At 34.7% G+C, this 144,179-nt stretch overlaps 3 pseudogenes; 1 reads left to right on the top strand and 2 right to left on the bottom strand.

Annotated features, from left to right (window-relative positions):
• Positions 1-4,615: 4,615 nt before the first annotated feature.
• Positions 4,616-64,677, top strand: LOC143405700 (glycogen debranching enzyme-like; annotated as a pseudogene).
• A 1,155-nt stretch (positions 64,678-65,832) lies between these two features.
• LOC143405701 (COMM domain-containing protein 2 pseudogene) lies at positions 65,833-66,440 on the bottom strand (annotated as a pseudogene).
• A 12,292-nt stretch (positions 66,441-78,732) lies between these two features.
• Positions 78,733-82,425, bottom strand: LOC143405702 (endoplasmic reticulum chaperone BiP pseudogene; annotated as a pseudogene).
• Between the last annotated feature and the right edge of the window lie 61,754 nt (positions 82,426-144,179).

Genomic DNA, 144,179 nt, shown 5'->3' on the forward strand with positions numbered 1-144,179 from the left:
GTGATTCTCTGGATGTTTAGTTACTTAATAACACTGTTTGGATAATTTGTTTTTGATTTACTAACACCATTTACTATGAATAAATTTATATCCATATTTTATTTCAATTCAGGAATGTAGTTAACAGTTCTTATCACTAACTTTTTTCAGAAATGGTGAGAACATCTATTTACTCACATTATTCATACTACAGTATGAAAGCAGACTATATTTCTCTTGGCAGTCATAGAATTTGATTGGATTAGAGTAAATTTGAAGAGTCTGGTATTCTATTGTGTTTTACTGAAATCTTTACAGAAAATATCTTTCCCATTATTTAGTATTGTAGAAAAATTTACCACCTGTTGAACATCAATGTGGGCAATTTACTGCTACAAAAGAATAATTTTAGACTTGAGAGGAACATACCAACATGTTCTTAGTGTCAGGATTTGCCTTGAACCATACTAATTTTCCTTCTTTCCTTCCTTCCTTCCTTCCTTCCTTCCTTCCTTCCTTCCTTCCTTCCTTCCTTCCTTCCTTTCTTCCTTCCTTTCTTCAGGGCTGGGAATGGAACCCAGGGCTTCCAGCATGGTAAATAAGCCCTCTGCAACTGAGCTACATCACCAACCCTATTATTACTATTAACTTTGTGTGTGTGTGTGTGTGTGTGTGTGTGTGTGTGTGTGTGGTGCTAGGGATTGAACCCAGGGCTTTGTACATGCAAGGCAAGCACTTTACAAACTGAGCTATATCCCCAACCCATCAATTTTAAAAATTTAAGACAGGTTTTTACTAGATTGCTTAGGGCCCTACTAGGTTGCTGAACCTAGCCTCAAACTTGCAATCCTCCTATCTTAGCCTCCCAAGTTGCTAATCCTCCCATCACACTTGGCCCAAGCTGACTGTAAACAGCAATTTATACTGTTACCTCTGAATCATATCCAATATAATATTCACTATAACATCCCCCCTTGTTTATTTGTAAAAACCCTCTCTGACAGTGAAAAACCTGATTCTCATAATCTTTGTTTTTGAAAGGTATTTTTTACCAGGTATAGAATTCTAAGCTAACAATAGAGGCATACCTCAGAGATATTGCAGGCTCCATTCCAGACCAAGACAATAAAGCAAGTCACATGGTATTTTTGTTTCCCAGTGTGTATAAATGTTATGTGTACCTTATACTGTAGTCTACTGAGTGTAAAATAGCATTCTGTCTTAAAAAAACAATGTACATACCTTCATTAAGAAATAATTTATTAAAGCTACAGGTATATCTCAGTGATACAGTCCTTGCCTCACTTGTGTAAGACCCTGGATTTGATCGCTAGCATTGGGAAAAGAAAGGAAGGGAGGGAAAGGAAAGAAATATTTTATTACTAAAATATGCTTATGATCATCTGAGTCTTAATGACAATTCTCAATGTTGATTCTTACTGACTGATCAGCACAGTGGTTGCTGGAGGTTGGAGTGGCTATAGCTATTTCTTAAAATAAGGTCACATTGAATTTTGCCATCTCAATCGACTTTCACAAAAATTTTCTATAGCATAGGACACTCTTAGCATTTTACTTACAATAGACCTTCTATCAAAACTGAAGTGAGTCTTCTCAAACCCTGCCATTGCTTTATCAACCAAATTTGTGAATTTTCTAAATCCTTTGTGTCATTTCAACAGTGTACATAGCATCTACCAGTAGTTTCCATTTCAAGAAACTACTGTCTTTGCTCATCATACAAAACAACTATTCATCCATTAAAGTTTTAAATAAATTACAGCAATTCTGCCATATCTTCAGGCTCCACTTATAATTCGAGTTATCTTGCTGTTTTCATCACATCTGCAATCACTTACATCACTGAAGTCTTAAGCCCTCAGAGTCATCCATGAGGATTGAACTACACTTTTTTCAAATGCCTTTTAAACTTGATATTTTTGACCTCTTTCCATGTATCGTGAATGTTCTTAGAAGCACCTAGAATGGCAAATCCTTTTGAGAAGTTTTCAGTTTACCCAGATCCATCACTATTGATGGCAACTTTAGTCTTACAAAATTTATTTCTTAAATAATAAAGACTTACCAGGGCACGATGGTACATACACATCTTTAATTCCAGAAACTCAGCTGGCTGAAGCAAGAGGTAGATCACAAGTTCGAGGCCAGTTTGAGCAACTTAGTGAGATCCTGCCTCAAAACAAAACAGAAATTTAAAAGCAAGGGCTGGGGATATCACTAAGAGAACTTCCCTGGGTTCAATCCCTAGTACCACTCAATACATACATATATTTGTACTTAACAGTCAGAATTATTCCTTGATCCATGGGCTACAGAATGAACGCTTTTTTAAACAGGCATGCAAATATTAATCTCATTGTACTTCTGCATCAGAACTCTGATATGACCAGGTGCATTGTCAATGAGCAGTAATATTTTGAAAAGAAACTTTTTTTTTTTCCTGAGCAGTAGGTCTCAAGAGTGGGTTTAAAAATATTCGGTAAACCATGTTGTAAACAGATGTGCTATCATCCAGGCTTTGCTGTTCTACTTATAGAATACAGTCAAAGTAGATATAGTGTAATTCCTAGGGTTCCTAGGATTCTCAGAATGGTGAGTACTGACTTCGACATAAATTCACCAGTTGCATAAGCCCTAACAAGTGTCAGCTTGCCTCTGAAGCCATGCATTGACTTCTCTGTAGCTATAAAAAACTCCTAGATGGCACTGTAAGACTGTTTCATCTACATGTAAAATCTGTTTAATGTAGCCACCTTCATCTTCATCAATAATCTTAGATCTTCATACTGCAGCTGCCACCTTGGAATCTGCTTTGATTTTTATATTAGGATATCTTCTTTCCTTAAACCTCATGAGCCCACCTGTGCTAACTTCAACCTTTTCTTACTTCCCTTAGCTTTCATAGAATTGAAAAGAGGTAGGGTCTTGCTCTGGACTAGGCTTTTGCTGAAGGGAATATTGTGGCTCATTTAATCTTCTATTCAGACCATTAAATCTTTTTCCATATTCAGCATTAAGGCTATTTTCCTCCTTTATTTACATATTCATGGGAACAACACTAATAATTTCCTTCAAGAACTTTTTCTTTGTGTTCTCATTCTGATAAGAGAAGCCAAAATACTTACAGTGGCCTAGAAGGTCTGTATGATCTAATTACCTGTTTCCTTTCTTTTTCCTTTCCCTCACCTTATCCCAACCCAACTATACTAAGATGCTTGTTATTTCTGAAACCAGCACATACTTAAATACTAGTTGTATTGTCCTGTTTTCTTCGAATAGTCAGTGCTTTCCCTAGATGGCCATAATAGAGATGTGACCAATTACCTTACTTCTCTCAAACCCTTTAGCTTCTCAATTACCATTCTATTTAAAAATTCTGCCACCACATTAACATCTTTCCTCTCCTCCATTGTCCTTAAAATGCTTATTTCCCTTTTTTTCTCAATATATGTCCCCTCCTTTACTTATTTATTCGTGAAGTTCATTGTTTAATATGCTCTTTCCTCTCTAGAACTCCAGCACTGCAAGGGTGGAATAATTTTCTATTTTGTTCCCTATAGGTGCTCAGTCTTTAATGCTTTATTATTTTATTGGCTATTTAATAAATCAGTCATTATAACTATTAGTATTTCCTATCTTCTCAAAAATATTCCTTAAGTATTAAAAAATATACTTAACTAAATTTCCTGCTGCCTTCAGTTTTTTGCCTATCATTAATTGGGATATATCATATTTAGAAGCTTTATATTCATAACAGACTACAGTGTAGTCAAAACTTTCACATTCTAACAATTGTAACAAAAGTTCAAAGTCTTCCTTAAACTGACCAAAACTCTTCAACAGTAAAGTTTTAACTATAATGGGGTTTTGTTGTTGTTGCCTTTAATGAGAAGTACTTGTAATAAAAGTCTCAGGTATAGTTTAATAGAAATAGTATGACTTGGGAAAGAATGGGAATATCTTGGGTGTCAGGATTCCAACAAAGATTTTAATAACTAAATCATGATGAGTAGGGATAGCAGTTCATGTGAAGGTTCATGTACTCACTCAGAAGAACCAATGTGTACTTCCATTCTGATTCCACATTCAATGATGTGGCTTCAATAGCTTTAGATTACCCATGGTGGAATTGTTCTTATCAAGAAGTCAACAAGTACTACAAGTTAGTGTTTCCCACCACCCCAGCTAGTTGGTAAATCTTTGTTAGCATACCACTGTATTTCAGCAGATATCAATATGGGGCTCACATGCCTTCAGAACTGTGTAAAGTTCAAACTCTGCCTCTTTTGAATTTGACTTCTTTCACTGAAGACTTGTTTTCTTTGTAGAGTAGGATAGTTGTCCCAGTATACCTCCCAAGCTTTATATACAATCTCATACTCTTGACACCATAGAGAAACTCACTTTCTCTGCTGCAGTTTGAAAAATACTGGACAACATCTTCACTCAGATGCCCACCTCTGCACAAGTCAATTTAGGGGTGAGGGTAGGGTGCTGTGAGGGATTGAGGAGATCAATATAAATAAGGATGTCAGAATTTTCACATCTTAAAGTAACTATGTGAATAGGAATCAGTTTACAGGGAAAGAAACAGGACATTGTGAATGGTTCCACAATGTTTACTATACTTGGTAAAACAAAATGCAGCTAAATCAGAATCTTAGTTTTTATAATTCTTTAAATAAAACAGTATTTTTAACATAATTTTTAAAAATATGGTTTTTATTTAGGGTTTGAACTACAGTTCCGATTAGGCCCAACTTTGCAGGGTAAAGCAGTTACTGTGTATACAAACTACCCATTTCCTGGAGAAACATTTAATAGAGAAAAATTCCGTTCCTTGGATTGGGAAAATCTGACAGAAAGAGAAGATGATTCTGATAAATATTGTAAACTTAATCTGCAACAATCGGGATCATTTCAGTATTACTTCCTTCAAGGGTAAGTGAAGTTAGGTGTTCTGTAAATGGGGAAAAAAAGTTAATTCATTGTAAAACTTGAAGTTATGTAATTTATAAAAAGTTATCAACCATGGCAGTATAATTTTTACGTTGCTTTTTGAGATACAAATAGAATATGGCTCTTCAATTTCTATGAGATTATCCAGTCTTTTCCTACAACCTGATTATAGGATGACATTTATTTAAGTGTGCTGGCTATTTCTGATAAATTCTAGTACATTTGTTTTTCATTAAAACAACATTATTAGATATTATGTATATTGTATGTGGTATAATTATATAGTAATTGTGCAATGTAGTATTAACTGTGTAATAATGCAGAATGGGTAAAAAATTGCTTTCCATTAAGTTTTGTTGCAACTTTGTAAATTATTGTATGTGTTAGAAATAATATAATTTTAAATAGGATAGCTCCTTCCAGTTATTCAGATACTAGAAAAATCTCACTTTTTCCTTCTCATTAAATGCAAAGTTTTAATTTTGCTTTTTTTTCCTTAGAAATGAGAAAAATGGTGGAGGTTACATAGTTGTGGACCCTGTTTTACGTGTTGGCAGTGATGATCACGTGTTACCCTTGGACTGTGTTACTCTCCAGACATTCTTAGCCAAGTGTTTAGGACCTTTGGATGAATGGGAAGACAGACTGAGGTTTGCAAAAGAGTCAGGTGATGTCAGCTTGGTTTCTTTTCCTTTTCTTTTTTAAAATAAATGTAATTATCCTCTGAAATACAGATTTCAGAGGTTTTGCTCCTACTTCTAATTTCACCTCTTAATATATTTAGTAATTATATGAACCATATGAAAATAGAACCATATGAAAATTTTTAAAGTTGACCCTTTTTAATCCATAAAAATGTCAAGTTATGTGGTTCAACTTAAGGACATCTATGATAAAATGTGATCATTGTTATTTCTGAGATTTTTTGCTTTGACATATAAAACCAGTAGCAAACTATTAAAATGTAGAGGAAATGTATTATTATATAATTTTAATTAATAAATATTGACTTTTCACATGGAAGGCATGAGCTGCCAACAATACTTACAATAAGATAAAACTTATTTTACTCTTACATAAAATAGGAGTAACATTAATTTTCTATTTTCAAGTTAAATGTAGGATGAAGAAAGGAATGAAAAGTTCACTGGCATAACTATGTACTATAATTACTGTGAAACATTAAAATTAGGAGATGAGTATATACTGATATTTTTTGTGTATAAATATATCTATTCAACAAATAGAAATTGAATCCCTAATAATAACTAATCATTGTTTTGTGATTTTTTTAGTACACTATTTTATTACCCTGGTCCTGTAGATGAGGACACTGATATTCTGAAAGATATAAGTGGACTTGCTTAAAGTCTCTTTTGGTACAGCTAGAATTTGAACCTAAGTCGTTGACTCCTTTTCCAATAGCATGGTAGCCTTTTTATTTTACCTAAGAAAGTTTACATTGATATTTTTCTTAATTTTAGGTTGGTTTTGTTTGTTTTTTCTTACAGTGGTCTTTGTTGTCTTGCTTTTCAGGTTACAACATGATTCATTTCACCCCACTGCAGACACTCGGACTATCTACGTCGTGCTACTCCCTGGCTGATCAGTTAGAATTAAATCCTGATTTCTCAAGACCTAATAAAAAGTATACATGGCATGATGTTGGACAGGTCGTGGAAAAACTGAAAAAAGAATGGAATATTCTTTGTATTACAGATGTTGTCTACAATCATACTGGTATGAACTTCATTAATTTTGATGAGAATATTAAATTCTGATTATTTCATTCCTCGATATTTTAAATAACAGTTTGTTTCAGTGATGGGAACTGAACTCAGGGCTTCAAAACTGTTAGGCAAGCATTTCAGCATCAAGCCACATCCTCATTCCTTATGTAATGTAAATTTTATAGACATACATGATGATAATGTCATTCAACTTCAAATATCACTGTATATAGTATCACTTTTTTTGTTCTAAGAAAACAGTGCTAGTTGAGGATATAGTCAATATATAATTTGTATGTGATGTTTATAAAAAGAGTCATGATAGAAAGGACCTAATAATCATATCTCAACATAGAGTATTAATACTTTCCAGATTAACAAACATATTCTGTATAGCAAAATATCTGGTACTATAGCATGTATGAAAAGAACTACATGATTTCTACTTAATTATCAGTAAACTCTCAGAAGTTATATCCTTCACGTATTAAAAGAGCTTTAGATCATCTCCAGCACCAAAAAAGATGATTTTTGTTCCCAAGATACCTTAGCTATGTAGAGTTCTATAAAATGTACCAAATTTTCTCAACTGATGATCTTCAAGGAGATAGTTATTCCTCTTACCTGTCATAGCAACTGAGTCTGGACTGATGATGCCTCTGGGCATGTATTCAGTTTAACCCATTATACCTTACAAAATATTCTGTGGGCCACAATGTTGAAGAGTGTGGAGACCACTAATTTGCATATATATAGAACAGGAATTCTGGGTGGTTCAAAAATTCAAGAAATTTCATGAGGTATTTTCCAAGTAAACATAGGAATTATGAAGATACTTAAAAAATTTATTGATCTATTTCATCAATATAGATGATAATCTCCAACAATAGCAGCAAAATTAGGTTGAAAAAATAGATATATTCTAACATTGGGTGTTTCTTTGTGTTCCTGGAAACCAGGTTTCAAAATCTACAGTGAAGCCATTGTAATCTAAACAACTAAGTATTCATTACTTATAAAATTGACAGTATTGGTAATTACTTAGGCATCTATAATATTATTTATGTCAAATTCATCAAATCATGTGATGGCATTGTATTAGTTACAAATGGTAAAAGTTAGAATATGGCTTAGGTAGCTGTAACACAGAGACAGAAAAAGTGACTTAACATTGAGATTGTATGTAGATTTTACAAAAGATTAGGTAGGCATTTCAGGACTAGAGTACTAGCTCAATGTGCAGGGAAAGGAGGCTGTTTCTCTTGTAGCTCTGCTGTCTCCATTGCTTTGCTTACAGCTCTTAATCAAACATGGCTGCTCCAATTTCTGTGTCATATCCCACCCAGAGAAGATGGTAAAGGGAAGCTATGCCTTCTAAGTGCATGGTCTAGTATATGTGTTACTATTGATCATATTGCGAGACAATTACTGTTCTTACATTAGATAAATGCTCTCCATATGCTAAATGTTCACAGGATAATTTTCAGAGACTTTAGATGATTGTATTTTATAATTCTCACTAATTGTTTTGCTGGGGATAGTACTTGCTGAGTTCTATACTACTGCACTCCAGAAGTCTATAGAGTGGATTTCTCTTTCATGTAAAATAAGAAAAATACTTACACTACCTAATGTTTAGAATTCTTTCACTTACCACTTGATTTTGTATCAAAATATTGAGAAAATAAATAGAGTTTTAAGATTTTACCCTTCAAAACAATTGGGTAGAATCAGACATGAAGAGGGCCAGCCTCTTAGGAATCTGAGGCAGAAAGATTGTTTGAGCCTACTAATTCAAGACCAGTTAGGGCAACATATCAAAAGAAAAAAAAATCAGAATATCCTTGTCATTTGTCCTTAACATACATATCTGTGTGTGTGTGTGTGTGTGTGTGTGTGTGTGTGTGTTTGTGTGTGTGTGCGCGCCTCAGAATCAAACCCAGGGCCTTGCTCATGAGACTCTACCACTAGGTTACATCACCAGTAAATGAAAATCCTAATGGGATACAGATATGACTACATTTTGTCTTTTTAACTTGAATTTTAGTGAATGTGATGATAAATCTAGGGGCCAGTATTTTGGTACCAATTTGGAGAACTATCAGTTTAACTATTTATTTATTATTATTATTATTTTTGGCAGTACTTGGGCCTTGTGCATTTTTTTAAAATTAATTTTTATTGTTGGTTGTTCAAAACATTACCTAGTTCTTGATATATCATATTTCACACTTTCATTCAAGTGGGATATGAACTCCCATTTTTACCCCGTATACAGATTGCAGAATCACATCAGTTACACATCCATTGATTTACATATTGCCATACTAGTATCTGTTGTATTCTGCTGCCTTTCCTATCTTCTACCATTCCCCCTACCCCCCTCCCCTCCCCTCTACACTCTCTACCCCTTCTACTGTAATTCATTTCTCCCCCTTATATTTTTTCCCTTTCCCATCACTTCCTCTTGTATTTAATTTTGTATACCCCTGAGGGTCTCCTTCCATTTCCATGCAATTTCCCTTCTCTCCCCCTTTCCCTCCCACCTCTCATCCCTGTTTAATGTTAATCTTCTTCTCATGCTCTTCGTCCCTACTCTGTTCTTAGTTACTCTCCTTATATCAAAGAAGACATTTGGCATTTGTTTTTAAGGGATTGGCTAGCTTCACTTAGCATAATCTGCTCTAATGCCATCCATTTCCCTGCAAATTCTATGATTTTGTCATTTTTTAATGCAGAGTAATACTCCATTGTGTATAAATGCCACATTTTCTTTATCCATTCGTCTATTGAAGGGCATCTAGGTTGGTTCCACAGTCTTGCTATTGTGAATTGTGCTGCTATGAACATGGATGTAGCAGTGTCCCTGTAGTATGCTCTTTTTAGGTCTTTAGGGAATAGACCGAGAAGGGGAATAGCTGGGTCAAATGGTGGTTCCATTCCCAGCTTTCCAAGAAATCTCCATACTGCTTTCCAAATTGGCCGCACCAATTTGCAGTCCCACCAGCAATGTACAAGTGAACACTTTTCCCCACATCCTCGCCAGCACTTGTTGTTGTTTGACTTCTTAATGGCTGCCAATCTTACTGGAGTGAGATGGTATCTTAGGGTTGTTTTGATTTGCATTTCTCTGACTGCTAGAGATGGTGAGCATTTTTTCATGTACTTGTTGATTGATTGTATGTCCTCCTCTGAGAAATATCTGTTCAGGATCTTGGCCCATTTGTTTCTTTTACTGAGAAAAAACTTTTTAGTTTGAGTAAGTCCCATTTGTTGATTCTAGTTATTAACTCTTGTGCTATGGGTGTACTATTAAGGAATTTAGAGCCCGACCCCACAGTATGTAGATTGTAGCCAACTTTTTCTTCTATCAGACGCCGTGTCTCTGGTTTGATATCAAGTTCCTTGATCCACTTTGAGTTAACTTTTGTGCATGGGGAGAGAAAGGGATTCAGTTTCATTTTGTTGCATATGGTTTTCCAGTTTTCCCAGCACCATTTGTTGAAGATGCTATCCTTCCTCCATTGCATGCTTTTAGCCCCTTTATCAAATATAAGATAGTTGTAGTTTTGTGGATTGTTTTCTGTGTCCACTATTCTGTAACATTGGTCCACCCACCTGTTTTGGTACCAGTACCATGCTGTTTTTGTTACTATTGCTCTGTAGTATAGTTTGAAGTCTGGTATAGCTATACCGCCTGATTCACACTTCCTGCTTAGCATTGTTTTTGCTATTCTGGGTCTTTTATTTTTCCATATGAATTTCATGATTGCTTTCTCTATTTATACAAGAAATGCCGTTGGGATTTTGATTGGCATTGCATTAAACCTATAGAGAACTTTTGGTAATATCGCCATTTTGATGATGTTAGTTCTACCTATCCATGAACAGGGTATATTTTTCCATCTTCTAAGATCTTCTTCTATTTCTCTCTTTAGGGTTCTGTAGTTTTCATTGTATAAGTCTTTCACCTCTTTTGTTAGGTTGATTCCCAAGTATTTCATTTTTTTTGAGGATATTGTGAATGGAGTGGTTGATCTCATTTCCATTTCAGAGGATTTGTCGCTGATATACAGGAATGCCTTTGATTTATGCATGTTGATTTTATATCCTGCTACTTTGCTGAATTCATTTATTAGCTCTAATAGTTTCTTTGTAGACCCTTTTGGGTCTGCTAGGTATAGAATCATGTTATCTGCAAATAGTGATAATTTGAGTTCTTCTTTTCCTATTTTTATGCCTTTAATTTCTTTCATCTGTCTAATTGTTCTGGCCAGTGACTCGAGAACTCTGTTGAACAGAAGTGGTGAGAGAGGGCATCCCTGTGTTGTTCCAGATTTTAGAGGGAATGCCTTCAGTTTTTCTCCATTCAGAATGATGCTAGCCTGAGGCTTGGCATAGATTGCTTTTACAATATTGAGGTATGTTCCTGTTATCCCTAGTTTTTCTAGAGTTTTGAACATAAAGGGATGCTGTACTTTGTCAAATGCTTTTTCTGCATCTATTGAGATGATCATATGATTCTTAATTTTAAGCCTATTGATGTGGTGAATAACATTTATTGATTTCCGTATATTGAACCAGCCTTGCATCCCAGGGATAAATCCTACCTGATCATGGTGCACAATTTTTTTGATATGTTTTTGTATCCGATTCGCCAGAATTTTATTGAGGATTCTTGCATTTAGGTTCATTAGAGATATTGGTCTGTAGTTTTCTTTCTTTGAAGTGTCTTTGTCTGGTTTAGGAATCAGGGTGACGTTGGCCTCGTAGAATGAATTTGGAAGTTCTCCCTCTTTTTCTATTTCCTGAAATAGCTTCAAAAGTATTGGTATTAGTTCCTCTTTAAAGGTTTTGTAAAACTCTGCTGTATACCCATCGGTCTTGGGCTTTTCTTAGTTGGTAGTCTTTTGATAGTTTCTTCTATTTCCTCAATTGATATTGGTCTGTTTAGGTTGTCAATATCCTCCTGACTCAATCTGGGCAGATCATATGACTTAAGAAATTTATCGATGCCTTCACTATCTTCTATTTTATTGGAGTATAAGGATTCAAAATAATTTCTGATTATCTTCTGTATTTCTGAAGTGTCTGTTGTGATGTTGCCTTTTTTATCCCGTATGCTAATAATTTGAGTTCTCACTCTTCTTCTCTTCGTTAGCATGGCTAAGGGTCTGTCGATTTTATTTATTTTTTCAAAGAACCAACTTTTAGTTTTGTCAATTTTTTCAATTGTTTCTTTTGTTTCAATTTCATTAATTTCAGCTCTGATTTTAATTATTTCTTGCCTTCTACTTCTTTTGCTGTTGTTTTGCTCTTCTTTTTCTAGGATTTTGAGATGAAGTATTAGATCATTTATTTGTTGGTTTTTTCTTTTTTTAAGGAATGAAGTCCAAGCAATGAATTTTCCTCTTAGAACTGCTTTCAATTTGTCCCATAGATTCCGATATGTTGTGTCTGTGTTTTTATTTATCTCTAAGAATTTTTTAATTTCCTCCTTGATGTCTTCTATAACCCATTGATCATTCAGTAACCTATTGTTCATTCTCCAAGTGATGCATGATTTTTCCTTACTTCTTTTATCGTTGATTTTCAGTTTCATTTCATTATGATCAGATAAGATGCATGGTATAATCTCTACTCCTTTATATTGTCTAAGAGTTGCCCTGTGACATAATATATGATCTATTTTTGAGAAGGATCCATGTGCTGCTGAGAAAAAAGTGTAACTGCTTGATGTTGGGTAGTATATTCTATATATGTCAATTAAGTCTAGGTTATTAATTATGTTATTGAGTTCTATAGTTTCCTTATTCAACTTTTGTTTGGAAGATCTGTCCAGTGGTGAGAGAGGTGTGTTGAAGTCTCCCATGATTATTGTATGGTGGTCTATTAGACTCTTGAACTTGAGAAAAGTTTGTTTGATGAACATAGCTGCACCATTGTTTGGGGCATATATATTTATGATTGTTATGTCTTGTTGGTGTATGGTTCCCTTGAGCAGTATGTAGTGTCCCTCTTTATCCCTTTTGACAAACTTTGGCTTGAAATCTATTTTATTTGATATGATTATGGACACTCCTGCTTGTTTCCGAAGTCCATATGAGTGATATGATTTTTCCCAACCTTTCACCTTCAGTCTATGTATGTCTTTTCCTATCAAATGCGTCTCCTGAAGGCAGCATATTGTTGGGTCTTGTTTTGTGATCCATTCTACTAGCTTGTGTCTCTTAATTGGTGAGTTTAAGCCATTAATATTTAGGGTTATTATTGAGATATGGGTTGTTCTTCCAGCTATATTTGATTATTTATGTTACTAAACTTGGTTTGTTTTCCTCTTTGATTATCCCCCCCCCGCTTTACTGTACTACCTCCCACTGTTGGTTTTCATTGATATTTTCCATTTCCTCTTCCTGTAATATTTTGCTGAGGATGTTTTGAAGAGATGGTTTTCTAGCTGCAAATTCTTTTAACTTTTGTTTATCGTGAAAGGTTTTAATTTCATCTTCCATCCTGAAGCTTAATTTTGCTGAATACACAATTCTTGGTTGGAACCCATTTTCTTTCAGTGTTTGAAATATGTTATTCCAGGATCTTCTAGCTTTCAGAGTCTGTGTTGAAAGATCAGCTGTTATCCTGATTGGGTTACCCCTAAATGTAATCTGCTTTCTTTCTCTTGTAGCTTTTAAAATTCTCTCCTTGTTCTGTATGTTGGGCATCTTCATTATAATGTGTCTAGGTGTGGATCTCTTATGATTTTGCACATTCGGCGTCCCGTAGGCTTCTAGGATTTGGGATTCTGTCTCATTCTTCAAGTCTGGGAAGTTTTCTCGTATTATTTCATTGAATAGATTGCTCATTCCTTTGGTTTGGACCTCTATACCTTCCTGTATCCCAATGACTCTTAAGTTTGGTCTCTTTATGTTATCCCATATTTCTTGGATTTTCTGCTCATGGTTTCTTAACAGTCTTGCTGAGCTGTCTATGTTCTTTTCAAGTTGAAATACTTTGTCTTCATTGTCTGATGTTCTATCTTCTAAGTGTTCTACTCTGCTGGTAGTATTCTCAATTGAGTTCTTAAGTTGGTTTACTGCTTCCTGCATTTCTAGGATTTCTGTTTGTTTGTTTTTTATAACCTCTATCTCCCTGTATAATTGATCCTTTGCTTCTTGGATTTGTTTATGTAATTCATTGTCGAAGTGGTCGAAGTGGTCTTTCATTGTCTGATTTTGCTGTCTAATGTCTTCCTTGAGACTCCAGATCATCTGAAGCATGTACATCCTGAATTCTTTATCTGACATTCCATCTGCTGTAGCTATTACTTCTTCTAAAGTTGAGTTGACCTGCATTGCTTGTGGTCCTTTCTTTCCTTGTCTTTTCATACTGTTCGCATTTTTTTCTGCTTGGTGAAACTGTTGTGTTATTGATTTTTCCCCCTATATATTTATATTGCTCTTGTATAGTTGCAAAGTCTCCCTCGCAGGCGCTGGTAGTGGCTCCGCCCCTCCTCCAATTGGGGCAATGTGCCTACCATGCCGGCAGGCCGCTGGGCCTGTTCTTTTGGTGGTCGCAGGTCCGCCTACCTTGCAGGCGCGGGCCGCGGCTCTGACCCTCTGCAGGCCGCTGGACCTGTTCTGCCAGTGGGTCGCAGGTCCGCCTACCTTGAAGGCCCGGGCAGCGGCTCTGTCCCTCCACGGGCCGCTAGGCCTGTTCTGTCTATCGGTTGCAGGTCTGTCTACCTAGCAGGCGCTGGTGGCGGCTCTGCCCCTCCCCCAACCGAGGCGATGGCGGGCCACTGGGTCTGTTCTGCCTGTGGGTCGCAGGTCCGCCTACCTTGCAGGTGCGGGGAGCGGCTCTGCCCCTCCGCGGGTTGTTGGGCCTGTTCTGCCGGTGGGTCGCAGGTCAGCGTACCTTGCAGGCGCGGGCGGTGGCTCTGACCCTCTGCAGGCCGCTGGGTCTGTTCTGTCTATCGGTTGCAGGCCTGTCTACCTTGTAGGTGCTAGTGGCGGCTCTGCCTCTCCCCCAACCGGGGCGATGGCAGGCCGCTGGGCCTGTTCTTTCGGTGGTTGCAGGTCTGCCTACCTTGCAGGCGTGGGCGGCGGCTCTGACTCTCTGCAGGCCGCTGGGCCTGTTCTGCCGGTGGGTCGCAGGTCCGCCTACCTTGCAGGTGCGGGGGGGGGCGGGGGGGCGGCTCAACCCCTCCGCGGGCCGCTGGGTCTGTTCTGTCTGTTGGTTGCAGGTGTGTCTCGGCCTTGTGCATTCTAAGTAAGTTATTCTACCACTGAGCTATATCCCCAGCCCTTTTTATTTTATTTTGAGACAGGGTCTTACTAAGTTGCCCATGCTGGCTTATAACCTCTTGATCCTCCTGTTTCAGCCTCTTACATAGCTAAGATTACAGATGTGCACACCAAGCTGGGCTTTAATTTCACTTTTATTATATGATCTCTGCTCCTTATATATCCTGAATTCACCTAAGTGTTTATTTATTGTGGGTATAAATAAATAATCACTAAATTGCTTACTAACTAAATGACAGAAACTAAAAATGATACTGATTCTAAAATTCTGTAAGAGTGCTCACTGAGTAAATAAGACACAAACATGGTCATCTCATCAGCACAGCAAAGTGGTCACAATTGCAGATTCTGAAGAGAGACTTACATTAATTCCTCTGGCCAAATTACTCAACCCTTGAGCCTTAGTTCCTCCTCTATGAGAGGAACATAACAGTATGTTCTGTATTGTGTGAGAGGAAATGAAGAATAACAAAGTATATTTAACTGCATAGAACAATTCTCAATGTGCAGTAGGTATTATTTTGCATTTTTCTAACCACTTGTATTTCTCAGTATGAATTCAGGGGGCATTAGTCCATTGTAAACATAAAACAAATTGGGTCTAACTTTTGTCTATTTAAAAAATTAAATTAGCAATTTCTCAATCTCATAAAAACAACATATTTTACCCTTTAGGATTAGCTGTGCAAAGATGTTACTTGTGAAAGAACTAATTTTTCTTCCTTCGTATTTTCCTAAGCGATATTTAAGTTAAAAAACAAGTGTATAAGAAGATACCAAAACCAAAGTTTTTTTTTTTCATAAAACAGAATCAGTATAAAATATCGATATCTAAATATAGAAGGAAGTGGGTGGTAGATGTTGATATTTCATCTTTAAACTTAACATAGATACCATTTTCTATTTAATTATAAGATATGAGTTTTCTTTTGTTCAAATTTATTTGTTTTTTTTTTTTTAAGCTGCTAATAGTAAATGGATCCAGGAACATCCAGAATCTGCATATAATCTTGTGAATTCTCCACACTTAAAAACCTGCCTGGGTCTTAGACAGAGCACTCTGGCATTTTTCCTGTGATGTTGCAGAAGGGAAATACAAAGAAAAAGGAATACCTGCTTTGATTGAAAATGATCAACACATGAATGTAAGTATTTATACAGTAATACCACACTAAATCAAAATAACAAAATTTCTTAAGTACAAATTAAATATATAGCTGAAAATTATTTATAATCAGTATTTTAATATGTTAAACAATATTTGGTAAAATATTTAAAAATATGTTTTAACTGTTAAAATTTCTCAGTGTATTCGAAAAATAATTTGGGAGGATATTTTTCCAAAGATTCAACTCTGGGAATTTTTCCAAGTAGATGTTCACAAAGCAGTTGAACAATTTAGAAGACTTCTAACACAAGGTAAATAGATGCAGTAGATTGTTTCTATCAATTTTAAGAAATTTAATATTACTTTTAAAAGGATAACTCCTTTTTTTCTTAGTTAATATTCATTAAATCTGTTGTTTTGATACAATATTTTTGTTATTTTTGGTATTTGAAAACTGATTCTGGAAGCTGAAACATCTAAAGGGCATGCTCTAATAATAAAACCAATTTTTTATTTTATTGTTGGCAGAATGCTCAGAATATAGTCAAACTCAGCATATATTTGTTAAAAGCATAAATGGGAATTAGGTAGAGCAGGTTACTTCAGCTGAGAAAGGCTTGAACAAGGCTTTGAAATTGAGAAATGTGAATCTTCTGCTGTCTAAGGTAAGAATCTTAACTATGCAAGAGGGACTTCCAACCCATGGTGTTCACCACAAACACCCTCCTTACACTTAGTGAGACTGAAGCTAGATATTAGCTAATAATAAAAGGTAAAGAAGTAAATATTCAGTTAAGGATGTAACTAATCTAGTTAATCAGTGTCCCCTTAACAAAATAAGAGGAAAAAACATACTCAAAGAGAACTTGAGGTTTTTAGGAGACAAATTAGAAAGGATTATGAAGAAAGTATCTGCAAGTAGTATGGGACAGCCCAGCAGGGAGGATGTTTGGGGACCCGGGAGGGGTTCTTTTAAAATAGGAAATTTTCTTCCTTGTCCAGAGACCAAAACTAGAATAGGACCCAAATATACTGCCTTTGAAGTAGAAATGAGTTTGCCTTTACATTTAAGAACTCAGTTAGATTCAGGCATCAACTTTTACAAGTATGTATCACCATAATACAGGAACTTTTAGTCCTGATTTTGCTTCATATTTCATTCACCAAAATTTCTCTCTCCTTTAATATTTATAAGTAGTATCATTTATATGTAATATGTGTGCTCATTATAAAGAGAAAAAGCCCCAAATAGTTCAAAATATAATAAAATACAATGTGCAACTACCCCTCCTACAAAACATACTTTGAGGGAACTACCAAGTAATAGTTTCTGTGTTTCCTTTCAGATTATTTTTGAAATAAATTCAGATTTTACATGTGGTTTTACATAATTCTCTCTGTAAACTATATATATATATATATATATATATATATATATATATATATATATATATATATACTCGTTTTATATTTGTATATATGTTATATACATTAAACTAAAGCATGGACTATTTAATTTGTTCATTAGTTGACAATATGAATTTGTTATAGTTATTTCTCTTAACTCCCAAGTAGCAATACACTGTTTTAACATACTTTAACTGGTTGGGATTGTGACTCAGTGGTAGAGTACTTGCCTAGCATGTGTGAGGAACTGGGTTCCATTCTCAGCACCACATAAAAAATAGATAGATAAATAAACAAACAAACAAACAGACAAACAAATGTTTAAAAATATAAAGAGTACTTTAACTAGCTTTTTCTCCCCAATTTTTTTGTAATTCTTTCATTCAATGCATTTTTATTGATCCACCTACTGTGTGCTGGACACTCAGGCATGAGAATTCAGTGGCAAACATAGCAAGAACCTTGCCCTAGTGGAATTTATATTCTTATAAGCAGTACTATCTAAAACATACCCTGTATATGTATGTTTATTTGCTATATAAGTAGATCTACAAGATAAATTGTTATACGTAAAACAAGTAGGTCAAAGGATATGCAAATTTCAAATACAATAGATATCATCAAATTGCTTTTTTAAAATTATACCTACTCACATGTTTTGAAAAACTCTCACCAACGTGTGATACCAATAATCTTTAAAATCTTTTTTCAAGCAGGCAAATCATCTTGGTATGTATGGTTAAATATCTTGTCTTAGTTGATATTTCTTTTTATGTTAATGAAGTATCTTTTCACATGTTAATTAGCCACTTACATTTCTTGCATTAATTGTGTGATAGTATTTTTTTCCATTTTTTATTGGACTGTTTGTCCTTTTCAAATTGATTCATTATTATTGATGGTTCTTTATTATATAGGTGTTAAATATATTCTCTTAGTATGCTGTTGATCTTTTAACTATTGCTTATGGTGCTGTTTATTTTCAATGTAGTCAGTCTTTTATGGCTTTTCACATCATGTTTAGAAAAGGCTTTTCATAAACATACTGTTTTTTTCTAATAATATTATTCATATTTTCCAATAAAATATTTTATGAAGCTACAATTTATGTGTATCATATGAAAAAGGTATTTAGCTTTATTTTTAAAATGTTGTTAAATTGATAATCCATAATTTTACACTGATTTGAAATACAACCATAATACTTCTTAGTGTATAGCCATATCCTAAATATACTTTAGGCTTTTATCTGTGTTTTCCATTTATCTGCCTTCAATTCTATCAATACTAAAAACTATTTATTGATACTACTGGTATAGATTTGTTTTTTTCTTTCTCAAGCATTTTTTAGCAGTTTTACTCTTCCAGATGAACCTTAGAAACTGGGTTTTAAGAATCTGTTTTATTTTATTGCTTGTGTTTTTGTAAACCATTTCAAGGTCTCTTTAGAATAAAACAAGGACAAATTAATTAATTAATGGAAAATTAAGCCTAGTATATAACAAAGGAAAAAGCCCACAAATGCTTTATTTATAAAGAAACAGGCCAAAGGAATTTATTGTAAGGAAGGGTTCTTCAAAGGAAAACAAGAAGCAGGAGGCTGTGGGGGAAGTTAGCCTAATTGGTGACTTACCATTTGCCCAGTAATTCTTCCTCCTGGAGGCAGCTGGCACCTCAAGACTAGTTGGGACACTGGTATCTCTCTCCATCTCCCGGGAGTTGTGTTTGAACCTGGGGTTGTTTCACCCAATAAATTCCTCAGTATAACAGAATTCTCTCTGAATCAGACATCTGCAAAAGCAATGGAGTAGTCTCAGATCAGTGAAATTGCACCAAGTGTTCTCCAAAGGGCCTACCTCCATTTAGAGTTGGCTCAGATATGCCCACTGTTCATTCCCGCCTTCCATCACAAGTACTTCTTTCAGAGAAAGCAAAGAAAGTCAAGTTTTAATAAGATTTACTTTAGAATTGGAAGCAATCTTTGAGGAAACACAACTCCTGAGGTTAGACTATTTGGTAGCACTTGAGAAGAAAATGCTACTACCAAAGTCCAGATGTCATAAAGTTTAATAAGTAGGGCTGAAGGAGTTGAGTATTTCCTGGCACTCATAAAGCCTTGAATTTGATTCCCAGCAGTGTTAAAAAAGAAGAAGCAATAGTAGTAGTGGACATTGACTGAGAGCAAAAAAGTGGGGCTTGAATTGAACTGATAACAATCCCTATGTTTGTTTGTTTTTTGTTTCATAATGATATTTTTGTCTCTGTATGTTACCCCCACCCACTGTGTGTATGTGTATGATATGTGGTATGGAGATGATAAGCTGGAGGATGGAAGGGTAGGAAGATGGTTATGAAATTAATATTTGTTTTATTTTCTATGAAATAATTGTATATTTAAAATTTGAAATCAGGGGCTGGGGTTGTGGCTCAGCGGTAGAGCATTCACTTAGCACATGTGAGGCCCTGGGTTTGATCCTCAGCACCACATAAAAATAGATAAAATACAGGTATTGTGTACAACTACATCTAAAAAATAAATATTTTTTTAAAAATTTAAAATCAGTGACAGTTATAATCTCCCTGTGAATATTTGCATTTAAGCACTCATCTTTTCTTCTTTCAGGAAATAGGAGAGTAACCAAGTCTGATCCGAAGCAGCATCTGAAGATTATTCAGGATCCTGAATACAGAAGGCTTGGCTGCACTGTGGATATGAACATTGCACTAGCGACCTTTATACCACATGAGTATGTTATTTGTTTTCTTTGTGAAATAAATACTGCTACTACTTATAAACCATTATGGCTAGTATAATTTTCAAAGAGCTTATTGAAATCCTTCATATGAAATGAAATAGGCACCATAATTCTACTTCAGCATATGGCATATTCATGTTTTTTATTTGTGCCAGGTCATATTCCTGTGCATGTATGTAACAGTCTTTACTGTTGGAAAGTTTTTCAGTCATAATAAGATTCTGATGATTAAGATTTCTATGCCTCTTGTTAGAAAAATTTTATATGTAAGTTTTGTAAAAAACATTAAATAGGTTTGTATTGCTTTATCTGCTCTAGTGATGGGCAGCTGCGATTGAAGAATGCTGTAATTGGTTCCGTAACAGAATTGATGAATTGAATTCAGAGAAGCATCAACTCATGAATTATCATCAAGAACAGGTTTTACCTATATTTATTGCTTTTCTTTGAGTCTTTAAACTATTTTTTTTTATCGTTGATGGTGATGCAATATAATTTAATGTTTTCCAGGCAGTTAATTGCCTTTAGGGAAATGTGTTTTATGAATGACTGGCTGGCCATGGTCCTAAACTAGGACCTGTCACTAAAAGATATCCTTTAGTTACCAGGTATTCCATTTTCTTTTCTTTTCATGAAAGATTAAAAACTAAAATTTGTTTTTAACTGTGAATTAACCTAAATGTTTCCTTTAAAGCACAACTGCAGTACATTTATTAAACTAAGAGAGTTTTGATTTGGAATTAGGCTTAAGTGTGTTAGGCAAATCTTTAGTTAGAAAAATGATCATCCATATGAACAAATTTATAGTTGTTATTTACATTAATGTTTCTGGAGGTCTGCATACTTAGTGTCTTAGTCTGTTTTCTGTTGTGGTAACAAAATACTTGACGTTGGGTAATTCATAAGAAACAAGGTTTAGGGGCTGGGGATGTGGCTCAGTAGTAGAGTCTAGCACATGTGAGGCCCTGGATTCAATCCTTAACACCACATAAAAATAAATAAATAAAATAGTTGTGTCCAACTACAACTAAAAAATAAATATTAAAAAAAGAAGCAAGATTTAGTTTTGTTCAAGGTTTTGGAGACTTGAGAAGTCTAAGAGTGTTACACTAGCATTTACTCAGCTTCTGGTAAGGGCCTCCAGCTGCCTCAACTCATGATAGGAAGGGGAAGGGCAAGTGAACACATACAAAAGAGACAAAGCAGGAGGGGCAGTCTTACTTTCTAACAACCCACTCTCTTGATAACTAATCCAGTCCCTTGTGTGAGTTCCTCCCACAAGAAAGGCATTAATTCATTCATGAGGGCTCCACTCATATGACCCAAGTACTAAAAATAATGCCCATCTTCTAACACTCTCACATTAAGAAATTAAGATTCCAGCACATGAACTTTTGGGAGACACACTCAAACCATAGCAGTTAGTGATAAATACAGTGTTAATCAAATTGAGCAAGCATTTATATCCTTATTTTCTCCTCCTACTCTTTTTTTTTTTTTAACTTTGGACAATGCTGGGCATTGGGCCCAGGGGCTCCACAAGCCATCTACCATTGAGCTATACCCCAACCCCATAGTTCTTTACTTTATAGGCAAAATGTAACATAAATTGGGCAACTAGAAGATAGTAAAAGCCTTTGAGAAGTAGCATCAATATCTCAATTGTTTTCTTGTGATTTTAAGAGGTTTTAAAAATTCCTTAAAACGTTAGCATTATATATGCTACAATGTTAACTCCATTCGTCAGATCCTATTAGATTTACTGCCATTTGGGGAGGTAAATAATGTTTATTGATTTTTCACCTATATTGAAGTTTTTTCCCTGTAAATGGTGTCACACTAATTTTATTTATTATACTCATAAGGAAAGTTTAATTTTTAATGTTGCTAATTCAGATTCTCTCCAAGCCGTTTCTCTGTGTGGATTTAATATTTAATTTTATCTCTATAGGTATTTTACTTTCCCATTTGAAGAAATGGCCTTATCTGCAGAAGAATCTATGATTCACCTTCCAAATAAAGCTTGTTTTTTCATGGCACATAATGGATGGGTGATGGGAGATGATCCTCTTCGAAACTTTGCTGAACCAGGTACATCACTTTTGACTTCTCAATGGACAGGGAAAAAATTTCATAGAAAGTTCAATATGATCTGTTTTTTTGATTTGTTTCCCCACTAGGCTAGAGGTTTTTAAACTGTTTCACCAGTTTGAGAGAGAAGAAAAGGAGGTAGAACTTTGAAACTAATGCTGTTATAATTACATCTACATAAGAGAGATTTTCAACCACTGGCCAGAGAGGTATTAAGGTATTTGAAAGGCAGTTATACCAGAAACTAATTTTTTTTTTTTAGGTTCCCCTCACTTACTCTAGCATCTTGTTTTCAACAATCATGTTATTGTCAGGAAGTGTTTTATAGGAAACACCTTGATATGTATTTTTTTCAACAGTTTAGAATTAGTAGTTTATTATTGTGACCTTAGAATTGATTCAGAAATCTTATATGCTATTATTTAAGAATATGACCTTGGGCTTAAGTATTTCTGCCCTTTCTTTTCTAACCATTCTAAATGAAAAAAAGAAATTCTTCTATATGCCATGAATTTAGTATAACCTTTTGCCAAAATTGAGTAGCAAGTTGGAGACGGAGCCTTAAAATGTTTTGGTAGAACTATAGTTATAAGAGTCTATGATAATACTATCACTATTTTTCCTCAGGAAATAACTTGGAATTTTGAAATTGAGCTCAAATTTTTAGAAGAGACTATAAGGTGTAATTTTTGCCACATATATCTAAGGTAGAAAACTTTGTCCTATATCATTTTAGGTATGATTTTAGCCAATAAATCATTTATGGTAGAAATAATGCAGTTTTAAAATGGTATAGTTCCTTGAAGTAAATGTTTTTATTCTATTTCTTAAGCCATTGAAAACAAACTTCTTTTTTAACAAGTTCAGATGTTTATTTAAGAAGAGAACTGTTTTGTTGGGGAGACAGTTTTAAATTACGCTATGGAAATAAACCAGAGGACTGCCCTTATCTCTGGGCACATATGAAAAAATATACCGAAATAACTGCAACTTATTTCCAGGGAGTGCATCTTGATAACTGCCACTCAACACCTCTTCATGTAGCTGAGGTATAGAAAAACAATTCGTCCACATTAAGCAAAGATATTCAAGATTTCTTCCCAGCTTTCCTCAAGTAGATTATACAGATAGCTAGTTGAACACAAGCATTGATTTGGCATTGAATTATATTTTTGTATAATTTGAATAATTCTAACAATCTTTAAATGCAATTGTTAAGGAATACTGGGTTATAAAATGTTTAGCAAGTTAACTTTTAAATTTTAATTCAGGAAGAATTCAGGAAGAGCGATCATATTTGTCAATAATTCCATTTTTATCAATTATTTATGAAAACAAAAGTGTAAATATAACTATTGTCTATTCCTCTTTTGGGCTTTTTAAAGCAACTTTTGAATAATAACAATATTCATAATATTATCTTCTACCTAATACAACTTTGTAAATAAATACTTATAATGTTAATCTTGCTAATAAGATCCTTGATAGCTTCCTAGCAACAATTTTTTGGAAATACGTGCTTATCTGAAAAATACCTATTTCAATAATTTTCTATAATATATATGTCTCAAGTCCTGTGATGAAAAATTGATTTGATTTTTGAGGGATTTAGTAAACATTAATTAAGTAAACATGAAATAAGAACATTGGCTGATAGAACATTATTTACCTCCCCAAATGGCAGCTCTTTGTCTTCATATTGTGCTTTAACAATAGCAAAACAATATATACATGTATGTACACACACACAAATATATACTTATAACATTATGGCACAACTAAATGTTAAAGCTAACTTAATTCACTTAATTTTAAGTTATAAAATCCTCTAGGATTGTGCTTGTTAGGATTCCAGGTATTTTGTTATCTTTTATGTAAGGATATGTTAAAACATTTTTGGAACCAATCTAATTTTTTTATTATAAGCTACTATTTTCTGATTCTGTGTAGCATCAATGTAGATCATAAGTCTCAGAGGTAGAAATTGTTATGAGTTTAATCTATTTTGTCCTATAATCCCATATATGGAATGCATATAAAAACTTAAATAGAATATACAACATAGAATACATATTATATAATATGATTAATTATATAATAATATAAATTTGATTAATATATGTAAGCTCTAGATTATGATTTTTTTTACCTGTTTTAATGTACCTATGTCAATTTCATTGGAATATTTACAGAATTGAAAATGGGACTCAGTGGCTTAAGAGTTTGTTATCTGCAGGCTTCAGTTTGGTCAGTCAGATCTAAATTTTGTAATAGCTAAATAATTCACCAGGAAGGAATTTATCATTAATTACTTAGGAAACCACCTGGAAATTAACAGTCTTACTAGATATTAAAAACAAAGAAACAAGGGCTGGGGTTGTGACTCAGCCTTAGAGCACTCACCTAGCACTCACCTAGCATCACCACATAAAAGTAAATAAAACAAAGGTATTGTGTCCAACTACAAATTATATATATATACATACAAGAAGCAGGGAGAAATACTGGCAGAATTGCAGTGATACAGGTTACATTTTTAAAAAGCACTAACATTTTTCTTCTTCTTTTCTCCCTTGTGTCCCTATCTCTGCAAAATCTAAACTTCTTTTTAACTGCTTTACTCTACATATTCTCATATTCCTTATGTTTGTTGGTTCTGTTTGTTGTTTTGTCACATTTGTACATTAAACTTCATTTGGAATTCTTTCTGAATTTTCATTTTGTCTTACCATATGTATCTTCTTGTGTTAAACCCATGCCTAGTCTTGTCTCCTCCCTTCCTACCTGTCTCACTTTTCTCTCTTTTACATGTGTGACTGTGCTTTTTTCAGTACATGTTGGATGCTGCTAGGAAATTACAACCCAATTTATATGTAGTAGCTGAACTGTGCACGGGAAATGAAGAACTGGACAATATCTTTGTTACTAGACTGGGCATTAGTTCCTTAATAAGAGGTAGGCTTGTTGAAGTGTCTTTCCCATTTAAAACTTCAGCTTTTGTTTAAGTGTACTAAAAGACATTTAGTAGTTTTTTAATGTAATTCTTAATAATTTTCAATACAATTAATATTCTTTTGGATAGTCTATGTGAGAGTTTCCAATCTAACTCAATCTATTTTTATCAGTAAATATTTCTACTTTGGGGTACAAGATCTCATTTCAAATCACAAGGTTGGCAGGATGATCTAATGGCTCACAATCAAAACCATTTTTTGTTGTTAAAAATATACAAATCTGTTCTTCATTTTCTACCTGAGTATATGATATAATCTTTAGATTTTTTTCCTATAGATTTTTGTATAGCTATTATCTCAATAAACACCTGAGGTTTACTTTTTTCTATCTGAGCCATCTCTCCCCCTAAGTTATAAAAGACTGCTTTGGTCACTTAAACTAGTAGACATTTAGTAATTATCATTAATTACTTAGGAAATTGCTTAAAGAAGTTTTACTTTTGATTATACTGATGTGTTCTTTATTTTAAAAAATCAATTATGAAATTTAACCTTTTCTTGGACATAAGTAATAGAGATTGTTAAAATGTTCTGTAATGCTCTGCAGAGGCAATGAGTGCATATAATATTCATGAAGAGGGCAGGTTAGTTTACCGATATGGAGGAGAACCTGTCAGATCTTTTGTTCAGCCCTGCTTGAGACCTTTAATGCCGGCTATTGCACATGCTCTGTTTATGGATATTACCCATGATAACGAGTGTCCTATTGTGGTAAGCATCATTCCATTTCTTGTATCTACTTATTTGGCTAGATATTTTGATATTTACTTATCTGCTATTTTGTGGCATGAATATCCACATACTTCAAAATAGTATCTTAGATTTAAAAGCAATTATAGCTTATGGTTTTAAAGATGTTCTTTTGTTATAGAACAAATTAATGTATCTTATAGAATGTATTTGTGTAATTATTTTTTATTTCATTGTGATACAGAATTTTACTTATTTATTTTATTATGATACAGTGCTTTTCCTTTGAAAGAAAGTATATTTTGCTGTTTAATTGTTTCCTAGCATAGATCAGCCTATGATGCCCTCCCAAGTACCACAATTGTTTCTATAGCATGCTGTGCTAGTGGAAGTACATGAGGCTATGATGAACTAGTACCTCATAAGGTTTGTTTCTGTGTTGTTTTTTAAAATTCATATGATTAGCATTTTTATCAAAAAACTCTCATTGTAATTAAAATGTATACATGGCCAAGTTTTACCGTTCTCCAGATATCAGTGGTTTCTGAAGAATGGTTTTATACTAAGTGGAATCCTGGAACATCCCCATCAAATACCGGTGATGTCAATTTCCAAAGTGGAATTATTGCAGCCAGGCGTGCTATCAATAAACTTCATCGAGAGCTTGGAGCCAAGGGCTTTATTCAGGCAAGAGACCAAGTTTCCTAAATGTCTTTCTGAAAGTTTCCAGGGAAAGACTTCTCAGTTTGAGCACTCATTTCTAATTTGAGTGCTAATTAAGTGCTTTTTTTTCACTTCTCAGGTGTATGTGGATCAGGTTGATGAAGATATAGTGGCTGTAACCAGACATTCACCCAGTATCCATCAGTCTGTTGTGGCTGTATCTAGAACTGCTTTCAGGAATCCCAAAACTTCATTTTACAGCAAGGAAGTGCCTCAAATATGTATCCCTGGTAATGTAATCTAAAAATTGTTATTGTAATTATATCATTATATTAAATTATACTATAATTCCATATACATTATCATTATATGTTCTATGTAATAAATGCAAGTGTGAATGTAGTTAAAAAGAGGAATTACAAATTTGGGATAACTTACATTTTTATTGCATGGAACAAAATCTGGACAGAAATACACTCAAATATTAACCTTTTTTTGAATTTTAAAATGTTTTGTTTACATCTTAATACTTTCTGTTTTTCCTTAATATGTATATAATGAACATGTATTTGTCTTATACTCTGACATAGATAAATATTTCTTTTTATATGTGTGACATACATTTATATATGTGTGTATAAGTATGTATTGCATTTGCACACATACACATATATAAACAAAAATGGAAAATAGTCTAACATGATACTTAAGATTCCTTGCAATCCATCCTCATCTACTATCCTAGCCCTGCTTTACTCTACTGTTTCAGCCAAATAGATGTTTTCACTGTTTCCCAAGAAGTCTTATTTCTATCTGTATATGATTTATATCCTTCAAGGACTAAAGTTCCACCTCTTTGAAAAACCTGTACATACTCAGTGATTTTTCTTTCTAAACATATAACAATCATATTCTATGTCTCTCTTTTGATACTTAATTATAAACTATATCCCTGAGATATGTTATTATTTCTAGACTTTTTCCTAGATAATTATATTTTATTTTCTTGTTATTACAGATAGTATATGATAGCATAGCATGATTGTGTATAAGCAGCAACAGTACGACTTTGGAGACTCTCATAAAAATAATCACATTCTATAGGTGTTCATTGCTGGTTGCTAAATATGTATAATTCCAATCTTTAAATATTATCAACCTGAATAGTTTTAGTGTTAAATATTCCTTACTTTCCTTAACTGTTAAATTTATATTCAGTAATCTCATTGAATCTTTACTAATATTCATAGATTTTTGTGTTTATTTTCTATTTTTTTAGTTGTCAATGGATACAATGATTTTATTTTATTTATTTATTTTTATGTGGTGCTGAGGATTGAACCCAGTGCCTCACATGTGCTAGGTGAGCACTCTACCTTTGAGCCACAACCTCAGCCCTATTTTCTATTTTTGATGCTGGGGATTGAACCCAGGCCTCCTGCATGCTTAGCACATGCTCTACTACTGACCCGTGCTCCCAGCCCCATCCCTTCATAGTTACTTTTACAGAACTCCATCACTGTACAGTATTATCTCAGGTTTTGTTTTGATCAGTGATGATTCTTAAAACATTTCCATCTGTTAAGTCTACAAATTGTGATTTTAAGTGTATTTCGTATTTTGTCATTCAGTTTTTAATAAAATTTACTATGGTTGGTAATATTCTTATTTAAATTTTGAATGTACACTAGGAACAATTTTTTGTTAACTTTTTAATATATTTGTAGGCAAAATTGAAGAAGTGGTTCTTGAAGCTAGAACTATTGAGAGAAATACAAAACCTTATAAGAAGGATGAGAATTCAATCAATGGGTTACCAAATATCACAGTAGAAATTAGAGAACATATTCACGCATTTGGGATTCACCTCTTTCTATTATGTTGAATATTTTAAGGTCATGAGAATTATTTGTTGAATGGATTTTCATAATTGTTTTCAAGTTAATGAAAGTAAAATTGTTAAACAAGCTGGAGTTGCCACAAAAGGGCCCAATGAATATATTCAAGAAATAGAATCTGAAAACTTGTCTCCAGGAAGTGTTATAATATTCAGGTATGTTAATTAGAGTTCAAATTATTGACTTTACTTATATTTAAAACAAGTTTAACTGTAAACTTTGAATAAATCACTCCTAAAAATCAACCATTTTTTATTAACATCATTCAGAGTTAGTCTTGATCCACATGCACAAGTTGCTGTTGGAATTCTTTGAAATCATCTGACACAGTTCAGTCCTCACTTTAAATCTGGGAACCTTGTTGTTGACAACACAGATCCTATATTAAAAATCCCCTTTGCTTCGTAAGTATGTCTTATTTTATAGAGATTTAACATTTTAATAACTGGTGAGTTGTTGCTGTCTTGATTTAAACATGTTAAGGGTCCTCTCTGTCCATACTACTTAAAGTGTGGTGCAGGGACCAGCAGTGTCAGCATCAGCTGTTGTTATCCTATTATATTATCATTCATGTGGGTATTCACAGGGGTGCTTTCTCATTCTTGTGCAGTCTTTCTTCAGATATAGATACATACATGTCTACATAAACAGAGACACACACACAATTTTATTGAACTGAGATTAGGTTCTATACATCACATTCCTTACTTCATCATTTTTTAAAATTTCATCATATTATTCTATTATATGGATATACCATGATTTATTCAATCATTTTCCATTTTGGACATCTAGAATGCTTCTAATTATTCCCTATTATTTATGTCTTTGTACATTCTTCTTGGAATAAATCTTTAATTATTCACTTTCTATGTGTTCCACTAATACTGAATAATATGGGTTTTGAAGCTTAGATGTAGGTTCAATTATAGTTTCATCACCATCAATGATTTTAGACAAGTTATTAATAACTTTCTTCAGCTCAATCCTCATCTGGGAAAAAAGGGCTTATAATAAATAGTATCTATCTCTTAGGTTTTGTAAGGATTAAATAGGGCAAATACAAACCACTTATAATAGAATGACTAGCACATAGAGGGCTTGATGTGTTTGCTCTCATTCTTACTAGGATAAATTTCCAGAAATTAAATTTTGGGGTTAGATTGTATTATAAGATTGTGTCTTTCAGTGTATACTGCCACGTCTTCTCCAGGAAGATTGTACTAATGAGAATATTCAGGTCAGTGTTAGAGTGTCCATCCTTACCAATACTGAATATATATTATTGTAATGCAGTATGTTAAAGCTGAGTATAGACCCAGACTAGGTAAGAATTATTATTTTTTGATTCTTATTAGCTAAAAGAAATAATACTGAGTGCCTGTTAATGGAGAGTTGTGAGAATTATTCATATAAAACACATCGTGTTTTACACACAGTAAATGATCATAAATGTTAGTTATTACTAATTAACTTGGTAGATATGAAGTATAAAATACTTTAAAATAACATCTCAACATATTAATTAAGTTTTTTGTCCATTTGTATTTATCTGGTGAAATGTCATTTTATATATTAGCCCATTTCTCTTTGGTGTTAAATTTTTTGTTGTTTTATGAGCATATTTATTATTGAAGAAATTAAGAAAGAATTAAGAAATTAAGAATTAAAGAATTAAGAAATTCAAACCATTATTAGCAAAGTTGCTGCTAAAAAAACAATTTGCAATAGATGTATGTTTCTGTAGAATGTTTATAAAAGCACATTCCCCCTGAACCTACTCTGATTATTTCAAGGCAAGGGCAAGAAATCTGCCTTCTAAACAGCTTTCAAGATTATTCTCGTGGAAGGAGTCTACTGGCTACATGTTGGAAAATAATGCCCTAAAGTGAAGTTGGTATTAAGTTTGCAAATGGTCAGTCTTGATTCATGAAATATAGCTGTGAGGTGAGAGGCTGAGATAGAGACAAAGCACAGCTCTAAGCTAAGACAGAACAAAAAGACAAAGAAGGATGTATGTTCAAGAGGACATATGTTCACATAAAATTGCAATTATGTAAAATGAAGTCACCTGAGCAACCAGAAATACAGGAAAATATAACTCAGTTATATTCATCTGCAGTCAGTTTTACAGTCTCAGTGCTAATTGAATGAAGGGAAATTAAGGCCATGACACTTAGACTTTCCTCTGACCATTATCAAGAAGCATCTTTTTTTTTTCTGAGAAGATGCTGGTTTCTTGAATGATGGAACTGAGGGGCAGTGCCACCTGATACGAAACATGGTTCCAGGAGAGAAATACAAAGGCAGAGACTGTTGTTTCTTGGGTGGTTAACGTTGACTTTTGATTATCCCTTTATTGATCCTTTGATAGGTATTCCAAGTTTTTAAGATAAACAGCATAAAAAGTTCTTTATGTCACACTTATCAGGGAAAAAACTAAGTCTAACTGAAAGGATTAAAAAATAGACTTATAATATAAAGTATATAAAAAACCAAAAGATCTTTGTATTCTCCCCACCCCACCCCCAGTACTAGAGATTGAATCCAGGGATGCTTTACCACTGAATCACATCCCCAGGCCTGTTTATTTTTTTATTTTGAGACAGGGTCTCACTAAGTTGCTTAGGGCCTTGCTAAATTTCTGAGTCTGGCCTTGAATTTGAGATCCTCTTGTATTGGCTTCCTCAGCCACTGGGATTGCAGGTGTGCGCCACCACAGCTGGCTCCATCATGCCTTTTTTTAAAAAAAATATTTATTTTACAGAAGAATATACATTTTGATGTATAGTACACAAATGGAGCACAGCGTCTCATTCCTCTGGCTGTACATAGTTCAGTCACTCCAGTAGTGTAATCATACATATATATAGGATAATAATGTCTGTCTCTTTTTACTGTCCTTACCTTCCCCACAACCACAACTTTCCCCTGACTTCTTTGACTTCCCTGCACACAAACCAGTGTCCCTTCATTTTTCCCTATCCCCCACCACACTATGGGTCAGCATTTACTTATCAGAAAAAACATTCAGCTTTTGGTTTTTTGGGATTGGCTTATTTCACTTAGCATCATATTCTCTAGTTCCACCCATTTACCTGCCTATGTCATAATTTCAGTTTTCTTTAAGGCTGAGTAATATTCCATTGTGTGTATGTATCACATTTTCTTCATTTTTCCTCTGTTGAAGGGCATCTAGGTTTGTTTCATAGTTTAGCTATTGTGAATTGAGCTGCTATAAACATTGATATGGTTGCGTCACTGTAGCATGCTGATTTTAAGTCCTCCATCATGCTTTAATCAATAAAATTTGGTACTTTAATCATGTACTTGGTTTTGGAGTAATATTAGTTGTAATTTAATTTCTAGCATTTTGTGCTTCTTGGTTACTATTAATAACATATATATGATGTTTATTTTAATACTGAGTTCCTAAAATGTACATTACCAAGATACTTTATAATGCAGGTTTTATTCTTTTGCTTTTATTAAAAGCAAGTAAAAGTCAGTATATTTAACCTTTTATCTTTGTTTTTAAATTCTTAGTATTGCCTCTAAATTAACTTTGACTGAGCTAAAATAGATACTTTACCAATGTGAATCAGAAGAACAGGAAGATGGTGGAGGTTGCTATGACATACCAAACTGGTCTTCCCTTAAATAGTCAGGTCTTCAAGGTAAGCAAGTATAAGAACAGACAAACTTTTTATTTTTCTTTTACAGACATACAATGTCTTCCTTAAAGAAATAGAAGTATGGGCTGAGAGTGCAACTGCCTGGGTTCAAGCTGTGACTCTGCTCCATACTCATTGACCTTTGGCAAGTAACAATCTCTCTGTACCCCAGTTGCTGTCTCAGTAAGATGTGAATAATATTGACTAATTCAGAAGGCTTCATGAGGAGTAAATAAAATCATTCAAGTAAAACACTATAACCAGGGTGTAGCACAAAGTATTCACTCAGTAAATGCTACCTAGAATTACTGGTTCTGTGTCATTCGTTCAAATCATTTAGAATTCTTAAATATACTTTAACCTTAATTAATATTTTTTACTTGGTTTATTATGTTCAAAAAGCAGAATATGTTTGTTTAGGCTCCAAAAGAAACTGAGTTATAAATATAACACATTCTTCTTTCTTCTTCATATAATTGGACTAATTGGATTTTTGTTCTTGTTGCATATTTGTTTCCTCCTATAAAAGGAACTTACAGAGCTAGGGACATGGCTAGTGGTGGAGTTCTTGCCTAGCATGCTGAAGGCCCTGGGTTTGATTCCCAGCCTCTAAGGAGAGGAGGTGGGGAACAAACTTATATTAGTATATTATGTAGTTAGAGTATTTATAAGATAGATTATAGAAACAAAATATTTAACTATGAGTTTATTATTAATCTATCTGGTTGGTAATATTTTCCCAGATTTTTGTTTAAGAAATTTGGTTTATCAAGTCCATATTTCTGGTTCATATAGTTTCACATTTGTCATGTCTCTTTTTTTGACCTTTATTTCTTTGTCACTTAACCCTTCTTTAAGGACCGGTTTCATTTTTACACCTTCCATAAAGCCTTTCCTTTTTTATTTTTTTTTAATTTTTTTTTAATGTTTTATTTTCATTGCAGTACCAGGAAATAAACCCAAGGGTGCTCTTCCACTGAGCTGCATCCCCTGCCATTTTTTATTGTTTAATCTTGAGACAGAGTTGCATAAGTTGCCCAGGCTGACCTTGAACTTGCAAAGCTCCAAAGGCAGCCTTCCAAGTTGCTGGGATTACAGGTGTGTACCATCATGCCCAGTTGAACCTTTACATACTATGGCTTTCTGCAGTAATTTCTTTGTTCTACAGATAGATACCCATTCCCTTTATTTACTTTCTGGAATATATTACCAGATATATTTTGCTTTTATTAAAAGCAAGTAAAAATCAGTATATTTAACCTTTTATCATTGTTTTTCAATTTTTAGTATTGCCTCTAAATTAACTTTGACTGAGCTAAATCAGATACTTAACCAATGTGAATCAGAAGAACAGGAAGATGGTGGAGGTTGCTATGACATACCAAACTGGTCTTCCCTTAAATATTCAGGTCTTCAAGGTAAGCAAGTATAAGAATAGACAAACTTTCTGAAATTTATTACCTTATTTTGGTAATTATAATTTTTTTGAATGTTTATCATTGTATTTAAGAAGTAGGCTCTAAAACTAGACCTAGCTCCACAGAGTAGCTGCATAACCTTGGAGTAGTTAAACTCTCTTTGGTTCAGTTTTTTCATTGCAAATTGTTGCTAATAATAGTATCTACCACAAGGGATTGTTGATAGAATGAAGGGAGTTAATGCATTTAATACACTTAGACAATAGTGAGTTCATACCAAGCACTTAGGAAGTGTTTACTCTAAAATTCTACTAAGATTATAACTTAAGAAAGAAGAATGTAGCTTTTAATCTTTTTTTGTGGTTCTTGTCTTCAGCTTTTATACCTCCTACTAAAGCAAGCACATAAGTTCTAGTAAATTTTTCTGAGACCTGTTGTATTTATTGGCAAAACAAAGTATTTTGTTCTATTAGTAGTATGTAAATATACCTGTTAGTTGTTTTAAGCAGTTACCCTACTCCATTTTCACTCTAGCTGTTGTTCCTTTCTCCACACTTAATTCCATCCCTTTGGTCACTGTCAGATCTGTTTTCTGAAACACTGTTCCCATCGTATTTCATTGTTCAAGAGTGGTACCAATATTTACTGAGCAACATTCACCTTTCACAAAAGTTTTAGGACATATGTAGAATATTATTTTATACTGTCTTGCTTTCCATATTTTTTTTTGTATTTAAGGTTTATTTCCCAAATTTTCCTTCCCTTGAAGGAAAAACTTTATCTTAAATTTATTTATTTCTCAGAATATACCATATACACAGTTCATGGATTCATTAAATTCTAACTAGATTTAGTTGATATCACTGAAACCAAAATAACATTTTTAATAAGGTGGGAATGATTAATTTTTAATTTTTATTTTTATTGGTTCTTTTTAGTTATACATGACAACAGAGTGTACTTTGATGTAACTATATAAGCAGGGAAATTATGTAAGACTAATTCCACTACCTTTTCTTTTTCTATTCCCCCTCCCTTCCCTCCATTCCCCTTTGTCTAATCTGAACTTCTGTTTTCTCACCACCCCACCTTATTGTGGGTTAACTTCCACATATCAGTGAAAACTCTTGTTTCTGAGGATTGGCTTATTTCCCTTAGCATGATAGTCTCCAGGTCCATCATTTACCGGCAAATGTCATAAAGGCTGAGTAAATACTCCATTGCGTATATATACTACATTTTTTTTTATCCATTCATCTTTTGATGTGCACTGAGATTTCATTTCACTCCAGTGAGAATGGCAATTATCAAGAATCCAAGTAACAATAATAAATGTTGGGAAGGATATTGGGAAAAAGGTACACTTATACATTGTTGGTGGGACTACAAATTGGTGCAATCACACTGGAATACAGTATGAAGGGAGATTCCTTAGAAAACTAGGAATGGAACCACCATTTGACCCAGCTGTCCCACTGCTTAGCATATGTCCAAACAATTTAAGATCACATACTACAGTCATGCAGGCACATTATAGCAGCATAATTCACAGTAGCTAAGCTATGATTATCTTGTTGAATGATAAAAGAAATGCAATTGTTCTTTCATTGAATTACAGACTCTGCTATGTACACAGACATTCTAATGCATCAATTTGAGAATTTTGCCTAGTAATTAATAATTTTGCCTAATAATTAATAATTTTGCCTAATTGAGAATTTGCCTAATATCTCACTTTGATAATTTCTTACTTTGAAGTGCCTCCTCAGAGTCCCTCTAAAGCAAGCTTTATTCTTCTTATCACCATAGGTATTCTTGCTTTCTCTGAGACCAGTTCTGTGATTTTTTTTAAATCTTGCCTGAATAATAACAAATCTACCACTTTTTAACATGGAAAGATACAGGATTATTAATTTTTTCTCCTTTATGCCTTAAGGCAAAAATAAAAATGCCAGTTGACTTTGAATATTATAACATTAAAAAAAGTAGGCCAGTGCCACAAGTTATAATTTTTGGGAAGCTTTGTATGAATTGTGGCAGTAGTCTCCCTCAACACGCCTTTGCATCCTGTTTCCAGACCATACCACCACACTTTCCTCCTACTATGCTGAGTACCATTGTGGACTAAGTGGCCATTTTGTCTCCTTCTCTGTTCAAGTTAAATCATCAGGGACTAGCCATAACTCATTTATGGGACATTTTGACTCTATCAGTAATGCAGCATGGTATATCTGAATTTTCAGGGCTAATGTCCGTATTGGCAGAAATAAGACCAAAGAATGACCTGGGGCATCCTTTTTGTGAAAATTTGAGATCTGGAGATTGGATGATTGATTATGTCAGTGACCGGCTTATTTCACGATCAGGAAATATTGCTGAAGTAAGTATTAAATAAGTAAGCTGTGTTCTAGTCCAAAATAAATAAAGACACAGTAAGAATTATATATATTTTATATATTATATATATTTACCTGTTTTCCTCCCTTCTTTGTGTTTCTAGTTTTAATAAATGGAAATTTGATTCATGAATTATTAGATAGCACAGTTTCATGTTATGATTTATCTCTTAAAATATGCGTAGCCTGTGAACACACCAAATTAACTTTTAAAATTGTTTTTATAACAGGTTGCAGGCTATGTTCTTCTACTTGAAGCAGATCCCACAATACCTTATCCCATGTTACTTTGATGCTATATTAATTGGTGCATACACCACTCTTCTGGATGCAGCATGGAAGCAGATGTCAAGGTATAGACAACAAAGCTTACGTAAATAGGTGTGTTTGCATAGAAACTATACACAGAGTCACTTTACACATGCTCTTAAAAGACCAAAGCATGAATTTTGGAGACTCAGAGCTGGAAAAGTTTTTAAGTGGAGAGTAAATTTATTAACATCCTTTAGTCTGAAACATACAAAAACAAACCCATGTAAAATTTGTTCTATATAAAATATGTTTGGGGAAAATTAACTTGTTTTATGTTATTTGTTTCTATTTATTTATTCATTGATTTGTTAAATTTAATTGATACAATGTCTGGAATATGTACATAGAGTTCTTTCTCTAATTTTCATCGATTAAAAGAAAAAAATATTCTGGTATTATTATGAAAGAAATCTGCCTTTTACAATAAAATTTTCTAAAATGAAACTTCAAATGGAAATGAACTATGAGAGCCAGCAAGTTGATTTGGGCATGTTTTCAGATTTTTCAGAAAGAAAAAGCACTTCAATTCTGCCATTTGTGTTACAACAAGGCCTGGACTAAAACTGGCTAAAATAATGGATGCCATGAAAGCAGTTCTGAAATCTAATCATATTGAACATTTTTTCCTACTATATTACTATCTTTATACATTTGTGTGGAGAAATCATTTGAAGGGGAAAAATAGAATAAAACTGCTAAAAAGTTTTGTATTTTTACAGATCATATTTTAAACCCTATCACTTTCATTACAGCTTTGTTCAGAATGGTTCAATCTTTGTGAAACATCTTTCATTGGGTTCAGTCCAAATGTGTGGAGTAGGAAAATTCCCTTCTCTGCCACTTCTTTCACCTTCCCTTCTGGATGTACCATATAGGTTGAATGAGATCACAAAGGAAAAGCAGCAGTGTTGTGCTTCTTTTGCTGTAGGTAAGGAATTTTGTAGAAGGTTAAAATGTATAAATCAATAGCATTCAGAAGGAAAACTTACAAGAAAAAGACTTTTTAAAAAAATTAATGAAGTTATCCAAGACTGTATGTTATTGCTTAGTATGTGTTACTCTGGGTGTGTTGGCACATGCCTATAATCCTATTGACTCAGGAGTTGGAGGCAGGAGGATCAGGAGTTTAAAGCTAGCCTCAGGAATTAAGGCATGCTGACCCTAAGGAATGTAGTGAGACCCTGTCTCAAAATTAATAAAAAAGCCTGGAAATTTGGCTCAGTGGTTATATATATATATAAATTTCATTCCATAAAAGTTGACATACCAGGCATACATTTTGCAGATAATTTTAGTGTTTGCAGACACATTGTAACTTACTCTTCTACCCCATGTTTAGAGTAACAATTATTGTGTGATAATACAGTTTATTATATTTATATTTACATATATTTATCTTTTCTGCTAGGCTTACCTCATTTTTCTTCTGGTCTTTTCCGCTGCTGGGGAAGGGATACTTTTATTGCACTTAAAGGTTTACTGCTGGTTACTGGATGATATTTAGAAGCCAGGTAAGAGATCATCTAAAAAGTTGCAATGTAAGTTTATGTCTTAGTGTTTTCTATATGTTCTTCAAACCTTTATTCTAATCCATCTAATCTCAACATTTGAGAGGTATGTTTTCCATAAATGTTTCAATGGTATTTTTATAAATCTTCATTGAAAAATATAGGAAAAATTTAAAGGAGGGAAAACTCTTTGAATTTACCAACTTCTACTCATTCATACTATAGGTTAGGTTATTTTCAGAATTTGTAAGTTTATTTTTATAAGATAAAATTTTTGATCATTTTATGTCTTTTATAATGAAGTTACTGCTGGCTTGTTGAGTCTCACAGAAAAAAAAAAGATAGCAGGTTTCCTTCTGTTTGTTGCAAGCTTGTAAGCTCCAGTTTCCAGATTCAAAATGATCTTTTCTTATGTCACACAATAATATAAATAAATTTACTGGAGGCTGAAAAGAAAGTTCTGCAGCAGTGTGATTCAGATTGTTCCACAAACCAGTACTAACACCATCATCTGAGAACTTGTTAGAAATGCCTATTCTTTGTGCCTATGGCAGACCCCCTGAATCTTAACCTGGGGATGAAGAGGGCAAGGTTGGTAGGAGAAACTGTATTCACATCATCTAGGTAGCAGTCACCAACTGGAAGTCTGGATGGGAAATGCAAAATGAAACAACTATTTTGACTAGCTATACCCCAGGGGTGCTTTTCCTTCCTCCCTTTGTAGAGGTATTCATGGATCAGAAATCTTTTTATTCAGTTTTCATGTGTATGATATTTTTCTGGATGGTCAAGATTGCTAGTACTCTCACCTTTTATTAATTGGGGAATGTCATGTGCATACAGACCCTTTTGTATTTTAGAAATCAAAACTTTCCTATTGTACTATTGCTGGACAAACATTAAACTGAAACATAGAATTAATAAAATTTCTGAATGTTTTAGTTAAAAAGTATTAGAGTCTAGATGTTTTTAAATAAATTTTTCCAAGATCATACAGGTGGCAAAGCTAGGATTCAGACCTCAGCCATCTTATTTCTTAATTTTATGATCTTTCCAGAACACAACTCCATCTTACAAATGAGATACACCAAATCTTACATCTCATTTGGTATATGATAGTAGAATACTACTTTTAAATTTTAAATACCAATTTTTAAAATTGAGTGGTTTTTTAAATGTCAGCTTTTAGCCATCGGTTTCTTACATATTTGCTTTGCTTTTGGTATGTTATAAAATAAAAGTTTATGCCTAGTAATTACTTGGATTTTGAAATACTATGGATTTCAAAAGTAGAATCTAGGGTTGTAAGGAGCTTTAAAAATCACCCACCCCAATCCCCGACTGCACAGATGAAAAAACTGTTCCAAAGAGGGAAAGTCACAAATTGTCAGAGAAAAAGCCAGGGCTGCAACCAAAATCTCTTACTTTCAATTCATTGCTTGTTTATCATATTATGACCGCTTTCTAAAAATATATACAAAAAGAAATAAGGACAAGTGAGAAAATATTTCATGACACAGTAACCAAAAGTGAACATGTGTGTCTTCAGTTTTTAACAGTATGTTTTCATTTCAAATGATGCATTCAATTCTGTTGTTTAGGAATATTATTTTAGCATTTGCTGGTACCCTGAGGCATGGTCTCATTCCTAATCTCCTCGGTGAAGGAACTTATGCCAGATACAATTGCCGGGATGCTGTGTGGTGGTGGCTCCAGTGTATTCAAGATTACTGTAAAATGGTTCCAAATGGTATAGACATTCTCAAGTGCCCAGTTTCCAGAATGTATCCAACAGATGATTCTGCTCCTGTGCCTGCTGGCACACTGGTAAAGAGAATTTATTAAAACATTTTTTCTTGAAATATGACTTATTTCCTAATATACAGTAAACATAAAACTGCTTCTTGCCTAAAGAGCTTGTAACATGGTAGAAGAGATGATGTGTCCACATAAACATGGTCATTGCAAAGATGGACAAGGAGTACTATGCAGTGTCATACAAGAGAGAGAGGAGTAGTAGGTGGGACTCAAGGAGGAGGACTTATAAAGTAGCTAAAATTTCACCTAAATGGACTCTTAAAATGTGAGTAGGATTTTAGGAGAGTTTGTGGGGGGGTATGGGAAGACTTGAAAGATGAAAGGAACAGTGAAGCATATTGAGTTGAAGCACAGTTTAGGACATACTGCTCAGCCTAGTTTCAATTTCTATGTAGAACACCTGAGGGTAGTGAGAGAATATGGAAAGGGTGAACCAGGTGTAGAGGGCTTTTTCAACCAATCCAGGTAGTTCAGAGTCTATCTTATGAACAATGTTGAACTGATAAACATTTTTGAGTGTTTTTCCCCAATAGGGAATGTGCAATAATACTACGTTTTTGTCACTTCTGATCTGCTTTTGTTATCATGTGTTCAGTATAAGACTTCAGGGGTGGTGTAAACTGCTTCAGGGCTAGCATGTTTGTGTCCCCATGATGTTTATATTTACCATGAAGTACTCAAAAAACATTTGTCAAAAAATAATCTTTATCTATGTTCCATTGGGTTAATGTTATCAAGTAGGTATTTATTTTAGATCTATTTATTTTCTCACAATTTGGTAAAAGTTGCACGGTATTTTTATGTGCTTCATACATTTTATAACTATATCAAGAATTTTTATATGATAGATTCAGATTTATTTACAGGTTTTTTTTAAAAAAAATAAAGTATAAAGTATAATCAAATATGCAAGGACTCTAAATTTCATTTTTAGTTATATGCTTCACCTTATTTTTTAAAAATACAATTATATATCTCCCTATATGTCATCCTAAGTATTACTTTATTATTAATATGGACAAAGAAAATTATCTGTGGACTCTTTACATTCACTGGGATATTTTCTGAAGTCATCATAGATTCCCATGTTTGAGAGTACCACTTTTGCACATAATTTAATTACTATTACGTATATGTGCAGAGGAGTAAGAATATTTAGGTGCTAATTGACAAGCTAAACTCATTATTGTTTATTGTTCTGATAAAAACTATTCAAGCTCATCATTTCACCTATCTGCAAAATTACAAATTATTTTGTCACAGGCCTGAATAGTTAAAACTACTGATGTTAAATATTCATATGACAGATTGTATTATTTTGTGTTGTGGGAGCTGCTGCTTTTCCCTGGGCCTCCTCCAATCCTTATTTCTCCCTCCAAAGAAAAGTTTGTATTTTCACATTACTTAAGTTGTGGGATTTAGGAGAAGATCAGTATGTAGTTTCTAATAGAGGTCACATTCATTCTGTCTCAAACAGGATCAACCATTGTTTGAAGTAATACAGGAAGTCATGCAAAGATACATGCAGGGCATACAGTTCCAAGAAAGGAATGCTGGACCACAGATATATCGAAACATGAAGGACGAAGGTATGGAAATTTAACTCCATAGTGAATATTCACTGATGCAGAGAAATTAAACCTTGTAATCATTCTCTCACTTTGCAGTAATGGGTGCAAAATCTTAGGATGTAACAATGAGAAAGATAACACTGTTTCTGATCTCACCTAGTTTTTAGTTTCTAGAGAAAATATGAAATTTCATATCATTCTAATCGCCAATATTAATGATAATATTGATGGTTACAATTTATAATGATAACATCAATATTTTTTTAAAGAGAGAGAATTTTTTAATATTTATTTTTTAGCTTTTGGTGGACATAACATCTTTATTTTTATTTTTATATGGTGCTGAGGATCAAACCCAGCACCCTGTGCATGCCAGATGAGCGCGCCTCTGCTTGAGCCACATCCCCAGCCCCAATAATATCAATATTAATTGCAATGAATTGAGTCATTATCTGGTAGGCATTGTGCTAACTACTTAACCTATGTTGTTCCAATTTAATTCTCCCAAGAACATTTGGAACAAGTTATTTTGTTTTCATTTTTACTAAATGAGAAAACTGAAGAGTAGCCTACCCAAAACCACAGAGCTACTAAGTGGTAAACTATGATATTTTCCCTGGTCTCTCTCTGTGGCTTAGGCTCCTATAAAACAGTTTTTACAAAAGGGGTATGTTTATCAAGTTAAAATTGATAAACTTTTAACTTCTTCCTTATTTTATGGCACACAATCATTACTAGCCAATGCAAGGCTGATTGTTTCATTTTTCCCCTATTTCTCTTAGAGAATCATTTCAATGCATTTATTGTATATTTATTTTTATAAAACATGTATTATTTTATTTATATGTCATTTTAATATTTTGTTAGTGCATTATAGTTATATATAATTTGGGGTTCATTTTGAGATAATCACACAAGCATTTGCTCCACTTCAGTCCCTAGTACTTCTTCTTTTCTTCCCCTGTTCCCTCCACCCATGTTCACCCAGCCATATTCCCTTTCCTCTACTCTACTGGTTATTTATTTATTTATATAGTTTTAATTGGTGATGCACATAAAGGTGAAAATCATAATTTGGTCAATTGCATTCTACTGTTCCTCTCTTTTCCCATCCTGTCTCCCTCCCCCTCTGCTCCACTGATCTCCCTTCAATTTTCATGGGATCTGTACCCCTTTCTTTTTTCCTTGGTATTCTGGCTTCTGCATATGAAAGAAAACAGTATACCCTTGACTTTCTGGATCTGTCTTATTTCACTTAGATGCTATTCTCCAGTTCTATCCATCTAATAGCAAATGTCATGCATATCAATTTTTTAACTTTATAGTTTAGAGAGAATTTGAGATTCATAAAAGTTTGCAAAAAAGTGATGCATGGAGAACCATGAACCATTCACCCAGTTTCCCTCAGCTTCTCCCAATGGGGATGTCTTATATAACTGAAGTATCTTTAGGAAATTGACATTAGTGTGATACTAACTAGGCTATTAACTGTTAACTAAACCTGATTTGGTTTCTAGTTTTTACATTTTCCCATCTGTGTGTCTGTGTTTGTGCATATATGCTCACACTTGCATATATGTGTGCATGTAGCTCTGTGAAATGTGACTCCATGTATAACTTCATGTAACCAATACCACAATCAAGATACAGAACTAATCCATCACCACAAACGTCTTTGTGTCTGCCTTTATAGTTAACACCTACACACTCTACTGCCATACTTGAACTCTAACAACTGCTAATCAGTTCTCTCTATATATGATTTTATTATGTTGAGAATGTTATGTAAATTGAATATACTTCATATAACCTTTTGAGTGGTTTTATTCATTAATCATAATGCCCTCGAGATCCATCCAAGTGGTTGCATGCATTGGTAGTTTATTTCTTTTTGTTGCTGAATTGTATTCCCTCTTAGTGATGTCAGAATTTATTTAACCTTTCATCCACTGAAGGACATTTAGGTACTTCCATTTTTTTTACTAATACAACTAATATGAATATTTCATATGTAGATTTTTACATGACACATATGTTTCATTTCTCAGGGAATGCCCAAGGATATGAATCAGTCATATAATGAGTGTATGTTTTATTTTATAATAAATTGCCAAACAATGTTCCAGAATGGTTGTACCATTCTGGTTGATTTTCCTCTACACTGAATCACCATTTGTTCTTATGGAGTTTTGTTTTGTTTTGTTTTCAAAGAAGTGCTAATGGTTGTGTAGACTGCTATACAATATTTGCATTTCTCTAATGTTAAACATCTTTTCATGTACTTATTTGCCATTCATCGTCCCTAATTGTGTCATTTTCTAATTGGATTGCTGGTTTTTTGACTGTTAAGCACTTTTAAAATATTGTTTTAAAATTTTTATTAGGGCTGCGGATGTGGCTCAAGCGGTAGCGTGCTCACCTGGCATGCATGCGACCCAGGTTCGATCCTCAGCACCACATACAAAAACAAAAGATGTTGTGTCCGCCAAAAACTAAAAAATAAATATTAAAATTCTCTCTCTCTCTAAAAAAATAAAATAAAATAAAATTTTTATTATAAAATGTCCCAGTTTAGCCATTTGTAAGTGTGCAGTTCAGTGGCTTTAACTGCATTCACATTGTTGTGTAGCCATCATTACTATCCATCTCCAGAACTTTTTTGTCATCCCAAACAGAAACTACCCAGTAAACAATAAGTACTCATTCCCCAGCTCCTAAAAATTGCTATTCTACTTTCTGTGCCTATGTATTTAATTAGTTGAATGTATTTGTCTAGTGTCTGTTGCTATAACAAAATACTTGAGGCAGGCCACTTTATAAAGAAAAAGATTTGTTTAGCTCAAAGGTTTGGAGGCTGAAAGTATAAGCTGAAGCATTTCTGTTGAGTTTGGCCTCTGGTGAGGACCCTCTTGGTTATATCATATCATGCCAGATAACCTCATAGTGGGAGAGATTATGTGTGGATGACAAGAAAGAAAGGCAGAGATTTAGGGGTCAGGATCATTCTTATTCTTTGGAACTTAACCCACTCTGAAAGGCATCATTGATCTTTTCCAATGGTAATGTCTCCAGTGACTCAATCACCTTCATTAGGCCACACCTCTTAAAGCTTCCAGCACATCTAAATCAGAGCATCTGTGTATCTCATATAATTGAAATAATAATATATTTGCCCTTTGTTTCTGGCTTATTTCATTGAGCATAATTTTTTTACGGTTCAACCATGTTGTATGTGTATCAGAATTCCATTCCTCCTTTTTGTTGTTGTTTTTTGAGGGTTTTTTTTGTGTGTGATAGAAATTTCTAAAATTAAATTTTCCATCTAACATTTTTAAAAACTAGAAATTACAATCAAAATAAGCTGGAAGAAAAAAAATCCTCTTAAAACTTACAGAGATTCTCTTCCAGACTGTTTCCATGATTTTCATTAGAGAATCTCAATGGGATAGAGGGTCTTTATATGCCAAACAGAAATAAAGGACTTCCCCTGGCTGTTCCTCTGTTGGTAAGTATTCTCCCCACATCCCTGGCTTCTTAATGAAGCAGGCCAACATTCTCAAACCTGAAAGGATGCCAGTCTTTCTGTAAGCATTTGTCTTCTGGCACCACACCACTATGTGCAAAGTCTATAGCTGGATTCCAAGAAGGCCATACATTTTTAAATTGCAAATCTGTGCTAAGTATATAAGACAAAGACTGACAGAAAAAAAAATGTTTTTTGATTACAAACTCAATCCATGTGGTTTATTTATCAGTGGGAGAAGTTAGAAATTAATTCCCCTCTCCCCTCCCCCCAAAAAAACCCCAACAAATAACAAACAAATTTCCTTGGAAATCACAGTCACATGTAGAGTCCACCCTAGAAAAGAGAAGGGGCAAAACAGTTGCCACCCACTTTCATCAAATATTGGATCTATTCAAGGGTGGAGAGAAAAGGCAACTTTCCAAAAGACTGTGAGGGAAAATCTGTTCCAAGTCTCTCTCTTTATTTAGTAAGGGATCTTCATGTACACATGGCATTCTTCCTATAATTCACATCAACTTCCCTTTGGGTATGTCTGTGCCCAAATCTCCTCTTTTAAAAATACCAGTCAGATTGGATTAGGGTCCACCCTAATGACCATTGTAACTTGATTACCTTTGTGAAGTTCAGTTTCTAAATAAAGTCACATTCAGATACACTGGAGGCCAGGATTACAATTTTTAAATTTGTGGGGAGGGATCCATTGAAACAAAATCAAAAATGTTTAGTTTTGAGAAGTGTTTATATACTAATGATGGCATTCCTTTTTTATTTTATTTTTTATTTTTTTATTTATATGTGACAGTGGAATGCATTACAATTCTTATTATACATATAGAGCACAATTTTTCATTTCTCTGGTTGTATACTAAGTATATTCACACCAATTTGTGATGGCATTCCTTTTTAAAAATAATTTACAGTCAGGCATGGTGTTGCATGTCTGTAATCCCATGGCTTGAGAGACTAAAGAAGGAGGATTGCCAGTTGAAAGCCAGCCTCAGCAAATTAGTGAGGCCCTGAGCAACTTAGCAAGACCCTTTCTCAAAAAAAAAAAAAAAAAAGAAAGAAAGAAAAAAATAAAATTTACAAATGTATTTATTGTGATATAAAATATTCCTCCCATATTCCCGCTCCCTGTCCCACTCTAGATAGGGCAGAGCGGTTCGAAGGGAAGGGAGGGGGCATAGGTTAGTAATGATGGTGGAATGTGATGATCATTATTATACAAAGTACATGTATGAAGATATGAATTGGTGTGAATATACTGTGTATACAACCAGAGATATGAAAAATTGTGCTGTATATATGTAATAAGAATTGTAATGCATTCCACTGTCATATATAAATAAAAAAGAGATATAAAATATTTATGTTTTTATTAATTTAATCTGCTCCTAGGTATCTAGCCTATGAAATAATCCAAAACACACAAAAAAGTCATATGATGATATTGATCATACCATCATTTATAATTATATAAAAGGAAGAAACAGCCTTTACAATTAACAGAAAATATTTACATTGACCAGAATGAAAAAATTACAAAATTATACTTATGACACACAAATGTGAAATCTAGTAAATAAAAAATATTTGGATATAAGTCATTTATAAAAATATTACTGTATAAAATATTAGAATGAAATATATGTCTTTTGATTTTAAAATATGATTATGGTTTTATAATTTATGATTTTAAAATATAATATTGCATTTAAAATATATTAATATATTAATATTAATAAAATGGCACCATTTTTAACATAACGTAATGAACCTTTGAGTTTCTAGGTAACTCACTACACTCATTGGCAAATATTGTATGTTCAAAGTTATATTTTATATATTAATTTAAAATCATTAATTTATTATTTCTAGCAGTGACATCCAAATACTAACTCTGCTAACCCAAGTTAGCGGCTAACAATCACTTATAGTTCTTTTATCCTTCAGTAAATCAATAGAAATAGATTTTATATTTAAAGAACATATTTTGTGATATCTTTGAATTAATTTTGTTTTTCATTTCAACTTACAGATAGTGGTATAAATTCTACCTCAAACTTAGTACTCAAATTAAGCAGATATTAACATTTGGTTATATTTTCTTCAGATCTTTCTGTTTTTGTTTGAAAAGAAATAAACCATATCAGGTATATCCAAAGCTTCATCTCTCCTTTTCTTCCTTTCCTCTCTAGAATTAATGACTATCTTATAATCAGGGTTCACTATTTCCATGTATATTTTTAATGCTTTAGACTTTTGTGTGTATTCGAGTATATACAAATTACATGTGATCTATGTTGTGTTGTATATATTCAGTGTACTATAACATATACACCGTATAAATATTTGATGTATTTTAAAATTATACACAAACACGTGTATAATTTCATGAGTTTCATATAGACCAGATAGACATGCATAGCTGTATACATTATTATTATCTATGTTTTAAGCTTTTACAGAAAAAAGTTTTTATTATACATCTCCTTTTATAACTTGTTTACTCAATCATTTTGTCTTGGGTATTTTTGTTCACGTAAATCTACTTTTTTAATTTTATATGATATAGGTGTTTTCCCATATATGAACAACATTTAATTATTCCTCTACTGAGTGGTTTATTTTTTTACTGATAAAAGCAGAGTAATGATGAATATTCTTATAAGCATCTCCATGTACACAGAAGTAAGAATTTCCCTAGAGTATATTTAGAAAGAAATGTAAGTACTGTTCAATTTTATGTCTCTAATTTTTAAGATATTACCAAGTTGATCTTCAGAATAGTTGTCCTGGTTTATTATATTCCTATAAATTGTATAAATATTTTAAATAGAATATTAATTTTCATTTGCTATATATAATATGTACCGGTTATAGAACATTTGTTTTATACATGTTTTGAGTTTTTTAGGTTTTAATATAACTGCAGGGGTTGATGACAAAACAGGATTTATTTATGGAGGAAATCGCTTAAATTGTGGCACATGGATGGATAAAATGGGAGAAAGTGACAGAGCTAGAAACAGAGGAATACCAGCCACTCCAAGGTAGTGTTTATTTTGAAGTGCTTTTGTAATTATGCCCTTTTTTAAAAAAAATTTTATATATATATATATATATATATATATATATATATATATATATATATATATTAGTTGTAGGTGGACACAATACCTTTTTTTAATTTTTATGTCATGCAGAGGATTGAACCCAGTGCCTCAGGCATGCTAGGTGAGCACTCTACCACTTGAGTCACAACCCCAGCCCCTAATTATGCCCTTTTAATTTACCATTTTAGTTTTTAAAAACACATACTTGTAGAATCTTTTACTCTATTAATGATGTATTCTACATAGTAAATCAATAAAAATCTGCCTGTCTTCCTCTCTTCTATTTTCTGACTCATCCTTTCTTTCTCCTTGTCATGCAGATATGTTCCTTTTGATATATGTTATATAGCAAAGCTGTCTGTTCTTTTTTTTAGAAATTATCATGGTTTCAACCTCTGCAAGTACTTCAAAATCAAGTCTTATGATCTATTATCCCAATGGTTAATATTTCATTGTGCATATCTTTTGTAAATATGAGCAACCATCAGTTGTTCTGTCTTTTATGAAGCCTTTTCACTTCATAAAAGGAAATCTTTTTTCTTCATAATTCTTTAAACTTTTGTCCCAGAATTTTTCATTTTTCTTTTTCTTTTTTCAGAAGCTATCAACAAATAGCTTCTTGTACTATATTAAACTGAGAAGCTCTTTTCTTCAAATTTTATCTTCAGTCAGAATTTTCTAAAAAATAATTTTTAAATAGTTGCTACTAGACTGAGGGGTGTAGCTCCCTGGTAGAACACTTCTCTAACTTGGGTGAGGCCTGGTTTCAGTTCCCAGCAAAATTATATATTCCTAATAAAGTTAGGATTTCTTAGTAGATAGTTGCTTTTATAATGAAATGGTTATATTATTTATCAGAATTGTTTATTGAATACCTTCTTAAAATAGAGCCTAAATGAATCCTTCTTAGAGAATGAAATTTATTTTTAATTTTAGAGATGAGTCTGCTGTGGAAATTGTGGGCTTGTGTAAATCTGCCGTTCGTTGGTTGCTGGAATTATCCAAAAAAAAATATTTTTCCTTATCATGAAGTTAGAGTAAAAAGACATGGTAAGCTGTTCCTTTTATTTACAAAGAAACTTCTAATACTGTCTGTATTTTCAACTATGTACTCATCATTTGATGCAGTTAGCTAATATTAGAAAACCATAAATTTCAAGAAGAAAGAAAAATCATTAATCTACTCTATGGAAATTGTAGCAAATCTAGTTACTAACCATATTTTTGATAGCAGTTTAAACTGAGGTAAAAAAAAACAAACAACATATTACTGCCTTATTGTGCTTTTCTTTGATCTTAGTGTGACTGTGAACAGGTTCTATTTTCATGAACAATTTTGAAATCTTTACATCTTTTTTGAGAAAATTCTGTCCAATTGAAATATTATTTGAGCCACATAAATAATTTAAAATTTTCTAATTCATTTGTTAAAAGTAAAAAGAAATGGATGAAGTTAATTATGTTTCATTTAAGATAATGTGTGTGAAATATGATTCAATATGTAGTCAATATAAAATTATTCCTGAACTATTTTATATTTTGGGAAGTACTGAGTTTTTGAAATACAGTAAATGTTTTATATCACATCTCAATTTTGGCTAGCTACATTTTCAAAAAGTGGCCAATTTATTTTACCCTAGTAGATAAAAAGTAATAAGTGTACTAAATATGACTTTTTGGCTCTTATTAGAGGTTTGAATTGCTTTAAATGTCTGAAACTGCCATGTCTTTTCATCATTTTCCAGGGAAAGTTGTAACAATCTCATATGAAGAATGGAACAGAAAAATACAAGACAACTTTGAAAAACTGTTTCATGTTTCAGAAGATCCTTCTGATTCTAATGAGAAGCATCCAAATCTAGTTCACAAACATGGCATATACAAAGACAGTTATGGAGCTTCAAGTCCTTGGTGTGACTACAAGCTCAGGCCTAATTTTACCATAGCAATGGTCGTGGTAAGTGAAGTGTTTGTAACTGTCCAAATTGTAATAGAATTTACTTAATTTTTTTATTTTTTACTGTTTTCATTGAACTGCAGAAAAGGATATTGCTTACTAGCTAGTTTTATATAGTCTTTTATAATTAAAAAGTTCTGCTTATCACCTTTAACATTTACCAGTCAGTATCAAAAAATAGAAAACAATGGAAGATGATCAATGAAGTGTTTTCCTGATGTATTTTTCACATCCTGAATACACTTAGAAAATGATATTTGTGCAAGACACTGTGCTTGAATTTTGCTGTTTATGCCAAATCCAGCTGCTTTCATGAGCCCCTGACCCACCCAATTGTCCTGAAAGCTAAAGATGTCTGTATTTCCAATCATCTGTGCCACAACCAGTGCCTCAGCATGCTAGATGGGAAGTTCTGGAGTAGTGAATTACCAGGAATAGATTAAATTCACACGCTCTTTTATTGATAATTAATAAATTATGTATAGCCAAGGATTCTAGAGTCTCTCCTTTTTAAATTCTGCCATAACTATGAGGGCAATAAAATAGAGGTTTGTGTTTGTCCATGCCTGCCTAGCTGTTTCCATTTTGTCAAAAACATAACTAAACATGGTATTATAAATTACAGTAGAATGAAAAACACACAGGCACACAGGACAGCTTTGGTTCAATGTGCATTTGATTTTATTAATCATTAACTGTAGGCCAACCACCAAAATTAATGCAGATCCCCTTCTCCTTCTTCTCTGTATTACAAGTAACCTTACACTGTTCTACATTTTATTATGATCCTAGAAGCAGAAAGTGGGTTCAGATATACCTTAAAGGAAACTCTTGTAAATATTATAAAGAATAAATTACATGAGTTGAAGTGAGTTCTATATTCCTAATAACTATGACAACTTCCTGTTTTTGAAGAATATCCACACATTTTCCTAACTTCTAAGGCCTAGAACAGTGCTTCCAAGTTAGCCTCATGGAATTAAATCTGGTTAGGCATCTACTCTTAAATTCTGCCCACACTGTATTTTTAAATATATTCATTCTTTTTCAAGATGATGATTTGTATATGTAGGTGGAAAGTAATTCTTCTGTGATGTGAAAAAGTTGTATATTTGTTTTTGACATTCATTAGGCCCCTGAGCTGTTTACTACAGAAAAAGCATGGAGAGCATTGGAGATCGCAGAAAAAAAATTACTTGGTCCCCTTGGCATGAAAACTTTAGATCCAGAGTAAGTTGGAATCTAAATATTAAGAATGTTGTTAGGATTATATTTAATCCAAATATATTAACACCAGCTATTAATTTTTCTTATCGATAACATTTCCAAAATTTCATTCAGATTGAGTTTTTAAAAGTGTCATCTGTACTTTCATTAAGCATCAGTACTCAGAATGCCTCTGTCTTATTCTGTATTCAATAATCAATTAGAGTTTTAGTTTATAAAACTAATGTCATGAATATTTTCGGATGTGCATTTTTCTGATCATAAAGGTGGTAAATGATTATTATAAACATTAGAAGTTACAGATATATATATATATATATATATATATATATATATATATATATATATATATATGAAAAACACAAAATTAATTTAAACCCCTTTATCTAGAAGGAAGCATCATTATCATCTGATCTATCTGTGCCTTTTTGTAGAATTTGGACCATATGGGCATATACCTAAGAGAATTTATGGAAAACATTACATGGGGTCAATCCCCAGCACCACAAAAAGAAAAAAAAAAATCATTCCCTTGCTTCCTTTCTTCACCTCAATTCTACTCCTCAAAGGTGGTCATTATTTTCTATATTGTTTCTACTAATAGCTGTTTCTACATTTCTAAAAGAAAGTATATGCTGCTGTTTTATGATATTTTAAGTATTAGGTATTATTCACATATAGTGATGACAGGTGAGGATTTAATTCTGTTCTCAATATTAGTCTTATCCATCCTTTCTTTGTAATTATACTACTCTTTTTACTTATATCCATAAATTATTTCATTTTTATTTTACACTTGTGGGTTTATGCCATCATGTATTTCCTGTCCTTTCCAACTTTGTTTTTTTCTTGAGTTTCAAATAACCCTTCTGTTTTTCCTTTATGATTTTCCTTTAAAACTTGATACTTGTTATCAACTTGCTTTCTGTATGAATTGATGACAGAATCTTACCTTTGTAGAATTTTCCTACTTTACTATGTATTCATTTCCATCATGAGATGCAAAATTTTGTATGTTTTAACTACATTCTGAGATACTCATATTTTCAGAGTCGTTAAGAAGCATTGATCAAAACTGAAACACAAAGTTTATTTTTGTGGCCACATCTATCTTACTTAAAAAAACTTTGTATTTAAATTAAATCAAGTATACATTGCCCTTGTATTATCTGTTACAATAATTTTTGTAATATTGTTTGCTGCATAAATATGTTATAAATTCTACATACTATCAGAATGTATGTTGAATTGCTATTTGTAGTCTGATGATATGCCACATATAATTTTAAAATAACTTCATGGAGAAGTTTCAAAAACAACCTTTATAATCTATAACCTGTAAAACCTTATCTATAATATTTAATAATTCAATTTATTATATGACCATTTCAATTATTATTCATATATTAGAGACCTTTTGAAATACTTGACTTTAAACCAATGGTTAGTGTCAAGCTAACTCCTGGAAGGCAAGATACCTGAATATTTAATAATTTTTATATTAGTCAGTATTTGTTAATTATTCCTGAACACATTGCCAAAGTCCTCTGGACTCATTATATTCTTATTTAAGGTTAAATTATGTTTTAATGCTGAGCTTATTCTATGAATTGGAAGATAACATGATTATTTCTCTTAACATTTCTATTGAAATGTTTTTAATGCTTTCTATGATATCTGAGCTTCTTTTATTTAACTTAAATTCCAATCATTTTGCAGTGATATGGTTTACTGTGGAATGTATGACAATTCGTTAGACAATGACAACTACAATCTTGCTAGAGGTTTCAATTATCACCAAGGACCTGTAAGAATTTCATTTTTCTCTGAGTTTTCAGTTATTTTTCAAATAGTTTTAGATATTCACAGTTCTTTTTCTTTACTTTAAATTATCTTTTTTTCAGGAATGGCTATGGCCTGTTGGATATTTTCTTCATGCAAAGTTATATTTTTCCAAATTGATGGGTCTGGAGTATAGTGCAAAGACAATGTTTTTGGTTAAAAACGTTCTTTCTTGACATTATGTTCATCTTGAGAGGTAAGTTGTCATGGGCATGTTGTGTCTATAACTGGTGTGTCCTCAGTTCATTAGATATTAGGTAAGTTGGGTTTCCTTAGGATTCATTTCTCTGTGCTCTTGGTAGCCCAATGAAGCTTGAAACCTTTCTTCTTTAACATGGAAATTTTACCTTCCCTTCATTGATTTAGGTAGTAAGTTACTTAAAGCTAAGGATTTGATATTGTATGATTTGAACATATGGAATAGTCTTTGATTTTCAGAATTTAGCTCGTATTTTTAGAATGTGGTTAGCAAAGAATAAATACAAAAACCAAAAATATTTGGATCAGGCCTTTTGAACTAGTTGAGATATATATATATATACATATATATATATATCCAAATATATATCCAAATATATATATATATATATATATATAAATTTTCAAAAATGTTCCATTATAGTTAAAATATTTGAATTGGCCTTTTGACTGTTATTTCAAAAACAGTTTCTCACCTCCTCTCTCCTAATTATTAGCAGATTATCAGGGTCAGAATTACATATTTTTCTAAAATGGTACAAATTTCATCAAGTCTATCTTAATTTCTCAAATTCTAGATTATGCCTTCATCTTACTGCTCAGACTAATTATGCATAATTGGCATAAATTGTATCACCTCTCTTTCAAGAACATAAGGGACTTCAAACTATCATGGCAAATATTGCATGAAAATTGGTTTTCATTAGCTTAAATATACTCACAGAACACCCAACTCTGTCGTTGCCCTGTACTGTTTCGGGGGGTTTTGCATTTATTTTCTCTTTGTTACCTTTTATCTGTTAAAAGTAAGACTATCTGGCATGCCTGGGGTCATTCTACTTTTACCTGTCATCTCATCACTTCAGACCTGTTATGAGACCTTGTTCCAGTAATTAATTATCTTCTCTTGGTATTCCACTTTATCTTTCCTACTTAAGCTACAGAGATATCTGTCAGCCCATTCTAAAACAAAATCCCTTCATATAGTTATTAACTCAAACCTGGTCCTGTCTCTCTTACCAGCCCATGTCCCCTTTAGGAGTAACCTCTTTTTTCTCTCTCCATTTTGACCCACTTAGTCATTACCACCTTCATCTGACTTTCGCCCTCACCACTCTGGCAAAGCCACTCAACAAGATCTCTCCTAGTTTCCAGACCCCATGACTTCCCTTAAGTTCTCTACTTTGAGCTGGCTATTGCTTTCCTTTTTTCATGAAAAACCTTCTGGTACCATTAGTATTAGGTTTCCCTTGTTTACATGGTAGAACTAATGGTAATAACAACAAATGATATTCATTGATCAATTAAGCCTGTTCTAGGCATTATTCTAAATGTATGTATGTAAAATGACTCATTTAATCCAAACAACTATATAAAATTGCTCGTATTACCATCATCATCATCTCCACCACCACCACATATTATTGTTGTTATCCACTTGTCCACTTACTCACTTTGTGACCATGAGGAAGTTACTTCTCTAAAGCTTGGTTTTCTCATCTGCATAGAGTGAGTTGGGATCTTTGAAGGTTGGATTGTTTCAAGGAGTGTTATATTTTTTTCCCTTTTTTTTATTGGTTGTTCAAAACATTACATAGCTCTTGACATATCATATTTCATCCTTTAGATTCAAGTGGGTTATGAACTCCCATTTTTACCCCGTATACAGATTGCAGAATCACATCGGTTACACATCCACTTTTTTACATAATGCCATATTAGTAACTGTTGTATTCTGCTACCTTTCCTATCCTCTACTATCCCCCTCCCCTCCCCTCCCATCTTCTCTCTCTATTCCATCTGCTGTAATTTAATTCTCTCCCTTGTTTTTTTTTTCCCTTTTCCCTCACAACCTCTTATATGTAATTTTGTATAACAGTGAGGGTCTATTTCCATTTCCATGCAATTTCCCTTTTCTCTCCTTTTCCCTCCCACCTCATGTCTCTGTTCAATGTTAATTTTTTCCTCCTGCTCTTCCTCCCTGCTCTGTTCTTAGTTGCTCTCATTATATCAAAGAAGACATTTGGCATTTGTTCTTTAGGGATTGGCTAGCTTCACTTAGCATAATCTGCTCTAATGCCATCCATTTCCCTGCAAATTCCATGATTTTGTCATTTTTGAGTGCTAGGTAATCTCCATTGTGTATAAATGCCACATTTTTTTTATCCATTCATCTATTGAAGGGCATCTGGGTTGGTTCCACAGTCTAGCTATTGTGAATTGTGCTGCTATAAACATGGATGTGGCAGTATCCCTGTAGTACGCTCTTTTAAGGTCTTCAGGGAATAGTCCAAGAAGGGCAATAGCTGGGTCAAATGGTGGTTCCATTCCCAGCTTTTCCAGAAATCTTCATACTGCTTTCCAAATTGGCCTCACCAATTTGCAGTCCCTCCAGCAATGTACAAGAGTACCCTTTTCCCCACATCCTCGCCAGCACTTGTTGTTGTTTGACTTCTTAATGGCTGCTAATCTTACTGGAGTGAGATGGTATCTTAGGGTGACTTTGATTTGCATTTCTCTGACTGCTAGAGATGGTGAGCATTTTTTCATGTACTTGTTGATTGATTGTATGTCCTCCTCTGAGAAGTGTCTGTTCAGGTCTTTGGTCCATTTGTTGATTGGGTTATTTGTTATCTTATTGTTTAGTTTTTTGAGTTCTTTGTATACTCTGGATATTAGGGCTCTATCTGAAGTGTGAGGAGTAAAAATTTGTTCCTAGGATGTAGGCTCCCTATTTACCTCTCTTATTGTTTCTCTTGCTGAGAAAAAACTTTTTAGTTTGAGTAAGTCCCATTTGTTGATTCTAGTTATTAACTCTTGTGCTATGGGCAAAGGACTGATATATTAACATATGTTACATAGACAAGATAATAAGACAGATATGAGCTATCATTAATTATCTTTATTTTATAAACAAAGTTAAGAAGGTGAAGTAACTTAGATAAAGTCAAACAGCAAGTAATCTACTTTAGCTTTTACTAAGATCCAGGCAGTCAGGTCCTCCAGGCTGTGCTCTTAACTGCACTATTAACTCTGTTTACTCTTTCTCTGGCTTTTATTTCCAGCACCTAAATATGCTCATTCTCTAAAAATCCAAGGGATTTTGTTTGTTTGCTTATTTCTTATTAATGTTTTTGCTTTGCAATACTGATTTCTGAACTCAGAGCCACACACATGTCTAGCAAACACTCTACCAGTGAACTACATCCCCTGCCCAGGCAGGCTTTGAACTTGTGATTTTCCTACCATAGCATCCTAAGTAGCTTGGGAAACAGATGTGTACCCTGGTTGCCTCTTGACCTTTCTAATACAGGTGTTTAGTGCTATACATTTCCCCGTACGTATCAGTTTATCATATTCCACAAATTCTGATAAGTTGTATACTTATTTAGTTGAAGTACTTCCTTTTCTTAAATTTTTTTTTTACTGGTGTTTTTAGTTTTACTTAGCAGTAGAATGTATTTTGACATATTATACGTACATGGATTATAACTTCCCATTCTTGTAGTTGTGGATGATGTGGAGTTACACTGGTTGTGTATTCATATATGAACATAGAAAAGGAATGTCTTCTGTCTTTCCTATTTCCACCCTCCTTGCCTTGCCTTGATTCCCCTTTGTCTAATCCAATGACTTTCTATTCCCCCACCCCTTATTGTGTGTTAGCTTATCAGAGAGAACATTTGGCCTTTGATTTTGGGGGATTCATTTATTTCACTTAGCATGATAAGTCTCTAGCTCAATTTATTTACCTGGCAAATGCCATAATTTTATTCTTCTTTATGGTGAGTAATATTCCATGTGTATATATACCACATTTTCTTTATATGTTCATCTGTTGAAGGGCATCTGGGTTAGTTCCATAGCTTCACTATTGTGAATTGAGCTGCTGTAAACATTGGGGTGGCTATATAACTGTAGTATGCTGTTTTTCAGATCCTTTGGGTATATACAGAGGAGTGGAATAACTGGGTCCAATGGTGGTTCTATTCCAAGTTTGGTTGAAGTACTTTGTTTTCTCCTTTGATTTTATCTTTCACTCATAGGTTATTCAGAAATTCATTATTTAGTTTTCAAATGTTCATGAATTTTCCAGAGCTATTTCTATTATTGTTTTTAAAATTGTGATCATTGTAGTCAAGGAATATACTCTGTGTGACTCAAATCCTTATAAACTTATTAGTAGTTATGATTCAGAATTTTCTGTCTAGGTAATTCATCTGTTTTCAGTTGCAAAGAATATATATTCTGGGGCTGGGGATGTGGCTCAAGTGGTAGCATGCTTGCCTGGCATTCGTGCGGCCCGGGTTCGATCCTCAGCACCACATACAAACAAAGATGTTATGTCCGCTGAAAACTAAAAAATAAATATTAAAAAAATTCCCTCTCTTTCTCTCTCTTAAAAAAAAAGAATATATATTATGCGATCCTTAGGTGGCATGTTCTATAAATGTCAGTTGGTTCAAGTTGGTTGATGTTCAAATTCCTTAAGGGATTTCCATCTCCTTGTTACTGATTTACTGACAAAGAAATATTGCAATCTCCTGCTGTTCTTGTTTCTGTGTGCTGTTGTATATGTTTTTGCTCCAGGTGTTTTGAAACACTATTATTAAGTATATAAACATTTATGAAATCCCTTCCTTATCACGGATACTTCTCTGCTCCAAGGTCTACTTTCTTTAATATTAATATAGCACTCCAGATTTCTTTTATTTGTTACCAACATATATTTTTCCATATTTATATTTTCAAACCATCTGTGCCTTCTCTGGCTCTGACATCCCCTGAACAGATGTTCTGAGACATAAATGCCCTTCCCATATAGTCTTACACTCCATACTAGGCAACCTCTACATGCAAGTGCCTTCCTTACATCACTTGAATTCAGATTACTCTCAACCACCCCCACACCTGTTGTGACCTCCACCTCCTTCCTTATACCTCTTGAGTGCTGACATCTTGCTTTGAAGTACTTGTAATCTGTCTTAGTCAGCTTTCTCACTGCTGTGACCAAAAAGACCTGACAAGAACAGCAGAGAGGAGGAAAAGTTTATTTGCGGGCTCACTGTTTCAGAGGTCTTAGTCCATAGACAGCTGGCTCTATTCCTTGGGGCTCAGCTCCATTCCTTAGGGCTTGAGGTGAGGCTGAATATCAGGGCAATAGGGTGTGGTGGAGAAAAACAGTTCAAGACATCACAGCAGGAAGCAGAGAAAGAGATCTTCTCCTCAAGGACAAAATATATATCCCAAAGTCATATTCCCAGTGAACCACCTCCCCCAGGTGCACCCTCCCTGCCTACAGTTAACAGTTAGCCCTGTCAGGAGATTAATTCACTGATTGGGTTAAGACTGTCATAACCCAACCATTTCACCTGTAAATCTTACATTTTCTCACATGAGCTTTTGGAGAACACCTAATCTAAACCATAACACTATCCTTTCCTTCTTTTCTCCTCCTCTCTCTTATTGTACATACCCCCTTTTTTCTGCCTGCCTAATGAATTTAGGGATGAATTTTTCAGGAAAGGAGACTTCTTTATACTAGTGTGTGTATGTTTCATGTACTAGTGTCCACATTTAATTGTGAGCAGCATAGATTTATAATCTTATAATTTTAGTAATTTTATAACCTCATTTTGTTCCATAATATCAGTAGGACTTTGTTATGGCCAGTGCTGCCATAACAAAGCACCACAAACTGAGTGACTTCACAGAAGCTGTTAAACAACAGGATATTATCTCAATTTCTCCAGTCAATAATCTGAAATCAAGGCATGGGCACGCCATTCTCTCTCTGAAGGTATTAGGGCTGTGACAGCAAACCTTCAGTCATCACTGAACATTCCTTTTGTGTGCATGTTGGTGTCCAAATTTCTCCTGTATAAGGATGCCAGTAATATTGGATTAGGGTCCACCTTACCCGAGTATAACCTCATCTTAATTAATCATATCTGCTAATAACTAATCATGAACGTGGATAATATAGTTCAACACTTACAGATTACCCAAGTATCCAACTTCAGAGATTTGGCATTTTGCTCTGAAATAACTTTAATATTTGGAGACATTTAAATAATTTTTTCTATATTTTATATTTCTATTTGATAGATTTTTTTAAGGAATATAATACCAGGCTAGGGTCATAGCTCAGTGGTAGAGTGCTTGTCTAGCACTTGTGAGGCACTGGGTTCATTCCTAACCTCTACATAAAAATAAAAATAAATAAAGGTATATGTTCATGTACATATACCTTTATTAAAAAATAAATATAATACCTAGCTTCTTTGATAATACCTATCAAAAATATCTCATATTCATCTAATGAAATTATTTTCCTATTTGGAATATTTCATATGTACAGAAGAATATGTGTAACACAGCTGAGTTCCAATGAAAAATAATGGCCACCAAATATGGCCAGTGAATGTCTTAGGAGAGGCAGTGATTCATTCTTTTTAGTTGCAGGGAAGTGATTTTTCTCTCCTCTGCACCGCCACCCATTTGTTGGATTTGTCCATTCAGGAAATAATTAATCAACATTCATGTGTGTTTTGTGGAGCTTGCATTTGGACTGCACTTTTTAGTTTCCAGGATGATCTTTTTTTTTTTTCAGGGAAATTATTATAATTATTTATTTTATTTTATTTTATTTTATTATTATTAATCTCCTTTTTAGCTTCTCATTTTTTAAAATTTATTTTTATTGACTTTTTAAAAAATAAATGACAGTGGAATGCATTACAATTCTTATTATACATATACAGCATAATTTTTCATATCTCTGGTTGTATATAAAGCATGTTGACACCAATTCATGTCTTCATACATGTACTTTGGGTAATGATGTCCATCACATTCCCCATCCTTGTTAATCCCTTGCCCCTTCCCTTTCCCTCCCACCCCTCTGCCCTATCTAGAATTCATCTCTTTTTTTTTTTTTTTAATTAATTTTTATTGTAGGTTGTTCAAAACATTACATAGTTCTTGATATATCATATTTCACACTTTGATTCAAGTGGGATATGAACTCCCATTTTTACCCCATATACAGATTGCAGAATCACTTCAGTTGCACAACCATTGATTTACATATTGCCATTCTGGAGTCTGTTGTAAAAACTGATCTCACTGCATTTTTCCAACAGATCCTAAGGTAGGTAGGGCAGGAATTGTGAGTTTTTCTGTCATTTCCATTCTAGGAGGTGTCAGAACCAGCTTGGTATTCCTTAACCCTATCAGGAGCTGCAGGTATCTAAGGAGAGGCCTGGGCACTCTGCTTCCCTAGGAAGGCCTCACACTTCTCCGTTTCTCATTGTGGTCCACCCCTCTGTACTATAAACCCTCACCAAAGACCCTCAGATCACCTCTTGTTTTGCATTCTCCATGCCAGCCCCAGGACAACCAGAACTTTGGAAGGTCCCATTCCAGCTCATGGGCAGATCTCTTCCTGAGAAGTTGTCTCCATCAACCTCTCTCACTCTGATATGTGTCCTCTCTGCCTCAAAGAAACAGAATATAACAGCAAATGATGCACACACTCACCCCTGACAGGCAGAGTTGGGGCTAGAGGCTGGGTCGATTGAGAGTCCTTGGGGGCGTTTCCAGGAAGGTCTCCTGGAGCAAGGTCCCTGAGCTGTGCCAATGGCAGATGTCACTTTACCATGCAAGACATGACTTGCAGTCTTCTTGCTTAGGTAGCTGGGTTATTCTTCCATTTTTATTTTTAGAGCCAGAGTAGAGATGATCAATGTAATTTCAATGCTCTGATCATAAACCTCCATGTTAATATTTCCCCTTTAAATTGAGTATTTATGAGTCCTTTAAGAACCACCTGGATATTCTACCTTGAGGTCCCAAAGTCATTTAGCTATAAATTATTGAACATTCTCTTAGACATTTTTCCTTGGTCTGGACTTGATTATTTCTAATGATCATAAATGCCGCTCTAACATTCCAGACATGCACTGTTAAAGTCACGCCATCAGCCAGAATTGAAGCAGGGTACCCTGTCACCCATGTGTCCCCAGCCCAGTGCTGAGAGGTGTAATGACCTTCACACCTTTTATTGTACAGGAGAGAGGGTGAGGAGGATGCTGTGTGAGGGGTCGGACCTCATTGGGTATCTCAGTCTTACCTTCTGGAAACATGTGCTGGCCTCTCACGGAACTCCGTGAGCAGTGCCTGGTGATAACTCTGAAGCCAGTTCCTTATAAACATATTTAAAAGTGGTATGTAGCATGGTCCCAAAAGCAATGTGGGCTCCTCCTTACCTTCAGAGGTCAGGACAGTTGAGTTTTGCCAGGCTGCCATGCAGCCATCTCTACAACCTGGTGCGGCTCAGACTCACTCCTGTGCTGGAGCCAGGCCCAGGCTCTCATCCCTACTACTCCTGACACCTCCTGACAGGCCTGTCTTCACACAGCTCTTCTGGCAGACTGAGCAGCTGCAGATACTGTCGCTGAGTCCATCAGAAGGTGCAGGCTGCCAAAGCACAGTTACAGGGAGGCGAGAGGCAGGACAACCTCTGACTGGGCTCTGACCTTTTCTGTTCTGAGCTCTATTCCAGAGCCAGTGACCTGACAGAGCAGTGGCCCAGGCAACCATCTTCTCCTCATGTGATCTCACAAACCAGAGATGCTTTTACTCCCTTAAAAACTCCTGATGTATTTCTGAGCTTAATTTGCAAACATTTGTGTCTGGGGCTACGGGGGCCCCCTGACCCAGCACTTGCAGCTCTTCACCTGGGTACCTGTCCAGTGCTGTCTAGTCAAGCTGCAGCTATTGAAGGTTGTTTCCCACCCCCTGGATTATGCCTCCTCCATCCTAAGAAACTCAAATAAATCATCAGCCAGGAGGAGATGGGAAGTCCATAACAAGAAAGCAGAAAAGAGTGAAAGGAAGTCTTTAACCTCACCCTGCCTCCAGAAAAGGAGGAGGAATTGGAAGATTTGAACTGCAAGTTAGATTTAGAAACTTTTGCCCTTCTGTTTCTTTCCAAATAAAGTGTGATAATCTCCAAAAGAACTTTTATTGAAGTCATAATAACTAGGTTTTCTATAACTATGTCATGAATTAATGAAAGATTAAATTTTCAATTTGCTTTTAAATCATCATTAGGTTTATTAATATTAACATTACTCTGCTCATGAATACCTTTTAGATGGTTTGCTGTGACACTGTGAACTAAGGGGAAAAATGTTATTTGCTAATTACTTTAGGTGAAATTCAATAGATCCTCACTTTTTGTTTAAAAACAGATAAAATAAAACCAAGAAGATGTTCTTGGGACTATACCAGCATTTTGGAAACCTGAAGACAGAGGTGAGTACAACTGGCCCCATGGAACAACTCATGAGAAGTCTGTGGGTTTCATAGTAACCATCAATCCTGCTCCTAGAAAAGCTGTGCCACCAACAGACATGGCACAAGGAACCAGAGAATGAGAAGCAAAGTTTCCTGAACAGTCCTCTGGGAGGAAAGGCACAGATCACCCATTGCTTTTATTGTAAAAAAAAAAAAAAAAAAAATTGGAGTAAGGGTACCAGGGATTGAAATCAGGGTCACTCAACCACTGAGCCACATTCCTGTCCTTTTTTGTATTTTATTTAGAGACAGGGTCTCACTGAGTTGCTTAGCATCTCACTTTTGCTGAGGTTGGCTTTGAACTCAGGATCCTTCTGCCTCAACCTCCTGAGCTGATGGGATTACAGGAATATGTCACCATGCCCAAAATCACTCATTGATTTTAACCTTCTCTCAAGCCATCCAATGATTAACAAAGATTTTTCTGCAGCAAAGGGTTCCCAGGCTCTGTAAAGCTGGCACATCAAAGGACCAGAGGTTCCAGTCTGCTCACCATCACTACTTATCACAACCTACCTAATCACCAGCTTGAAATCCTGGGTCCCACCACACACCCCTGAGCATCTTCCCCTCTTGGTCTCCACACATCACAGTCAGCATATTTGCTTCCAAATGCCTCACCTTTCTCCAAAGCCACCAAGAAGGGCATCAAACTGCCTTGCGACTGCCAGTCTGTCCTCTTGCTCATCTGTCCTCTACCCTCTGCCCTGTACTCTTTGTACAAAGCAGATCTGGTTGTGCTCTTCACCTGCTTGAAACTAACTTTAAATCAGAGCTCAGACACCTGCAGCCTGAGAGCATCCTGTCCCGCAGGGAGTCCCAGACCTGCACTGAGAACCCCTTGGTGAGCCTTCAGATATGTCCTTCCCTAAACTCATTCTAAGGCCAATAAATGTGGATGTCTGGGGGTGAGATCCAGGCACTAAGAACTTCCCAGGTGACTCCAGGGACAGCCAAGATTCCACAGTTCTGTTTGCTGGTCAGATGACTGAAAAATGAGCACAGGTGTGGGAAAGTGCCTCTCCTCAGCATGTGGCCTTTGTTTTCCTCTTCCACCCCCATCCACTGCCACCAGAAATCCATGCACATCATTGAAACATTGATTACTAATTTTCTCATGTTTCAAAAGATCTCAGATGGCAAAGATTCAATTGCCCATAACTCACATTGATAACACACTTACATTGTCCATACTGGCCTGCTTTTATTAAGTTTTTAGTTATTTCTCATAAACCTACCTTGAAAATTCAAGTGTAACAACTTTCATGAAAGTATACGCTTTCCCCTGCCTCCTTCCACCTTTAGGAGTCCTTATTCTCTCACATTCTTTGAAGTTTTATGGAAGCTGCTAGTATTCCTAACATTATATGTGTATGTGTATGTGTTTGTTTGTGTGTACAAATGCATATAAATGTATAGCATATAAGTGATCCTTTAATTTAACAAAAATATTCTGTTGAATGTATCTACATTCTGTGTAGTCTGAGAAGAGATAAGGAGAGAGAGAATGGGAGAGAGATTAGTTTTGATGTGTTGTTTCATATTATGGGAGCAGACAATCAGAAATCCATGGCACTTGTCAGCAGGCCGGAAATTTAGGAAAAAGTAGATGTTGCAATCTCGAGTCAATTCCATAAGTTAGCAGGTTGAAAACTCAGATGAGTCTTCTATTTTGCTACCTTGAGAGGAATCCTTTCTGCTTCAGGAACCTCAGTTCTTGCACTTAAGGCCATCAACTGATTAGATGAGGCCCACCTACACTATAAAGGGTGGCCTATGTTACTCAAAGTCAATGTCAATCACAGCTAAGAAGTATTTTTCCACATCTAGACTGATGCTTAACCAAACAACTGGGGACCATAACCTTGCCAGCTGGACACATAAAAATAGGCATCAAAGAGTGGTGGTCCTTAAACTCACCCACTGTGCTCACTGGTTTTGACTGGAGTCAGCCTGTGGATGTACCTGGTTACATTGACCACTCTCCTGCTTATGCACTTTTGAGAGATCTCCAGGTTTTTGCTGCTCTGAACCTCATTGCTACGAGCTTTAGTCACAGTCCTCCCTTGTGTGGGACTGTACCTGGTATATGTGCAGGGAATGTGACTGCTGGTCACAGGGCATATGAGAGGTGAGCCCAGGGATCACACCCAGCTCTCTTCCTAAAAGCAGCATCAGTTGCCACAAGTGTCGGTCACATGTGAGATGCCCTTGGTCTAGTCTCCTTGGAGGTGTCCAGGCACTTTCTCATGGTCTCTTAGCTGTTGGCAATAAAACCTTCAGAAGCTATTTCATTATGAGGTCTATATTTATTGTCATTGATAATGTTATATTCCTTTTCTGTGTTTGATAGTCATTTGTATTCCTTTGTAAAATTTCTGTTCATATATTTTGGTCATTTTTAACTAGATTAATTATATTTTTCTTACCAATTTGTAGGTTATCTTTACATATTTTCAATTTTCAAGTGTGTTAGTTATATTGAAACCTCTATCAGTTATATTGAAAATATATTCTTAAATTTCAAAACATTTTTAGTTTAAGACATCTTTCTACCCCAGATAATCAAGCATTGATTACATTATTCTTGTATCCATTATTTATAAATGTAAATGACAGTGTGTCTCTTAGTTGCTTTTGGTATATAGGAAAAATTAATCCTTGTGAAAATATTATTAACAATCACACAAAATTGAGTACTACTTAAGTCAATGAATCATAAGTCAAACTTCAGCGATATGGTAAAAAACTACTGACCTTTACATTCAAAGAAAAATTCATGAACTTCCTATAACAATATGGGCATATAATTTAAAAAAACTCATACTCACTTTACATTATTCTGTAGCTAGTAACATCATGAGATGCTTTTAAAAGTCAGAAATATTGTACTATTTAGAAATACTCTGAATAGGAAAGAAATTAGCTGTAAATTTTATTCTCAAAATTGATCAATAAAGAGGAAAATACTAGTTAAGCAGACAAAAATGTACCAAAAACAGGGTATTGCTCATATATACAGAAGATATGAACAGTATAGATTTATTTCTAGTTGATTCAATCCTATTTACACATTTAAAATACAAAATTACATTTCAATCTGTCAAGAAGCTGACCACATTTAGCATCAGAAAAGGAACTTGACTTTAGCTTCTGATCATGACCTCAATATCCTGGAATAGGAAAAGGAATTTCATGGAATCTAGATGCATTTATCAACACCAATTAATAAAAGTTAATTCTGAAAAGTAATTCCTGAATGTCATCCATTCACAAATGAGTAAAAGGCATTAGGACCTTAACACTTGGTACCACTTGAAGTTGCGAACTACTCTCCTACAGTGGTTGGTTTTCATCTCGTCCAAGGATTGTTACAGTTGCTGAACTAGATAAAGTAGGGTGGCTGAGGCTGTCTGCAGAACTTTTTTGTTGTGGTCTCCATTCTGATTTAGGTGTGGATTTATAGTCACTGCTGGCTTTATCTGTTGCCTGAGACTTCTGCTTCCAGGCTGTACATCTAGTCGCCACTCAAGGCTGTGATAACTGGGAAGGCTGGGTGCCAATTCACCCAGAATAGTCCTGATCTCTTTTCTGTTGTCCAGGTAAAGCTGAAGCAATAATTTGTTCAGTTCTTCAGAGAATCCCAGAACAAAAACAGAGTCTTGGAAACCCACTTCAGAAATCATGAGCTTGGAGCTCTCAGTGAGCAGGTAGGTCAACCCCTCCACACCATGCTGGACAGTGTTACTGCTCATGTTGAGCTTCCTGGCGGCACCCTCATAGACCTTGGGGATGGTCCCTTGCCTCAGGAACTCCACCCTGATTCACCCAAACTCCACCACCACTTTGGCAGGAAGGCCAGGTGCTCCTTATGCTCTTCCGACAAGTCCAGCAGCATCTTCGCTGGGCACCCTTTTCCACCCAGCAGCACCCTGGTCTTCCTGTTTAAGACATCTTTGGACATACAGATGTCTTTAATTTTTTAAAAAAATATTTTTAGTTATAGTTGGACACAATACTTTTATTTTATTTATTTATTTTTATATGGTACTGAGAATCAAACCCAGCACCTTGCACATGGTAGGCAAACACTCCACTGCTGAGCTCCAGCCCCAGCCCCAGATGTTTTTAATTTTATGTGCTCAAATTATTAATCTTTTTTCAAGTGATCATATGTTTTTATGTGTGCATTCTTAGGAAATATTTTATAAGATCAAGTTTTAAAAGCTACCCACAATATTTTCCACTAATCATTTTAAAATTTCCTTTTAAAATATTAACATGGTTAATATATCTAGAGTTGACAATACATATGGAATGATGTAGGAATGCAAGTGTGTATTTTATTTGTGGAATGTCAGTTCTCCAGTCCCTTTTGTTAAGTAATTCTCTTTTTTCCTACTTCTCTATGATGCCATCTCCATCATGAATCCAAGTTGTCCATGTGGACAGTTCTGTTTCTGGGATTCTTAAGAATGTGTTGATAAACTTGTGTTTTTATTGTATTGATACATGATTCTTGCTACATCGGTTGAGAATGTTTCCTTCCACTACAGAGTAAAAAGAAAAAATATAATCATAAGACATCCACTTGTATAGAAGGGTAATAATAGTAATCTGTGTGATATAGCTTTCCTTGGGAAGAATATATTTTGGACATATTTTTTTTTAATGTAAGAGTATCAGAACACTGCTTATAGAACCCACTCAACACTAAGTAGCCACGAAGCAGAGACCTGTCCCCTACCAATGGACAGCTCTCTTTCTTTCATGACATCTATTCTTACCATATGAAAAGTCTTCCATATAAAATAATTGCCACTTACTCAGTATTGTAGAGAGAGTTGTGAGAGACTCTGTGTCTAATAGAAGAAAAAATAGGCCTTAATCTTATTATGTGGGATTAGGCCCCAATTTCCTTAATAAGACTCCTACTGTACAAGAATTAAAACCAAGAATCAATAAAAGGGATGGAATCAAACTAAAATGTTTCTTTTCAGTAAAAGAAACAATCTGTGAGGTGAACAGAGAGCCTACATCCTGGGAGCAAATCTTTACACCTCACATATCAGATAGTGCACAAATCTCTAGGGTACATAAAGAACTCAAAAAGCTAAACACCAAAAAAACAAATAACCCAATCAACAAATGGGCTAAGGACCTGAACAGACACTTCTCAGAAGAGGATATACAATCAATCAATAAATATAAGAAAAATGCTCATCATCTCTAGCAATCAGAGAAATGCAAATCAAAACCACTCTAAGTTATCATCTCACTCCAGTCAGAATGGCAGCTATTATGAAGACAAACAACAATAAGTGTTTGTGAGGATGTGGGGGAGAAGGTACACTCATCCCTTGCTGGTGGGACTGGAAATTGGTGCAGCCAATATAGAAAACAGTATGGAGGTATGGAACCACCATTTGACCCAGCTATTCCTCTCCTCGGACTATATCCAAAGGACTTAAAAACAGCATACTACAGGGACACAACTACATCAATGTTTATAGCAGCACAATTCACAATAGCTAAAGGAGGGAAATGCAGGGATGTGGGGATAAGAAATATAGTAGAATGAAATAGATGTGAGCCAACCTAGATGTCCTTCAGTGGATGAATGGATAAAAAAAAGTGGCATATATACACAATGGAGTTTTACTCAGTATTAAAAAAGAACAAACCATGGCATTTGCATGTAAATGGATGGCACTGGAGAAGATAATACTAAGTGAAGTTAGTCAATCCCCCAGAAACAAATACTGAATGTTTCCTCTGATAAAATAAGGTTGACTCATGGTGGGGTTGGGAGGGAGAGCATGGGGGAAACAGGGTAAAGAGGTGAGAGAGAAAGGGAGGGGGCAGGGGATTAGCAAGGATGGTGAAATGTGATGTATGAAGACTTGAATTGGGTGTCAACATACTTTATATACAAAAAGAAATACAAAAATTGTGGTATATATGTGTATTAAGAATTGTAATTCTACAAAAAAAATATAGCATTACCTTAGGTAGAGGGAAGTGAAAGGAGGGGAAGGCAGGGGATATGGGGATAAGAAAGACAGTAGAATGAAACAGACATTATTACTTTATATATATGTGACTGTATGACCAATGTGAATCTACAATATGTACACTCAGAAAAAGTGAAATTGTATCCCATCTACGTATGATATATCAAAGTATAAAAGTGCATTCTACTGTCATGTATAACTAATTAAAACAAATTAAAAATTAAAAAAGAGAGAATTGTGGCTTTGACCAATAGCGTTGCCCCTGCATCTCCCAAAAGAGCAAGAGTGCATGGCTCTCAGAAAACTCCCTCTGCTGAGAAGCCTTGCTTCCCTTCAGTCTGGTCCTCACAACTAACCTCTTACACTGTTACCAAGAAAGCCTAATGTGTGCATGGGAGTGGGTATATCATGAGGAATAGAACATTCAAACATTTAGATTGTATATTGCTTCCACTCTGCATTCTTCTTGCTCACTACCCTAGTGTGTAATTTTGCAATGAATTTCCTTTCATTTTACTGAACATTTTTAAATTCTTCAAAGACTCTGTGATTCTAGAATGCTGTGTTGTTTTGTGAGCCTCTGTGTTTTCATGCAAAATGGAATGTCTAATTGATAGGAGGTTGCTGTTACATCAAAGTAAAGTTTTGCACTTAATGTAATTTCTACATCTGCACCAGCATTTTACTATTTTAATCAGAACAACTTTATAATGACAATAGCTTAATTTATAATAATAATAGCTTAATAGTTAATTGATAGGCCAGAACCACTCCAGGTTCCTCTTTAGATTTCATGGTGTTTTAGCCTTCAAAATACTTTTTTTTTGGCAGGGAGGATGTACTGGGGATTGAATTTAGGGGCACTCTACCATGGAGCCACACATCCCCAGCCCTATTTTGTATTTTATTTCAGAGACACGGTCTCACTGAATTGCTTAGTGCCTGTTTTTGCTGAGGCTAGCTTTGAACTCATGATCCTCCTGTCTCTGCCTCCTGAGCTGCTGTCATTACATGTGTGTGCCACTGCACCTGGATACCTTAAAAATACTTTTAAAAATGACCTAGACAAAGTCTTATGTTGACAAATGTAGTATATGCCTTTATGTATTTATGTTCTTTTGCACATCCCCTAATAAAATTTTATAATTTGTCTACAGAAGTCTTAAGTCTATTATTTGATTATTTAGGCAATTTCAGTCTCTGATACTATTGTAAATAGTATATCCTGTTCAATCACGATTTCTAATCATTTGCCACTGGAATATAAAACTTTAATTTTACTTTTATATCTCAAGCTTTTATTCAGGAACCTTGACGATTTCTATTTAAAAAATAAACAATATATTAAAAAAATCGTCATCATTTGAAAATAATGCAAGTTTAAGCTTTCTATATTTTAGTATTTCATTCTTCTACTTTCTTTTATTCTCATTATATTTTACTCATGAGGATCTCCAATACAAATTTGATTAAACATGGTGATACCGGGTATGATTATTCTGATTTTAAATAAACATTTCTAGGGAGGAGAGATGCTAGCAAGAAGTCTGACTAGAAGTCCTACCATCCTTCCTCCCATAAAGACAACTCCCAAAATAAGCAATGCATTTTGGTGAGGGTAAGTGAAGAGAGCCCCAGAGCACATCTAAGGATCACCAGAAGCCAGATAGAGCATGGGATCCTGGGATGTTCACACAGAGTATAGGACACACTTAGATTCTGACACGCCATCAACAGCCAGGAGCAGCTCAGAACAAGGGAGCTTCCTCCCTGTGTGGACTAATCAAGCAAGAGGACCCCAGCAGCTCCCACCCAAACCTTGGACACCTTCCATACTCACTACTAGGACTCTTGTATTCTCATGCCACTCAGCTCTCCTGAGGGGACTGCCTGGAGTCCACACATCTGAGCTCCCAGAAGAGAAGGAGGTGACGGTGTACCCCACTCCTGTGGCCAGCACAGCTATTAGACCATGACACCTGGGGACTGGAAATACTGCTGGATTGTGTCTTGCTCAGGTGACAAACAGCCATGGCACCCCACCTTCCCTGAGACTTAGCACTGCTAAACCACCCACACTTGGTGGCCTGCCACTCCTGAGCTCAGCCCCTGTCATAGCCTACCCCATGGGGCCAGCCTGCAGTGAAGCCACACATCAGTGCTCCCAGACTCTGGTGCATCCTGCCCCTCAGGGCCTGGACTGGGACTGTAGGCTGCCTCCTGGAAGAGGCATCTGAGTGCCCACAGCAGTCATAACCTACGTCTGACTGAAGTTTCACATCACTTCTTGGGACCTAGCAGAGCAGCCAGACTTGCAAGGACTGAGATGAATGTAGTGTCGTGGGTTCAGAAAACAGCATTGGCTGAGCTGCATCCTCACCTACAGGTCAGAAAACCCTACAACCCTGGGTAAGACTGAGGACCCTGCAATGCTGGAACTGTGTGATCTTCCTCGACCTTCCACTCCTAGAACTGTTAGGCCTCTGTGGGGGGCTGTTGCATTTTCCTTCCCTGATTGGTTGCAGCTCTGTCAGTCACTTGCAGTGATCTGGCCACATTCAAAGTGGCCCTACATGGCTGCCCTTATCCTGGAAGTAGCAGAATGTGTCTTCATGCTTAGGCATGCCTTCCTATAACCCAGGGGTCAAATTACCTTACTTGTCCTTGTAACCCTGCCCCTCTTGACCTTATTTGGATGAAATTTTCTAAAGAATGAGGGTCTCCCTGGTAAAAGTCCACTCTTGGACATGCTCACTCTCACCAGCCCCTCGTGAGATTCCTTGCTCTCCCATTTGGAGAGCTTGAGGCCGAGGAGCTGTCCTGGGTGTTTTATTTGGTATCCTAGGAAATTCACTGGAGTAACCTTTAGTTTGGATGCCTGTGCTGCTGGGGGCGGCAGGCCTCCCAAGATTCTGCAGTCCTGGAACTGGATAAAAATCCTAGACCCTACAATGGAGTGATCTCCCAGAACCCTGCAGTTCTGGAACTGGGTGAGTTTTCTGGACCCCACCCCCATTCCTGGAACTGGGTGACCCCCAAGCTGCTGAGCTGCTGAGCCACTCTGCTCCCTAGAGAGGAGTCATTATATATTTTTGTTTCCCTTCCCTTCAAAGTGCAGCACTGTGGGAGTCCATCCTTGAACTGACTGAGTTTACACCCTGGCTAGGTGTGAGGTGCTCAGACACTTTTAATGTGGCAGAGCTCTCCCCACCCTTCTTGGGTTTGAGAGCTTTTCCGTGTGATGTGGAGGCATGTCTCACCACTGCCTCAAAGACCCAATCATCGCACCTGACCTTGCCACATTGCCCCCCCCCCCGCTTGACCTTCATTGGATGAAATTTTCCACAGAGTTTTTTGTTCCCCAATAAAAGCCCTATCCCTAGTGTTCTCTCTCTCTCTCTCTCTCTCTCTCTCTCTCTCTCTCTCTCACTTTCACTCTCTCGCTCGCTCTGTCTCTCGCTCTGTCTCTCCTCTTCAGTTAAACCTCACTTCCTCCCTGGGGGCCTTGAGGCTGAGGGTTCAAGGAGCCATCCCAGAGCTGGTTTAAAGGTAAAATGGTGTCTGTGTCTTTAATTTAAACTCCCTGAGGAGTTTCCCATGTGACCAAACTGTTCACACCATCTGCACTGGCCCTGGACTAAATAGCACCACAAACTCTTCTTGCAATCATAGAATGAGAAAGGGCCGACTCTTATGTAGATCAACTACGAGTTCCTTTGAGTTTGTTGAGCTGAAAAGTGCTTAGAACAGTAACTCACCTAATAAATTCTCAGTACACTTCACCATCACCTGGTCAAGATCAACATTTCTTATTGTGTACTATATATCCTTAGATAGTGGAACTGTGTGCCTTGTCAGTGGTCTGATAGCTTTCCAAAGGCCCTGTTCATAGCCCATGGTCCTCATCCCTGCCACCTGCTCCTTCTCCCACATCCTTGGCCAGTGGTTTGCAGACAGGTGCACACCAGGATCATTTGCAGGTCATCATCTCATCTGACCTCCTTCTTCACCTGAGGCTGCTGGCCTCTCTTTCCTGGTTCCCAGGCAGTGCTCATGTGATTTGCTGTCCTGGGCCCTTCTCCACATTGATAGAAGGGAGCTGAGCCATTGTGGTTGGATGGTAAACACCAGAACATATTTACAGTCCTGCAGAACTTCTAGCACCATGAAGAGTGCAGGCTCTGCAGCCAGGTGCCTGGGTGCTGGCTCAGCTCCTGCTCCAGTTCTTCCCTGGACAAGTCCATTGCACTAGCCCTACCTGCCTTCCTCTGTGAAGACTGACTCCTATGTGGAGATATGTTGGCATGTGGTCTTAATGATCTACTAAGGAAGAGGCTTAGAATTACTTGGTATGTAATAAGCAGTCAAAATTAAAAATTTTAACTTATCTTTTCTTAATATTCCTCATTAGGAGCTCTAGATCTTGGGATAGTAAAATTAATGGAAGCTAGCTGGGTTCAAATTCTGACTGAAGGACTCATTGGGAGCACAATTTGGAGCACATTATTAAACTAAGATCAGCCTGTTAGGCTATAGGATTAATACTACCTACTTCTTAACACACAGTTATTTTAGAAGTAAATAAAATAAATGGAATTAAGCACTTTGTATAATGCCTAGCATGTAATAAATAGGAATTACTAAACTTCAGTGCAGTGGTTTTTAGACTTTATGATTACTGATACCAGATTTAAGATCAAAGATATCATATAGGACTCTATTTTCATATGTCAATTGGAATTTAGCTCTACTAGTATCTAGAATTGCAGTAGCAAGAAGTAGTTTTTTAAATCAGTGTGTATGAACTCTTACAACAAAAATATACTAGAAAAAAATTGAGAGAAATATAGTTTTAAAAAAGTATATTCACATATGTATATTCACTAAAGGCAGACCACAGTCAAAAAAGAGTTAGAAAATTCCTTATGAATTTCAAAAGTCTAGTTTGACCCCTGTTGAGCAGTTAGTCAAGAAAGAACTTTCACTATGTTAACACACCCCTCAGTGGCTTTGTTTCATGGAAGAATTTCCAGTCTGTTATTTTAGTGCTGTGCTATTATGCATTAGATGAACTAGTTTTCCTGGTTGGTTTTCTATTTGTAACATTCAATTGATAATCAACCCAGATTTGTATACAAGATTTGGGACTTTTAAACTCATTACGATGCTTTTTTGTATATACACAGCAAAGAGGCTATTTTCCAAATGATGTTATTTTGCCAACATCATGAATGAGATGCTGAAAATTTGGTTTGTTAAGAAGGTTTTTTTTTTTTTTTTTTTTAGTTTCAGGATTTCCTCTTGTAGGTCACAATTTGCTAAGTGTTTTTTTTTTTTTTTAACATGTATGGTGTTTAATTTTATTGAATATTCTTTAACACATCCACAATACCAGTATCTTGATGTGATGCTTCCTCTTTATCAGTGTTGTCCAAAGACCTTTCTTCCATGACAGAAATGTACAGTATCTGCACTGCACTGTCAGGTATAATAGCCAACAGCCCATGAGCCCATGTGGTTACTGAGTTCTTGAAATAAGTGGTGGGACTGAGATAGTGAAATTTGATTTTGTAGAATTTTAATTAATTTAAATAGTCATACAAGGGCTTTGGTTCCTGTATTGAATGACTAATATGTAGGTTAGCAGAAGACCTTTTAATTGGTGTTCATTAAATTTTCTTTTCCTGATCTTTTTCCTTGCCTGCCTTCCTTTCTTTGTTCCTTCCTTCCTTCCTTCCATTCCTTTTTCCTCCCTCTCTCCCTCACTTTTCCCTTTTTCTCCTTTCTCTCCTTCCCCCATTTCTTCCTTCCTTTTTTCCTTCCTTCCTTCCTTCCTTCCTTCCTTCCTTCCTTCTTTCCTTCCTTCTCTCTAGCACTGGAGCTCAATCCCAGGGCCTCAGCATGCAAGGAAAGTGCTTTACCACTGAAACACATCCCAGCCTTCAGGAGAGTTTTCAATTAAAGTCTCCTGAAAGAAAACTGGGTGTACAAATATAATAATTACAATTTTAGAAATGGGAGGTCCATCCATGCATTTAATTCCAGTGGCTTGGGAGTGTGAGGCAGGAGGATCATTAGCTCAAAGCCAGTCTCAATAAATTAGTGAGATCCTGTCTCAAAAAGTAAGATCTCTGAATGTGACTCAGCGGTTAAGCTCCTCAGGGTTCACTCTGCAGTTCCAAGGGGAAGATAAGAATTTTACAAATGGGAAATAATGTTTTTGAAATAGTACAAGTTACATATTTTAGCTTCAATTTAAAAGTTTAGTCCTATTCTCAGACTTTATTTACAGGACATTCTGCTATTTTTTTTCTTGAAAACATGGTGCTTAAACAAATCTGACTTTTTCAAATGTGAAAATAGAATCCACTGAGAGTTAGCTGCCAATTCCTGATAGTATTTAGTTGTAAGTTCCACAAATACAGAAAGGTTTTTTGTTTGTTTTTAGTACTGGAAATTGAACGCAGAGCCTTGCACATGTTAGGCAAGCACTTAACTGAGCTTTATTCCAGCCCAGAAAGTGTTTTTAAAGATTGTCTTGTCTCTGTTATCTAGCATGGTGATGGTGTATAGTAAATTGTCATTAAATGTTTGTTTAATTATTTTAATTAAATATCGACCCAACCTAAACCTTTAAACTACACAACAGTCCTTAAATCCTACAATCCAATAGTGACACCAGTTCATGTTAGTAGCAAGATGGAGATGGGAACCAGGGCCACAGTGCAGTGATCCCTGGCTGGTAGCTGAAACCTCAGGATGCAAGCTGCATCAGCACAGGGCACTGCCATGTATGGACACATATTTGGAAACAGCCCACTAGAATCAAGGTCTATTTACCCTACAGTCTTAGGTTCAGAGTTAGAAAGGACTTTCCACATGATTTAAACCAACATTCTTTCCCCAGAAGGATTTGTCTTTACAGTGTATTAAACATGGTTGCTATGGTCTGAATATGTTCTTCCCAAATGTATATGTTGTGACAATCACTATTGTGACAGCAGCAAAAGGGAAAATGAGACTGACTATGCTCTCAAAATCAACTTAAATAAATTATTTCTCAATTCTAATGACATATACGTTTTCACTGGTTGATAGTACAGGTAGAAAAAGTATGTAATGTGATTTATAAGTCAAAACGTGTGATTAGGTCATGGAGCTCTATATTTTTTAACAGAATGAATGCCCTTATATAAGAGGCTTCACACATCATTCACATCCCTTTCCCCCCTTCTGCTTTCTGTCAACTGATGACGCAGCAATACACGCCACCTTGGACAATGTGAATATACTTAGTGTTACTTAACTGTACACTTCAAAATGGTCTAAATGGCAAATTGTAAGTGTATTTTACAATAAAAACATCGAAAGATGCATTTTCTATTGTTCAGTGTTTCCTGCTATTATTTAGTAATCACATTCATTAAGAGTACTAAGCAGCCAGGCACAGTGGCTCATGCCTGTAATCCCACTGGGAGGCTGAGGCAGGAGAATTGCAAGTTCAAAGCCAGTCTCAGCAAAAGCAAAAGCAAGGTGCTAAGAAATTCAGTGAGACCCTACTCTAAATAAAAAACAAAATAGGGTTGTGGATGTGGCTCTCTGGTACCCAAAAAAAAGAAGCACTAATCAAAATTTCACAACCCTGTATTTGAGATTCAATTCTGCTTGCTGCATCTCTGAAAACTAAAAGCATGTCAGTTAGCTAAGCCTCAGTTTCCTCATCTGTAACACAGGAATTATAAAATGCTTACTTACCCATTAGAAGTTGCTGTGAAATTTCAACTTGGTAAAGTCTAAATACACAAAGCTCAATAAATGTTAACTCTGATTTTATTTTTAAGTTTTCAAACCAATATGATTCTTGTACTTTGTATAAAGAAGGCTAAAAACTGGCTTTAGCATTAAAAAGTCCATTTGTTCATTTCTCCTTAGTCCTTAATGTTATGGAGAACTATAAGATTACATGCCCTAAAACACATTTCATATTATAGTCAAGTGGTGAGCCCATGTGTTGACCACTGAGTCAATAGTTAATAATCTTAAAGTATCATACTCCAAGAGGCAAAAATTTCAGAGAAGCCACAATAACTTATTGTACTTGAAATAATTTACATATAATAATGTGTGTATAAACCTATACATATAATTTTTATCAAGTATAATATGATCATACAAAAACATTGACTCACAATATAGTTCACACATACCAAGAATGCTATTTTATTTTTGTCCCTTTTACATCATATTTTAGGCAACATGATGAAACCAAGAAAATAACAGCAATGGACTAGTTTATAAAAACTGGGTATTTTATAAGTGAAACACATTCAGTCATCTACATCTCTGAAATTGCAAACAATGTGACTTACTATACTCTCAAAATGAACTTAAATAAATTATTGCTCAATTCTAATGACATATACGTTTTCACTAGTTGATAGTCCAGGTAGAAAAAGTATGTAAAGTGATTCATAAGTCAAAACATTTCATACAAAAGGATTTTGGGGGGGGTACTGGAAATTGAACTAAGGGACACTCAATCATTGAGCCGCATCCCCACTCTTTTTATGAACTTTATTTAAAGATAGGATTGCTAAGAGTTTTGCCATTGTTAAGGCTGACTTTCTACTTGAGATCCCACCTGTCTCAGCCTCCCAAGCTACTGGGATTGCAGGCATACATCCAAAGGAATGGTTTTAACCAAACCCTCATAATGTCAGGAGAAAATGCATTGAAATTAAAAATATCTGAAGCACGCATTTTTTAAGACCATTATAAAAAATACAAAAAAGGTTAAAAATGTCATAAAATAAAAATTTATACAGATAAAGTTAAGGGGTTAAAAACTATCAAATGTATTAAAATCATCTAAAGTCAAAAAAGACATAATTTATCTATATAATTTAAATTATAATATGATATAAATATATTGCATGTTATATAATACATATATAATATAAATTAAATACAATATATTTATATAACCTTCTAATTTATATTATATATAATACATTTATTTTATCATATATACATATAATAAAAATATATAAAATATATATATATATATAAATTTTATGTATATTAATATATAAATATATTATATATTCATAATATATTATATATAATTTATTTAATATACATACTTATATATTTATATATAAATTATATATATTAATATATAAATATATAAGTATGTATATTATATAAATTATATATTACATATCAAAATGTTTATGATTCATATGTATTTAATATGAATTATACATAATATATGAAATATGTGTATATTATATACACATATAATAAAATAATATACAAATTAAATATATAAATATTATTTTATTATCTATAACATATTTATTATATATCATATAATATATTTAGATTTATATTAATTTATATTATATTGCATATCATTGTAATGTAATTATATAATAATATAATTTCTATTATTAATAAGATAATAATACAATTATTATATTAGTATAATTAATATTAATATAATATATAAAACATGGATTATATTATAATTATATATAAACAACTTATATCGTATAGATATATGTAAATCTATTATATGTAGTATATAATAAATAATACATAATATATAATATATGAATATATTATAATTTAAATTATATAGTTTAGTTATTTGGCTTTAGATGGTTTTAATGCTTCTGATAGTGATTTATCCCTTAGCTTTATCTGTACAAATTTTTATTTTATGACAGTTCCAAACTTTTAGTATTTTTTTTTTAAATAACAAACATTTATTGGTGTCACTTATGGTAGAAAAAAGTTCCTACACCAGATGTGCATGACCCAATCGTTAAATAGAACATTTCTGAGGTGAACACACATCCTGACCCACATTTTTATATCCAGTTTTTTAAGATAGCCAATTCCTCCTCTCTCTCTTCCCCAAAACATGTGAGCAACTGCTAATGGAAAGCAGTAAACAGCCACTTGGGCTATAGCATTTTCAACGCCAATTCCTCCTCTCTCTCTTCCCCAAAACATGTGAGCAACTGCTAATGGAAAGCAGTAAACAGCCACTTGGGCTATAGCATTTTCAACTCCACTCTGAGGTGAAGATTCCAATTACATTTGAGACTTAAGTTCTCTTGGTTTTCTCCTAAGGAAAGTTCTGAGTCCAGTATTTACAATATTACAGCACTAGCAGATCAGTGTCTTCAACTCGTCTCTTTCTGCTGTATCCTCTTCACCAGTTGGGGGAGGGCCTACACTTCCATAGAATTTGCTGATAATTGGCTGAACAATTTCTTCTAGTTCCTTTTTAGTTTTGAAGTCTTCAAAGTCAGCTTCTTGCTGGCTTTCCAGCCATTCAATCTTTTCCTCTACAGCTTTTTCCATGGTCTCCTTATTTTCAGAGGAAAGTTTGCCTCCCAACTTTTCTTTATCTCCAATCTGATACTTTAGAGAGTAGGCATAGCTTTCCAAGTCATTCCTAGTATCAAGGCACTCCTTGCATCTTTTGTCTTCCTCAGCAAACTTCTCAACATCATTAACCATCTTTTTAATTTCTTCAGGTGTCAGGCAATTTTGGTCATTGGTAATTGTAATCTTATTTTTGTTCTCTTTACCTTTGTCTTCAGCTGTCGCCCCCCAAAATAACATTCACATCTATCTCAAAAGTGACTTCAATCTGGGGGACCCCACAGGAGGAATTCCAGTGAGATCAAATGTACCCAGAAGGTGGTTGTCTTTTTTCAGGGGTCCTTTACCTTCATAGACCTTGATTGCAACAGTAGGTTGATTATCAGAAGCTGTAGAAAAGATCTGAGACTTCTTGGTGGGTACCACAGTGTTCCTTGGTATCAGTTTGCTCATGACACCTCCCACAGTTTCAATACCAAGTGTCAGGGGACATACTTCAAGCAGTACTAGGTCACCTGTATCTTGATCATCAGAGAGTACACCAGCCTGGACAGTGTCACCATATGCAACAGCCTCATCTGGGTTTATGCCACAGGATGGATCTTTGCCATTGATGAACTCTTTAACAAGTTGTTGAATCTTTGCAATTTGAGTAGAGCCACCAACAAGAACAATCTCATCAATATCAGACTTCTTCAAGTCAGAATCCTCCAGTACTTTCTGAACAGGCTTCATGGTAGACCAGAACAGGTCCATGTTTTCTCTTCAAATTTTTCCTGAGTCGGGGTTTCAGAAAAGTCTTCTTCATAGAAGGACTTGATTTTAATTCTTGCTTAATGTTGAGCAGACAGGGCCCAGTTGGCCTTTTCTACTTCCTGCTGGAGTTTCTGCACAGCTCTGTTTTCTTTCCTAACATCTTTGCCAGTCTTCTTTTTGTACAGCCTGACTAAATGTTCCATAACATGCTGGTCAAAGTCTTCTCCACCTGGATGAGTATCTCTATTGGTGGCCATGACTTCGAAGACATCAAAATGTCAATGGGGAGAAGAGACACATAGAAGGTTCCACCACCCAGATCAAACACCAAAATGATGTTCTCTCCCTCCCTCTTATCCAGACCATAAGCAATAGCAGCTGCTCTAGGCTCATTGATGATCCTCATAACATTCATGCCATCAATAGTTCCAGCATCTTTGGTTGCTTGCCAGTGGCATCATTAAAAAAGGCTGATAGAGTAACAACTGCATAGGTAACCTTCTTTCCCAAATAAGCCTCAGCAGTCTCTTTCATTTTAGTGAGAATCATAGCAGAGATTTCTTCTGGAGCAAATGTCTTAGTTTGCCCACCTCCAATGTCAACCTGAATGTATGGTTTATGTTTATGTTTCTCTTCAAACACCTTGAAAGGCAAGAACTTGATGTCTTGCTACACAGAAGGGTCATTCCCTGTGCTGCCAATGAGCCACTGGGTTTCGAAGACCTTGTTCTCAGGATTGGAGGTGAGCTGATTCTTGACTGTATCGAGGATCAGATGTTCTTCTTCAGGGGTGAAGGCCACATAATACAGCCTGATGCACTTTCCCTGATCGTTGGAGACGATCTCCACTGGCCATTCTTGAACGCCCTGAAGCAGGAGTAAGTGGTCCCCAGGTCGATGATGACCATGGTACCCATGTCCTTTTCTTGTCATCCTGCTCAGCCATGCTGCGCAGAGCAGCAGCAGAACCACGGCCACCAGAGAGAGCTTTATCTTGCCCTAGCTGTTGGCCACTTGCTCTCGTCAGCAGACAGCCAGAAGTCGCAGGCAATCCAGCAATAGGCTGCAGCTGACAGCAGTGAGGTTACAGGTCTCTTAAACTCAAGATGCCTCAACTCTGTTCGTCTGTGTTGTCTCTGCCAATGTCTCAAACTTTTTAGTATTGAAGTGCATTTTCTTTCTACAATTGTATTAATTACCATATGTAAAAATTGACAAGTAGAATTCTAGTAAACACAGGTTCGCAAGCTTTTAGGCCAGTATGTAAATATTTAAAAAGTGAATTGCCAATGATTCCCTATATGCTATAACAACACAAGTGGTCAAAGATGCACTAGAACATTATGTGGGAAAAAAATATATTCATACCCAATCAAGATTTTTCAGGCACTTGCATTCAGAAGCATTTTATGAGTCAGCACCAGGTTTGCTCCAAAATAAAGCTCATTTTTCCCTACTGCCCCTCTTTGTTGAGAACAATATTATACATTAAAGATGCATTTACATGAATCATTTTATAGAGAAAATTATTTTAAATTTTAAATTATAATACTTATTTTATGCATAACTTCAAAAACACAGAATTTAAAGACAATACCAGTGAGGCACTATCATTCTATATGACTAAAACACTATCATTCTATATGACTAGCAAACACAATACAAGGCCAAAAGGCAAAATATACACTTTGAAAATCCTATACAAAAGTGGTTCTGTTACAACATTCTTTCATAAAATAAACACAATACATAAAAACGAAACAAGAAAAAGAAAAACTGAATTTTGACAACCTACACAAACTGTGGCATTTCAAATTCAAGGTCTTGTACCTTTTCCATTTGTTTTAGCCTGAGTCCCTGGCACATTGGATTCATGTCAGGCAGGCCAACCTCCTCACAGTTCTCTTTAGGCTCAGCAACTGGTTTCAAAGCATAAGCTGATGTGCTGTCTGCCTCTGGAACAGATTTCTCCACATGACTCAGGGGAGTAAGAGCTGTGCTAGGAGGCACTGTTGCTGAAGGTGAAGCTGGTCTCTCCTCAGTCCCCCTGACTTGGCTGGTCAGGATAGGTGGTTTGTAAAATGTTGTCCCGAGATGGGGCTGCAGTATTCTGGGTGCTCTTGCAGGAGCAAGACGGTGAGAATGAGAAGACAGTCTCACTGGTGCCTCTCTTGCTGATCTGGCTGGTGTGTTGGGCTGTGTGGCACCGTTGGAATGGTCACCACTATCATTGATGCTCATTGTCACTTTTTCCTGGAGTACACTTGGCACAATCACTGCACTCATGCCAGTTAAGTTCTTTAGTTCACATTGTTGTTCCTGAGTTTTTTCTGAAATCTGCTGATCAAAACCATTAATTTGGGAGCCAACAGTAGTAGAGGTATCTTTTATATTAAGTCCTTCAAAGGTAAGATTCTGGCAAAACTTGTCTGAATTGACATTTCCCACATTTCTGCTGTTTTTCTCATTAGGAGAGCTTGCAAGATGGAACCTATCTACAGGCAAACAGCAACATCTGATCTTGGTGCTTGGCATAGGCCTCTGTATATCATTTGTTGTCACATCAGATTTCAGACTAAGTGGTTTCGTGGTTTTACACATATTGTCCATCTTTTGTGATGATGATTCAAGTTCTTTGTGATCTGAAAAAGAAGAGATTTTTTTAACTTCATGAAGCTTGGTTAATAAGGAAGTGTGGTTATTATGAATAGGCATTCTCTCAAACAACAGAGACTTACATATTTTTTCAACAGTATTTTCTCAGTCATCTATGCAGAGGAATTAAAAATCCATACAATATTAAAGGCACATTTTTAATTAAAGCATTACTTTTTAAAATTTATCTTAATAGTATAAATAGTCACAAAGCACATAAAATTAAAAAAAAAACCCTTCCTGTAGTAACTTGTTTTAATATACTACCCATGAATGAATATTTTCTGTGTTAAGACTTTCCTGATTTCAACAGGCAGACAATGGTGACTCTAGAACAGTAACACTATTCTGTACACCAACAAACTCCATGTCCTGAATCCCAAGGACTTTGCCTGTCACTTAATCTGCTTTCCAGCTACATTTTGTCCATACTGAGGGCAACACACCAGAGAGGACTTGGATGCTCTCCCAGCTGATCCACTAATACATGGCAACATCCTCTGCACAAAGGAAGGTTGAAGAGCTGTCAGAATTGCCATTGTGCTACTGGTTCTGGAGACTCCAGACTTACCTCCTTCTCTTTCTCCTCTAGTCTGGTCCCAAGGTCCCTGTTTTCTCACCTACAACCCTAGCATCTCCCACTCTGTCTTTGCTGCATGTACCTTAGAAGCTCCTGTTACTAGAAAGGTGCAGCCCTCTGGCCATGATCCTCTTCTCCCTGCTGAGAAACATCAGACAATTGTGTGCCTTGCCACCGGTCTGATGGCTTTCCAACAGCCCTGTTCATAGCCCACAGTCCTCATCCCTGCCACCTGGTCCTTCTCCCACATCCTTGGGCAGTGGTTTGAAGACAGGTGCACAGCAGCATCACTTGATGATGATCGCAGGTCATCATCTCATCTGACCTCCTTCCTCACCTGAGGCTGCTGGCCTCTCTTCCCTGGTTCTCAGGCAGTGCTCATATGATTTGCTGTCCTGGGCCCTTCTTTACATTGATAGAAGGGAGCTGAGCCATTGTGGTTGGATGGCAACCACCAAAACAAATTTACAGTCCTGCAGAACTTCTAGCACCACTTCTAGCTGCCTGGGTGCTGTCTCAGCTCCTGCTCCAGTTCTGCCCTGGGCAAGCCTAGTGCACTAGCCCTACCTGCCTTCTTCTGTCAAGACAAACTCCTATGTGGAGATATGTTGGCATGTGTTATTAATGATCTTCTAAATAAAAGGTTCAGAATTACCTGGTTATGTAATTAAAATTTCAAATATTTTAAAATTATTTATTGTTATTACTATACCTACCTGGGAATCCAATTTCATTGAACAGCAAAACAAGGTTACATTTAGGAATGAGACAGGATGAGGTTCAAATCCTGAATCAATAATAATTTAAGGACATGACCCTTGGCCTTATTTACCTTCCTGAGACTGTTAACTATGGCTTAAATGAGGCCAAGGTTCATAGCACAGAAGTGCTGATAAGATCAAATCAGATAAATGGAATCAGTGAGTCCAGTGTTTTTCTTTGCAGAGTGGAAATGGACTCTTTGTTTTCAGACTTTCTCAGGCTACACTTATTGATATCTCATTAATTTTATATATCAAATTTAACGTTTATGACTATATATTGAAAAATTCAGATTAAGCTCTACTAGAGCAGTAAGGAATGGAAGGTTTTCAACCCCCTTACCAGAAACAATACACTGAAATAAAATGATTAAAAACAGTGAACAAAAAGACTATAGCCAAGAAAATGGAAGACATGTGTGCTTAATGTGTTTTAATGTGTTTAAAGACAGAAGAGTAAATCTCCAGCTGTTTCCTCTTCCAGCTGAATCCCTCAACCCTTTGCTGTGTCTATCCAAGAAGGATGAAGTCCATCCCACTGAGAGCAATGATCCTAAGGAAAATAAATAAGCTGGTGTGAATGGAGAGGGGGAAAGAAGGAGGCCCTCTAACAGAGGGAGAAACTCAGAAATATTATAGAACAAAGCCAGTAAAACTTATGACCAGATTTCTGCATGCAATAAAAAAAAAAGAAGTTCCACATGAAATAAAGGCTCAAAGAAGAGATTCAAAGGCCCAAGTCAGAATGATTGAAGGGATAAAATGTATACTGGCTAAGCTCAAGAAATAGATGGAAAAGAAATACACCTGTACTATTTCAGAAATGAGGGTAACAACAGAAGCACTAAAAAAGAAAATTAGATAATGCAGAAATACAGTCAGGGAGATGGAAGATGATGTTGAGAAAGCATAGTAAAATCAATTTGAGAAGAATAAAATGTTTAAAAGAAAGAGGAAGAAAATGGCAAAGCATATTTAAAAAGCTACTGAAAGACAAAAGACAAAATCTGAAATCTAGCTGGGCACACACCCATAATCCCAGCTCTTTGGGAGCCTGAGGCAGGAGGATCACAAGTTTAAGGACAGTCTGGGTGACTTAGTGAAGACTGATGTCAAAAATAAAAGTAGAAAGTTCTAGGAATGTGGTTTAGTAGTAGAGCATCCCTGGGATCAGTCCTCAGATTCAACTTTGAAATCTGTGGATTCCTCCCATGGAAACAAAGATAGATTAATGAAGAACTACCTACAGCAAAATATATTTTTTATTTTTCTTTTTAAATAAGTTTTTTGTTAATTATCATCTTAATTGTATCAACTTATGGGTATAGCATGATAATTCAATACATGTATATAGTATATCATGATCAAATTCATCTCCTTAACAGCTCCATCTCCTTAAATATTTAAAAAAAATTTTGATTGACAACTTATAATTGTACATATTTATGAGGTGTAGCTTGATATTTCAATTTATGTATATAAAATGTACTGAGCAATTCAGGGTGATTAATATTTCCATCTTCTTATAAAGTGAGAGGCATTCAATAAAAAAGTGGTGGTTTAAAAATGTATCCAGAGACCTTCTACTAGTCATTCCCCAATATATGATAAGCTCCCCAAAACTTAGAGGCTTAAAAAACAAACATTATTGAACAATTTCTGTGGGTGGGATTTTCAAGTGCAGCTAAGCTGGGTCCTCTGGCTCAAGGGCAGCAATCCTAAAGTCCCTAGGTGCTGCAGACATACCAAGCCTACCCCAGGGAGGATCACTTCCATACTCATTTATGTGGCTGTTAGATTCAATTCCTCCAGAGTTGATTGACTGAGAGCTTTGGTTCTTCTCTAGCTGTTGGTTGGATTCTATTTTGATAATGCCAGTATGCTCTACCAATAATATCATTGTTTTCCACATGATAATTTTATAAATTAAGTTGTAAATTAAAGTAATTTAAACCAAAACAATATTTATAAGTTTTAAAGTACCTCGCATTTAATGACAAGAAGCACATCCATTAAAAATACTACCAGTCAGTGATTAGGACTCATGCCCACAGAAACATAATAGTTTAAGAGTTGATTTCATAAGGAAAATTTACACATTACTTTTCAGAAAATGAATCTTCATTTCCAATCTTTCTATCATCCTAGAAAGGGATGCAGAGGTGCTATAATATGTAATGAAGACTTGTCATTTTGCTTGCTTGTTTCATTTTATTAGGATAGATGGAGATAAAGACCATTGGTTTGGAGAACCGCAAAGTACGTGGGGACCATGCTGTGGTTAAGATGCTCGGTGTTTACAGAAGGTGTCTTGCGAAGCTGGCTGACTAGCACATGGAGATTATGAGGACTGTGAATTCTCATCTGAGCAGGGCAAGAAATTCAGATCCCCTGGTACCAGAGCCAACAAATTTTGAATCTGTGATGCAAGATGGTGGGAGCTGAGCATCACAAAACAGCTTATTTTATCAACTCAGGTGAACAACAAGAGTCTTTTTTTGGACAATCTTGTTGGCTCCCTTCCATCATGTTGTCTGTAAATAAGTGCTTTTACCTTCTACTTGCTCACCTCTACTTTTTTGGCTTATATCTTATTTAGTGATAGATCTTATTAGTTTACTAGGGATGCCTCTTTCCTGTCATTGTTGTGTGACTTCTGATTTAGGAACATACTCTCTGATAGCTTTGTGAATTATTATAGATATATTTTTCTGTCTCAATCTTTCTGTCCTGCTTCCTTAAATTTGGTACATTTAAGTTTGCTAATTTTTGGTAGAACTAATTACCATAATTTTTATTTTCCAAATAACATATTTTTTAAATGTTCAGGCTAGTTAAGAGTGTAATTCTTTCTTTCTTTCATTATTTCAAATACTGAGGAGACAAAATTGAGTAAAATATTAAATAAATACCTGCCTTTAGTTTCTTACATTTTAAGGGAATGAACAGACAAAAAATAAAAAGTAAATACATAAAATGCTATGCAATAAATTTTGAGAAAAACTCAAACTATTTAAAGAAAATGGAGAATTCTTAGCATTTATTTGGTTAATTTTCTATACAGCAATCAAATATTTCTCTGGAAAGATAAAATATGGACAATAAACAAAGGGATAAAGTGAAGCTTGTTGACATCTGGGAGAAAACAATACAGAGAAAGCAAGCAAAATGCAAAGGCTTAGGCACAGGAGTGTCTGGCTTGAAGCCCAAGTGGCTGGATTGGTATAAGGGACAAGGGCAGGGACTGACTAGGGAAGCTCTAGAAGTGGTGGTTAAACAAGAGAGAGCTAAAATAACTTTACACTACGTATACATTGTTTTATTCTAAATACATATTTTTTCTCTTATTGACATTATTATAGACTGTTATTATAGCCATTATTGTTTTCTTATTTTGCATTTTCTCCTCAATTTAATTTGTAGAACTTTGTTCTTTTTAAAATAAGTGTATGAAAAACATAACTGGAATTAATTTATTGGTTTTACTTTTATATTTTCAAATTTGTCATGACTTTCATATTCATTATTTTATCAATTTTTGTTTCCTTATGTTAGGTTTTCATTTTTCTTATTTTGGGGAGTTGAAAGACAAGTTAACTATTTTTTGTTTATTTGTTTTTTTCCTTTCTTAGTAATAAAATATTTGTTGTTTTTTATTTTCTATTATTTATGGAAGATTTCATTTTCATTATTTTACAAATATAGTTACTGTTTTAATTTTATTTTGTTTTATAATTTGTGTTCCTCTTTTTTTAGCAGAACTACCAATTTGTAGATATTTAAAACTATTACTTCACATGTAATTCATTCTTATCCTATTCTGATCTTTGAATAAAGATGATCTTTCTTCATAGACTTAGTACCCATATTATTTTATTTTCTATTTTTAATAAGAAATAGTAATTATCCTCTATTACTTGTGATCTCTGTCTTTTGGAGAAAACGAATTCCCTAAAATCTTTATATTTTTAATTCTATACCTCATCATTTTTCCCCATAAAGGTTTCAAGTTGATTTTATTTTTCCTATTTACTCATTTCTTTGAAGAGATATCTACTTTGTTGATAAATAACAAAACATGAGTATTATTATGTTTTCCAACACAGAACTATGACAACTGGTTTACAATGGGAAAATGATTGGATTTCTTGAACTATCAGGGTATTGAGGATAATCCTAATTCTGTGTTCAATATATAAAACAAATCCACTGCACTTTTGGTTTCACTCATAAGTCAACAGTATTCAAGAGCTCTGACACTAGCTGGTTTTAAAATTGGGGTCAGTTTATGTCTCTTTTGTCTTCTTCCTTGGCTGTAATCCCAGGAATAGAAGTAGCAGAGATAATTTAAATCTTTATTTAAAATCATCATGATTTCATGATGTTTAATATTTTTTTAGTGACTATGATTTGTCCAAATATACTGATTGTTTTCCTTCTTTATTATTTCATTTATTTCTCACAAGTATTTTTAAAGAAAGGTGATATTTCCAATGTACTGATATAGAAACTAAGGTTTCAGTGTCAAATTAATTTGCCTATGAACACACAATCAGTGTCAGACAGTAACTCAACCACATTCTTACTAACATCAAATTCTGTTCTATAACCAACATAGAAAAAAAAATTATCAAACTAAAATGACTATATGTTTGTGGAATTTTTTTTTTGGTAATTAACTTTCTTCTTCTATAAATAAAGTTAAATTAGATATTCTCTGAGATCTTTCTCTGGTTGTTTTTATAGACTTAAACAAGTAAATACTCAACAGTAAATAGATTCTGTTTTATTTGGAAATAAATTTTATAAAATAAAACCAAATAGAATGTTTTAGAATCATTTTTAAAACAAAGGAACATATAATAAGGTATTAGTTGTGCTGTTACATGGAGAAACCAAAACAAAAGTGGGCTGCAGTTGTGGCTCAGTGGTAATACATTTGCCTAGCACACATGAGGCACTGGGTTCAATTCTCAGCACCACACACAAATAAATAAAATAAAGGTCCATCAACAACTAAAAAATAAATAAATAAGAAGAATACAGAATTTTATTTATCTTTCAGATTATCATCCAAACTAAATATGGTGGATGTACAGTGTTATGGTTGTTGTTTCTTCTTTATTATATCATTTTCTGCCATTTAGGAACTCTGTTCTAGCCCAGGAAATGTAATTGGAGGTATTTGGACACAAATGTTTTCTTTAGAGTCACAGCATTTAGATCATATGCATCATATATAGTTCATAGTTGTACTTTAGACATATGGTTGGTCCAGAAAAAAAAAAGCTGGAAAAATTAATCCTTATCTGGACTCTTAGGTACTTGGAAAAAATATTTTACAACAAGAAAAGGGAAAGGAATATTGGGTGTCAAGCAAAGGAAGAATCTTTTTTATTTGGATAGTTACTAAAGATTTGAATCTGCCGCCCAAATCTTTCCTGTGTTCTTCTATTTGATTAGGTGGATGAGGCTTCCCTACAGAAAATCTGAAAGAAAAAAGGAAGAGAGGGGTGAAATATGTTTAGTAATTATTCAAAATCTTTGTTAGGAAACAAAAATTTTAACAACTATTCCTTGGAATAGACTTAGTACCCATATTATTTTATTTTATATTTCTAATAAGAAATAGTAATTATCCTCTATTACTTGTGATCACTCTCTTTTGGAGAACATATATTCCCTAAAATCTTTATTCTTTTATTTCTATACCTCATAATTTTTCCCCATAAAGGAAATGGGGGTCAGATAGGGTCTTGGGACGTTAAATTTCCATTCTGAGATTGTCTATTGATTAATATTAGAATTCATTGCTTGGTTCTAAATTATGTTTCAGGTGACAAATGGGTAGGTATTTTGTCTACTTAATAGTTTTCTTTGCATGTAAATGAAAATTCTTTACCTACTAAACCATAGAGGATGCTTTCAAACCATTTTAATATGTCAGCTAAATAGTAAAAGTGTATGTATGCCTGATGTGTGATGCCCATCTCTAATCCCAGCAACTCTAGAGGCTCAGGTGGACTGACTGTTTAAGTTTGAGGCCAGCCTCAGCAACTTACAGAGGCCCTAAGCAACTTAGCTAGACCCTATCTTAAATAAAAATGGCTGGGGATTTGGTTCAGTGGTTAAGTACACCAGGATTCAATTCACAGTACCAAAAGAAACAAATGAACAAAAAGTATATGTGTCATTTGAACAACAAAATGCTTCAGGCATTTTTTTCCCTTTTCTATTGGTGTTCTTGTGCTGTCACATATAAACAATCATGAGTTCAAGGTTGGTGAGTGTGCTTGGAAAAATAGTTTAGGATTGTCATTTTGTTAAAGTAATCTTTGACAAGAAACACTGCTTACTTAACAATGTTGTGTCATACTTAGATTCCATATTTGCATTTTGACTTCAAAAATATCTATAGAATAGTTTCCTTCTTAAGTATGTATGAATGCACAGACACATACTCACACACACACAAACACAAACATATTAGTATTAGTATTGGCATTAGTAATAGAGAGCTCCATCTAGTGTTTACAGATATTGGATATCACAAATTTGTTTTGATCCTATTTAATAATAAAATAATTTCAAAAACAAACTTGCTTCATTGACTTCCTCAACGAGCTCCATCAAAACAGAAAAAAAAGAGATTTTAAAAGTCATCTTAAATAAGGATAAAATATAGATATTTCTTTTGTTTATAAATGCTCGTGTAACTATCACTAGTCATTCTTAGTAATAACAAATAATTGGTTAATATATATAGCTAATACATAATTAAATTTACAAAGTAATTGTTTCATTTTTCAAAAAAAAAAAAGAAAATAAATTATTGGCCCATTATTTGGTTTTCAAAAATCTTCAGATTTTTGCTATATCTCTGACCTTCACTTTGAGAAAAAAAAAATTTAAGTTTCTACTAGAGTTAAGATTAAAATAACATTCAAAATGTTAAACACAAGATGCCTATTGTGCTATGAAGTATGGAATGTGTTGTTAAAAGTAGGTCATACACACAGTGAAAATTCAGTTTTCTGGTTTGAGAGATTTTATTGTGCACCAATAGTTTCAGAGATAAAAATGAGTCCCAGTGAAATGTATCATAATAATAAAATTGTCTCAGTCAAAACAATGGAAATTCTAAGCTGTAGAACTACAGCCTGTTCTTTCATTAATATTCATTTAATATCTGGAAGATATTTCTTTTATATGCCAATTCTCAATGCATTTCCATTCACTCATTCAATAGTGCTCATTGACCTTCTAGCATATGCCAAATCTTCTGCTTAGGAACAATGGGAAAAACAGCCAATCATTCAATTGCATATATTATTCTGTTCTCCCTTCTAGAAGTAATATTCAGACCTCCGCACAGAGGTAATTTTTTTTGGGGGGGGTTAGATTTTGTTAGTTATATTTGTGTTGCCATGTCAAAAGTACCTGAGGAAAACAACTTAAAGGAAGAAAGGTTTATTTTTGCTTTTGCTCATGATTTCAGAGGTTTTAGTCCATTGTTGCCTAACTTCATTGCTTTGGGCCTGTGTGTGGTACAACATCATGGCAGAAAGGCAAAGTGTGAGAAAATTGCTCAGCTCATGACATAGTTCATATGACAAGTCTTCAAGGACCTACTACTGCTTACAACTAGATTCCACCTCTTACAGTTTTCACCACTTCCCAACAGTCATTTCATTTATGAATCTCTCAAAAGATTAATCCACTGATGAGGTCAGAGCCCTCATAATCCAAATACTTTCCCAACTCTCCACCTGTGAACATTGACAAAATGGGGACAAAGACTTAAGACTCTGTGTGATATCCAGATCCAATCTTCAGCAATAACCAGTGATTTAGAGACACATCCTACCTTGATTTGTAATTAACTAGTACCCTGAGATTGGATTTAAACCAATGAATGTAAACATAAGTGTTCCGTGCATATTGAATACAACTTTTGGGATATCTCTTGTTGAACGTAATAAAGACAGGAGCCACCTTCAACAATGTGGATGAGAATCACCCTCCAGAAATGGCAGAAAAATGGAATGAAAAAATCCCTTGGCCCTTTAATGACTTCACAGCCTACAGCCCTCTAGCTAGCTGGACTATGACATAGAAGATCAATAAACCATTGTGCTATTCGTACAGTGCCTTTGTCTCTCATATTTTTCTGTTAGGATGGGTTTGCTTCTGCACTATAATATAGATAGGTACGCAAGATAAATAAAACACAATCCAGGACCTAAAAGAGTACTCTCATCTAAAGATTAGCCAGAAAAAAATGGCAACTGTAGTTGACACAGAATCACCCTGACAATAAGATGTCTGTAGGAAAGATGTGGTCACACAGAAAGTTCTGCCTTGAGGGATTAGAGAAGGCTTCAGATGGATTGTGGCATGTAAATTTGATCTTGAAAAGTAAAAGAACATTACATACAGAAACAGGGAAAAGATGAGCAGAAAGGATGATAGATCAAAAGAAAACCATTAACAGAGGCATGAGGAAAACAGTCCAAAGTAAATGAGGCACTTGGAGGACAGAAAGGAACAAATGGGTCAAAAATGGGAATAAGTGGTAGATAAGGACCTGAAAAAACATCTATGTTAGAGTTGCTCTGGTTTATGAAAAGAGTTTTAATGTCTTAAAAGGAATTAGTATTTATTCTATCAACAATACATTTTTAATAAAGAAATTATGTGAATATGCAGTCTATGAAACAATCCAGGGTTAATGTTTTCTACATGGTTTAAGCAGTGGTCAAAGTTACTTTTATTTTCTTATTATATGTGATTCCCCTTTATCATGGAAAATATTCTCTAATGTGGAAGGTGCTTCTTTCAATTAAAATGTAAGCAGCTACTCAGCTATGGAGGGACAATGCAAAAAGATTAAAAGCATCCTCCTTCTCACTTAAAATAGATGTAATTAATCTATCATTTACATTCCAAATAATAAGAAATATGGATAGCAATTGGAGAAGTCCTGAGCTCATATTTATCCCAGTTTGGTTCACACAGTCAATGAAGCTGAAATGCTAGAAAAAATCAAATGCAGTATTTCCTTTCACAATTTCAGGGTCACCAGGAATTGACACTTTGCATATATTTGCATATGCTTTGCTTCATCTGTATAAACAAGAAAAAAAAACCCATAAGATAGAAGCAAACTTATTAAAATTATATGAAAAACTATTAATTACTACCTAATTTCAGAAAAAGAAATACTGTGATATGATGCTGAAAGTTTTCTGTACCCTTTCTTTCACTGAACCATAAATGTTCAAAGAGGAATATTTCTATCATTTTCTCTAGCCTTCACATATTTCACATCATAATTATGCACTCCTATCTAATATCAACCAGGAGAATCCTGAGTCCTAGCTTTTCTGGGGTTAGTTAGGCTCCTCCAAATTGGAAAACTGAGTCTGCAGCCAGAGGGAATTTAATAATACACAGAATTAATGATTGTCAATTAGCAAGAAACTGTGAAATAAGTCAGAGAATAAGCTCAATGATATAATGTAAGTTCATCAAATCAATGAGTTCTCACAGTTGGAAATTTAATTGACTATTAGGCCAACTTTTTCAAAACTGTCACACTATCAAAGATAATATCAGGCATAGCAAAGCTGTACATGAAGGCCAGACTGCAATCTCAGACAGAGTAATTGGCAAATAGTGCAGGCCAGCTGTCTATGCATTCTTTATATGTGCCTGCTTCTTTGTGGCATAACTTTCCAATCTCAAAAGGACTTTTAGTCCTACAGGTCATAGAGATTTTTAAAAGTATATCTCTATCTCCTCAGACAGAGCTTCTGAAAATATTGAGAGACATCTGGGAAAGGATATGAATATTTTAGTTAAGACTTAACATTCTAAAGGCACTTAGATATTTTGTTCTCATTTAGAGACTGTTTAAAGTTAACAGCTACAAGATTAATTTAAGCAGAGAAAATACAAATGGTCCAACATTTGCTCCTCGTTCTCTAGAGGGTTATTTCTAGTGCATGCTTTGGAAATAGATGTATTATTCATATTTGATATATAAGTTCAGCACACACAAATTCAAAAATTCTTTTGGATTAAGTGGAATTAGTCTCGTGTTGTCAGAAATAACAGATATGAATAAAAGCACTGTTGAACAAGAATAAAGTCAACTGGCTGTCCTGAATGGGATCCTCACTGAGAATAATTTTGTTTCATTTCAAGAAGCAGGATCAACATTTTTGGCTCAATATGAACACGATTTTATCCATATGTTTACCACTTTCCAGTTTTCCAATTTTATGCTAAAACAGATTGAGTCAACATTTACAATAATAAAACTTTTATGCTGTTTTGTGAGACAAAGTATAATATAATATTTATGAAATAGTGTCAGAATAATAACATTGCCGAGGTTACCAAATGGTGTACTTTTCACATGAAGGCAAGAAACCAATATTCAAATTATACTCAAGTGTAATTCTTCCCAGAACAGTCAATCAACATGCCTTTCTCTTTGTTTATTTGTTCACTACCCTCAGGGACACTTGAAGAACTGTGATGTCCACTCAAAGAGAAAAATGCCACACAATTGGCTGTGAGAATGATAGATCTCCACTTGGAGATGCACTGAGAACTGGCCACATTTTATTGTGCAAGTATAGGGTGTTCTTGTGGGTTAACTGATCTATTCATAATTGTATTAGCTTAATCTGTCTAAGATGCAGATTACCAGGATGATGTGATTAACTAAATGAATAGAAATACAAATGGAGTAAGGCACTGTTTAATTGTTTTTTTTTTTTTTTTTTTTTTTAAGGAAGGATAAAAGAGTGTTGAAATTTTTAACATACACTTGTTAGGCATTTAAAGAAATAGAAACCCCAACTAGAACAACTGAGAGACTTGGGAATCTTATAACACTGAATAAAGGACCCCAGAATGGGAAGAGAAAAGAATATAGGACTGTGCAGAATGAAAATTAGTCACATATTTATTGTGGACAAATGCTCTAATGATGGTTTATAAATTCTGATAATAACCTTGCTTTGGATTTCAGTCTCTCAGAAGCATCTGCCCTCACTTTATCCCAGTTATCACAAAAACCCTGTGAACATTATTATTTTTTTTAAAAAAAACATTTATTTTTTAGTTGTAGATAAACACACAGTATCTTTATTTTTATGTGGTGCTGAGGATCGAACCCAGTGCTCACATATGCAAGGCAAGAGCTTTATCACCAAGCCACAGCCACAGCCCCATGTGAACATGATGATTAACCCCATTTTGTAGATGAGGAAATTTACTCCCAGCACTTCTAACTTCCTTCAATAAAGTTGCTCAGTGTATTAGTTTTCTAGTATTGTATAACAAATTACCACAAATTTAGACAACATTCACGTGTTAACTGAAAGACTGTTTGGGGTCTTATCTGAAAGTTCTAGTAGGGATTCTACTTCCCAGCTCATTCATATTGGGTGAAGAATTCAGTTCTCATAGCTGCAGAACCAAGGTCCTTGTTTCCTTGCTAGCTCTCAGCTCAGGTAGTTCCTTACTTATAGTGCAACTAAATTCAAAGGCATGTGGATTTTTCTCTGCTTTCAAAGTCAGCAATAGCATTGTTGAAACCTTCTCATATTTCAAAAATCTGACTTATCATTTTGCCACTAGCCAGAGAAAACTCTAAGGCTCTCACAAGCTTTGGTAAACATTACAATGATCATATCTTAAGGTCAACTAAATTGAAAACTTTATTTACATTGGCAAATCCCTTCAGAGTAGTGCTAGAGTGGTATGTGATTGGATAACCAAGGAATGGATATTAGCATGTGCCATCTTTAGATATTTGTCAACTACATTTGACTTTTGAGGCATAGATCTACAATGAGAATTCAGGTCTACTGATTAAAAATCTAAAGCTTTTCGACCCCTTTAATTCATTTGTTAATTAACAATAAACTAATTAATCTATAGGTATCTTATGTAGACATTATTCTCAGTCTGAAGATGAACTTTATTGAAAGAAGAAACTATAGCCAGAAGGCCCACAGAAAAAAATGCTAGGTAACTGCTAAGTGACAAAAGAGAAAAAGAGACAAAATCTTTGGCCCCAAATAGGGAGGCTCTTGTAAATTCTCTGTCTTCCTTTCAATTCCTATCTCCACTTAATCTCTTATAATTCATGGCACTTCAGTTATTAAGAGGCACAGTTTAGAATTGAAGCTCCTTAAAGACAGGAACTTTCATGCTTGGAAACTTAATGTCTGGAAACTTAATGCCTGGCATAATTTTTAGCACCTACCAAATGCTATCAGACAACTTTTACATAGTAGATGCATAGAAAAGCTGTGCTCAATTATAATATGATATTAATTAAAAATGAAAAAAAGATGCCATTACAAAATAAATACCTTGAATATAATTTCTAAAATATAGAAAAATCAAGCCACATATGGCAGCATACACCTATAATCCCAGTAGTTCAGGAGCCTAAAGCAAGAGAATCACAAGTTCAAAAGTAGCCTCAGGTACTTAATGAGGTCCTAAGCAACGTTGCAAGACCCTGTCTCAAAATAAAAAATAAAAAGGGCTGGAGAAATGGCTTATTGGTTAAGTGCCCCCAGTATTAAACCCTGGTACCAAATACAAAATAAAATATAGAAAAAATCAGAACGGTGCTAACTTCCGTGTTTGGCAAATAGTAAAAATAAATTGTTGCTTTTGTGTGTGTGTGTGTGTGTGGTGGTAAGAAAAAAAAACCAGGGTCTCACACATGCTAGATAAGCATTTTATCCTGGTCACAACCCTAGTCCTACACTTGGTAGGACTGAAAGGATATGAATAAGTATTTAATTCAAATAAGTAGATATGATTAATATTTAATTTATTCAGTGTGTGTGTGTGTGTGTGTGTGTGTGTGTGTGTGTTTGTGTACAGAGAGAGAGAGAGAGAGAGAGAGAGAGAGAGAGATTCCATTATCTTTATGAATATGGGAACTTGGAATTCCCTAATTGACAGAAATGCTCCTGGTTAATTTTTTTTTCTCCTTGAGCTTATCTGGGTCAGGAATACAATGAGAAGAATGAGAGAGAGAAAGAGAAAGAGAGAGAGAGAGAGAGAGAGAGAGAGAGAGAGAGAGAGAGAGAGAGAGATTGATTCCACAAAATTCAAACATGCAGAAAACAAAAACAGTAACTTCTAGGAGAATAATTATTTATAATATTTATTGGGCATTTCTGATAAGAACCATCCCATTTATGATTTTTCTCCTGTCCATATTGTTTTCTCAGGCTGGGGCCTTTGGCTGATGCAAGCTTATTCCAGGACAGTATTTTTAGTACTTCTCTGGTCCTCAAGGATGGGTAGTATGCATGTGTGGGTTCCATACTGCCAGACCTTTTCTGGTTGATGCTGTTCAGCCTCCTCTGCTATGATGTGACCTTATCCTAAGAATGCTGACCCTAAGTGTCATATGACCCCTCTCTCTGTCATCTAACTTCTGCATGTAACTCAGTAAGCCTGCTTCAAGTCATTCTACCTTGATGTATGTGTGTCTAATATTTTCTTTCCAAAATTTGTCCTTGTACCCATATTTAAAGAGTTTATCCATAGTGGGAAGTCTTGGCAGCAGGTTAAAAAAATGTCATCTAAGTTAATTCTCCTCTACACAAATTACTCTGCATTTAACTTAGGCCCAAGATTTTTTTTTTTTTAAATTAAGAGCCAAGTATTGATCATTGTTCGGTTCTCTGATATTCTCATTCTAATCCTTTACCCCCATCTTGAAGTAGAGACAATTTCTTTATACTTTCCCTAAACTCTGTTTAAGATGATAGGCAGCTTCAAGACTAAACTATATAAATTATTAGGAATAATTAAGATTGATATACTAAACACTGGTTCTCTAGAATGATGTGATGTCATCTTTGATCTTAAATTTATTGGGTCAATTCCTGTTTTCATGTAAATTGACTTGTGTTAACCCCAATAGTTGTTATCTCTGCTGTAGAAGTATTTAGTCTAATGGAGCTAATTTTAAAATAGGCACAGGGAAATATAATCATATATATATATATGTATATATATACATATATATATAATATTTATATGTATATAAATATATATTTTTTTAATCAAATTGGTATTAAGTTAAATTTCTTTTCCCATACTTTTTCTGTCCTGATATAGCTTAACTGGGAGCCCAAAGTCTCAAAATGTGCTTATGGCTATGCAATACCTTTGGTTAAGTATGGCTTTGTTTCCTCCCAGACAGAATCACAGCATAGTTTATAAGAGTTCATTCTTTATTAACCCAATAAAAAATGTGTTAAATTTGAATCATAAATTCTTCTTTTGTCCTAATTATATGGGTCCTGGAATCATATCCCCCTTTTTATTTAAAATATTGTTCAGTTGTCCACCCATATTTTATAAAAAGAGAATTGAAATTGTAAATCTCGGGCTGGGGATGTGGCTCAAGCGGTAGCGCACTCGCCTGGCATGCATGCGGCCCGGGTTCGATCCTCAGCACCACGTACAAACAAAGATGTTGTATCCGACGATAACTAAAAACTAAATATTAAAAATTCTCTCTCTCTCTCTCTCTCTCTCTCTCTCTCTCTCTCTCCTCTCTCACTCTCTCTTTAAAAAAAAAGAAAGAAATTGTAAATCTCACTTTCACTGAGTCTAGTTCTATGTATTTGGCTTATGATATTCTAGAAAGAACATGGCTTTGTTTATCAACTTCTTAGATTAATAAATTCTTTGAAGGAAATAACTGCAGTGTTAAATCTTTGTGCCTCTTTGGATGAATTGATATGGAGAAACCTTTCTCAAAGAAGCTCATAATCATACACATATATACATTACTCCCCAAGAATCTCAGTTAATTATGGCAATCTGGATACCTTTCCTAGATTGTAATCATCCTAGTGAACCTACATGTTCTAATTTCTTTGGGTTTATCTCAAGTCTATTTTCTTTTTAAACTTTTCTCTAGTACTGAGACATGCTGGACGTTTGTGAAAATAATTTTTTCTCCTTTGTAATAGTACAGTTTCTGAGTTATACATTTGAAGGAAATTATAACATTTTCTTTTATACCCAGAGTATTAATGTTCTTTTAAGAAAGAAACTGTTTATCTAATTCAAATTTTTATCCATTATTTTAGTACCTATCAGAAAAAAATTTACATGATAGATGCTTAGGAAGATTGACTTGATCTTATTTTTAAATTATAATTTCTAAAATTTGTATTATTTAAAATGTTTTCTATTGGTCTTTCTATCTTCCTACCCTGATGCAAAAAGAAAGGCCTAGTTGACTGGAAACATTCTAGGGAATTAAGTATCTGAGAAAATAATTTTGTAGCTGTAGTAAGTCCAAAACATTAGTTCTAGTTCTCAAGAAAAACCACTAAAAGTTAGATATCTATAATTTTGCAGTATAGGCTTGTTGAGTAGTGGAGATCAAGGCATCAAGAGGAACCCAGGGATCACTTACACTGAATTCAATTCCTGTGATTTAAAGTCATATCGCATTAACATGAGTTGAGTCAAATCAAATTGAATGGCCACAGAAATGTGCTCCTAAATTCTGTTTTACTCAATCTTAGGCCAAGACATTTGTTGGCTCTGCCAGTGACTAAAAGCACTTAGGCAGAAACAAAAATAGAGAAATAAGAGTAGACAAATGCCCTATTCTTAATCTGACCCTGCTTATCTGTTTGCTAAAATACATCTGATCTATTTACTTCTGTGAATAATAATCAGACATAATATTTATTCTCTGCAGGTAATATTTGATCAAGTACTCGAAGCTTTGCCTGTGCATCTCTAACAATAGCCTTGACTTGTAACCGACCTCTCATTTTGGTCATCCATCACACTGAAACTAAAGCTGCCAATCAATTTTGGCATTGGGGGTGTCTAAAATTAGAAGATTTTTATCTGTCTAAATGTGGATAAGGTTGGAGCTGCCAAAACAATACTCACTTGTGACCTAAATATCCAAGAAAGAAAAAGCCAATGCCATTAAAAATTGTGTCATCTCCTCTCTATGATTCAGTAATGAAAGCCTGCCAACCAGCAGTCTGTCAGCTGCATTCTGTTTAATCATTGGAAATTGTGTGCACTATGTCTATGTAGCCTAAATGGAAAAAGTTGCCACTGCAATTGCATCTTCCTCTTACCAATAAATCATTGTAGACAAAGAAGAGAGGAAGAAGGCCACCTGACAGCTCTCCATCAGAACGCCAATCATAAATTAACACAGAGAACATAGCACACAAGACTGTCTTTTCAGGACCTCAGAGTTAAATAATGAAGAGAGATACTTTAGTTTAAAAGGTTGTAATTCCAAAAAACTTGAAGATGCATTTTTTGAAGGAAAAGGAGAAAGTCCACCCTATTTGGAAAGGTGGAGGCACCTACCTGGTCTTGATTTTTGACACTTGAGATGGTTGAGAAGCTGATTGCTTTATAACTGCAACAAGGCTTATCCTGATCTCCATGACCAATGACATTACTTAAGACTCTCAGCATGTAAGGCAAGTTCATTGTTTTCTCACTTTTTTTCCTGAGAAAAAGCACCACTATACAAAATATGATTTTCTACATGATGGCAGCATGCCCCTGTGATTTAGATGATATTGAATTCTTGCATAAGTTCACAGCATAGACCCAGAAAAAGAATGCTGCTTTTGACAGTAGAATAAGGCAAGTTTCTTCTTAAATCATTAGGGTAGAAATACATTTGTTCAAAACATATTTTACTTTCTATTTCTTGGATTTGGCACTTGAAGTTTACAAAGTTAAAAAAAAAAAGACCAAGGAAGTCCATTGTTTACATAAAAGGAAAACTACATATAATTGAAATTCAAATTTTATAAAATCACTGTTAACGTGATAAATATATAAAAACTATTTATGAAATTACTGACTTTTGATAGAGTGGAAAAAACACCAGGTCTATTCTCTCTCTTTCTCTTAATACCCACAAAGTTCTGAGTGTCTTCTACCTCTTGCTATTTACTTCAAATAAAGTGTGACTTAGTAAGCTTAATTTTTGAAAGAGTAAAAATGATGCTGAAAAAGATGAGGTATTCCGATATCCTTGAATTTGCAAAAGTGTTTCCTGGAATTGGCTTTTATTCTCAAAAGGATCAGTTTATATCATATCATATAACACAGTGCTTATATTAACAAGAGATCTGAGAACTAAGGAAGTTCACATTCCACTTCTTGTGGGAATATTCTTCAGACAGCCCTAACATGATCAGGCCTCTGCTTGGTGATTATCAATAGAAGGGTATGCATTTTCTCAAATGGCTGCTGTTTTAGCACTGGATGATTATGATCATGAAAATAATTTTGTCTTTTAGTAAGTGAAATAAAAGTAAAAGTAAGAAAATTTTCTTGTAATTGAGGAGCATTTAATAAAGAGTCCATTACAGAATGTGAGGAAGGTAGGTACAGTGGCAAATGCATGTAATTCTAGCAGCTCATGAGGCTGAGGCAGGAGGATCACAAGCTCAAAGTCAGCCTCAGTAACTTAGCAAGGCCTTAAGCAACTTAGTAATACCCTATCTAAAAATAAAAATTCAAAATGGTTGGAACATAGCTCAGTGGTTAAGCACTCCTGAGTTCAATCTTTGGTTCCAAGGAAACAAAGCAAAACAACTCAAATAACAAAACAAAACAAAGAAACAGAATGTGAGGAGTTATGAATGACCAACAAGAAATGAAGCATTCAGGCTACAACAGAGAAAAGCTCTCACCTCCACTTTGCCTGAGAGGCCAAGAGAAAGAATGGCCACTGTCACTCAGTGAGCATAACTGTGGTTAGAGAAAAGGGTACCTTGGTGGTGCTGTGGCCTTTGGTGGAGACCAAAATAGCCTAGGTGGAGGGAACTAAGGAACAAAGGTTTGATATCCTGTCAGTGCCTTTTATTGGTCAAGTGTGATGCACTGTACATGAAATATTTCTAAGCCTGTCTTTGTACTTGTAATACCTATGAAATTGATTTTTAATCTTTAATGCAAACCAAGTTTGCATTTTTTAAACCAAGTTTGTTTCAATGTACTGTTGCCACATTATTTCAATTCTCCTGTCCCTACCTTCATTGGTACACACACACACACACACACACACACACACACACACACACACATAAATTTATACATATGTGGGTATGTGTAACTAATCTTAGCAGTACAACTCACTTAAATCTTCTCTACATTTTGTGACAAACTGTTCCACTTTATTGTAATCTGAGACAAAATAAGCCTATACTCCTTTTAGGACATGATAATGAAATTTTCCTCTTTCAATTATCATCTTGCTGAGGTTTTTTATTTTATTTTTCTTGTTTAATTTTCTTACCAGAGTTCACCAATGCTCCCACAATTCTAGCTTAAATTCCAAGTCATCATTTGATGAGTTTTTAGCAATATAACTCTCCTATAATTAGGCTCTCTACCCATAAAGCAATTTGGTCAAGGTAGATTTCTTCATATGTGCCTGTATTTCAAAAACTATAGGTTTTGGTCTTTTCCTTTCTCGCCTAAGGAACATTTTTCTGGCAAGACAATTTAAGCTACTAAATGATGGTAGCATATGATGATCATTATTTTCCAAAGTACTTGTATGAAGACACGAATTGGTGTGACTATAGTTTATATACAACCAGAGATATGAAAAATTGTGCTCTATACATATAATAAGAATTGTAATGCATTCCACTGTCATATGTAAATTTAAAAAAAAAGAAAAACAAAAACACAGGATCCATGTCACTGTTTGTTCCATATCTTAGTATAGAGCCTGATAAATTTTTGACCTCTAGTAAAAATTTGCAATATATCTTCTGAAACCAGCTGACATGCTGCCAAACAAAGCAGTCAGCCTCAGCTCCCTAGCTTGCCCTTGGGTACCTGCCATTTCAACAGCACCATCTGTATACCATTGTTATTTAGCACAGAGGATATTGAGTACCTTTCACTGTGGACATTTAACTCCACTGGAACACAGGCCATTAGTGTTTTTGCCTCACTAGAGTTTTAGGAGTTCATTCTTTCAAAACTTGACCTAGGTTTAGATGTGCCTGTTTATGAATCCAACCTCACAATAAAAATAGCCAAGCCTAAAACTGTTTTTCAGTCTTTAATTTCACCTGAATCTGCTCCTCCTATCTCCATTTATTTGGATTTGTTGTTCTCAGCCTGAAACTGTCCCACTGCCTAGATATTTTGAATCCCATTGAGATTTGTCAAATGTTTTAAATAAATATTTAATGCTTAAAATATTTTAAATATGTTCAGAAGGCATTAGAAAGAAACACCATTGTTACCTTTGAAGTGTCTTAATGTTGTGCTGTGATTCCATTCGCTTTCCCCCACCAACCTGGCCACCACTGAGTGGTCATCACTTTCATTATCTTGCTTTCTACACACATACACACACACACACACACACACACACACACACACACACAGAGAGAGAGAGAGAGAGAGAAATTTACATGAGAGGAATCATATTCTCTGCAAACTTCAACAACTTATTTTGAAAGTGAATATTATATTCTATTAAGTTGATCTGTGTTGATGTATGCAGGGATGATTCATTTATTTTGACTGTTGTGTACCAAAAGTCATTCTAACATTTTGTCTGTTATTCATTGAATTTGTTTTTTTCACCTGCTGCTCCTCGGCTTCTCATCTAGTTATAGATAAAAGGTGCATGAGGATTTAATGAAATAGATTGTATGGAAAACATCTCTGGAGCTAATTTTATAATGAAAAAAAGCACACTTTGGAGCTGGGGTTGGAGCTCAGTGGTAGAGTTCCTGGCATGTGTGAGGCCCTGGGTTCAATTCTCAGCACTGCATATAAATAAATTAATTAATTAGTTAGTTAATTAATTAATCAAATATCCATTGACAACTAAAAAATATTTTAAAAAATAAAAGAAAGAACAGAACAGAACCATACCTCAAGCTATGTAAAAAGGCTCTGGCAGATCCCTGATTCCTTCTACTTAGTCTTCATATACATTACATATCCCATGTCTATAATATCATTGAAGTGAACTTAGTTGGAAGATTTTGCTAAAAGGAAATTCAGTTGGGAATGTAATCTACCTTTGCTTCATGAGATGGAAATCTATAGTTTGCAGCAATCTTCTTGAGAGTTAGGTACTGCTAGACATAGAATTCATGTGAAATGTTTTAGACATGAAAGTGCAATAATGGCTTTCCTGAAAGCCTTGGCCAGTATACAGTCTGCAAACTAACTTAGAATTTTGTCCTTAAGAAGAAGGGACGGATGTTGAATCACAATATGAGGTGTCTTCTGCCTGATAGCAGGCATTAGAAGTATGTGAAAAGTGGAGGAAAATCAAGGTTTGAAATGTACAAAGCTAGAAGAAAATTAGGAGAAATTCTTCTAACTATTAAACATGTGTAATTGTAAGCAACATAATGAGTTTTCTTATACACCAAGCCAAATTAGCAAATTTGTTAGGATTATATTTGATAAACAGGATATGTAATTATAAATGGACCATACAATAAAACAATTTTGCCAGTATTACATGTAGGTAGTAGAAATTATTCTAGCAATGAGACATGCCTTGCAACGTATTTCTTGGGTCATTGTGAAATCAGCAATTCATCAAGTGGAAAATACATTGTGAATTGAAGTAAAATAGAGGCTTGTACAGTTTGGTAGTCCAGTTAATGAATATTTTCTACATTGTACAAAAACAATATATTCATAACAGGCCACTGCAATAAGAATACATAGACAACAAATGGTTTAATGTGTATTAATTCAAACACTACTGAAGATAAATCAGTCGTTACCTAAGAATACATAAAATATTCTCAAATGCTACCAGAATATATGAAATAAGCCTGATAAAAGGTTTCTCAAATTTGACAACAATCCAAAAAAATTACATCACATCACAGGTTAATTGCAATCATGAGAGAATCATCTTCACCAATTAAAGAAAAATAAGCCATTATATGGTAAGACTGCATTATCTTTCTGTTCTCTACATTAATAAAAATTACAAAACTGCTAAATATGAAGAAATAATCAGAGAATGTACAATCAAAATTAAGATTTGATAAGCATCTATATGATATTACATATTTTTTTCTGAATTTGGTAATTTTTGTGCTTTTGGATTTTGAAATCACATAATTAGTAAGTTTTTAAAATTCTAAGTAAATTCACTTTCATACTTAGTTTTGCATTTTTTATGTTTTATTTTTTCTTTGGAAGATTTTCCAAATTATATATGCTTCTGGATACACAAACTGAAATTCTATCTGTTGAGTAGAAATTATTTGACAAATATTGTTACAGCTTTTTAAAATATAGAAATACAAATATGTTGATAATTTTACATTTTATATACAAAGAGGAATAAATGGGAAAATAATGTCCATTTTTACAAACACGTTTTTAATTTCATGTCATCTCAGTTTATGCTTATCATTCAAAGTCTTTTTCAGTTTACATGTGTGTTATACCCTTTCACAGGCATAGAGATGGAGTAAGAAAAATAAAGTCATGGATGATGTGTAGTCTAAAGATCTGGAGTGAATAAAATAATAGTTAAAAATATATAATCAATTGCCAGGCACAGTGGCAATGATGGTTACAGTGGCACATGCCTATAATCTCAGTGACTCAGAAGGCTGAGGCAGGAGGATAGTGAGTTTAAATTCAGCCCCAGCAAAGGCAAGGCGCTAAGCATCTCAGTGAGACCCTGTCTCTAATTAAAATACAAAACAGGGCTGGGGATGTGGCTTAGTGGTCAACTGCCCCTGAATTCGATCCTGGTATTCTTCTTCAAAAATATGATTAATAATCTTTCTACAAATCTAGCACAAACACTGATTTGTTCAGATTAAATAATATTCTGAAATAAACTCTATATGCACATGTGTATATACATGTACAAAATTAAAAGAATTGAAGGAGACTTAAAGCAGAAACGACAATATTTAAAAACGTAAACATAAGTAAGAAAATATACTTCCCAAATATAAATGCATTTATGGATACAGAGTATGGCAATTTGTGACTGAAATCTAACATGTTTGTCCAACTATCAAGGTATTCTATGAGCTTCTGAGTTATGAATGGAGATAAAGTTTATATTAGAACTCTATCACCTGAAATTCTGCACTACATTACAAGAAAAAAAAATGTTTACCCCACTGTGTTGAACATATTGTCTAGAACAGAACTGGTATCAATTACTGAAGCTTCAAGAATAAAGCATAAAATAAAAATACAGCCTGTCAGAAAAAAAAGAGTGTGGCTGTTTGTGATACTGCAGTAAAATAAGGGTTTCATGTTATTGGAGCAGATGACAGTTCAATCTAGTGAAAACAATGGCATTTGAAAAATATTAGATCTATGTATTATCTATTTTGTATAAAATAGATTTTATATGAATATACACACAGCATGGGTACACATATAATTTAACACTTCAAGAGTTAACTCTCTTGTCATTATTCACAGTTGAAATTATGAAAAGCAATTTTGTGGTGGCTTTAAAAATATTTTAAAATGACTATATGACACTTATGTCATGTTGTTTTGTATATCACAAAGATAGTCATTTGACACAGCATGAAGCAAAATGTTATTGCTGGGTATACAACAATACAGTATCATTTGTTCAAAGTCCTTCAAATAAGTACTGTTTTAGAGGAAAGAGTCATGAACTTCAGAATCAAAAGGTCTGACTTGAATTTGACTTTGCTTTATTAGGTTGTAGCATTCTAAGCAAATGGATGAACTTCTCTGTGTTATTTCTTTCTGCTCTAAAATTGTCAATAACATTTGTCTTTCATTACTTATTGTGAGGATTACAACAAATATAATATAGGAGACATTACTGGCTACAAATATAGGAGACATTACTGGCTACATACTCTGACATTTTGTGAAATTTCAGGTTGACTGCCTCTTATTTCCACTCATACAGCATGGTAGGAGGAGACAACCATCAAAAGTGCAGGCGATAAGAGCAATCTTAGAGATGCACAATTTGTGTACAACATTAAACTATACATTATTTTTCTATAGAAGAAGCAGAAACATTAAAATTCCTGTTTATTGCTCTTGGCTTTTGGGGATCTTAAAGAAAATTGTTGTTATAGTTTGGACCTGAAAAATCACCCCAAGACCAACTGTTGAAAGTTTGGTGCCAATGAAACAAGTTCAAAGGTGGGGCTTTTGGAAAATGATTGGATCATGGTTTTATATCATTAATGGATCAATTCATTTATGGGTTCATAACTGAATAGACTATGGGGAGGTGATACAAACTAAAGACTGTAGGGCCTAGTTGGAGGAAGTGGGTCAGTGTGGGTGTACTTTGGAAGGATGAATCTTGTTCCCAGCCCCTGTTCATCCTTCCTCCTCTTTTTTCCCAACTGCTGTGACATGACATCTCTGCTCCATCATGCTCTCTCTACACAGGTTTATGGCAATAGAGCCAGCCAATCATAGGATGAAACCTCTGAAACCGTTTACTTAAATAAAGGCTTACCCTTTCAAGTTGCAATAAAAAATGACTAAAAATTACCATGGAGGCCAGTGTGTCTCTTAATAGTTTAACTTAGGTAAGACATTGACAAACCATAAATACATACTTTCAAACTGAAATAATTAGTTTAAGGAGAAATGAGCTATAGAGTCTGATTTTGTTTGTTTTCCTGGAGTAAGTTTATGTATACTTAAAGGAACTTCAGCAGTAGAAGATATCTAATAGATAATTTCGGATCTTTTCAATCCCATGTGCCCACATGAATTGTTGAGAATTTAAATCCTCTCTTCTTCCACCCAGGAATAGCAGTGCATTTTCCCCAACCAAAATGGTTAAAGAACAACCAAGAAAAAAACAAACCAAGCTAAAGGATCTTGTGATTTACTAGAGGAAGAGCTCCCCCTGCTCAGGGAAAGAAGAACTGTAAGGAAAATACATAGATCATGTATACTCTAACCTTGGAGTATTTACTTTATTTACAATAGGAGAAAAACATTACAAGAAGTGAAATCAGTACAAGCTGGAGATTACCAGAAAACAATGTCTTAAGAAAGAATAAAGATAATCTAATATTGTTGAAAAATTAATCATAAACAGATTAGGAAAAGATGCTTCTTCATAGTCATGGAAAAGAAAATTTGTTGGAAAATACTGTCTTTCTCAGTGTTTGTAAAGGTTGGAAAGAAGCTGAACTAAATGCTCAAGAAACATTTGTATTCAAGTGTTAACAATATTTCTTTCAAAATTCCACAATAAAAGTATTAATTTGGGTATTGTTTACATTTAGTTCTTCCTTTCTGGAATAGAATTGCAGAAAAGTATTTAAACTGAATAGCACCAACCATACTTCAGATACACATAGCAAACATTGTCCATGCGGTTTCCATGATTGCCCCTAGCTTCTGTGAGATATTTTCCATTTGCCAGATAAAAACTTAACTGAAAAATCAGTATTTTGCATGAAGTCATACAATTAATAATAGAAAAAAAAGAAAGGTGGAGCAACACGGATCTAAATGGCACAAGGACACATTATCTTTAAAAAGAATTTCCATAATTTACTTAAAAACATTACAAGGAAAAACATTACAAGTGCATATATGAATATATCACAATGCATTCAAATTTTAATATGACTATAATAGTCCAACTTAAATAAATAAATAGAAGGAAGAGAAATAGAGTAGTAGAAGATTGATGGAGGATAAGCAAAGAAGATTGTAAAGAGGAAGTCAAAGAGGAATTGTTGGGGATTGAAATGGAGCAAACTATGTTATATGCATTTATGGATATGTTAAAATTAATCTCACTATTATGGTTAGAAGTAGAACCAGATCATGTAGGTAGATGGATAAACTAATGATTTTAACAGGATCATTGTAGAAATATTTTTTCTTTCTTATTTTGACAACAATCTAAAATGTAAATAATGTGATTAAAAATAGATTCAGAAAAAATCAAGTTCTTGGTTAAAAAATTTAGAAAATGTGTAAGACTTAGATACACAAAAATTAATAGAAAATAGATGAAAGAAATTAAGAAATATATAAATAAATAAAGTGAAATAGCATTGTCATGAGTTTGAAGAATCAATATAGATAAAATATCTATTTTCCTCAAAATTATGTAGAAATTCAACACTAGTTTAATAAGTCCTAACACGGTTTGGTGGAAATTGACAAAATTAGTCTAAAATGCATATGATATTAAGAAGAATGATAAAAAAAACTAACTCATTTTAGCAAATGACAGTATTAGAGGATTTAAAACACCTGATTTTAAGATATATTATTAAACTACAGTATTTAAATCACAATATATTGAAACCAGTTGAACACAATGGTTCAAATTAATTATTTAAGAAGTTTGCAATGGTAATTCAATAAAACAAATCTGGATAGCCAACTTTACATTATTCACATAAGTGACCTCAGAAAGAATCATAGTTTCATGTCATTTTTTTTTTTGTCCCTAGATTCCAAATGTTATGGGAACAAGTTGCTATGTTTTGGATATGAGGTATCTCCCATAGTCTTGTTAATGCAGAAATATACAGAGGTAAACTGATTATGAACTAATCAGTTCATCTAAATTTAAATAGATTAGTTGGTGGCGGTGATTGAAGCCAGCTCCATAGAATGAGTTTAAGAACTTTTTTTCCCTTTCTATTTCTTGAAATAGTTTGTGGATGTTTCAGTTTGGACATAAAGTGTCCCCCCAAATGAATCAGACATTATTACTCTGCATATATGATTCCAGGACTGGTAACTCTACATCATGTACAACCACAAGAATGAAAACTTATTCTCTCTCTCTCTCTCTCTCTCTCTCTCTCTATATATATATATATATATATATATATATATATATGTATATATATATATATAAATGTATTCTACTGTTGTGTATAAAAAATTAAAACAAATTTTAAAAACAAAAATAAATTAATTATTTTAAAAATTATAGCATAATAATAAAAAAGTTCATGTGAGAAAATGGAGGAATGTTCAAAAATGAAAAGATTAGATTATGAGAGTTAGTACCTAATCAGCAGATTCATCCATTTGATGGGTTAATAATTTGAGAGGACTACTGTCTTGGGTAGTCACTGTATTCAGATGGGGTAGGGCTGAAGGAAGTATGTCAATGGAGATGTGCCTTTAGAATCTATTTAAATTTGTTTCTGTCATTTCTCTTGCTTTCTGTGCTTTCAGACTGTTAGACACTAAGCAGTCTTCCTTCACCATGCCCTTTTACCTTGATGTCTTGCCTCCCCTTGGGCCCAGAGCACTGGAGTCAGCAGACCTTGGACTGAACTTCTGAAGACATGAGTCAAAATAAACTTTTCCCTCTTAATGTTGTTCTTGCCAGATATTTTCATCACAGCAATGAAAGCAATGAAGAAAAGCTAACAGGAGAATTGGTGTTAGGTATTCTTTGAAAGCATGGTAACATTCAGCAGTGAATCCGTCATGAATTTTTTTTTTTTTTTTTTTTGTGGAGGTTGGGGGAGACACATGAGTGGTTAAAATTCATTGTTTTTATTGACCTGCTTAGTTCTGTTGCATCCTTTGTTTCAATTTTGGTAGATTCTATGAATCTAAAAATGTGTCCATTTCTTATAGATTTTCCAATTTTATTGAATATAAGATTTCAAAATAGTCCTTAATGATCTTATGGATTTCAGTGATGTTTGCTATAAAATCCCCTTTATTTCTCTAATTTTATTAATTTGTGTATACCCTTTCTTTTGGTTATTCTGGCTAATGGTTTATCAATCTTTATTTTTTCAAAGAACCAACTCTGAGGCATCAATCCTCAGCATTTTTCTTTTAGTTTTGATTTCATTAATTCATTTCTGATCTTTATTATTCATTTCCTTCTCCTGTGTATTGTTCAATCACCTTGTGCTTATATAGTTTATCTTGTACTTTCTCTTTCTGTTGAGTTCTCTTTGTAGTTTCTCTTGCTGTTGAATTCTAGTTTCCTTCCATAGTAATCTGAAAAGATGTAAGAAATTATATAAATTAATTTGGTATTTATTAAGATTTGCTTTATACTCTAAGATGTTTCTATTTTAGACAAGGTTCCATGAGCTGCTATTGTTGGAAGGAATATTCTTTAGATGTCTTTCATTTGATCTATAATGTAGTTTAATTCTGATATTTCTTTATTGATTTTTTAATCTGAATTACTTATTTGTGAGAATGGGGTACTAAAGTCACCCACTTTAATTGAGTTTGGGCCTATCTATCGCTGTATGTCAAGTAATGTTTGTTATGAAATTGGGTGTATTGATGTTCAATGCATATACATTTATAATTATTATATTTTCTTGGTTGGTTGTTTTATTTACCAATATGTCCCTTCTGATTAATTCTGGTTTGAGGTTTGATTTGTCAGATATTATAGTAGATACTCCTGTTTGCTTCCATATTCTATTTGCATAGAACACTATTTTCTATCATTTCATTTTTCAGTCTGTATATGTTTTACCATTGAGATGTATTTCCTTCAGTGAACAAATATTTTCTTTAAATCCAATTAAACAGTCTGCATCTTTTATTGAAGAATTAAGGCATATATATTCAGGGTTAAATACTACTTTCTGACATTTTGTAGTTTTTCTAATGTTATATTCTTTCCAATTTCTCATTTGCATAACTACTTCTAACGTAAGATTTATTAATTCCCCAATCTAATGTTTGTGTTTAATTTCCTCTTCTTTGTATTTATATGATTGCTTTAAGCATCTTCTGCAACGTAGGCTTAGTGGTTTTATATATATATATATATACATACACACACACACACATACTTTCTATGTTGAGATTTGTGTGTCTGTTAGGTTGGATGTCTTTCTTACTTGTCTGTCAGGGCCTTTTTAGGGAACAACCTTGTCTTTATGTTTTGTTCTGGGATATCAGATTGCTCTGAGATATTTAATATAATTACAAGTGGGTTTTGTAACATATTTTTCTCATTACTTCTTTGATAATGACTTTTTGTCACAATACACACTGTGTTGGAGTCCGAGGGCCCCACCTTCTCTGTAGTTCTCACAAAAGTGTGGTCCTTTGCATGAATCAGGCAATTGTGTCATAATAAGTAGTGCTTGGGTTCACCTTATGTGCTTACTCTTCAAATCATGTCAATGCTATATTCTGAAAGAGTATTAAAGAGATTAATACTTGGTCCTCTAATTGTATGATATACAAAGTTGTTTCTCTCTACTGGTGATGTAGAATCAGATATCCAGAATTAGATCATTAGGCCACCCTAACTATGCCTCCATAGGCCTGGTAATTATTTTGCAGTTTTATCTCCCTGTACTTTGCATTCCCATATTTGATCAAGTCCAAATGGGTTGGGTTGATGTGGGATAAGCTACACTGTCTCTTAGGCAGACTGTTACAAAAAATACAAAAAAACCTTAATATAATATGAAAAAATTTTCTTCACTAGTTGATGAAACCTGGATAAGAATGGATATCTGGTACTCTTGCGAACCTGTACTTTTTTCCATGTCTTCTTGAGTTATACACTTGTTAGAGCAAGGGCTAAAAATTATAAAAGCTCTCCTTCTTTTGTGTTGCTTATAAGGCTTCTGGCTGGACTTGGGAATGAATCTTGTTGGTGACTCTCAGCCAGGGGAAACACAGCTGGTACTAGCATTGAGTGGTGGCAGTGCATAAAGAAAGAGTCAGAATAAGGGGATGGTAATTCCAATGCAGGTGCTCCTTCACGAGCATGAAAATCATACTTAAATAGATAATTATGATAAAATAAATAGCTATTTTAAAACTATGCTAAATACTAAGAACAAAGAAAAAAATAAATCAGTAGTATTGATACGGTGTCCATGTATGTGTATGGGGAATAAATGTGGTGATAAGGAGAGCATCTACTACTTTGGAAAAAGCAGTTAATAAAGTTCTTATTGTGAGGATGACTTTAAAAGATAGGTAAAACAGAGATTCATGCAGATATTGATGGCCACTACCTTCTAGGCAAATGAGTAACCAGGGGATAGGGTATATGTCAGGAGTGTCTATGGCAAGTTTATGAAAGTGAGATGGCCAACAAGGCTAGAGATAAATAAATGTAGAGAAGAATTTTAGGAGATGAATTTAGAGATCTAAGTGCAGATCAGTTTGGGTGGCATTTTACATATCCTTTACAAGACTCTACTGCTATTGTTGAAAATAATAGAAGGTCATCAAAAGACCTTGAATAGGGATACTTTATCATGTGTGGCTTTTATGTTTCACAAATCAATCTTGTGAGAAAGATTTAGGATTCTGAAACATACTTGAGATCTACGAATGTAGTGCTATTGCAAAGTTTCTGTATTTGAAGAAAAGTTACTTGACTGGGACCAATACTACCAGGCTTAGGTTTACCACGCCTTGCTAATCTCTGAAGATATTGGACCTGACTCAAGATGTATCTGGATCTCATTCAAGCAATATTTTGGGTGCTCATGAACCAGCTGCCTAATCTACATTTTGCAAACTAGATTTAATTTTATTAAAATAACTTCTAAGTTCTCAGATATCAGGATTTCTCCTAACAAATACTATGAACACTTAGTTTTCTGACTTACAGCACAGTGACTGTGCTATGGTCCTCGGTGGTAAGTTCATGCATAGGTCACCCAATGAAAGTGTTTCAGTTTGATTCTTTTCATAGTAAAGAAAATGTCTAATTACACATGTTATGAACAGTGAAATGAACCACTTGGTCATGTCACTTGAAGATCCAGTGTTTCAACAAGATCATTTTGGTCCCAGTTTCTTTCAGATTTTCTGTTTTTTTGCACAAACAGTCCGAGTCTACTCTAAAGCTGGTTCCCTTCTTGTTCCTAGCATAGCTGCCAGCAGGTGGGTCAGATGTTCCATTTTCTTCCAGCAGTTTCCTCTGGGATCGAAACGCTGATCTCATAGAAGTGAAGACTAAAATAATGGTTAGCAGAGGATGAAGAGAGCTTGTAAGAGGGAGGGATTCAGAAGGTTCCTCTCTGGTGTCTACGTTAATTGGAGATACAAGCAAGTGAATCTGGTATGTTATTTTAATGGTAGGGTGATAGCAATAACTTGTTGTTAAAGAATTTTGAAATATTTTCACTTGAAAGGATAATAAATACTTGATGAAATATATTTGTGTAACCAGATTTAAACATTATGCAATGTGTACATGTATAAAAACATCAGGTTACCCATTAATATGTATAGATTTCATTTTATACACTAATTTAAAATACATTTAATTTAAAGAATAAAAATAAACTAAAATCAGAATAATAAATAAATGTCAGACTTTCTTACTGATTGAAAGTTTCCTGAATAGATTTCTGGGTTCAGGGAAGAGCAGTGTTCTGACTAGTTTTGACCTGGGCTGTCTGAAGTATTATGAGAAGGCAGGGATAAGGGAGTCCTGGTTTCAATGGGGAACCTGCTACCGTGCTAGCGGAGATCAATCCACCCTATGCAAAGTTAATGCAGCATGAAGAAAGAATGGATGCTGAGAAGACAATGAACTTAAAGTAATGGAACTCACCAGGGATGGAGCCTCTCTCTCTGGTATATTCATACCTGAAAATGGTCTCAATAGACCACAGCTTTCATCTTAGCCAATGAAAAGCAAAGATGAAGAACGCATCTTCTTAAAAGGAATGAGCCCCACAACTTGCAGAGTTATCGTTTATTTTCTTTTTGAGGTGTCAATTTTGATGTAATAAAATGGGGCTTACAAGAGGGCAGAGTTTAGCTAAAACAGAGTATTCAGGTAGTAAAAGTTCCAATTATGTTCAAACAACAGGAAAACAGGGTTTGTTGTTTTGTTATTAAAGAAGCAAACTTTAGAAGAAGTTTGGGCAAAGAAGGAAGACTATTAATCACTTAGAATCTTTGATTATTTTAAAGACTTCTGATTTCAGGAACATCAATATTTGTCCAACATTATGACACCACAATTGTTCAATTATAGCTTGTGAGCTTTTCTTTGGAATTAGAAGTGTATTTCTTGCAAGTGTGACTACAGTTGGCTAGGAATTGCCTTAAGAATAAGCCTAGAAAATAATTTAAGAAACTTTTGTATCTTTCTTGAGTTTTCTGTCTGGATGATTTGTCCATTGCTAAAAGCGGGGTGTCCCAAGTCCCCTGCTACTATTGTATCATAATCTAACTCTCCCTTAAGATATTTTCATGATACACATTAGCATTATTTTCTTGAAATTTGGAGAACTCCTTTTATGATTTCTTGTAAGACAAGTTGGATGTTAATGAATTCTCTTAGAGGTTATTAAATGACTTAAGTAATGTTGTGGTTATTAAATGACTTAAGTTTATTTGTGGGACACAAAATAAACACACAAAAACCAGTAGTGTGCATGTGCGCGCGCGCACACACACACACACACACACACACACAGGAATACTAGACATCCAAAAAAGGAGAAAAAGAAGAATTAATGAGTTAGAGACTATCATTCTAAGCAAAATATATCAATCCCCAAAAACCAAAGGCCAAATGTTTTCTCTGATATTATTAATTCACAATTAGGTGGGAGAGCAATAGGGAAGAAGAGAGTTACTTTAGATTAGGTAGAGGGGAATAAAGAGAGGGGAGGGGAGGGGATACAGGATAGGAAGGATAGTAGAACAAAACAGACATTATTACCTTATGTACATATATGACTACATGACTTATGGGATTCTACAATGTATACCATCAGAAAAATGATAAATTATACCCCATTTATGTATATCAAAGTACACAAATTCATTCTACAAAAATTTATATGTGTGCATGTATGGATATGTAACATTATATATTCATATGTACAACATACATAGTTATATTATGTATAATTATAATATACCAATAAAATATGGGAAATAAAAAAAGAAGGATGGACCTAGAGGACATTATGTCAAATGAAATAAGGCAGGTACACAGAGAGAAATAATGTATGATCTTATTCATATAAGATCTGAATCTCATGGAAATTAATAGTAGAATGTTAGTTGCTGGAGGCTAAGGAGAGAAAAAGGGAGTGTTGTCAGTCAGTAGTTACCATGCTACAGTTAGATGAGAAAAGTAAGTTGCAATGTTCCATGGAAGGAGAGATTGAATACAGTTAATAGCAATGAATAGTATATCTCAAAATAGTTAAAAGAGAGGATCTGAACATCTTTGCCACCAAGAAATGACAAGGGTTTAAGATGCCTGATATCCTAATTATCCTGAATTGATAATTACCTAAAGTATATAGGAATCAAATCACATGGCAGCTCACAAGTATACACACTTCTTATGTGTCAAAAAAAGAACATTTTTTAGCAGTAAAAATAAATATAGTAATGGTAAATGTATTTAATGAGCCGTCAGTGTGTGATAGCCAATAAATTGAAATGTGTATACTTTTTTTTATCAATCCTGTGAAGCAAGTGAAGTATACAGAACTTTAGCACCTTGCCAAAGGTCACCTAGCAAGATAAAAAGTACAACTGAAAATGTTCTTGTATCCTCTGACTTGAGCACTCATAAGCATTTCACCCATGTCTGGGAAGTTGTATAGGATCTTGTCAATTAATTGCTACACAATATATACAGGTAACTAATGAGATCTTTCTGAAATTATGGTTCTATATTTATAATTTTTTTTCTGATATTCCTTGTAACCCTGCAGACAAGTTTTGCAGATTTGAAAAGAAATGTTGGAGACTGAACACAGTTCATTAACTCAGCACACACGGGGATTCTGGAATAAAGAAAACACACAGGGCTCATTTTACAAGCACATAGGCCCCAAGCTTTAGATAAAACAAAGCATGGTTACATATATGTTCAGAGCCATCCTCTTGGCCTTCTAGCTTAGAAAAAAATCTAGATACATGTAGTAGTTCCCCAGACTCTATAATCTGACTTTAACCTTTGTGGAGATTAAAAAAAAAAGAAAAGAAAAAAAAAAGAAAGAAAGAAAGAAAAAGAAAAAAGAAAAGAAAAAAATACGAAGCAGTAAAACAAATTAGAATAGAGTGGGAGTAGGTGTAAATGCATCAGAGTGAATTCAGTATGCTGGAGAAAAGATCAAAGGCATGATCGAAATAAAGAGAGAGTCCTAAATGAGACACAAGTTAAGACTACAAAGACAGAAGAATGCAATGAACCATGGAAAAGCAGTCAGGCTTATACAGTAGGTCAAACATGCATGTGGATGAGTATTCTCGAAAAATAAAAAGAACAGGGAAGGTACCACAACACACATTCTAGTCAGATCTATCTAAAGAACCTAAGAAAGAGTAGGCAAGCTGATTCTGAAAAGTGATAATTCTTTTCTATGTAATTCTCTCCAAACCACTGATACAGTGCCAATCCATTCTCTGCTGTACTTAATTTCTTTCATTGCTAGCCACTAAAATGCCGCTTCTGAAGTCATATTCTATTATTGCTTATTCCTTCAATCAAATGCCACTGGATGTTTAAAATTTGCTTGGTTCACTGCTTATACTCTGATTCTGTAGAGATGACAAAATATCAACCCTTACCATCTTTGAGCCAAGTCCTTTGAAGGAGACATGTAAATCATGACACAACAATTCAATGGGAACAATGAACACAACACAAAAACCTATTCCTAGTTTACTGGATACTGGAAACATCTGATGAATAAATATTTAAAATTAACATGAGACGAGATTAAAAACAGCATCTGCTCAGAAATCAGGTATCCAAAAAATGATTGGCAAGAAAAGAACCTTGCAAAGGATAACAGTAGCACTGCTAGCTGACTGCAGACATAAACAACCAGAGGGCCTGAAGTAGTTTTCTTATCATTGCCACAAAAAGAACAATAACAATAAAAACAAATGGCAGGGTCACCAGCTCAGATATGAAAATTGCCAATAAAAGCAATACATCAGACATATTAGGAGAGAAACTTTACTTTGGAATGAATCATAGACCCTTGTGATCATTGAAGCCTGTAATATAGCTCTAGAATATTTCAGCTATTTATTTTTTCATCCTATCAGATTTAGAGAAACGAAAGCCTGAATGTTAGCCTGTCTAAGCTATTTCAGAAATTAATTCCAAATATTAAACCAAAGAGAACTGCTGCAACATTTAAGGAAGCCAAAAAGCTCTCTAAGCCAGAATGGTGACAATAAAACTTGCAATGATACTATAGTATTATAATCAATGCCTAATTGACTCACTAATTAAAGAAAATAGCCTATCATATATTTATTTCTATAGATCAGAAGCCTTTTAAACATGTGAATTTATTTTTGGACTAGAGTTTATAGTTAATCTAAGCATTTGTTATGGGATAAAAAAGTTCAACAGCTGCTTTAAAAATACATTTCTATTTTAGATCAGGATTTTAATTGATCAGAATAGTTAGGCAGCTACCAAATTCTTCTCTTTCTAAAATAAGTTCAAATTTATTTCCCCATAACAAGACAGAGCTACCTGCCTAAGATACCTGACATTAGAATAATGAAGGAAATAGACATGTAGCAGCTAAATTAATGAAGAATACTAAGCTTTATTTCCTATTGAATAGGAGATAAGCAATGCCATTATGTAGTTATAAAACATGTACAGGAACTCATGCACATACACGTATGCATAAATATCACACTGTATTCTTTTATTTGGAAATAGACTGCTTTCTTCTTCTTTAGGCCCCATAATGGGGAAAATCATATAAATCATTTACTTTTCTTGAGTTCAGGAAGAAAAATATTGAATCATCCCAAACAAATGGGATTTTATCTTATTTTAATATACATATAAATCTTACTTTCACACTTAAAAATGCACAAACAGATACATATCTTTGATCTTTGCCTATGTTGAATAAGCAGATGAGTGTCCTAATTTTACCAGTAGGAGTTAAGTCAACATAAGGAATGATTTCTGAGCTAGGGCTTTCAGCTCTTGGGAACTGCCTCTACCTTCTACCCCATTTATCATCAGAAATCTTCTCCATGAGTATAATATGATTCTATACACTGACTTAGCCTTTAATTATCTAGCTTTGAACACCCGAGTATGAGGAAGTCACAAGCACTCCTGAAGTATCAGATTTTGAAGGCAAGAAATATTTTGTTGGGTGTTGGGAGCCACGGCCAGGTAGGGATGGCGCCTGGCATTTTGCCAGAGGGAGTGGTTGAGAGGTGATGCCAGCAAGCCATTAAGATGATTGTTAAGTTTTTAAACTGTGTATAAATATTAAGATAATGACTGATTGCTGTAACTGGATGATGCTAAATTGAAACAAGCTGTGTATTCAGTTGTGTATGTAGACCTCTGCTGTCCGGAAAATAGGGCGGCTCCTGCTACCTTGGGTGCCCGCTACCTTTGAGTTCCCGTTGAGTTCTCGAGGAGTTTCCGTTGAGTTCCCGTTGGTTCTCGCGGTTTATTGGTGGAGTTCTGGAGTGTTCCCATGGGGTTGGGGAATAAAGTAGTTCCTATTTGAACCTACAAGTGGCTCATGACCTCTCGGTTATTTTGTGCCCAGCCAGACCGCGGCAGTTGGAAATCATCATAGCTAAATCATATTAATGACTATCTTCTAGAGAGAAAGACCACAAACTCCTGTGGAGGCCCAAAGGATCCTCTGTGACTTGATTTTCCAACTCCTGCTTAGAGTATGGTGAGATCTTTTAAAAAAGTATCCCAGCCAATCAATCTCCCTTTCTTTTAACACTGCCAAAACACTGCAACTAAATCTGTTCAAATTATGAAATTGGCTTCTGCTTTGTCCCACTACTTTGCCCTTGTGCACACATCCTACCTTTTTGTGGCCAAAGTTCTGCTTGTTACTAAAGAAAAACCAACCATTTTTATAATTCTGGACACAAGTTGAATGACCCAGCTATGGCATTCAATTCTAAAAAAGATTTTTCTCCAGTCTAAATAATGATAATTCCTTTCATTAAATTAATTGTTTTCCTTGCCTAAGAGTTTACTTTTATTTACTTCACAAGGTCCATTTTGTTGATACATGCTAGTCTGTCAATACCAAGGACTCAAAAAACAGAGTGTTCCAATATGTTCTAAAATAAAATAAAGCCACTGTATATAGGTCCACTGTATGTAGGAAATAAAGCAAATTGTTAAGGTCTTAGTCCATGAATTTTGTGACAACAGTAATTGATAGTCACTAAAAATAAAACAGAAGAATAAATTAAGTTTCTGAATGAGTTCCAGAACAGACAACTTATAGAGAAAGGGCACAGTTGTTATGAATGTTGCTGCAAATTGCTGTATAGTTTCCCTTCAGGATGGAAGAACTGGAAGAACTGGTACTAAATGCAAAACTGTTTCCTTTATCATTTTTGAATACACAATCCCTGATCTCAAATCTGAAGCTGGATTTTATACTTCAGAAATGGGACCACAATATGCATATTTTCTGTGCCATGTTTCCCCTTTTCTAATTTGTTAGCTGAAAGTCCATAGTTGACTGGAGAAATTCCCTGGTCACATGGGCCAATGCCAGGAGATACTTGCTAATGAGATTTTACATGCTGGGCTATTGCTTGGTCTCTTCAGCACTATACTTGTGTGGTAAAGACAATATTTTGCAGCATACAGTTCAGTGTGGTGAGGTATCATGTGTGGTCATTCCTCATAGAGTCAAATTTTTAGAGATTAAGAATATTATTGGCAGAAAGCAGTTATGTAATTGACTAATGATGGGAGGACAGATTAATCAAATCAATTATTGCATAGACAATTTGATGCTCATATTCAACTGAAAACAGACAAAATTTTCTTCTTGCATTTTTCTGACACCATACAAGCTTATTTGGAAAGGTTCTAAGACAAAATACATCAGGGTTATAAGCTTGAGTAATTTAATCAAGATTTAAGACATAAATATAGGCTGGGACTCAGATATTTTTTCACATTACTTTGATATATCTTTTCCAATGAAATGAAAATTAACTTATAATGTGCATCAATAGTACAGAAAGTAAGAGAACGAGGCTGAATTTCACTGGCCTTAGAGCTTTTGGTTTAATTGAAACAAGCCAAATATGGATTTTCACTTAATGTATAAATGTTTATTTACTATTATTTGAAGCATTTTTAATGACATAACTATTTTTATTGTAAAATAGTTATTTAACTAACATTTGCTTTGTTGAGCAGCATTGGATATAATTTCTTAATTTATAGTACATTTTATTTAAACAAGATCATTTCCCATTCTAATAAAGGTAATGAATAAAATCAGTATTTCAAGTTACAATTCTTTTATTACTGCAATCAGATAATATTTCTTAAATAATAAAACATTGGGACATGGATTATTTGTACCTTGAACCATACTTGTAGAGTTCCTAGATAATAGATTTCATGCCTTATTAAAGTACATTAGCAATTAGAATAGAAGATATATTTAGTTCTTTGCATTTAGAAGGAAATGATATTTCATTTCATTTCAGGTTATCAGTGTAGAGAAACTGTACCTGCAATACTATCCAATATAACATCTACCATGCACAATCATCAAGCTATACAAGCCATGAAATTGGTGTAAATATGTCTTCTGAAATAGAAAAAAGAAATATAGAACTATTTGTATATATTACCTATTCACATGGGCACATGTCTGGAGAAAGTATTGTTTTTGATGCTGGGATTTTTCTACATATTTCAATGCACTTTAATATTGTTCACCTTAGCAGAAATTCTGAAACCATAGTCACTGAATCTACAGGAACATACTGAATTAACCATTTTAGTCCAATTTAAAGAAATGTCTTAACCTACGTTGCCTTGGATGCATAGTCTATGTTAGTACCTGGAATAAATTCTGTACTTGAAGCTTAATAGTAACCTATAAATGGAAACATTTCTCCAGGCATTCAATTTGGATAGGCACTGAGCTTTGGGGCAATGCAAGATTTAAAAATATAATTCGTTGTGTTAACGATAAGAGGATAAATCAACCCCTGGGACTATATGGTCAACAAATATTAGGACAGGGATGCAAAGTTCATGTACCTTTCAAAAGGAAATTTTGTATTTAATATTTTTACTTTGTTTAATTATTTTTCAAGTGCAATAACAGATTATGAGAGAGGCACAAGTGTGTTGAATTGGCTAAGAATTTGATTATTTTTACTTGGGAAATTATGGTCAAAGACAAAGGATGAAGATGACTTCTATAAAGTTGAAAGTAATTGCCAAGGGGCGATCTCATTATGTCTAGTAAAGACTCACTGTATTGCTCAGGAAATGTCCACTAAATCCATACAACTTATTGAACATAATATCATAAAACTAACATTTATTGATCCCTTTGAATAGGAGCATTGTAAAGTATTTTATATGCATCATCACAGTTAAAACCCTGATCGAATTCTTAGACTGTATATATGATTGTGATTATAGATGAGGTCATGATATTGAGTCAGTAAATACAACAGGACATGACATTACATACATAAACATTTACAATGCTCCCCTCTTTCCTAAGGAGGATGATTCATTTGCTTCCTCTACGTATCTTACAATACTCTTTGATTCAGCTTTTTCTGCTCAGTTGAGTGCTAAAATGAAGTGTGAGGAAGAGAATTAGAAAAAACCAAAAGAAGGCTAAATGCCTTACATGAAATCAGAGAAACAGACAAGTGGACCAAGACAGAATTCAGTGGCTTTGAGAGAAGACAATTACAGACATTTGAAAAGGAGCTGCATTGAGGGAGACCACGGGAGGTGTGAGTGCTGCCTTGAATGTGAAAGAGCCTTAGGAGCTGAACCTTTTGACAAAAGGACAGTCATATTCCAAGGGGATTTTCAGGAGACTTTGTAAAATAACATCTGGTGTTATCTTCCCAATATTAGAGGGAAGTTCTGTCGTATTTTTTAGTTCTTTGTAGTAACATAGGATCTTTGTACAGTAACTTGAGATATAGTTTAAGGAGAATCCAGTAATGCTCAAAAGGGACACTGATGGATTTCATGAGGAAATCACTCAAAATCTCACTAGTAAGTAATCAAGCTGGAAGTTCATACCCTGTCTAGCTTCCAGACTTTACCATTATTCACCTCCATAGATGAGCTTTATCTCCCAAGTGTTCTCTTTCCTCTAGAAAAAAAGTATCCGCCTTCACTGAAGAAGGAGCTATGTTCATAAGATTACATAACTATAGGCCCACATCTACTGACAGCCCAACTCACTACTAGATTATTACTAAAATATATTAAACTGTTAAATTCCATTTAAACACCTCAGACAACACTGATGGCACTGCAGCATCCAACCAATCATTTAAAATAAAAAAAATAATAAATTTAAATTACAGTTTTATTAACTATGGAAGATGGGGATTCATCCCCCCCATGCCAAATGGAATGAAATTCCAAATCTGGGCAGACAAAAATATAGCTATCAATACAATTTCAAGATGAAAACAGAAACATGTCAAATGATTAACTGTGAGAAACGAGGGAGCAAGATGATTTTAGAAATCCATTGGAGAGTTAATAAGCATGGGCAGAGTTGGTGCACATCTGTAATACCAAAAGGTTGAGGCAGGAAGATTACAAGCCTGGACAATTTAAGGAGATCCTTTCTAAAAAATAATTTTTTAAGGATAATCAACACTTGATCATTAGAAAGGGTATGTGTATAATATTATATGAATAGAATCAAATAGTGAAAAGTAATGTAAAAATTGCAACATTTTCAGAACAATGAGAAACTCAATTTTTGTTTCTTTGTTGACTAATTTTGAGTTTTAAGTCTAAGCTCTTGCTAAGAATATTTTGTTTATCTGCCTTACTTCCTTTGAATTGTTGACATTCCAAATAACTGTTGCAACTTACCCAAAGAATTTGTGTCACCCCAATGTGTGGTACTTCAGAGCAATCCTAAATGCTTAAGCATGTTTGTTTCCATTCACTTTTAATCAGATGAAACAACTAATGAAGAGATTTAAAATATATATATATTTTAAATTTTTTAGTTGTAGGTGGACTGAATATCTTTATTTTATTTTTATGTGGTGCTGAGGTTTGAACCCAGTGTTTGCTAGGAAAACACTCTACCACTGAGCCATGACCCCAGCCGCATGAAGAGATATTTTTTAGTTAAGAATTACAATTAATTTAACAATTCGATGAGACTTTTTGTGGATTTTAAAATTTTTTTGACATTTTGTCATCTTGCATTTAACCTCAGGCCTCAAACAGATTTGTTTCATCAGAGATTTATTTAATCCTCCTTACTTGAAATATTTTTCATTAATTGAAACTTCAGTCTGCAAACTTGAGTTGCTTAGAAGTTGTATCAGAATTTTTAGATCATATTTTGTCTTGATTGGTCTGTTTTGGCTTGCTGGAGTAGCAAGTTTCTCAAAATAAAAGAACTTGACATGTTTCCCTCTAAAATCAATTTCCTTTAGAAGTAAGTCCCTCTAAGATCCTATTAGTAAGAGTGATGCTTTCCCTGCTCCTCTGTGCATGACTGCTCTAACAGCAGGGATACAGAACGACTTTACATGCCACCTTGGCTCTGTTTGGTTCACTGAAATATAAGATTACAATTATATTAATACTTCTCAATCAACTTAGCTGTTTCCACATATACCTCAAAAGGAACCCTGTTTTGTATAAAATATTTTGGACCTTATTTTCTAAAAAATATATAGTGTAATGCTAGAAATATATACTACTTCCCCCAGGACAAATTGGTATCTAGTAAATTGCATTAAGAAAACAGTTACTTTATGAGATCATGTTGCTTTCCTCTTCTTCCTGGTTGCAGAATATGTGTGACAGTCATTTCCTAGAGTTCTTTAAGAGCAAAAAGGGAAATTGTTCCTTTATAGTTTTCTTGGGAATAACAAGTCTCTTCAGTTAGATTAAGACTTGTGTCTGAACCAACCAGAGAGTAATAGAAGGAAACTTTTCTTATTTCCATGTACAAAAAGAGACCATCCTATTACCTTCTAAAGCCAGAAGATAAAATTGTAGTCAATGCATCTTTGAAGATGAACTGTTAGGCACATATTTGTCTACAGAAATCAATGGAATATGCAAAACTACTGCTTGTTCACTCCACACACCCTGGAGAAAAAAACATAAGGAAGAAGGTATGTGTGTGTATGTGTGTGTATTTCTTGCGGCCACCAGCACACTAAGAGTCATCAATATAAACAAAAATTATACAAGGCTGTGAATTTAGCAGGAACAAGTGTTTAGTCTTGGAAAATCCATTGAATGTTCTCAGTGAAAAATCAAATTGCATGGCTAACTAAGGAGGTTGGGAATTTTGGAGTCTTGCTCTCTTTCAAGAGAAGGTCAGGGAACTAAGCTCTTCCTCCTAAAAAAGGGGATGTGTCTGTCTATTCTGTGGTTTCTGGGGTATTTTTCTACAGAAAATATTTATCTTCTACCACTCATTTATTTATTTATTCAATCCTTTATTCATAACAGCCCAGATTCATGTTTATTTATTTTTGCTTTGGGTTATAATACAATATAATGTTAATTATCATTTATTCTGTTTTTAAAATTTTCCCTCTGTGTCTTTTGGGAATGCTTTCAAAGGGGCATGGTCTGGCTTCCTGTATCCCTTTGACATGTCCTTGTCCTTTTGTTTGCTGAACACTCCTTTACTTTCTGGTACTACAAGATGCTCCAGGGTCATAGTATATTTATCTTGTCACAGTCCTAGGATTTAATTAAATTTTTAATTAGTCAAAAATAATTTGGCAGACCTCTGAGCTCCATCCCTTCACACTCTGTGGCCTCCCATTATCCTGAAGTCACCTAGAAAAGCAAGGATTAAACTTCATTTCATGTATGCACCGTCCCAAATCTGACCCAAAGTTCTTAAAAATTCTAATATTATCATCTGGCAGCCAATCTTCTCCCCATTCATTTTTTTTTCTCATGAGAGCAGTTTGTATCAGTTCAAGGTCTGAAACAGAAGCATATAATATTCTCCTTCTGGCCATTTGAAGAAATTTTGATAAAGGAATAGTTTACAAAGTATGAGCAGTGTTTAATAATATATAATGTAGTACTCTAGGCCTAATAAAAATGGAAACTATTATACCAAACTTTAAAAAAATAAGTGTAGGGAGTGTTTAATAATGTTGAAAAATATGTTGAATGTAAAAAGAAAGACTCTGAAGAGAAAAAAAAAAATATATATATATATATATATATATATATATATATATATATATATAACAAACAAATGAAGCCAACTCATTCTTCTGACCTCTCTTTTCACTTTTAAACCTCCTGTTGGAAACTTCCATTGGCTGAACATTTGAGGAGACAGAGAAAAAAGGAGGTCATTGAAGCATCCAACTGCCTTGGCATCCTAAGTAGTTGGAAAAAGGTAAAGAGAGTAGACAAGGTCATATAGAAAAAAAAATGCAATTTGCTTTTTCCGATAACAAGTGAAGATCTGACACTTTCTTACTGGCTGTATATTCTAATACCATCACTATTTTCATATACAAACTGAGATCAAGTTCAACATTGCATTACTGAAGATCCATATTATCTACATTTCTAATGCTAAAAGAAAAAATATATATAAAAAATAAAACATATGATATTAACATTAAAATTAAAATAGGAAACTTTGGTCATGAATGATTATTTCACTTTGTAGAAATAATGTCTATTCCTCTTTAGTGACATCAAAAAAGACCAAAGCTTTTCATTGATTTGATTTTTGTGTTAATTCATTTATTCAGTTTCTATGTATAACAGATTTCAGTTGCAATTTAATTAATTAAGGCATATAATTAGAGATACAATGATTTTTCTTTTGGAATGACACCTCCGATTCACCACATCTTTTTAAGTAACTTGATTTTAAATGCCAGTTTAATTTGATGAGTAATTTTTGTTGTTCTGTTACTTTAGATTCTGAAGTAAAAAATTTAAAAAAAAGACTATTGAGGAAAAAATACCTTATAATAACACGCACATTCACACACATTTATAGTGACAAGGAAGAAAGTTTTCTTTCATTCTTTAGACACTCTGAATTTCAGTAAAAGGGAATATTTGTGACTTGTTTAAAGTGTCTTCACTTAGGTGTCCCTAAGATCTTTTGTTTTCTATTTCATTCTTTAAATTATCAGAGTTTTACCAAACCCTCATTCTCTGCTGGTGGCCTAAGCCCCTACTTCACTAAGAAGAAATCCTACTGATTCCTCAAGGTGGAGATGAGCTACAAGTAATTACATGCCACCATGATAAAACTAGGATCATAGTTTTGTTTTTTTGCGTACTTAATTTTAATGACAGAAGATAGTGGATAATTGACAAAAGATAATATTTATTTATTTATTTATTTATTTATTTCCACTGAGGAGAACAGTCCAATGGAAAAACTAAAAAAAAAAAAAAAAAAAAAAACCAGTATAAAAGATTAAAGTAAAATTGGTCTATGGAAAATGAGAAACCTTCCATCATGAAAGAGTGTACTCATGAAGATTGAGGTAGCTTTGTATAGTTAAAATTGAGTTTAAAAAGTATCTTCTTTTGACCTTCCTGCTACCATAGCCAATGGTCACATCTTTGTTGTGATCTTGGGCAACTTTCCCAACTCTATTCCTTATTAAACTTCTCTATGTATCTTTCCTTTCATCTTTGTCTTCTGATAATACCCTGTCTAGGGGAGATGAGGCAGGGTGGGGAGTATGCTCAGCTTATTCTCCTTGGACTTGGTATTTGGAATTGTTCCAAAGCTCAGATCTAATCTTTCTTCTCTACAGTTTTTGCCTTGGCAATTTCAAGCAATTCTGTGGTTAATAGTCAATTACACAATTTTAATTATTATTTATATATATTCAATTCAAAAATTTACATCCCAGTTTGGGCTTCTATTCTAAATACAGAAGAATTTTTTAGAAAGGGAAGAAAAAAGAAAGAGTGTACAAGAGTTATATTTTTTTATATCTAAATTAGGAATCCAAAGCCTCATCTGACTCTCTTATTTTCTCACAGTGCACTTTATTTAAATCACAGATTTTATCAAGTATGCATTCATTTATTAGTTATTGTCCATTTCTTTAACTAACATTCATTATCAGTAAGATCCAAACAAAATGTTTAAAGCTATATTCAGGTGTGCAACACAGTGCCTGGCAAAAGTGGGTGCTCAACCAATACTTACTTATAATGTAAAATAATGAATATAGCATGATGGGCTTGAGCTTATGTAGGAGAATTCTAAAATGAAATGGGTAGCTAGAGGAAGAGCACGTATCCCAATATCCCCTATCACTTTCAGTTTTGCTCTTTTCCCAAGTTCTTTGCCATATGTACACAATGCTGACATTTAAGTCCTTCATAATATGGTTTTAGCACAGTTCCCCCTCCCCTCTCCCCACGAATGCTTGACATATTCCACACCTTCTGAAAACTCACTGTTCCCTGGTAACAGATTCAGGCACATGGCTTTTGTATTAACTAAGATGCTTGCTCTGAACTGCTTAATATTTTGCTTTAAAGCAGTACCTAATCTTCATGACTTCTGCCTTTGAGTCCCATGTTGTCCTCTGGATTTCATATTTAGTACTGCTGCTCTGAGTTTGAACATTTTCTGTCATTTGCAGCATGCTTCAGAATCTTTTTCTAGAAACAATGCTATAAACTGATGTCCTGGGTAAATATTTCAAGCACCCTATACAACTCTACCACTTTTCAACTCAGGGAAGCCTTTGCACATAGGATCACCAACAATTCCCAGGCTCTGTAATCTTATTCATCTGTGAATTGCCTACATATATCACAGTAACTGATAGAAGAAACAGTAATTAAATAAATAGATACATGAATAAATGTTTCTCAGTTTAATCTTCTCCCTGTTTTCTTCTTCATTTGACTTTGATTTGCCCTTCCTGATAACATTAACCACTGTCATGACTTTTTCTATACAAGTCTGTGCTGGCGACTGTCTTTCTTCCTGGGTCATAAACCCCTACACAGGGAACAACAAAAGGAAAAAAGACCATGTGAATTATTCTCTTCTTATCCTAGCACAGCTTGCCCCATGTTAGAAGTATGAAAGATCAATTTATATTGAATTCAGGATGGAAATTTGTACACAATACCACATAGGAAACTAAACTTATAGAGATGAATACAATGCCCTACTGATGGAACTGTTTATCCACTAATAGTTTTAATTGAAGGCAAAGCCAAGCCATTGTCATTGCATATTTAACAGGTGATTTTTTATTTGCATCAAGTTGGTTTTTACATATACTATCCTGGACCAAGGCAACAGTATTTCACTTTGGCTGTCCCTGTTTCTGTTCTTTTACTACCACTCTCTCTTCTTACCAGAACAGTTCAGTCAGAGATATACTTTCAAGAACTAAGAGGCATTACATCATTTTTCTGATCACAGACTCTACCAGCTTCCCAGGTTCAGAAACCTCCAATATTCTTACCCAATATGCTCTTCTAACAAGCTTCACTTCACAATGTGCTTTCCATCTCACCTGGCTCTTTATCTGATCTGTGAATCTGATCTGCTAATGTGCTAATCTTGAATTTGCTGTTGAAAGTCTTTGTGTTTGGCATTTTGTGTTTCCAGAAAGTACTTTTCCCAGAATGTCTTGTTTCCTGTGTTCCCTTGTTACAGGTTTATACTCTCATTTTATTATGTAACAGGGGCCTCCTACCTATCTTCTACCTTTAGAAAGTGTGACTTTTTGACCACTCTTACTGAAGTAGCATTGAAGAATTTCACCTCTTCATTCTTGCTCTATTTTTCTTCACAAAAATTATTATCACAAAATCTCAGCATCAGCATAAAAATTTGGATGTTATACTTCCTGTGACTTCCATTGCTACTTAATTTGCAAATAACTAGAAGAAATATTTTCATGTGTTTACTGTTAGGAGCCTTGGCACCAGAGATTTTTACCTTAGCAGAGCAGTTTAAAATAATTCCCTATTCACTGGGGGTTTTCACCTCAATTACCTCCTATACATAAACTCTCCAGAAGAAAGCACAAAGTTCCCATGGCATCTTGACATTCTGAGGCAAAGGCACATTTGAGGTCCCAAATATTGGAATTATATGGCATTTGCATGATCAAGATATACTTCAAAACTCCTTCTTAAAGCAGAACCAAGTCCTGATAACAGAATAGGTTTCTCAAGCTGCCTTACTGATTAGTGTTGGTGTGGCATGTTAACTGAGTGACCCAAGGGAAATGAACAATGCTTTAAATTTATATTATGCCTTTCATACAGAAGGATCTCCAAATGCCCTACCAGTTTTATCTACAGAGATCAGTCACCACCATTGAAATGCAGGCACCTGTGGAGTTGGATATGATAGCTGCTCCACAGCAAACAGTATTTAGAAAGAAAGGTGGAGAAATAACTTCTCAAGTGAGAAAGGCAAAAACAATTTTATGTAGGCAGAAGGTATTTACTCCATTGGAATATGACCAACATATGTGTGTTCATAATTCTCTTTTTACTGATTCCTCGGACTGGCCAGATTAGGTCAAAAACCTTTTATGCAAGGTGATGCCTTCTTCTAGGCTCCATATGTAAGCTCTGTTCACTTTGCCAATGTAAATGTTAATAAAAATACATGCAAATAAAATGCATCCTGTGATCTTGTCCTTATAATGATGGCCAAGGTCTGAGCATTGTGCTATGAGTAAATGCTATTCATGCTTTTTGTTCCTGAATTGGCCACTTGTTTGAAATAACCACTTTGGTATTAATAAAGGGCTTGTCATAGCCACCTCAAGTTTCCTTACTGGTCATCCAGAGAGGTCCATGCCAGGGTAATCCTGTTTTGTAAATAATTATCACCCTGTCCAAGGGGCACAGATGAAAAACTAGCTCTTAGTCTTTTTAAATAACCTGTTTGCACAGTTAAATTTCCTCCTACTGTGGAAAGGTTACAAATTTTCCACTGTAATTTCAATTTCTTTTTATTCCCTTTCTTTCTCATGGAAAAAAATAGTTTTAGACGAAGTGAAAAACAAAATGGAGAGAGTTCAATTATTGATAAATGTTGCTGACTATAAAATAGAGTAGTATATTGCACAGATTGCATTGAGGATTTAATTGAATTTAATTGATGGATTCATTATTTTCTCAAGTACAAAGGCAAACTCTAGGAGAACTCAACTCTGTCTTTTAGAATCTGGAATAAGTCTTTAGAAGCCGTGTCGAATGATTCTGTTATAGATTAGTTGAAAAGCACAGTGGAAACGTTTTCTTTCAAAATATTTGTTTCTCACTTTTCTTAAAAATGTTTTTATACACAAGCCAAGGCCCTCCTCAATGAATACATTTATTACAGTGAACAATATTCAACTTCAAAGTAGAAGTTTGAATGTTGAGTTTTAATATTTTTAGAGGACAAACTCCATGTACACAATCACACACACACATTTCACAGATGTGTGTTCACACATACATACACACACACAAACACACACGTATATCCAGCCTTGAAATATGTTCTATTGGAATTTGCCTAAGAAATTTGTATCTGACATTTCCAAACCGATTCCAATTATATTTCCTTTGTCATTGTCCCCATTTCACTGAATATCATCAGTGGCAAAGCAACTGAAATGTTTGGATTTACTTACAATTTAACATTATGCTTGCTCATAAATAATTCACTGGTGCACAATTATGTTTGTTTATGAGTATATGTCTCTCTCTCTCTCTATATATATATATATATATATGTATGCAACATTAAAATATTCATTTATATTTATTTTTATAATTTTGTTTTTGCACACATGCCTTCAATTGTTTTCCCCATTTATACTTTTTCTCAATCTCATCCAGTCCCTCTAAGGTCATTTTATACACACACACATGCATGTACACACATACACATCCTCCTCCTCCTCCTCTTCCTTCTCCTCCTCCACACATCCAAATACATACATATATATGTATGTATATAAAACAGCTTGTCTCTAAAAGTCTCAGGGCATGTTTAAGTTTCAATAACTTCAGAAACATAAATTCCACAAGATTTTTATTTAAAAAAATACATATTTGGAAGTTTACTAGAAAATCAGGCACCATTTAATTCTATGAATTCTGAATAATCAATTATTAATTTTAGTTTTTTTAAAGTCAGTTTGTCATTTTCAATCAGAAAGCCTTAGACAACAAAACCAAATTAATGTCATATATTTATATATATTTTTCTTTTAACTAGTATCAATCTCTTCCCTTAACAGCTTCAGTCCACTTAGATCCCACTGCTTAACCCCCATCACACTAATGTTTTGTAGACTTTTAATTTTGGTTTATCACACACATTTTATATGTATATATACATACACACATATGCATGTATAGTTGAAAATGTGTGTGTATATATACATACATTCAATCTCCAATCCCCTCAAACTCATATACATATTTAAAAATATAGAAAATACATATAGGTGCATATATGTTTCTTTCATATATTTCTTCACAGTTTTATATGTTTATGATGATTCCTTGGAATTTTGGGTCTATATTTGACTGTTCAGTGCATCACAGTACTTTTCAGATTTGTTAGGACTTTTGAAATGGATGTTTTCCTCAGATATCTGTCATGCTGATTTCTGAGTTTTTAGTTCTTTTAGTGATTTTTAGGCTTCTCACCATTCCTTCTGCTGTTGGCACCATCTTCATCTTGTTTCCAAAAGTATATTGTAGAAATAATTGTTGAGTCTTCTGGGAAGATTTCAATATAAATCAAGTTTGCCTCTCAGCTTTCCTCTCTGCTAGCTTAAGGTTGAGTGTTCTGGGTTACATTAAATGATTTTGTTGCCATTGTACCTTTTTCTATTCCCTCTGATAGTATAGGTTTAATTCTTTTTTTAATGCTTATTTTACTGGGGTTTTGAGAAGTCATAGAAATAAATTACTAGAGCAACCTACTATCTTTATTTATTACTCTCTCTGTTTGACCTGCATATGACTTTCTTTAAGTTTTCATCCATGAAGTTTTCTTTGTGTTCTCATTAATAAGGTAATTGCATAATCCCAAGTGATTTTTTTAATATTTGCATCTAAAACTTACTACAATGATTTATCTTATAATTCTATGTTTCTTCATCAAATGCATTATTATTTATCTCTGTTCCTTTAACAAACTTTAATTGGTGCACATTCTTTTAAATACTAATTTGCTTTTTGGTCCTAAAAAAAATGAGAAACTTATATCCTTTATACCTATACCTCTCATGCAGTTATGTTATGTTCAACAATAAAAAGGAAATAGCATTTATCTTCTCATTCAGTCTATTCTTTAGCTTCTGCTTTTACGAGCTCCATTGCAGTATCTGTTGTTTGAGAGGTACTGCTATCCAAGGCCTAGCTAAACTTGGTACAATTAAAAAATCCAACCCTGGAATGCAGTGAACTAATCTTTCTGTTATATGCACAGATCTGACTGTGTCTACATTTAGTGGCAATAATGGTGTCTATCAAAAAAAGAAATATATTTTCCTACATACAACAATATTCTATCTTAAAATAAGAATTACTTTTCCTTCAGTACAGTAGCTAACCCTGTCAAATTAATGATATTTTTGCACATTGACTTAGTGTAGAGAAACCCTCTCTAATGTAAGTACCTGTCAGGTTTATGTCTCCATTAGATTAATATAAATATACATCATACTTTGCCATATACTTAGTCTTTTTTGCAAACTTATATCATTCCCCTTACTTTATCTCATGAGAAGAAATAATGAATGCTCAGTAAAGAAATATATGGGGCTGGGCACAATGGTACACACCTCTAATCCCAACTATTTGAGAATCTGAGGCAGGAGATGGCAAGTTCCACACCAACCTCAGCAATTCAGTGAGATCCTGACTCAAAATGAAAATGAATAAGTAAATAACTAAATAACTCCTTAGAATTTAGCTTATTAGTAGAGCACCCCTGGATTCAATACCCAGTACTGATAGAAAAAGACAGATAGATGATAGGAAGGTAGGTAGGTAGATGGGATAAACAGATACATAATGAAAACCAAGAGTGACTTAAATAAGAATAAAATTAAAAGGTTTTTAAAGTGTTCAGAAGCCTTCTGCCCCTCTTTATCAATGATAGTCTCTGTATCTAAGACTGATGGGTTAAACAGTAAATTCCTACTTGTGTTTACAAGACCTGTTAGAAGAAACAGGCCAATATCTTAGCAAACCTCCTTTGAAAAGATATTCATCATTAAGCATACTGTCTTTGAAGCAATTTTTTTAACATTTTTGTTTTTCCATTTATGAATCACTTCATAATACTTTCCCTATTAATACTTTCACTCTATGAACATCATTGTCTATAATAATAAAACTATAGTAGCTATGATTTGATACACATGATTTCAATAATCATTCCTGGATTATCAATTGATAAAAGGTGGATAATTAAATTTGCCATACATTTTTATATCTAGAATTGTGAATATATATTAAGTTTCACCATTATCAGACCCTCTCATGAGCCTTGGAATGTAGGAGTTGGACTAGCTGTTCATGCTTCTTGGTTCTGGCTGCTTGAAAGCAGATTTGGGGTGGGGGGCACAGCACTACTCTCTAACAGTGCTTTGGAGTTCAGTGATTCACTTCAGAGAGTAGAAGCATACTAATGGCAGTGGCAGTTGCTTCAGACTCCTTAGTTAACAGCCACAGCCCTTTGTTCTGATGACTCATCTGATGTAATCAGTGGTAGGTAGCTTCCTGATCCCACATCTTTCCTGCCTATGTCCTGAAAATGGAAATCTTCATTTGTCAGTTTGAGTTGTGATTCTAACGTGGGTTGCATTTCTATAACCCCTACTTATGCTCCCAGTCCTTAAAAATATTTTTAAATTGTCTAATCTATGTTAAATGCTTCTGTTTAAAATAGCTGTGTTTTCTTTTTATTTATGTATTTATTTATTTATGGGAGGTGATACTGCAGATTGGGTGCTTTACCACTGAGCTACAAATACAGTCAATTTTACCATTTGAGACAGGGTATTGCTAAGTTGCTGAGGTTGACCTTGAACTCCTAAACCTCTTGGTTCAGCCTCCCCAGTTTCTAGGATTATAAGTGCATCCATCTTACGAAGTTTATATTGTTTTTTTTTTTACTTTCTGATACAAATTCTTGACAGATATAATAACTAATAATTCCTAAATTTTCACTCATAGACATTACCAAAAGTAATGTGTGTGGATTACCCTCTTAAGTCACTCATATTATTATTCACATTTTTACAATTGAGAAAACTGAGGTCCAGAAAGACATGTACTACTAAATGACAGCAAAGACTGAAATTCAGCCAGAGTCAGGATCCCTCCTATTGTGGGACTCATTATTGAAAGTGCTACCACTAATGTTAATAATTATTAAAGTAACTAAGCATTTGAGTTAAAACAAAAAGTTAAAAGTAACTGATTACTTGGTTTGAGTACTTCAAAGGCCATTGCTCTTAGTTCAGCATGATGCATACTTTCTCAATAGGAAGGTGAATGGGTGGGATTCTAGCTATGGAAAGGTGCATAACCAGCAGTCATGTTACAACCATTAGAAACTCAAGACGTATGTAAATTTTATCTGACATGCATGTTGCAATTAAAAAGGAAGATAATATCTTTTATACAAATGGTACCATTAATGTAGTACCTTCAATTCATTTTACAACTGATTGTATGGTCAACAACAGAATCAGTTAGGTGTAAGTGTATCTGTGTATGTATATATATGTGCTTTGAATAGGAAACATTAAGATACTTGTACAAAGTACACTTATACAAGGAAGGTTTAGAAATATAAGCCTAATGAATTTAATGCCAGAGAGCCTCTGAGAAAGATATTTGAAGGAATATACTGATTTTTTTTTAAATTGGTAAGGTTTGCGACTAGAAATCAACATTTATATTGGGAGGCTAAGGCAGGAAGTTTGCAATTTTGGCAAATTAATGAGACCCTGTCTGGAAAAATGTTGGGCACTGGGTTTAATGGCTAGAAATTGAAGAAGAAGAAGGAGGAGGAGGAGGAGGAGGAGGAGGAGGAGGAGGAGGAGGAGGAGGAGGAGAAGGAGGAGGAGAAGGGAAAGAGGAGGAGGAGGAGGAGACAAAAAAGAAAGGTGGGGGAGACAAAGAATAAGGGAAAGAAGGAAGGAAGGAAGGAGAAAGAAGTAAAGAAATAGATCCAACTTGGAAGTAGCTTATTGGTGGGGAAAACATTTGTATCCAATTCCTTATAAAGAAAGAAAAGAAAATGCTATTTAGTAGTTTACTAGTAGCTATTTAAATAAAATTAATTGAATATGTTACTTCAGCTCAGATAGCTATGGATGGCTATAGAAAAAATCCAAAATCTCAAGGAGTTAGCCCTGTAACTTTTCTTTCTTTTATTTATGTTTTTTTCTCTTCCCCATAAGAATAATGCAAGTATTTTCATAATTGCTCCAAACCCTGATTCTGGGATCCAGGATCCAGGCTTATTCCAACTAATGAGATGCCTGTAGACCATTCAGTGCATCTGTAGAACTTGCCCTGTTCAAAGCAGCCAGGGGAAAATGGAGAATGTGTATGTTCATTGGTTGGTTAGTCTGAGAGCCGGACCTTAAAGTGGCATGTGTCACCTTCTCAGTGCACTCTTTGGAACTCATATGTTCATAATAACCACAAGAGATGCTGGAGCATGTGTTCAACCTCTATGTCCAGAAGAAGTCACTTGCATTGTTAGGCACATAATCCTAAATATTACATGGACAACAAATCAATTGTCATTCCCCAGGAACATGCTAAAACATATGATTGTTATATTCTTGAATATCCAAATAGAGATAGCAAAATCATGCTAAACTGAAGATTCAAAGATAAAAAATTAGCCTGCAATGTAAATAAGATGATACAAATTGCATTTCTCTGAAATATTTTCTTTGTTCTAAAGCTTTGTAGGGCTGTCAAACAATTCCTAAACTATGAAGTAGATTCTGCAAAATTTGGTAGTCTTACTCATTATTCTGAGACAATGTGTGTATGAACAATAGTTAGAAAAATATTTTTTTCAGAAAGACTGTCTTGGGGCACATCCAACTCAAGCTACTTTCTAAGGCTGGAGCCCGAGTATGTACATGTGAAAATTTATTTGAAATGATAATTAGGGATAAATCTCAACCAAATCCTAATCTCTCCATTCTCCCAAAAAGAACACCATGGATTAAATGATGTCAGTCATGTAGAAATTTCTAGTATCTTCTTTGTTTTTCCAGAAAACATAAACACAAATGGATATTTAACTAGTCCCACTACAGTCTAGAGCCCCCACACCAAAAAAAATTAATCAATTTGACTACCTACCGCAGATCTTTTACTATTCTGTTACTCCAGGAGATACAAAATCTAAGTTGTTAGATTTGTCTTTGGTGCTTGCAATCTCTTTGGGAAAATATTTCTTAGATCATTAAAGAAAAAAAAAAAACAGTGCCCAGACAAAGTGAGTAGACAGAAATATCAATCTCATTTGTTACACTTCACAGTGTTCCTTGCAGTCAGGTTGGAGTTCCATGATAAGTGCTGCCAAAAGAAAAGGGAACAGAAGAAATCCAATGCAGTCAGGAGTCACCGTGCCTCTTCTACCTCTCTCTTCCCTACAACAGGAGCCTTAGGGCCAAAGGCTTTGTCCCCGGAGCTGGGAAATGATCCTGAACTCCATGAGATTGCAGTTTTTGCACATTCATTTTATATATGTTTGTCTTACTGAATGACAATATTAATAATGTTGCCCAAATAAAATCTCATATAATCATATACTAAACCCATGGGACAAAAACAAGTAACGTAGTTTTAAAACTCAGATTGATTCATGAAACAAATCTAAATTGAGCACATTTAATTAATATGCCAGGATTTTCCTGGAACTGAGAGTACCAAATAAATGCTATGGAATTTCCACTGTCAAAGACAATAGAAACATGAAAAATGAGTTGAAATATAATGTTAAAAGATATTTTGTAGAAGTGCATTCAGCACAGAGATGTATCCTAAGTAGGGAGTGTTCATTTCAGCCTGGGAATAGGTGAATAGTCCTACAGTATATGAAAATTTTTGTTTTTTCCTGAAATTTTTCATCAAACTATTGATAGCTTGATTCACTTTGTACATGATTAGATGGATGATGTCAGCAGAGTCATTTTCTAATAGAAGTACAGTTCCTACATGGAGACCTTTAGATTTTGAGCACAGACAGAATAACCACATTGATGACATTCTTACTTAGCATGGAATCTCCTGTTAATGGAGTTGCTATTTCTAATAGTACAATATGCATTTGTAAAGGATAAAAGTAGAACATTTTGCAAAAATGGAAAAAAAAAGACTCCTAATTTAAGTGTGCTGGAGGGTGGATCCAATTTTCATTTTGAATAGAATACTGCTTCAATAATTATTTTACTATTTAAGAACAAGAATAATTAGTGTGGTAATATCTCAGATTTATAGTACTCATGGTGCAAAGGTAAAAACATTGTAGTCTTAAGTAATTTGTAGATCTTTAATCACAATTTTTTATGCAGATATGAATGTATATTATGTGACACTTTTCAAAACTTAAATGTATACAGTTCATAATAATTAGATACATGTTTATTTTTTCAAGGGAAACAGTAATTCATGCTAAAGATTTATTACTTCAACATCTGAAAATATCTACCAAGTATAAAGAAACGTTGAAATGATTATAAGATTTCTAAGTCATCTTAGCATTAACTAATTTTATAGAAGAAGCTTTTTCAGTTATTCTAAAATTTAGCATGTAATATTATAAAGATTAACTTCCTGAATAATTTATTATTTTTATAAACATGTGATTTCTATTAGCATCTATGTATAAGAAAATGACTACAATTTCATTGAAAATTTTGCCTATATGGAAATACTTTATATTTTTTTAAATGAAAATTTTTCTACATATCAGATTATTCTGTTTCAATTTACCCAATATTGATAATCAGCTTTGTTTCTTTCTAGTCATGGTGAACATTGAATATATTTCTAGTAATGGAAAAAGTTATTTACTCTTTTCAAAAGTGTGGGTGATAATTGGACCATCCAAATTGGGTAGGTCTATGATTATATCATATTCATAAATCCAGTGGAAAAAGCAAACCAGATTTTAGCTTAGGAGTTTCTAAATTTTAAGGATTTTAAAATCAATTAAACAAATACCTAATATATAATGTTACAAACTGTCAAAATCTCTCTCACACACACACACCCTCCCTTGTGTGGAAATATTTTCACTATTGCTCTATCTGAATTATCTTTGAAATATTTTCTATAAAATAAGGCATGGTGCACAATCTTTGTGATATGTTTTTGTATTATATTTGCCAGAATTTTATTGAGAATTTTTGCATGTATGTTCATTAGAGATATTGGTCTGAGGTTTTCTTTCTTTCATGTGTCTTTGCTTGATTTGGGGATCAGGATGATATCGGCCTCATAGAATAAGTTTGGAAGTGCTGCCTCTTTTTCTATTTCCTGAAATAAATTGAAGAGTGTTGGTATTAGTTCTTCTTTAAAGGTCTTATAGAATTCGGCTGTGTATCCATCTGGTCCTGGGCTTTTCTTGGTTGGTAAGCTTCTAATGCTGTCTTCTATTTCATCACTTGATATTGGTCTGTTTAAATTGTATATATCTTCCTGATTCAATCTGGGCAAATCATATGACTAAAATGGGAGTTCATAACTCACTTGAAGCTAATGTATGCTAATGTATGAAATACGATATGTCAAGAGCTTTGTAAGGTTTTGAACAACCAATAAAAAAATTTAAAAAAATTAAAAAAAAAAAAAGAAATTTGTCGATGTCTTCAATGTCTTCTATTTTATTGGAGTATAAGATTTCAAAATAATTTCTAATTATCCTCTGTATTTCTGTAGCATGTGTTGTGATATCACCCTTTTCATGACGTGTGCTGGTAATTTGAGTTTTCTCTCTCCTTCTCTTTGTGGGATTCATTCCAGAGATGCAAGTTTCATTCAACATATGGATATCAATAAATGTAATAAATTACTTAAATAGAATTAAAGATAAAAATCATATGATCATCTCACTAAATACAGAAAAAGCATTTGACAAAATACAGCACTGCTTTATATTCAAAACACTAGAAAAACTAGGGATAACAGGAACATATCTGAACATCATAAAGGCTAGCTATGCTAAGCCTCAGGCCAACATCATTCTAAATGGAGAAAAATTGAAGGCATTCCCTCTAAAACTTGGAACAAGACAGGGATGCCCTCTTTCACCACTTCTAATCAACATAGTTTTTGAAACACTGGCCAGAGAAATTAGATGAAAGAAATTAAAGGGATCTGTATAGGAAAAAAAGAACTTACATTATCACTATTTGCTGACGATATGATTCTATACCTAGAAGACCCAAAGAACTCCACCAGAAAACTTCTAGAACTAGTAAATGAATTCAGCAAAGTAGCAGGATATAAAATCAACACCCATAAATCAAAGGCATTTCTATATATCAATGACAAATTCTCTGAGGAGGAAATGAAGAAAACTACCCCATTCACAATAACCTTAAAAAAAATAAATAAATAATAAGATACTTGGGAATCAATTTATCAAAAGAGGTGAAAGATCTGTACAATGAAAACTACAAAGCCTTAAAGAGAGAAATCAAAGAAGACCTTAGAAGATGGAAAGGTCTACCTTACTCTTGGATAGGCAGAATTAATATTATCAAAATGACCATACTACCAAAAGCACTATACAGATTTAATGCAGTTATGATAAAAATCCAAATGGCATTTCTCATGGAATAGAAAACGAAATCATAAAATTCATCTGGAAAATAAGAGACCCAGAATAGTTAAAGCAATACTTAGCAGGAAGAGTGAAGCAGGTGGCATCGCTATACCAGACCTTATACTATATACTTCAGAACAATAGTAACAAAAACAGCATAGTATTGGCACCAAAACAGACTGGTAGATCAATAGTACAGAATAGAGGACACAGAGACTAACCCACAAAATTACAATTATCATATATTAGACAAAGTGCCTAAAACACACACTGGAGTAAAGATAGCATCTTCAACAAATGTTGCTGGGAAAACTGGAAATCCATATGTAACAAAATGAAATTAAATCCCTGTCTCTCAATATGCACAAAACTTAACTCAAAGTGTATCAAGGACCTAGGAATTAAACCAGAGACTCTGTGTCTAATGGAAGAAACAGTAGGCCCTAATCTTCATCATGTGAGATTATACCCCAACTTCCTTAATAAGACACCTATAGTGTAAGAATTAAAACCAAGAATCAATAAATGGGATGGAATCAAACTAAAAAGTTTCTTCTCAGCAAAAGAAACAATTTGTGAGGTGAACAGAGAGCCTACATCCTGAGAACAAATTTTTACCTTTCACATATCCAATAGAGCACTAATCTCTAGGGTATATAAAGAACTCAAAAAGCTAAGCACCAAAAAAACAAATAACCCAATCAAAAAATGGGCCAAGGATCTGAACAGACACTTCTCAGAAGAGGATATACAATCAATCAAAAAATATATTTAAAAAATGCTCATTATCTCTAGCAATTAGAGAAATGCAAATCAAAACTTCTCTAAGATATCATCTTACTCCAGTCAGTATGGCAGCTATTATGAAGACAAACAACAGTAAGTGTTGGTGAGGATGTGAGGAAAAAGGTACACTCATACATTTCTGGTGGGACTGCAAATTGATGCAGCCAATATGGAAAGCAGTATGGAGATTCCTTGGAAATCTGGGAATGCAAGCACCATTTGACCCAGCTATCCCTCTCCTTGAACTATACCCAAAGGATTTAAAAACAGCATACTACGGACACAGCCACATCAATGTGTATGGCAGCACAATTCACAATAGCTAAACTGTGGAGCCAACCTAGATGCCCTTCAGTGGATGAATGGATTAAAAAATGTGACATATATGCACAATGGAATTTTACTCAGTAATAAAAGAGAATAAAATCATGGCATTTTCAGGTAAATGAATGGCATTGGAGAAGATAATGCTAATTGAAGTTAGCCAAACCCAACAACAACAAAAAAAAGCCAAATGTTTTCTCTGATATAAGGAGGCTGACTCATAATGGGATAGGGAGGGGGAGCATCAGAGGAATAGATGAATTCTAGATAGGGCAGAGGAGTGGGAGGGAAAGGGACAGGGCAGGGGATTAGCAAGAATGGTGGGATGTGATCGACATTTTCTCTTCAAACATTATCCAAAGTACATGTTTGAAGAGAAAATATTTTATACACAGAGATATGAAAAATTGTGGTATATATGTATAATCAGAATTGTAATGCATCCCACTGTTATTTATTTGCTTATTTATTTAAATAAGTAAAAAAATAAGGCATAAAAAGGAGCTTATCAATCACAAAATAGTACATATTTTAGCTTATCAGTTTTTGATATCTGATTTTTTTTATTTCGATAAAAAAAAATCACATAATCAATTCCAAATGATTTCTTCTTCAACAAAGATTTGCCAGTCATGTTCTGTAAGGCAGATGCAGTTGGGAATTACAGCAAGAAATAGTGATTGCTCCAAAGAGTTGATGGCATAACTGGAAGTAAAAATGTATTAGCTTATAGAATATGATTACAGTATTCAGCAATTTAAAAAAGCCAAAGATAATGTTCCATAAAATGCAACCTCTTGAGCTATAGATCAGCGGGGAAAACTAAAGGGCCCCTCCCAGCTCTCCTGTGAGCGCAATAGCCAGACCGAGGGCGGCACGGAGCCGGCGGGAGCCACGGCTTCGGCGAGGGAGACGGCGGCAGCGGCGGCTGCGGCGAGGGAGCCGGCGGGAGCTGGGGCAGCGGCACGGGAGCCGGCCGGAACCGGCGGGAGCCGCAGCAGCGGCGCGGGAGCCGGTGGGAGCCGCAGCGGTGCTGGCACAGGAGCCGGCGGGAACCGCGCGGCGCGGGACTCCCAGCTACCGCTCCCACCAGTGCTGACAACTGAGGTCTCTTGCACCGACTCGCCTTGGCATGGGACTCACGGCTACAGCTCCCACCGGTGCTGACAACTGAGGTCTCTTGCATCAGATACGGGGGCGTGGCTACCAGAAGGTAAGCAAGTTTGCTGGGGGTGCTCAGCCCCAAGCTCTACAAACTAAGGGCCTGAGGGAGGCAAACAAGGAGAGTGTGCCCAGGCACTAATGAAACAGCTGCTCCACGCGTGTGCAAGGTAGGCAGAACCGTGACCACCGACAAAACAGGCCCAGTGGACTGCCAGACACATCGCTCAGGTTGGGGGAGGGGCAGAGCCGCCGGGCGCCTGCAAGTTACGCAGACCTGCGAATCACCAGCTGATCAGACCCAGCAACCGCGGAGCGGCAGAGCCACCCACGGGCCTGCAAGGTAGGGGCACTTGCCACCCACCGGCAGGTCAGGCCCAACAAACTGCGGAGGGGCACAGCTGCCCCACGAGCCTGCTAGATAGGCAGAACCCTGACTACCAACAGAACAGGCCCAGAGGCCGGCCAGACACATCGCCCCGCCCCAGTTGGGGGAGGGGCAGAGCCGCCGGGCGCCTGCAAGTTACACAGACCTGCGACTCACCAACAGATCAGGCCCAGCAACCGCGGAGCGGCAGAGCCACCCCCGGGCCTGCAAGGAAGGCGCACTTGCCACACACCAGCAGGTCAGGCCCAACAAACTGCGGAGGGGCACAGCTGCCCCACGAGCCTGCTAGGTAGGCAGTACCCTGACCACCAACAGAACAGGCTCAGAGGACGGCGAGACACATCGCCACGCCCCGGTTGGGGGAGGGGCAGAGCCGCCAGGCGCCTGCAAGGTAGGCAAACCTGCGTCTCACCAGCATATCAGGCCCAGCAACCCGCGGAGCGGCAGAGCTACCCCCGGGCCTGCAAGGTAGGCGCACTTGCCACCCATTGGCAGGTTAGGCCCAGCAACTCTCGGAGGGACACAGCTGCTCCACGCACGTGCAAGGTAGGCGGAACCGTGACCACTGACAAAACAGGCCCAGTGGCCCGCCAGATACATCGCCCCGGTTGGGGGAGGGGCAGAGCTGCCACCAGCACCTTTTAGGTAGACAGACCTGCAACCAACAGACAGAACAGGCCTAGTGGCCAGCGGAGGGGCAAAGCCACTGCTCACGCCTGCAAGGTAGGCGGACCTGTGACCACCAAAAGAACAGGCCCATCGAAAGTACAGGCACAGCGGCCTCCCGGCGTGGTAGGCACATTGCCTCAATTGGAGGAGGGGAAGAACCACCGCCAAAGCCAGCGAGGGAGACTTTGCAGCTATACAAGAGCAATATAAATATATAGGGGGAAAAATCAATAACACAACAGTTTCAC

The sequence above is a fragment of the Callospermophilus lateralis genome, chromosome 8 (assembly GCF_048772815.1).
Source record: "Callospermophilus lateralis isolate mCalLat2 chromosome 8, mCalLat2.hap1, whole genome shotgun sequence".
NCBI classification, from domain to species: Eukaryota; Metazoa; Chordata; class Mammalia; order Rodentia; family Sciuridae; genus Callospermophilus; species Callospermophilus lateralis.